General features: G+C 35.2%; 1 protein-coding gene across 2 annotated transcripts; it reads left to right on the forward strand.

Annotated features, from left to right (window-relative positions):
* Positions 1 to 24,714: 24,714 nt before the first annotated feature.
* Positions 24,715 to 105,719, forward strand: LOC131064826 (DNA-directed RNA polymerases II and V subunit 8A). Of its 2 annotated transcripts, none has more exons than XM_057999113.1 (8): positions 24,715 to 24,878; positions 28,458 to 28,509; positions 28,768 to 28,819; positions 51,197 to 51,323; positions 84,016 to 84,170; positions 101,246 to 101,340; positions 104,910 to 105,020; positions 105,202 to 105,719. In XM_057999113.1, coding segments are annotated over exons 4-8 (435 nt in total). In that variant the 5' UTR covers positions 24,715 to 24,878; positions 28,458 to 28,509; positions 28,768 to 28,819; positions 51,197 to 51,250; the 3' UTR covers positions 105,203 to 105,719. The 2 variants fall into 2 exon arrangements, with proteins under 2 accessions (XP_057855096.1, XP_057855097.1); XM_057999114.1 differs by lacking the exon at positions 24,715 to 24,878 and adding an exon at positions 25,003 to 25,413.
* Positions 105,720 to 144,179: the final 38,460 nt, after the last annotated feature.

Consider the following 144,179-nt stretch of genomic DNA (forward strand, 5'->3'; position numbering starts at 1 on the left):
GAAAAAAAAAAGAAGAAAATTGAGCAAAAATTTGGATACATACCATGTCGCCCGTCCTAGGTGGTCTCTGATAGGAACATACTCGGTTTGACAAGTGTTATCGTTCCCTAATGCCAGCCATGATGGTCAAACACTCGCAGGAAAGCACTAGACTTGCATTGATCTCCAATAACTCAAAAAAATGCAAACGAGCAAATGAAAGGGCAAAATCACTATTTATAGCTCACAATTAGGGTTTTCTCACTCCAACGATCGTGGTCCCCTTGAACTTCGACGCACTTGTAAGCTAGTCAAACGGTCTCAAAATCACATGAAACTTCACACGATTACTTACTACCATGATATCAAAAATTTGGTCTCAGCTTCAACATTTTTTGACCACTTTTTCCAAGGGGGCATATTTATACCCTAAGTGTCATCGAGGCATACTGGGGCAAAAAATTTCGTTTCCTTTGAAACAACGTTGTTTCGACATTGTCTCAAAGAGGGGCAAATGTAGACACCTAAAAATGTCTCATTGATCATGTACTAATTATTCGTCCAATTAGTTAAATAATTCTTTGCTTATTTAATTAAGTTAATTAATCTTATTCTTCTAAATTCATATTTCTTTATCAACTTACTAATTATTTCTATTTCAATTCTATCATCATTTAAACATTTAAACCATTTTCTAATGTTAAATTAAATATTTATTATTTAATTAATTGTGATTTTAATCTTTCAATTTAAATAATTTTTATTATTTAAATAAATTCATTTTCAATTTCTATCTCTATTCAATTAATCATCAATCTTTCTCTAAATATTAATTATTTAATTAATTATGATTTTAATACCTTTAATTGAATAATCTTTATTATTTAATTAAATTCAAATTCTAAATAACTAAATAATTTTTTTAAATTATTTAGTTAGCTAATTAATTCTTCAAATTCTAATTTCATCTAATTTCATTAATTCTCCAAATTCAAATTCATATTCATATTCTTTTAATTTCATCCAATTTCAAATACATGTCCATGATTTCAAAAATCAAAGTCAAGTTCTAAATATATTCAAATAATAAATTGAATTTAAAATAAATTCAATATTTGAATTAAATCTCATGCAAAGATTATATTGAAAATCAAAGTCAAAGTGCAAGCACGTGCTAAATTAATTAATTCAATTAATTGATTAATTAAATTAATTATCTTTCCAATTCCTATTTCTATCTTCCACTTTGTTTTGTTTTCAAAAAAGCTTTCAATCAGTTAACTATTCAATCTATTTTAATTGAGCATTTCAATAATTGATTAGTTACATAATTCTTTAATTATCCTCCATTCATTACTTTTCATCTTTAAATTGGTTTTTTTCTCAATCAGTTAACTCAATTAACAATTCAATCTATTTTGTTCCACCTCCAAATCAGCAGTTCAACTATCGATCAGCATGTGAGCTCACCTGAGTTCCACTTCTTGATCAATCTGTTCCACCTCTCAATCAATCATCTCCAAAAATCTATAAATTGAGCATTCAATCTCCATTTTCAACAATCGCGATCTTTGAATCTTTGTGTCATTTGCAGGTTGCCAACGCGATATCTGAGAGCCATCATACCACAAAGAAGAGAAGAACAATGTAAGCCATGATGCACAATAGGGAGTTTTATATTGTTTAATTTGATTCTATTATGCATCTATTTCATTGGTTTATGTTTTAATTGCTTGAGTAGTTAAGGAATTCATGATTTTCTTTATTTCTTAGTAAGCAATTATGATTTTAAGCATATACAATATGGTTAAGATAAATTCTACTCAAGCAGTGATAGATCTTCCTAAGATTGTAAAGCCTTCTAGTCCAGTATGTAAGGAATGTTAGTTAAGGAAGTAGACAAGAGTTTCTTTTAAATGCAAATAGTATACTTCTAATGGAATATTCAATCTTGTGCATATTGATTTGTGTGGTCGGTCTAGAGTGAGAAGCTTGCAAGGTGATAGGTATTTCATGTTGTTAATTGATGACTATTCAAGGATGATGTGAGTTACTTTCTTAAGGGAGAAGTCTGAAGCATTGGAGAAGTTCAAGATTTTCAAAGCTATGGTTGAGACAAAGACTTGATTGAAGCTAAAGTGTCTGAGATCTGATGGAGGTGGTGAATTTACTTCCGGTGAGTTCAATTCTTTTTGTGAAGAGCATAGGGTGAAGAGACGGTTATCTGCTTTGTGGACCCCTCAACAAAATGATGTTGTGGAGAGGAAGAACAAAATAATTCAAGAAGCTGCTAGAACCATGATAACTGAATGAAACATTATGCATATCTATTGGAGAGAAGTTGTGAGTACTATTATATATATCTTTAATCGGGTGCATATCAAGGTGATACTTGTAAGACTCCTTATGAGTTATGGTTTGGGCATGCTCCTACAGATAGATATTTCAGAATGTTTGGTAGTTAATGCTATATTAGAAAAGATGAAGATCTAGGGAAGTTTGATGCTAGAAGTGATGAAGGAATCTTTCTTGGTTATTCTACTAAGAGTAAGGCCTACCGATGTTATAACAAAATATTGAGAAAGATAGTTAAAAGTGCTAATGTGAAAGTTATTGAAGGAAATGAGTATCAAACCAGATGCTCTGAATATGATTCAGATGATCAAGATGTCATTGCAGATAAAGGAAAGCAAGTGCAGACCCAGAATCAAAGTCAGATTACTCTAGAAAAGCCTGAGAATGAAGGTGAAGGTGCAAGTGCTAGTGCATAAGAAAGAGGCCAAGAGTCTGAAAAATCATGAAAATCCTAAGACTCTTGGTATGTAATGTTGAATCATTTAGAAAATAAGATAATAGAAGATAGGAATATAGGTATGATGACTAGGAGAAGGATTGTTTGAGAGTATTACTTGATTTCTAAGATTGAACCTAAGGATGTTAGTGAAGCTTGTAAAGATGAAAATAGAGTTAAAGCAATGAAAGAATAATGAAATCAAATTGAGAAGAAAAATGCATGGATTCTTGTTCCTAGAACTAAGGATAAAAATGTAATTGGAACTAAATGGGTGTTTCAAAATAAATTGAATGAATGAGATGAATTTATTAGGAATAAAGCAAGACTTGTTTGTAAGGATTATTCTCATATAGAAGGTATTGAATTTGAGGAGACTTTTTCTCTGGTATCTAGAATTGAAGTTGTTAAATTATTTCTTGCTTATGCTACTTCCAAAGATTTTAAAGTTTATCAGATAGATACCAAGTCAACCTTTCTTAATGGTGAGTTGGAAGAAGAAGTTTATATTGAGCAACCAAATGGTTTTCAGTTGACAGATCATAAAGATATGGCTTACAAGTTGAAGAAAGCATTGTATGGATTGAAGCAAGCCTCAAGAGCCCGGTGTGCCAGATTGGATAAGTATTTGATGAAGCTTGAATTCAATAAAGGTATTGTTGATAGTAATCGGTACTTCAAGATTGATAATGATAGCATCTTGATTGTTGAAGATTTTGTTGATGATATTATTTTGGTGAAAATGATGGTTTGTGCAAGAAGTTTCTTCATGATATGCAAAATGAGTTTGAGATTTCTATGATTGGTGAGATGAAATTCTTTTTGGGATTGTAAATTACTCAGTTAGATAAAGGTATTTTTATATCCAGACTAAGTATGTGAAGGAATTGTTGAAGAATTTTGGTTTGGATGATGCAAAGCCAATTGGTACACCTATGGTGACCGGATGTAAGTTGACAAAAGATGATGATTCTCCAAAAGAAAATCAGACTAGATATAGATCTATGATTGGTGGTTTGTTGTATTTGACTTAGACTAGAACATATATTATGAATGTTGTTTATCTTGTTGTTATATTTCAAGCCAATCCTAAGGAATCTTATGTAGTTGTTGTGAAGAATTTTCAGATACTTAAAGGGACAATTGATTTTGGTTTGTGGTATCCCAGAGATGATGATTTCACTTTGAGTGCTTTTACAGATGTTGATTAGGCATATGACATGGATGATCGAAAGAGTACTAGTGGGGTGCATTTTTCTTGGGTAAGAGATTGGTTTCATGGATGAGTAAGAAGCATAGTGCTATATCTTTATCTACTGCAGAAGCTAAATACATTGTTGCTACTACCAATTGTACTCAGGTGATTTGGATGAAGCAGATGTTGGAGGATATCAAAGTTATTTTTGATGAGCCTACTGCTATATACAATGATAATTCAAGTGTTATCAATATTTCTAAGAATCTGGAGTTGCATTCAAAGACCAAGCATAGATCAATCAAGTTTCATTTCTCGAGAGAAAAAGGTGAATGAGAAGGAACTCAAATTAGAGTATGTATCTACAAAGGAACATATTGCATACTTATGAGTATCTTGGAGAGAAGCTAGGGTTGATTGCCCCTCCTAATGAGAACTAAGATGCATGGAGTTGCATCTGTCCAGTGGACTTCACAGAGATATCGTGTGATCCAGATTGATGAGTGAAACTACTACTTAGGAGGAGTAGTCAGTGTGTGGTTAAGATGTTCAAATTTGTTGTTTGTTCTAAGGGGGAGAGAATAATGATTTGTATGTTCCTTTTGCATTGATGTCAAAGGGGGAGATAAGCATGTGAAAAACTGCTATATCATGTGTTGATCTCAGGGGGAGATTGTTGAGAGTTATGGGAGATTTTTATTGTTGATTTCTTTCTTTGCATTGATTATTTTTCACATTCATATGTTTCCATTAATGCCAAAGGGGGGGATTGTTGGATATTGTTTAGAATTTTTTCGAAATGATGTGTTATCATTGATGTCAACGTATTCTTGTGTTCCAGTGTTGCAGTCAAATTGGATGAGTTGGTTTGGTCATTGTTTTGCAGATGAGTTATTGTGGATTAATGGGTTTTGTGATAAGTATCTCTAGTTTATTGAGCGGAAAGTTTCAGAGGTCCGCATGATTATTTTATTGAGTTGTGAGATCCAATATTATGGTTGGTTTTTCAGTTGTTTGTGTTATTTGGTATTCTAGATTTTGCTCTGCATTGCTCCAGAATTGCAATATCTCGGTTGCATATTTGGCATAGTGTTTGGGATGTTCATATGTGTCCTCAATTCATATGGTTCATTATTTGGAGGTTCGCAAGTGAATCTTTTAGTTTGACAGTTAGTATAGTGTGTGTTCTTGAGGTTCAGTATAATGACGATGAAGATTCTAGTAAGTGGTGATGTTGTGGTGATTCATGTTACTTGTGGATGTTTCTAGATCGTGTTCTATCCGTGTTGATGATCCGCATTAATCATTGTGCGCATTATTGATCATTTTCTCGATCTGATGGTGTTCTTCCTATTATGCGACATTCTTGATGGTTGTAGCGTGTTGCAGATATTTGAGGCATAATTCTTGGAGGTTCTTCGCGTGTGTGGTCTTGGTTTAGGTCCAGACCATGTCTTAGCCGACATTGTTTTGGTCTGCATGTATTGTTGTAGTGTGTGAGGTTATTGTTTTGTAATTTGTGTTGAGGGTTGAGTCGACCTTGAAATATAGGTTGATGATTTGTATAAATATACATAATATTCACGTGATAGATGTATCTGTGTGTGCGAACATTGATTTGATCTTTTAGTAGTAGAGGAGAAGTGCGAAGAAGTGTGAAATAATAGAGTTTGAGTTTATGCTTAACTAGAATTGTAACTAGACATGAAGAGATGCTATTTCATCAGTTCATGATCTTTTGGATGTAATCTAAATGTTTTTGTAAGGCAGTGAGCCTTCCCCAAGGTTGTAACTCTTCTTGTTTTGTGATTTGAGCAGTGAGCTCTAGGCAGTGTGCTTGAATGCATGTGCATTCCCCATTGTAATATTTCATTTACTCCTAATAGGGTATTATCTCATTGTGGGTAGGTTCCCACCGCGGTTTTTTCCTTAACCAATTTTCCGCGTCAAAAATATTGGTGCTATGTGTGTTATTGATGTAGTGTTGATTTGTTCTTTCATTGTTAATTATCAGATCTGAATTTAAGTTTGATTTATGTAAAGTTTGAGAGAAAATTGTTTCACGTCCCCCCTCTCTTAGTTTGTTGCCTTGTTGCCAACAACGACCCCTTATGACACCATATGACCCCCTATGACACTATATGATCCTATGGGGTCAGTAGGAGTCATTAGGGGTCACAAAGGGTCTTAAGGGGTCATTAGAGGTCATAAGGAGTCATTATAGTCATAAGGGGTCTTATGGTGTCATATAAGTTCATTCATGTCTTAATAGCTTCTAGGATCTACTAAGCAGTTATATGATGTCTTAAAAAGTCCTAGGATGTACTAAGTTCTCCTAAGTGTCTTAAGAGATCAAGAGATGTACTAAGTTGTCATAGTTGTCTTAAGGGATCATAACTATCTCAAGGGGCCCTAGGTGTCTTAAGAGGTCATGGTATGTGCTAAGGGGTCATAGGATAGCATTTTAACATCTAACTGTATATGTGTATTGTTGGATGTTGCTAAGAAGTTTGTTGGAATGATGTGTTGTCATTGATGTCAACATATTCTTCTGTGTATTCCAATGTTGCAGTTTGGTTGGATGAGTTGGTTTAGCCTGTGTATTACAGATGAGTTGATGCAAATTAAAGGGTTTTTGGTATGTTGTCTGTAGAAGATTCATTCTCATTTACAGAGGTCCACATGATGTTTTGATCAAGTTACGAGATCCAGTATTGAGGATGATATTCAATTGTTTGTGTTATTCGATATTCTAGTTTGTGCTTTGAATTGCTCTAGAATTGCCATATCTTTAGTTGTGGATGTATGGGATATGTTTTGGACATTGATGTGTGTCCTCAGTTTGATTGGTTCATATTTGGAAATGTACAAGCGAATCTTTCAGGTTGACAACTGATTATGATGGTGTTCTTGAGCTTCAGTGGTGAGATGATAATGATTTTGGTAATTCGAGTTGTTGTGGTTGTTTTGGTGCAATTCACGTTGCTTGTGAATATCTCTAGATTATTTTCTATGTGTAAAAGTGGTCCACATCAATTATTGTGTGTGTTATTGGAGATTTTTCTTTGTCTGGTGTTGTTCTTTGTGTTATGTGACATTCTTGGTGGTTGTAACATGTTGTAGATGATCGAGACGTAGTTGTTGGAGGTGTTGTGTGTTTGTAGTATTGATTTAGGTCCAAACTACGTCTTAAATGACATTTTTTGGGTCTGCATGTATTGTTGTAGAGCGTGAGGTTATTATTTTTGTAATTTGTATTGAGGGTTTAACCGACCTTGTAATATAAGTTGATGACTTGTATAAATATATGTAATTATCATGTAAGATGTATGTCAGCGATCTTTGAGGATGTGTATGATCGAGTTGTAAGTGCAAACCTGTGATTTGATCTTTCAGAAGTGTGAAGGAGAAAAGAGAAGTTTTGCAGAGTAGACTATGTGCTTAACTGAAACTATACCCAGGCATATGGAGATGTTATTTTCACAGTTCATGTAATCTGGATTGTTGTCTAAATGTTTTTAGGTTAGTGAGACTTTATGTAAGGCAGTGAGCCTTCCCTAAAGGTTGTAGCCTTTCTAGGTTTTCATATTTGAGCAATGAGCTCTAGGCAGTGTGCTTGAATGCATGTGCATTCCCCATTGTAATATTTCACTTACTCCTAACATGATATTATCTCATTGTGGGTAGGTTCCCACCATGGTCTTTCCCCTAACCGTGTTTTCCACAAAAAATTTGGGTGTTATGTGTGCTATTGATGTGATGATGGTTCATGCTTTAATTGTTGATTATCAGATCTAATCTGTGGTTTAAGTCGTAGTAAGTTTTTGTGCAAACTTATTCACCCCCCCCCCCCCCCCCCCCTCTTAGTTTGTTGCATTGTTGGCAACAATTGGTATCAAAGCAAGATCCTCTGGAAGAAGCTTGACCGCTTGAAGAGATCTGGGATGACAACCTTTGCTTTCAAGAAGGATAATCTAAGATTTGACGAAAGGAACTACACTCTCTGGAAAAGCCGGATGCAATGTCATTTGAGATTCATTAGAGAGGAGTACTGGAAGATTACTAAGAATTTATATATGTTCCTCATAATGGTCCTACTACTCTGTATGAGATAAAGGAAACAAAATACAATATTAGAGCTGAGGAAGCATTGTTGAGTGCCTTGTCAGATTTTGAGATGACTAATGTGATGGACTTAGAGACTCCTCATGAGATCCGGATAAAATTGGAGACCTTGCATGAAGGTGATAGTCATGTTAAGATTCCTAAGTTGCAGAGATTGAATGGTAAATATGAGAATTTGAAGATGAGAACATTATTTCTTTTATGTAGAAAGTGAATGAGCTTGTATGTGGAATCAAATGTGCTGGTGGAGTATTAGAAGAATTCAAGATTATTGCTGAAGTGTTGAGATCCTTGCCTCCTTACAAAAATAAAGTTGTTTTTATCGATGATATCTAGACTCTGACAAATGTGACAAGAGACATGTTGATTGGTAAACTTGCTACTTTTGAGTTGAGTGAGTTTGGAGTCTCTCTTCCTAAGTCTGAATCTGCATTCAAAGCTACTATTTCTGGGAAGCAGAGATATGATCTGAGAGAAAGTTCTACAAGAGTATCTAGATATGAGAAAGAGTTGAAAGAGATGGAAGATGAAGAAAGAGAGCTTGAGGATCTTGAAGCACTTGCCGCCAAAAGATTGCCTAAAGGTGTCGGTAAGTATGAAGGAAAGTTACCTCTTAAATGTGTTTCATGTAATAAGATAGGACATTTTGCATTAAGGTGTCCGGAAAGAGATAGAGATGATCCCAAGAAGTCATTTAAGCCATATAAGCCAAAATATCAGAAGAAGTGTTATTATGTTGTTGATGATGGTGTTGACAGATGATGAGTCAGATAAGGGTGCAGTGTCATAAAATTGTGCCTCCTACAATTTTAACCACATTCAAAGTCCTCACTTTGGTGATGACACCCTCCTTTCTGACCAAGACCTCTTTTTTGCATTTTCACCCATTGACCCTTTCCTGTTTGAGCCCTAAGATAGCCTCAGGACCCTGTTCGGGCCCCAAGATAGGGTAGGACAAGGGCGTGGCACCCTTATCCCACCCTCTCAGGGTGGTGCCAAGATAGGTCCCCCCAGCCCTATCTGCACTTCGGGATCCCAAATCTCCCCGATGTCGGGCTTTGGTGAGATGAATTAATCTTTTGAGGCATGTATAAAAGGGACTTGGTTTTCTCATTTGGGGGGAGGCGAAATTCAAGCGAAGAGATGATAAGCAAGCATAAGCGGAAATATACATCATCAAGCATTCAAGCATTCAAGTTTTCTTTATTCATCCATGGGAGCAATATTACAACATTCATTTGGAAGCATGTGTGTGTGTTAGGGTTTTGTCATGTTACATGTCGTTTCATGCAACACTTGTGATTACATTCAAGAAGCAAAGCAATCATCATCAACAAGTTGCAGATCTACAAGGTATACATTTCCATTATTTACAATCAAGCATTTGTAATTACTTTCTTTCAAGGTTGACTGCTCAACCAAGGTTTGATTGAGGCAAACCCCTATCCACTACCATTATCCCTCTCTTTTTTGTGTGTAGTTTGTAGGTGTGTAGCTGTAATTGTAGGTTTGGGCTTCATTTGCAAAGACGGAAGAACCCTTTTTTGTTTCGCGGATTTTGTGGAGGACCATTTACATTGTCGCCACAATCCCGATGACTTTTCTCCAAATTTGTAGCGCAGATCCATATCGGTCTAATTAGCTTGGATCCAAAGTTACAGCACGATCCCGAACTGGTAGCTCCTCATTTCACTCAATCTCTCTCTTTGTTCCACATAGTCAACAAGACAACTTTCTCACTTACAAAAGAGGGTAAATCACACTTAAGCCCTTGCAATCCAATTGGAATTCACATCCTTGTTTCCCTTGGATTTGGATCTAGTGGATTCAAGACCCTCTTTTGAATGTAAAGTTCCTCCAAGTGAAAATCATCCTAATGGCTTCCTTTTTCTCTCCTAGGTGGGGAGTCACTAGGATCCAATTTTCCACTTTACATTTTGGTGAATATATTGGAGATTGAAATATGATAGGCACATTTCCTTTCCTCCTCAAAATAAAAACAAAAATCTTAAGAAAGTGAAAGGTATTGAATATTGCATTTTTCATGATTCGTATTCACATTCTCTTAGAAAATGTTATTCATTTAAAACATTTGTTCAACTACAATATGATCTTGCATAAATTTGTCTCACAACCGATCTAGTTGTATTTCTTGGTAAAAACATAGTGCCTTAGCACGTCTTTTCCCTTCATGTTGCTCTTCACCCTATAACATAATTAGCCCATTTAACGGGGGCTCTTTATCATTAGTGGTGGTATTGTTTCACTTTAACATACTTTGGGGCAGTAACATGAAGTCCATTTCTTCTTCTTCTTTCTATACATTTATCTCTATCTTTGTGCATTATTAATTATTAGATCTCTTTTTTTTTTGCATAGGGTTATTCTGATGTGAGCATATACTTGTTCTTTGGTTTTCCTCTTTTCTTGGAGAGGGGCATCTTTAATGAGTAGTGCACTTCTTCTCTTTCCTTCATTATCTTGGAAACCTTACCTCTTCTATGGTTTTGATTATTCGCAAGTATGATATGCCCCTTAGCAGGGAATGATCTCTTAAGAAGTATGTATCCCTTCCTTGAAAGGATTTGTTACACTAGGATGACATATCACTTGAATATAATCACCATCAGAAAATGTGTAATGTTTCTCCTTGTTCTCCTCACTTGGAGAGAAAGGATTTTCACTATGTTCCCTTTCTTTCTTTCTCATTTATCATTATTTCCTTTAGGGGCTGCATTTTTCATACGCGATTATCATTTCTTACAATTGTATGCTTTTATGATTAATCCCCCTTGGGGAATATATGATTTTTTTTCTCTCTTCCTTTCGATGATTACCACTTCTTGACACATGTATTTTACATTTACTAATGTCTTTTCTTGCATGTGTTCATGTAAATTCATTGTACATTTTCTTATGTTTAATCTCCCTCTAGTAGATTGTGTAATCTCTTCTCATTGTCCCTTAGCTTGGGGGGAAATGATCCCTCTCTCTCTTTCTCTAGGGATCCATTTTGCCCTATTAAGTGGATGGTGTGAGTTATATTATTTGATGTCATTCCTTGTGCACAAGTTGTTGGTTGTTGGCTCAAGGATTCTTTCTTATACAAGAGGTGTTAGTCCTTGACTACGACCTCTTTCACACTTGGTAATGTACATCTATGATAAATTCACCCATCCCTCTGGGGGCTAAAAGTAATTCATCCCTCATTAAGAATCCCTTTCACCTAGGAATAGGAGGAAGGATTGCATTCTTGTTCTCCCCTTGGCTTTGTTCTAGAAGACGTTATATTTATCTAAGACAACTCCTCTTGGGGGTAGATGTATTTTGAAAAAGTATCTCTTCTCCTCCAAAGATCTCCTTTACACTTATGACAAGACATCTCTTTTCAACTATCTTATCCTTGTTTGAAGAGTTATCCTTCTCTTTCTTGGATTTATGACATTGTTGCATAATGGATATCTTCTTTTTGATGAAGGTAGGTATACTTGTTCTAGATTCCTTAAAATATCAACATCAACCTATGTTGACATCTTGAGGGGGGGGGGCACCCGCACTGCTCCTTTGTACCATACTTCTCTCACTTTTCTTGTACAGTGGGACATTCTTGGAACCAAAGGGTGACCTCTTAGAGAAAGATGTCATCACTTTTCTTGTACAGTGGATCATTCTCAGAACTAGAGCATAGACTCTTAGAGCGAGATGTCTTCACTTCTTATTTTTCTTGTACAATGGGTCATTCTTGGAACTATCTTGACACTTGTACTATACATTCTATACAAGTTGTAGCGTACTGAGGCATAGAATCCTATGAGGTGCTTTGAACCTCACTTGCACACACACGCCCTTGAGGTTGGGTGGAACTAATGGTGTTCCCACTCTCCTCCCTTACATGGATCACCAAGACAGGCTCTGGGGGCTAGATTTCCATGTCCTTCTCTCCATGGATCACCTAGTTTTAAGGGCGAGATGTCCCTGGTTTCTCTCTTGTTCACCTTTCTTCTCATGGACCACCAAAGTGTGTATTCATGTTCTCTCTCTTCTTCCTCTCATGAAATCATAGTTTTACTATTGATGGTTCGTGGATGATGTCGGCTTTTCTCTTTTATGTGATCACTCGTGTTTATGTGATGGAATTGGTCTTTGTGTCTTGATTAGTTGTTGAGACATCCGAGTATCGAGGTCTCTTTGGCTAGTTGTTTTGTAGTCTTGTGTCTATAGTGTGTCTTTTGCGCTTTATTTTTGTTTTGTGTGTCTTGTTCCTTTTTGTTTTGTGTGCTCTTTCATATGTTTGAATGAGTTAAGATCCTAGGATTGGGGGCTTTTGTTCCGCAAGATTAGTGATGTCTTATACTCCTTGTTGTATTGCCCTACATCTCTCATCTTCATCTCTATTTCTTCTACTTTACTGACAGTAGTGGCCTAAGCCATACTCCCACTAAAGTGGGGGCTAAATGTAGTGTCATAAAATTGTGCCTCCTACAATTTTAACCATATTTTAAGTCCTCACTTTGGCGATGACACCCCCCTTTCTGGCTGGGACCTCTTTTCTGCATTTTCACCCCTCGACCCTTTCCTATTTGAGCCCTGAGATAGCCTCAAGACCCTGTCTGGGCCCCCAGATAGGGCAGGACGAGGGCGTGGCACCCCTATCCCCCTTGGACAAGGGCATGGAACCCCTATCCCACCCTCTTAGGGTGGCCCCAAGATAGGTCCTCTCGACCCTATCTGCATTTCGAGATCCCAAATCTCCTTGATGTCGGCCTTTGATGAGATGAATTAATCTTCTGAGGCATGTATAAAAGGGAGTTGGTTTTCTCATTTGGGGGGAGGCGAAATTCAAGTGAAGGGATGATAAGCAAGCATGGGCAGAAATATACATCATCAAAAATTCAATTCTTCTTCATTCATCCATGGGAGCAATATTACAACATTCATTTGCAAGCATGTGTGTGTGTTAGGGTTTTGTCATGTTACATGCCATTTCATGCAACACTTGTGATTACATTCAAGAAGAAAATCAATCATCATCAACAAGTTGCAGATCTACAAGGTATACATTTCCATTGTTTACATTCAAGCATTTGCAATTACTTTCTTTCAAGGTTGATTCCTCAACTGGGGTTCGACTGAGGCAAACCCCTATCCACAACCATTCTCCCTCTCTTTTATATGTGTAGGTTGTAGGCGCGCAACTGTAATTGCAGGTTGGGGCTTCATTTGAAGAGACGAAAGAACCCTTTTCATTTCACGATTTTTATGGAGGATCATGTAAATTGTTGCCACGGTCCTGACAAATTGTCTCCAAATTTGTAGGGAAGATCCACATCAGTCTAATTAGCTCAGATTTGAAGTTACAATGCAGTCTCAAACTAGTAGCTCCTCATTTCACTCAATCTTTCTCTTTGTTCCACATAGTCAACAAGTCAACTTTTTCATTTACAAAAGAGGGTAAATCACACTTCAACCCTTGCAATCCACTTGGAATTCACATCCTTGTTTCCCTTGGATTTGGATCTAGTGGATTCAAGCCCCTCTTTTGAATGTAAAGTTCCTCCAAGTGAAAATAATCCTAGTGGCTTCCTTTCTCTCTCCTAGGGGGGGAGTCACTAGGGTCCAATTTTCCACTTTACAAAGGTAAATTCGGGAGATGAATTTGTGTTCATTGTTATCAAGGAAGATGATCCTGTAAATACAAATTCTACAAGCTGCATTAATGAGGAGAAAGCTTTAGTTGCTAAAGTTGAGGAGAAAGATGAATGGGTAATTGATAATGGTTTCTCTCATCATATGATAGGTGGTAAGAGTAAATTTGTAAATTTGGAAAGGTATGATGGTGGTATAGTAAGATTTGGTGATAATGAAGCTTGTGTAATTCATGGTAGAGGTTCTATTTCTCTTGATGGTAAGCACAATACTGATTATGTGTTGTATGTTAAAGGTTTAAAGCATAATCTTTTGAGTGTTGGTCAGATGGTTGATAAGGGATATAACTTGCAATTCAAGAATGACAAATGTGAGATCTTGAGTAGCTCCGGAATTGAGATTGCATCAGGGACAAAGACTAAAGGTAATATCTTTCACTTGAATGTTGGTAGTAAAAGTTGTTTGATTGCTTAGATTGATGGAAGTTGGTTATGGCATAAAAGGATGTGTCATGTAAATTTTGATTGCGTGGTTAAGATAAGTTTTACTCTACCAGTGAGAGATCTACCGAAGTTAATAAAGCCTTCTAATCCGATATGTAAGGAATGCCAATTAGAGAAGCATATAAGAGTTACTTATAAGAGAAAATAGTATAATTCTAATGGATTGTTGGATCCAGTGCATATTGTTTTGTGTGGTCCTTCTAGAGTGAGAAGCTTGCAGGGTGATAGGTATTTCATGTTGTTGATTGATGAATATTCAAGAATGATGTGGGTTACCTTCTTAATGGAAAAGTTTGAAGCATTGGAGAAGTTCAAGATTTTCAAAGCTAGAGTGGAGACAAAGATTGGACTGAAGCTGAAGTGTCTGAGATCTGATAGAGGTGGAGAATTCGCTTCCGATGAGTTTAATGCATACTATGAAGAGCATGGAGTTAAGATACAATTATCTGCTCCTAGGACACCACAACAAAATGGTGTTGTGGAGAGGAAGAATAGAACAGTTCAAGAAACTTCTAGAACCATGATGATTGAAGGAAATTTTCTGCATATGTTTTGGAGAGAAGCTGCGAGTACTATAGTGTACACTCTTATCTGAGTAAATGTCAAAGATGATACTGGTAATACTCCTTATGAGTTATGGTTTGTTCATGCTCCTATTGTTAGATATTTCATAATTTTTGGTAGTAAATGTTATATCAAAAGAGATGAAGATCTTGGAAAGTTTGATGCTCGATGTGATGAAGGAATCTTTCTTGGTTATTCTACTAAGAATAAGGCCTAACAATGTTATAATAAAAGATCGAGGAAGATTGTTGAAAGTGTTAATGTGAAGGTTGATGAAGGTAATGTAAGACATATTAGATCTTTTGGATATGATTCTGATGATCAAGATGCCAGCTCAGATGAAGGAAAACAAGTGCGGATCCAAAGTCAAGTTTAGATTGCTTTGGAAAAGCCTAAGAATGAAGGTGCAGATGCTAATACATAAGAAAGAGGTGGAGATCCTGAAATTCAAGAAAATCCTAAAACTCACAGGTGTGTAAGGTCGAATCATTCAGAAAATTAGATTATTTGTGATGAGAATAAAGGTGTGATGACTAGGAGAAGACTTGTAGAAGAAATTTGTTTGATTTCTAAGATTGAACCTAAAAATGTTGATGAAGCGCGTGAAGATGAAAATTGGATTAAAGTTATGAAAGAGAATTGAATCAGATTGAGAAAAATGATACATGGATTCTTATTCCTAGACCTAAGGATAAAAATATAATTGGAACTAAATGGGTATTTTGGAATAAGTTGAATGAATAGGGTGAAGTTGTTTGAAATAAATCTAGACTTATTCGTAATGGATTATTCACAGATGGAAGGAATTGACTATAAGGAGACCTTTGCTCTAGTAGCTAGAATTGAAGCTGTTAGATTATTTCTTGCCTATTCTACTCACAAAGATTTCAAGGTTTATCAGATGGATGTAAAAATAACCTTTCTTAATGGTGAGTTGGAAGAAGAAGTCTACATTGAGCAATCAAATGGATTGAAGCAAGCCCCTAGAGCATGGTATGCCAGATTAGATAAGTATTTGATGAAGCCTGGATTCAATAAAGGTACTGCTGATAGTAATTTTTATTTCAAGATTAATTAGAATAACATTTTGATTATTGAAGTTTTTTTTTATGACATTATCTTTGGAGGAAATGATTACCTGTGTAAGAAAGTTGTTGAAGAGATGCAGAATGAGTTTGAGATGTCTATGATTGGTGCAATGAAATTCTTTTTGGGATTAAAAATTACTTAGTTGGATAAAGATATTTTCATATCTCAGTCTAAGTATGTAAAGGAATTGTTGAAGAATTTTGGTTTTGAGGACTCTAAGCCTATTGGTACACCTATGGTGACTGGATGTAAGTTGACAAAGGATGATGAATCTCTGAAAGCTAATTAGACTAGATATAGATCTATGATTGGTGGTTTGTTGTATTTGACACAAACTAGACCTGATATGATGAATGTTGTATGTCATGTTGCTAGAGTTCAAGTTGATCCTAAGGAATCTCATGTTATTACTATAAAAAGGATATTCAGATATTTGAAAGGGATAGTTGATTTTGGTTTGTGGTATTCTAAGAATGACGATTTCACTTTGAGTGCTTTTACAGATGTTGATTGGGTAGGTGATGTTGATGACCATAAGAGTACTATAGGTGGTGCATTCTTTTTGGGTAAGAAGTTGGTCTCTTGGGCAAGTAAGAAGCAAAATGCTATTTCTTTATCTATTGTAGAGGTTGAATACATTGTTGCTGCTAGCAATTGTACTTAGGTAATTTGGATGAAGCAGATACTGAAGGATATAGGAGTTATTTATGATGAGCCTATTGCTATATACTATGATAATTCAAGTGTTGTCAATATTTCAAAGAATTCGGTGTTGCATTCCAAAACAAAGCATATATCAATCAAGTTTCATTTCTTGAGAGAGAAGGCGAATGAGAAAGAAGTCAGACTGGAGTATGTATCTATAAAGGAATAGATTGCAAATATCTTTATGAAGCCTTTGCCTAAAGATACTTTTGAGTATCTCAGAGAGAAGTTAGGGGTAATTGCCCCTCCTGATGAGAACTAAGATGCGTGGATTTGCATCAGTTCAGTGAACTTCATAGAGATATTTTGTGATCCAGATTGATGAGTGGGGCTGCTCCTTAGGGGGAGTAGTCAGTGTTGGTGTTTAGTGGTTCAAATGAACAGATTTGTGGGGAGAGAGTTGTGATTCCTGAGCCTTTGTCATTGATGTCAAAGGGGGAGAAGAGCATGTGAAAAATTCTCTATGGAAGAAGAGCATTTTGAGATTTGTGATTTGAGTTATTTGTCTAAGGTGGAGATGATCCTTGTGATTTTAAGGGAGATTGCTAAGAGTTGATTTCTTTCTTTGCATTTACTATTTTTCACATTCATATGTTTCCATCAATGCCAAAGGGGGAGATTGTTGGATGTTGCTGAGAAGTTTGCTAGAATGATGTGTTGTCATTGATGTCAACATATTCTTTTGTGTATTCCACTGTTGCAGTTTGGTTGGATGAGTTGGTTTAGCCTATGTATTGTAGATGAGCTACTGCATATTAAAGGTATTTTGGTATGTTGTCCGTAGATGGTTCGTTCCCATTTGTAGAGGTTCGCATGATGTTTTGATCAAGTTATGAGATCTGGTATTAAGGATGATATTCAATTATTCGTGTTATTCGATATTTTGGTTTGTGCTCCAAATTGCTCTAGAATTGCTATATCTTTAGTTGCGGATGTATGGGATATGTTATGGACGTTGATGTGTGTCCTCAATTCGATTGGTTCATGATTTGGAAATCAACAAGTGAATCTTTCAGGTTGATAGTTGATTATGATGGTGTTCTTGAGTTCTGGTGGTGAGATGATGATGATTTTGGTAATTCGAGTTATTGTGGTTGTTGTGGTGCAATTCACATTGCTTGATCATGCTCTATGTGTATTTGTGGTCCACATTGATTATTGTGTGTGTTATTGAATATTTTTCTTTGTTTGGTGTTGTTCTTCGTGTTATGCAACATTCTTGGTGGTTATAGCATGTTGTAGATGATTGAGGCGTAGTTGTTCGAGGTGTTGCGTGTTTGCGGTATTGATTTAGGTCCAGACTATGTCTTAGATGATATTGTTTTGGTCAACATGTGAGGTTGTTATTTTGTAATTTGTATTGAGGGTTTAGTTGACCTTGTAATATAGGTCGACGACTTGTATATATATATGTAATAATCATGCAAGATGTATGTCTGCGATCTTTGAGGATGTGTATGATCGATTTGTATGTGCGAACCAATGATTTGATCTTTCAAAAGAGTGAAGGAGAAAAGAAAAGTGTTGCAGAGCAGACTGTGTGCTTAACCAGAATTGTACCCAGGCATATGGAGATGCTATTTTCATAGTTTGTGTATTCTGGATTTTTGTCTGAATGTTTTGTAAGTCAATGAAACTTCCTGTAAGGCAATGGGCCTTCCCTAAATGTTGTAGCCTTTCTGGGTTTTCATATTTGAGTAGTGAGCTCTAGGAAGTGTGCCTGAACGCATGTGTAAATTCCCCATTGTAATATTTCACTTACTCCTAACAGGGTATTATCTCATTGTGGGTAGGTTCCTACCATGTTTTTTCCCTTAACTGGGTTTTCCACATAAAAAATCTTGGTGTTACGTGTGTTATTGATGTGGTGATGGTTCATGCTTTAACTGTTAATTATCATATCTAATTTGTGGTTTAAGTTGCAGTAAGTTTTTGTGCAAACTGATTCACCCCCCCTCTCAATTTGCTGCATTGTTGCCAACATGTAGAACATTTATAAATAATTAACCATTAAAAAATTTTAACCATTAATTTTTTTAAAACTAATATATTATTAAGCATTAAAAAACTAAAAAACTATACAAAATTATGAAAAAAAACTAAAACATTAATATATTAATACTAGTTGCTTTTTAAAAAAAATTAGAAAAAAAACAACAAAACAAAAAAAAATACACACCTGGGAAACGTTTTCAGCCAAACATTTTGGCCCCCTTCTTGTCCTCAACCACTAAACTCAAAGTCGTTTACTACAAAATGAGGGGAAAAAGCTTTTTCGTAGCTTATATAGAAAAACCATTATGACTGGAAGGGTTGTAGCCGAAACCCCTTTGCCATGCCGACGCCACGCGACTGCCACATTGGTCCAGCCAAAACCCTTCAGGCCAGAATGTTTCTGATCGGATCACACGTATTATCTCTAAGTGCAATACAAATCCATACTTTTACCCTATGAGGCTAGACAAACATATCAACCTTCATATTCCAATCAAATCATTTCTCCTCCAATTCAATCACTATCAGAGTCATACCCACCTTCATGTTCTTATGAGACTCAACCTTCACAAGTAATCTATTCTTCCTACCAGTCCAACTTACACATGGCTCAAAATTGTCCAATCTCCACATTTCGATCATCCGAACCTCCAACACAAAATTTGCAACTCACACATCCTTTCCACAAACCTCAACAAGCCAGCATGTCAGAACAATTCAATAAAGTCCCAAATCAAATCCCATTTTACCAACATTCAATTCAAAATAAAAAAAAAGTAACATCAAACCAAAACCAAATCCCTTTCAAATAAATCCAACATCAAAACTCAACCATTTCAAAACCTCGCAAAGATTCAAATGCTTCTCCAAAGAAAGGTAGCTCATTTACACAACTCTTAAAGAGAATCCTAAGCGATTCTTCCAAGAAAGATAAAAAATGTGCACATGTGTCTAGCAATGGCTCATCCCCCCTAAGCACATAAGCATCAAAGCAATGTAACTAGGCAACCACAAACCTAAATTGCAATAAAATGGATCCTAATACACTCAATAGAGCTATGAAGATAAGACAATCAAAATAAACACAAACCATTACAAACACAAATGTCTCCTCCATGATTCTCCATTGTTCTTCTTTCACCTTCAAATGAGACTTTTGTCGATCTCACCTATAAGACAAGTGCAAGTGAAAAGCAAGATTGGAAGGATAGAGTGAAATTGATAGAATAAGGATATTCGAAGCGTGGTTGAGAATGATGAAGAAATAGATCAATTTATAGAGAAATAGATCAATTTATAGAGAAATTGATGAAATCATGAAATTAACATGAAAGATTTGAAAGGAACAATCTCGCTTGAAATTGGTAAATTGATTTGAAAGGGACATGATTATGACAAATTATGACACATTTCTATGTCATTTTATGAAAAATCGCCATGCAAAGTGTTGTGACAACTTGCTATGCAAGGATTTATAACAAAATGAGTGAATCGTGGAGGGAAAATCGCCATTCGAAAATGAGGAAAGTGGAAGGCTAGAAAGAGGAGGAGAAGCTAGAAAAGAGGAGGGAAGCTAAAAAAGAAGACATAAGCTAAAAAAGAGGAGGAGAAGTGGGGGATAAATTAATAAATATTTATTTATTAATTTCTCCCACAAATCTCATAATTAGGCAAGTAAATAAATAATATTTAACTGCAAAATAGGAAAAAAGGAATTAGGATAATGAACTAATTCATAAATCCTAAAACAAATTAGTTAGGATAAAAGGATGAATAATTGAAGAATTATTAAACCCTAGATAGGAAAAGGGATAAAAGGGAGAAATAATTAAAGAATTATTAAACCCAAAGTATAATAAAAAATGAATTAGGTTAAACGATGTCATGATATGATTGACATGGATTGATGGAAATCGACAAATATTGATAATGAGGAATGATGATTGATAATTGATAGGGATCGATGATGAATCAATCAAGATTGATAGAAATTGATAATGATTGAAAATGATAAATGATGTTTGATTAACATTAGAAATTGATCATGATCATGAAATGACAATTGAGATTGACATTGAGAAGACCTAATTCAAATTCGAGAAAATGAGTTCGAATAGGAAAAAAATGCAAAAGAATGACAAAATGTTAATAGATGATAAAGATCAAATGTGTAACATAGAAGAAATGTTAGTAAATGCAAAAACCTAAAAGGAGGTAACACGTACATGTTAAAGTATGACACCACAAGTGTTAACCATTTTTTAGTGTCTACAAACACATATTAACTAATAATTAATGTTAAAAATTTCTAACAATTTTACGATAGTAAATGGTAAATCAACAAAACCTATTAATAGCCCTAACCTATATATTTATGCAAGAATGGATTGTTAATTATCTTATTAATAAGCTTATATTTAACCGTGTTATTAATGATAATTTAATACTTTTATAATTTTAAAATTTGAAATTATATTTCAATTTGTGTAATATTCAATCTTCTTTATATAACCTGCATTCAAAATTAATCAAACAAATGGTCAATTAAATAATTAGCTGATATAATTGATGGTTACAAAATTAGTATTCATTGAATATTTTTAGTAGGAACATTTTTTCCTATTTACATTAGATAATTATTATAATTTAAGAAATTATGAAAAATGGATAATAAATATTTTAAGACTTTTAAAACATGAATTCTATAAATTTTTCTTTAGTGTCTAATAGTTAATATTATTATGGCTTATAATATTACAACTCATTAAAGTATTATAAATCATCAAAAAAATTAACCAGTAGACTATTTATGTGGAGAGCTCCTCATTGAAACAGTTTCAGGAGTCTCAGGCCGGGAATTTCTCATGTCGCCATCAAAAGTTTTGGTTCTTTGACCATGCACTCCCCTACGATTAGCCTTGACCACCACATAGTCTGATGTCATCCAAAGCTCCCATTGTCACCAGTTGGAGTATGTTGTAATTTAAATAATTTAAATTTAAAATAACATTTAATAATTGAAAATTATTGATTAATATTATAAATGTTCATATCCAACTTATTATTCTAAACAAACTGAACTTTTAATTTGTATATTAAAACTTATATAAAATAATTTAGACTCTAAATAATATTTATATATTAAATATTATATCGATTTATTATATTTACCATTATTTAGATTCCTAAATTTTATGTTCTATTATGCATGAATTTATTTACATCAAAATGTATTACTATCTCGTAAGTGGCTATGTTGACATAACTACCTCCAAATGATCTTTGAGCTAAGAATTATGATCAACTATTCATTGGTTATTAACATTGAGATTATGTCATAATTCTAATAAAATCTTTGTATAGAAATAGTGAATTACAAATGTTGTGAAGGTTTAAACCTTCCTATTATTTTGTTGCAATCTATTAATAGATTGCATGCAAGTTTTTGTATTTGGATAGAAATAAAACACAAGGTTTTATCTCCCAAATTGTTTAAGATCTTATAACTACTAAATAATAACTTGACCTAAAGAGTGTCCATCATCTCAAAATATTATACAACCCCACTTCACATATAATTTAAAATAACCCAATCCAAATTAAATTTGAAGCCTTCGAGTTCATATGAATTGAAAATCAATTAAACCTAATCTCACAACCCAATTCATCCATGGAATGCCCAAATTCAAATAGAGTCCTTAACATTTGGCAATGGAACATGCATTGGCTATGGAGCATATGGACCCATGGGAAGGGGCATGGTTCCCTAGCCTAGCCTAACAACACCTAGATTATTGTTCACCATAGAACCTACTCTAGGGGGATAAGTTATTCCTTCTCCTATTGGGCGATGCAAATTGTCACTAACATGGGCCTAAATTTGCTATAAGTAGATGAATTGTCTCTAAATTGGGAAATAATAATATCTAAACTGATATCAAAATATTTAAGTGCAATAACAAACTAATTAAGGAAATCTAGATGCACCACCATAGAAGAAACATAGAATTCTATTTAAGTAAATTTGCACACTATAACCATGCCAAATTAATAATTTCAAATATGGTCCTCTTAAAAAGAATTGGATTAAGAGATCTTGAAGTGGCCCTTAAAATAAATTGATCAAATATTCATAAAGCCAAAATGAACTTTGATACATGATCAGGTTACATATAGAACGAGTAGAGTTTCTTGCAAATTTAGCTTGTAAACAATTTAATTATCTATAAGTTTTTATATTGGGTTTTCCTATTCAATAGCTCTCTGGTTAATGATTTAGTCTACTTACATCTTGTCAATTATATCAAAGTTGATAGCTTTTCAAGTATTTAAAAATTATGCTTGTCGTAAAAGAGTAGTTGCTAATAGTTGCAAATTAATGATTGCAAAAAGACATGAGTAAGCTATTCAGAGTTGACTAATCGTTCTAGGGTATAATGTAAAATATGTTTTCTATGCGTGTGGTTTTTTTAAGTTGATGACCATACATATTTTCAGTGAGATGTATACTAGGTATGTATTTTTTGAATTAATGATCACACATTGATTCACTACTAAATTTAGTTTTCACATTAGTTGATTTGTACTCTCCAATATATTATATAACGTATATTTTACTATCGGTGTAACCATTGCACCTCCTATTGGTGTGCAATTGCTAATAATACTATATATCATAATGCTCCATCAAAATTGAACAAAAACTTCTTCATAACTTAGTAGTTTAGTAGAACAAATGAATGAAATGAAATATTATGTAGAATCAAGAAATTATATAGAATAAACAATTCTACTCTAATATATTGAAATTATTCTATCTAGAGGTTTTTAAAGCTTGAAAACTATGATAAGATTAAATGACATAAATGAATTAGAGGTCCATTATTATTATTTTTTACATTTATTGAGCTAACTTTCTAAAATATAAAGAATCGAGGACAACTCTTATATAAAATTAAAGACACACTTAATAATAATAGTTTAACTATAACTTTTTGATTTAATAAAATATTTAAAATTAAATTGAATACAATCTTTAAATAGGCAAAATTACCAACTCTTTAATAAATTGAATAGATTTTAAAGTAAATAATATAAACCTAATTAAAAAATTTCTTACATAGTTTTAACCTTTAAAGTAAAATAAAATAATCTTTAAACAAATGAAAACTTTTGAAATACTCTAAAACAAAATAAAATAATTTGACAATAGTAATTATTAGGCTTACAAGGTTATCAATTATAGTAGTCAAGGTTGTCAATAATAGTAGTAATAACTATACTTCCAATCATGACATATTTAAAAGTTCTTCAAGAGCTTATTAGCATTTGTTCCCTTTAAAACTTCCTCAAGAGCTTATTAGAATTTGTTCCCTTTGGTTTGCTACTTCCATATGTTTAACCTATTTGTTCTTTTGTTCATTGAAGATTCCATAGTTTCAAATTAATTTGCATCCATTTGTATTTAGATTTTCATACTTTAAAGTTACTTTGCTTACATTACATAGACATTACAAATAATTATTACTGACAAATGTGATTTTTATAGTTTCTGATTTTGTACCTTTCAATATATTATTCAAAGTATATCTTGCTATCAACTTAACCATTGCATCTCATTGAACGACTTCACCATTGCATCCCATTGAGATGCAAGTGCTAGTATTATATTTATACGATGGACCATATTATGTGAACATAAAATAATTCCCACAAAGAAAAAAATTTAAGATGAAAATTCAGCCATGTCTCATTATTAGTCCCTCAAGACACCGAGACTAATGTTTTCACTAGACCCATGTCAATTAATTCAGCTCCCCACACAACCTTTAACATATGGTTTTTATAAATTTAACTATTAAAATGCATTTTTAGTCTTTGTCTTAAGTAAGGGAACTAATGTTTCCATGTCATTCATTTTGTTAGCTAAATCAAATTAAAAAAATCTAATGCTAAAGTTTTAAAGATGATTTATTTGATTTGATCATTTTTCAAATTATTTTTATTTTTTTCTAAAAATATCGACTGAAACAATTTTGCTGAGATTTAAATTAATTTTAAATAGTAAGAAAATATAGAAAAATTTAAGTTTGCACAAGTGCTCACGAAGTGGTAGGTACAATTTCATTAATATTATTAATGTTGTGCACAGATCTCATTAATTTTTTAGGGTTAAAAAAACATTACCGTGCATTTTAGTATTTGTTAAGGTTTGGTTGAAAGCATTCTCGTAATCAGGCACTCAAGAGACAACATTGCAGACAGGGAAACGAATTGATTTATCTAGGTGAGTTTCTAGAAAATTTCATGCTTTAAGATGAAATGTTATCTGCAATTTTTCTCTCTATTTTCTGATGACCCAAATTCGCAGTGTTGCTTGAGTTAGTTTGTTTTGACCACAATTTTGTCCATTGTACCTTGTATCCATTTGCTGACAAACAAACCTGTGAGGGCAGACTAATCCTAGTTTGCAATAGTTTCATGGCGGCGTGGATAAGCGGGAAACTCAAAATTAAAGAGGGGTCACAGCCAAAATATCTGACAAAAAGGGCTACTGTCGAATCTTCCGCAACTATTATGCCAAGAATAAACTTTAAGGTTTAACTATATAATAGCATTGCAAAACCCTGTATGTATGCAGGGTCTTAAAAAAACCATGTAATAACAAAGCAACAAGGCGTAGGAGCATAGGAACTGTGAAATAGAAAGTCGTTGTTGAACATCCAGAATGGACCGAGCGGACTTCACGAGACTAAGGTTCTCCTCCTCTGTCAAGTGGATATTAACAACACCGAGCACACGTCCTCTTCCCAGTTGTGTAGGTAGGATAAGAAAGACGTCTTCTTCAATATTATGAAAACCCTTGGCCAGAACAGAAATCGGGTGGCTCTTTCTCTGGTTACGCAGCAAACTCCTGGCCAAATTAGTCATCGAGTACATTACAGTATCTGAATTTTTAGGGTGAAGGTGTATTAAATTCAATATGCAATGGTGGTTTATTTTCATTAGCTGGCTATGTTTTTCAATTTATAAAATGCCCAAGGAGAATGCCTGTAAGGAATTTAGGATTTTAATTACTCTTTATTATATTCTATATATTGGCTAAGCAGATTACTATAAGAAAATAAGACTCTTTTATTGACAGGAACTTCACAGGTCCAGATGTTCATTTTTATCCTTTTACAGAGTCTTTGAATTTACATGACTCATTTGTCATTTTCTGAATACCTTTCCAGATTTTTTAAAATAAATCTATTCTGTGCATATACTACAATCATCGCAGTTTACGAGTAACATTTCTTAGCGGCATTCGATCAAACAGTTCACTGTGCCCTGAGGCAGGGAGGATGTTGGCAAAGGTTGTTCAATTTGGCTTTACACCTGCCAATTGCATTTTCTTGAAATTTTCTAAAGCGTTTTCAAGGAATGCATTATGTGCATATTGTGCGATCATGGCATTCCATGAGACCACATTTCTTTTAGGCATTTTGTCAAACAGTTAGCATTCAGAAGGCTACACTCAATTTCTCTCCAGAATCTCTTCTGGGGCCTGATTGGCCTTGTCGTGGTTTGCTCACAATGTCAGAAGCTGCGAATATTATTTCCAATATCTTGCTTCTGCACTCATGCATCATTTGTAGTTCAATTAGGGGTCCATATTGATGGATATGGCATCTCTGAATGACACATTCACTGAAGTTTATAGAATGGATAGGGGAATCTGTGTTTTCATTTTAAAGATAGTTTTTTTGTCTTCTTAGCAAAACATTTCATCTGACGGATGAGTTCAGAATAATTTATCACTATTTTCCTTTTCTGATAATTTCGTATTCCAGAAAAAGTATCACATTGTAAAACTTTAAATCTTTTTTATAAATATCACTTATGTTATTCTTCATTGAAAAATTTGGTAGTAACACTTAATAATTATTTTAGACAAGCCTATATCGGGTAAGAACCTGATAAAGAAAGTGGTATGAATACAATTGTTTTGATGTTTTCAATTATATATTTATCAAAATTACAAACTTTTGAAAAGAATTCAAAAAAATCTTAATACTTACTTTTTTGGAAAAGTTATCATGATTAGATTTTTGTATTGTATTGAAATTCCAGTATTGTGCTTGTAATGATTATTTTTCTTTGTTGAGATCCTAGCTTGCATTTGAGGTTATAAGTATTTTAACAATAACTGAGACAACAGAGAGAAAAGGATGACTTAATAGTCAAATGTTTCATTACAATTTCCATAGATGCAAAACTTAAGTCTCGTAATCCATGATCATAGATTACCCATTTGTCCATGCTGATTACTGCATCGATTAATTTATCACTCCTATTCAATACTTTCTTCATGTGCATTGGTATCAGCTTACAGGGCCTTCATCTTAGTAGTTGCGCACATGACAGAGATGGATTTCTATGCATTCAAAGCTTTGGTGGAAATTTGACTGAACATTTTTTTTTGTTTTTGAGTCAAATTATATATGTGTGATATGAATACTAGATCGATATTTGTCAATTAGGAAATTTTCATTCATCATGGAAACAAGTTTTTGAAATCATTTGAGATAAACGTTTGATAAATTAGGATGATTCAGGTCTAATATAACAGTAATTCATTATATTTTTGCATAATTTAATGGTGACCTAATATCACAGAAGCAACAATCATTCAAACCATTGTCAAGTTCAGAATTTCGCTCATTATGGACTATATTTTTAGAAAGGAGTGAATGCTCTAATACCGAGCTTAAATAGTACCATTATGAAAAAAAAACTTCCAAAAGAAGGATTACAGAAGCACACATTTGAGTTCATGAAATGCACTAACCATGCATTTGTTTGCTTGTAGAACAGAAAATTTATATGCTTCAAAAACATTCTTAATCCCTAATCAAACTCGAACAGGTTATATTGAGAAGAACCGCTTTTCCCTAGCTGCCAAATTGGTGGGATATCCTCTCGTACTCTTCATCCATCTTTTGCTGCTATATATGGATCATTTTGAATAATATGATGTTTTATATATGCTTGCATGTCTGCAATCTCCCTAGGTTATCATATCCTAGTTCCTCTGTATTCCTGTTAGCTGCATTTCTTATAAAAAAAGAACATTCAAGTTATAACTTTTTGAATTTCCTTCCAAATAAGATCTCAATACCATAAGTGTCTTCCTTTCTTCCCATCTTGATTCTTTGGTTGGTAGAATAAAATTCTAACCTTGCATCTAAATCATTTGACAAAGGCAAAAAAGGGACATGCTAGATAATTTTATAAATTTCAAGTAACAGAATACTTAAATAATTTTAACAAACACATTTGGGATGATAAATAAGTCACATTATTCTGATTTAACTTCTAATAGTTTTATTTCAATATTATTGAATTATGGTTGTGTTTTTAAGCATTTATTTAGTAAAAAAAATTATAATGTTGATTTGAGTTGTAATTGTATAATAGAAATATAAGATAATTAATAAAAAATAAAAATATTTTTTTTCAAGAAAATAATCAAATATGAGAGCTAGTTCTTTAATTTAATCTTTTATATCTTATAACTTGAAAGGGTGTTTCAAATAACTAAATTTATGCATATACTTCTATCTATTTAGTGTTTACTGTTTTATAAGTTTAATTAGCATTTCATGTTTACATGAAGATGAATAAAAAACATCTTGTATAGAATTTAAGTTGTTTTGAATTTTATAGGTTTGTTTTTTATTTTACTTAATTTTCGAGGGTGCTGTTGAAAAGAAATTTAGAAATTTGTTGTGTTAACTGGGAAGATTTGAAATTCTGATTTTAAAGCAAAAACAAATATTTTAAGATGAATTGACAATGTAATTGTGCTTCTGTTTTTCAGGCTATCTTTTGCACAGGGCAACGTTCTAGTTTCCACACACTTATTGCTCAAGGTGAGTAATGAATTCTTAAAGTTGTTCCTTGTTTAGTTCTTCAAACATAATTGCTTTGTTCTTTGTGCATCCATCTGTGGGCTCTCTTGCTCATTTTCATCTCCTTCGATTGCGATTGTCACATTCAACCTATTCAAAAGAGCTATATGTCTGCTACTATATATGGATCATTTTGGGGAAGATTTGAAATTCTCATTTTTAAGTAAAAACAAATATTTCCAGATGGATTGACAATATAATTGTGCTTTTATTTTGCAGGCTATCTTTTGCGCAGGGCAACATTCTAGTTTCCACACACTTACTGCTCAAGGTGAGTAATGAATTCTTAAAGTTGTTCCTTGTTTATTTCTTCAAACATAATTGCTTTCCTCTTTGTCTACATTCCATATTTCTAAGTTGGCACTACTACAAATACAAAGTTTCTTAGATTGGTTAACTAGTTTAGTAAAATACTTGCAAACAATAGTTCAAACAAACAAAATGCGTCAGATAACCCAATTATAGTAGAAACATACAAATCACATGACCAACAAAATATGATATCAATTGATGAGGCTTTAGACAAGGTACATTGTTTCTGAATTGGTTCAACTACAAAGTTGGTGACTGCTTATTTGACACAATACATGTCTTGCTTCATTGTAGATATACACCTAATGAACTACGTAATGGTCTTGTGGACCATTTCTTACATCGTCTTCACGAAGGTTGTCTTGTAGCTTTGAAGTCTTTTAAACATGAATTACATCCAACAATACTATATGATTTGCATAATATACATGACAAAAATACATATCTATGTAGAATGAGACTTCGGCAATAAAAATCAATGCCAATGGTGAAATTGGACTTTGGGGTGACACATTTTGGTTAGCACGTTGGTTAAATATACCCATATGCTTTTGGTCCTTGAAACGCAAAAAAAGATATTTGCATTTCAATAAAGATGCCTGTCATGCTCCAATATCAATTCTTTTCCATGACCCAAATCCAGCTGCTGGACATTATGAGCCTATCTTTTCAAGGATAAGCACATACAATTGCAAATTGCAGTGTATAAAATAAGTTTGCCATTTACAACAAGATCTTCATTCACTATGCACTACTCCTTAAGGTAATGCTAACTGTAATGTCCCCTACCTGATCTATTTCAATATATTAAAATTGATTGATATTCTTTAATTAGTTATTATCAAGTGTTTATCTATTTTCCTCATTAGATGATTAATTTCATTATTCATAGTTCTTAATATAGATATCAAACCTTGCTACTACTTCAGTTTTAAGGGAGAAGGGTTTACGTATGTTAATAAAGCACTTAGGGACCAACTACAATAGGTTCCCTCAAAGTTTACAGATCCAAGCCCTTACTTATCTTGGGTCTATACCCTCAGGGATTATGGGTCGCTGATCCCCACCCCTTTTTGGGACTTAACCTATTGCTTGGATTTAGACTGCCCCTCTTTGGAACATCTCATTCCCATCTTCTTAAACACTGACAGTAACAACATTATTTAGACTATTAAGTATAATATTTCTTATGTATTATGAATATATATACGAAATTACGTATGGCTGTCATATATATTGCAGTCCATATTAATATTACTATCAATTCTGCATAAGAACATTATTGGGCTTCATATATTAAGCATACTTATTAAACACATCCCACGCATACCACCAAGAGCAAGGATGTTACTGCCTGTAACTTAATAACAGTTCTGATCTGATCTGATCCATGGTGCTTTTACTAGATGCTTTGATTCCTTTTTCTTTATATCTCTCAATGTGAGGGAGAGGTCACACCTCTTCATCATGTATGCCCTTTGGCAAAAGACACCCCCTTTCACCATTAGCACTCTTTCATTAGCACTCTTTGAAAGAGTGCAACTCTTCATTATTTCTGGCCTTTGAAAGGGACACAACCTCTCATAATCAGATCTGCACTTATTATTTAAATCAGATCTGCACTTCTCATTTCCAAATTATTCCCCCCTTTCAAATGAGGTTCTCTTCTCCCTTTTATATCTCATTGTTGAGGGACTCACAACTTTTCCTTTCATGTCTTTTGACTTTTCATTAACTTAATTAATTATATTTAATTATATTATTTTATATTTTAATTTAATTTAAAATATTTTAATTTTATTATTATCATTTATTATTAATTTTTATTTCAAAGTGGGGACATTACACTAACTTTCCCGAACACATCCATATATCTTGTACTTATCATCCTAATTTCTTTATATACCAAATTGAATTATTTTATCAGTTTCTAATGAATTGCTCAATTGAATCGATTTTTTTTTTTTACTCATCTTATTACGATGTTATTACTATATTTCATATTTCTCATTGCCATGTCTCAAAGAATTTAGTTTTACCATGGGTATAGCAATACATAAACTACTGCTTGATACTTTTTACACCGCCATGACGTATGCAAATGTACATATATTTCTGCAAGCTATTGTTTTATGTGCCTTAAAATGTGATTTTCTGAAATTCTCTCTTGTACTACAGCTCATAGCATTTACAACATGATTGCCCACGATGATTCCAATCAAAGAGATAGGTGCATAACAAGACTCAAAATTTTTATTTTACGGACTTTTTTTTTTATTTAATGGTAAGTGCTATCAGCTGAGGGGATAGCGCCCTATATTAACATAGAAAACTGAGTACAAAGGTATTTCACAAATCCAAAAACCCTTCACCAAGGGAGGCCGAAGCTACTAGGTAAATCAAATTCTACGCTTAGGAAAAGAGTAAATCTACATGCCTACCTAATCTATCCAGCCAACATAGACCAAACTCCTAAAATCTTCTTTACAGACTTATAAAACAGTTTATAAACTTTCTTTTTGATGCTTCAACTATTAATACGATGCTGATTTCAATTTTCAAAGTTGGTACATGGTTCCATAATCAGAAGAGCTGAATTTCCTATATGACTTGTGTTGACATGGCAGAAAATACTTACATAGATTAATGCTGTTGTCTTGCTAACCATAAAATAGACATTTCATGCTGAAGAACAGAACTGCAACATCATTTTTGTTCCTTCAATTTAGTTTGAATAGCTCCATCCAACTCCTTATTGTCATGATAATTAGAAGGGAAAGCGAGAGGATTAATCTTCAATAAGCTTCCTGAATCCCTTTTCGACAATGTACACATCAGATTGAAGTTCTGTTGGAAGGAATAATATAAATTTTATATTTTTAAAGGATTATTTCTGTATATAATGATTCTTATTGTTTTGCTTTATGGTATTTTCAATCGGAAGGGTTTGATAAAATAATGTAATGTAACTTAACATAAGAATAATGTCTACAATGCATATTAAAAAAAAATAAAAAAATATCTACAATGCATATGTGATATCAGCATTGTTCATGTACATTTGCACATTTCACTTGCTCTCCAACTTTAATAATTAATATCTTTATTTTGTTAATTTTACAGGTTCCCAAATGATTACTACAAACATTTGACGCCATGCTTGCTTTTTGTAAATATAAATCTTGTCCAATCTTTACCTGTATCTAGAACAGACACAACATTGCCTATGACACTTTTCAAATTGCCATTTAATAGTACTTTTCAAGACTCGTTCATAGCAAACTACAACTAGTTATCATTTTTGTACCCAGTATCAACTTTCAACTATTTTCCAAATTATAATATATAAATACAAAAACCTTTACGATGTCAAATTCTTAGCATGTTTTAATAGTATATAATTTATGTTACAGATTATGCTTGTATACTCTATTCTTTTAACATTTCAAATGTTTACTGTGCAATTTATTGTTTCACTTTTCTCCACTGTATAATGTTCACTTAATGAGTTAAGATTTGGCAAAATGTTCGCTATATTTGAATTTGACACACACAATTCTTAGTTTTGACCATCTCTAGCACCTCTTGGTGCTGTAAGCTATAAAACTCTAATAAATAATAAACTGAACACATTCAGAACATGCACAAAATACCTGTACGCTACCCCTAAGTAATTAATATTACATTTTATAAATCAGTGATTGTGTATTGGAATTTTCATTTAACTCCAATATCCCTATATCAAAGACTTAATTGAACCACACAATGCACATTATTGCCTTTATTTTCCACTCTCTCCTCCGAAGTCTTTACTCTCCATTCTCTATCTTCCATTCTCAAATCCAATACTTCATTCCCCCATCACTTGCAAAAAAGAGGGACTATGCTCCATCAGAGCTCTTGTGCATGCAAATTGTTAGGGTACGTTTTTGTCTGGTGTAAGGCCACTCTGTGCATGCAAATTGTTAGGGTACGTTTTTGTGATTTCCCACGTTATTGTTTCCCTTCCAATTCTGCTCAAATATTATACACCAGATACAACTCATATCCACTTTTCAAAGAAAAGCTTTTGCATAAAATTGCGTAAAATGAATGTTCCCAAGTTGATTGCATATAAACAGAATTACCAAGTTCTCAATGCTAGAGAAGTATGGTGTGGTTGGGACATCAGAACTAATAAGTAGAAAGTACATTGCCATCATTATTCACAAGTACTAAACATTGAATTACAAGAATCCAGTGGCAAGTTCTCCATCTTTCATGGAAAACACCTTTCCTGTATTATGCCACACAAATCAAGAATTACAGAGCCTAATCTCAGATATTGTCACATATTGCAATCACTATTTATTGATTGTGTTATATATAACAATCAAAGTCTCTGCACTTATCAATAATATGATGAGCCATTTCAATAAATCTGACAGTTGACTTTTCATTTTCCAAAATTTCCAGAAAAAAACGAACATTGTGCTGCAGAAAAAAAAAACAATCAAATAAGCTCTCGATTGAACTTAATATCTCAAGATATAATGATATAAGGGAGAAATTCATTTTCTTTGAGAGTAGAACAAAGAACAATTCATACCTCTACAAACTTGAGTTTGAAGCCCAGACTTCCAAACCTTTGAATTAGCTCATATTCATCTCTAAAATATTCCCAAATCTCTGCATACTTCGCATTCTTACAGGCAAATGTCTGACTTGGAATAGTAGTTATAAAGTATGAGGAACTTCAAAAGTTATGGTTGAATATGACAAGGCAATTTTGCATTGAAGTCTCATATCTCCTTTGAATGCATAAGCAAATTCCAAACTTAAAGTGACACCAATATCAAGACCTCTCACCCTTCAAGCCTCAGATACACATTCTTTCTGCATTTATACCGACGATTACGATTGCCTACATATTCTTCTACCTACATATTCTTCTACTAGCATAACGTTGCTGCAAAGATTGCCTAGCAGGAAGAGTACAATGTGAAGGATCCATCTTCCTAGCATTACAAATTTCTGCTTCTAGGATTCCTGATATCTTGGAATGATTTGTATGAAATCATGACTTCTTGTGTGTCCATTTGAATTGAGATTTTAATCTTTTGGCATTTATTTCAAACATTGCAAAACTAATGAATATTCATGAATTCAGACATGGATCGTGGGCAAATGGATTGTCTTCAAGAAGCAGTAATGTGCACCCCCTATAACCAACTTCCGTCAATATAAGCATAGTTTTTAGCAGGCTTCAAGGGGTAATATGTATGGGTGCTACTGCAGGGGCTTACATTTTCACACTGTTTGCAGTCAAAGTGTAATATCCCATCCCTGAACTAAGATTAGAAAATAAATTATAATAAAATTAAAAATATAAAAGAGGGAAAAAATAATAATAATAAAAAAATATATATATATATATCAAAGATGTAAATATCTTAATCACCAATAAATCTTTTGGCTAGAAATTTTAAAAAAATCGGGAATCGGGAAAAAATCGGCAATAAATCGACAAAATTACCGAACATTTGAAAATATACAATTTCTTAAAATATATAATTTTTTATTAGTGTCATCTACCACATATAGATTTTGAATTATCATTTCTGTAATTCCAATTAAAAATTTAAATACCTACTGCACTAATAGTTTAGTAACCTACCTGTTAAAAATGGCGGGCATCGTCGTCAAATGCAGCGTTGTCGTCGGGAAATGCAGCGTTGTTGTCGGGAAATGCAGCGTGGCGTCGTCGGGTTTATTTTTTCCTCTTGCGTTTATTTTATTTTGCTTTTTTCTCCCGCGTTTAGGGTTTCAGCGATATTCTATTTTGAAATCAATATTTAAAGCTAAAACACCCCCTTTTTTTACAAGGAAAAACTGCGATTTTTAATGAAAAATCGTTGCCGATTTTAACTCCGATTAAATCGGCCGCGCATTTGGCTCGTGATATATCGCGATCTTTCGGATTTTTTCACGATATTTGTATATAATAATAATAATATAAATAAGTAAAATAAAATATAATATTTAGACAATAAAACATAAATGAGTTCGACATTATTAGTTAAATACAACTCTTGGCTATATTATCGTGGGCATGAAGAATAAAAGAATGTCTTGGATAATCATTACGTGGGCATTATAGTTCGAGACAATTACCCATTCAACGCAAAGTCTAGCACTGAGCAGCGGTGGGTCTGCAAGTGATCATGATCTGTGGGAATCCAGATCATACGGGGAATTGAAACAATATTTGCGACTTATGGAAATACGATAGACTTTGCTTTGTCTTCGTCAGGCAAAGTCCAGTCATCGAAATCTGAAATGTTAAGCACCATCATCCATCAATCATAGTGTTGAGCCACATCACTAATATCATCACCAATTATATCGTTGTTGATAATCATCAAGGCATGATGTAAAGGAATTCCGACAGATCATTATTCGCATGGTTTTCGTTCTACCATAACTTCGCTAAATATTTCTATATGGAGCGATTAATAAGAAACCGTAAATATCTTTGCAAGGGATTCAATTGGAATTAAAGACCAACAAGGGTGCTTAGGATGTAAGAATAATGAATTACATTCGGGGTTAAACTAATGACCACCGTGTAGAGTTAGATATATACAAATTCTTAATCAGTGAAGGCATCGATTAAGGGATATCAATAATCATGTATGTAATAATCCAATTGGCATAGAGATAAAAGACGCGACTCTTGGAGTATCCTCTCCCACCATATATAAGACAATCCATAGTGAATTCGAAAGGGGGTAGAACGATCAATACATCGCATAAGCCGTTAAAAAGGAATATCTGAAAACACCGGCACTTACAGATCGGATACCTCTGTTTCTCATTCCTTTGTGGACTCGCTCATTTGGAGCAAGTAGTTGTTGACATCTGTATGTATATTTACCAGTGAAAACATACCGGCATGCTGCCTATTTGACCTGCTATAAGTCATGAGGCTAAACAGGTAACCACCCACTTTCTGAAGGTTGTATAGAATTACTACTCCATCATACAAGCACTCATAGATTGAGGATCTTGTCAATCCAATACAGTGTACTATTGGAGATATCAACAGTCTAAATCAGGGACAGCAAACCTAAGCAACGTAGTTTTCGCTGTCATATCAAAGATAACAGAGGTACCCTATCCATGCTTAACATTGATTTCATTACACTAATCATAGCAAATACGATATTCATAAGGAATTCTGGGGTTTGGATAAGAAAGAAGTCCCTTGTAATTGATTTCCAAGTTAACTGTTCCCTTATTCTTGAGTATTAACATAGAGAAGTAACACTTTTTTAGTTATTTTATTTCTAATAGATAAAGTGATTATGCGTTGCATGTTGCTTTCCCTTAATTGATTATTGTTCTTATTTTATTCTGCTCTTCTCATGTTGCCACTGTTTGCAATTCACTTACATTCTTATTGTCTACTTTATATTGCACGGAGTCAGTAGGCTAATGGCATGAACATAACACCATGGAAATCATGACAAATAGCATGAAAATTACAGGTCACTTAAAACTCAGTATTAACCAAGATCCAATTACCTATATGCTGCTCTTCTCCGAAGACAGACCATTTCAAAATATTACGACAAAGGTCATTCAAATTATGTATTAACCAAGATCCAATTACCTGTATGTTGCTCATCTCTGAAGACAAAGCATTTTAAAATATTACAACAAAGGTCAAGGAATAGGGTTTAGAGTGTTGCATCTGCTGCTCATGTTGATATTGAAATGACAATATCAAATGCAAGACAAATAATAGTTAGTAATAATAGATCATTTAATTTTTTAAAATGTTTTTGGTCCATCTTTTAACACGTTGGGCATCTGGATATCCACTGGTAGATGAATATATGATATTTTTTTGCTCATCATTTCGTTCTGATATCTAGCTTGTCAATTACTAGACAGAGTTACAGATTTTTTAAAGTGTGGTTTCTTCATATTAAATAAGATTTTTTGTAAAGATTTTGTTGATATTTTAGGTTTTTTAATTGCAACTCCAAATACAATGTTCTTCCTTGATATTACTTATAGACAGACCATTTCAAAATATTACAACAAAGGTCATTCAAATTATGTATTAACCAAGATCCAATTACCTGTATGTTGCTCATCTCTGAAGACAAAGCATTTTAAAATATTACAACAAAGGTCAAGGAATAGGGTTTAGAGTGTTGCATTTGCTGCTCATGTTGATAATGAAATGACAATATCAAATGCAAGACAAATAACAGTAGTAATAATAGATCATTTAATTTTTTAAAATGTTTTTGGTCTATCTCTTAACACGTTGGGCATCTGGATATCCGCTGGTAGATGAATATATGATATTTTTTTGCTCATCATTTCGTTCTGATATCTAGCTTGTCAATTACTAGACAGAGTTACAGATTTTTTAAAGTGTGGTTTCTTCATATTAAATAAGATTTTTTGTAAAGATTTTGTTGATATTTTTGGTTTTTTAATTGCAACTCCCCTTGATATTACTTACATTTATCTTTGGAAAAGCATTTGTGCTTCATAAAAACTTGGTTCTGCTAAACTAATTTTCCTTTGTTTAGGGAATGCCCATTTTGAGTCAAAAAACATTATGTTTTCAGAGGAAACAAACTTAGTTCTCAACTTAAAAGTCTGTTCACTAATGAAAAATCAATTGTTGCATTAAGATGCTATATTGCCAAATGCATTGCCATAGCAGCTAGTAAGGAAGTTACATGATGTAGGAACAACATTGGCAGAACACCTTGATCATGCATATTCAAGATCATGCTAATTTGTAAACAGGGGTGGATAATTCACATCACTGCTCGTCAATAACAAATTACCCTAACACGTTAAGATCTTGTGCAACTACTAAGATCAGCTTGCACAACACCTTGATGAAAAGAGCCAATGAACCCATGCAATTTGATTCTACTTGTTATTAGCTTCAAATTTAGAGAGTTTTTCATGGCAAAGCAATTTCAAGGAATGCCCTTAACAGGACAACATTCTTCCATCCTTTTCCTTGAAGCCTATGCCAACATTTCAATTCTCTTTGATTTTAACTTAACAGATCCGGCGATGAACTATCTGACCCTGTATATGTCTTTAGTTCTTGGCTTTAGTCTTAAAATTCCCATACATATTGAGTTTTTATTGTTGATTAAATAATTTGGGGCTTTTTCCCCTATTTTGAAGGTTTGCTCCTAGTGTTATTTGAAAAGCTAACAGGCGCACAACTGACAAAATACCATACTAGGTCATTAAATGTGTATGATGATGCTCCTACAAATAAGGTAGGTTTGGTTTTGAGTTATGTATTTTACATTTAACACATTGTAAAGTGAATCTCAGACATTATTAAATATGGTTGATTGTAACTCTAAACAATTGTTTCAAAGGGTAGATGAGCTTTCAAATGATAAAAGATTAGCAGGGTGTCAATCCAATTGTTTTTCCTATCTTGTAGGGCTTTGTTACAAGATTGTGTACCAAGACAGGTATTTTGACAAAGATATGTTCTCATACCGCGTGTGGGCAAATATGTTGTTTGCAGGCTCAAGCAATTATATTTTTGTCTGGCAATGGAAACTTCTCTTATAGAAGACAACCACTTTGTTACATCAAAGCACAGCAATTTTAGTGATACTTTTTTGCCAATGTTTTGTATTAGGCAGGGACTATAGCTGCAGTGCAGCTCTTGTTATTATTCAGTTATCATAATCTTTAGTGGATAGAATGCAAACAATTAGGTAACTAGACAAAATAGGCGTTCGATTTAGATTGACTTGATGTTATTGAACCTTAAGCAAGATTATTGTAATTTCATTCTTTATCCGATAAAAAAAACAAAACTTGGTACTAGTGGAGACTCAGGACTCTCCCACACAAACCCTGATAAAACCCTTGAATGAAAACTTAAGTCCGATCTCCCTCAGCATTCATTTGATGTGAAAAGAGGGTTCAGTGAAATACATAAGACAATTACAGAGCTCTTCCCTCTGTTACGCACCCTAATTCTTCAAGTAAGTTCAATTTTAAAGTGGATTATTCTCACGAATGCTCCACGTATTGGTCATTTTGGATACCTGTATTGATTTGTAATTCTATCGTAACATCAAACTTGATAGTTACAATTTAAGTTGAAATTTTGTTAGTGCCCACATATGGGTTTCATTTTAAAAAGTCTTTTAATACCATAAATTTTGGCTCTGATCATTGTGATATGCTCCCTAGTGTCTGTTTCAGCAATAAACCCTAATGTATGGCTTACCTATGTTTCAGCAAGCACTCCGAAAAATATGTGCTTCATCCTAAATTTTCATTTCCTAAAAAGAATTGGGTTAACTGGGATTTTCATTTTTTAAACTTTAAACTGTTGCTTCGATTTTTTTTTCAGACTGCTAAACTCTCAGGGAAAGCATTGGTAGAGCCCCAGGATGAAATTTCAGTGAATGTGAAGCACCAAGTTTAGCAAGTGCTTCAAGATTATCTTTACTATACAAGGGATTTTAACTTCACTGATGCCAGAGATATTACCTTAAATGTCCCATGTTTTATGCACAAGTTGTTATCCAGTGCACGTCAATAGAAGAACTTAACCCGAGCCCTTAAGAAACATCTGTTTTATAATGCAATTAATGAGTTTGAGCCCTTCTTTGAAAGCATTGTTATAAAACCCTGTGATATTCATAGCTTGTTGCCTCCGCATCAATTGTTTATGAAGGAAAACCAAGCTTGCTTGTAACCGTGTCAACTTTGAGCAACGTTGGATTTTCAAGGCAGGAACTTGGGAAACTTCACAAAGAGAACCTAAATATATTCAGTTTTTCTTCAAAAGAACTACAAAATAAACTACAACTCTATGAGAATCTTGGAGTCAGTAAGGCTTCTGTTGTGAGAACTGAGAATCATAATCTGTTGTTCGCCAGTTCTTAATGATGATCTATGTAGAAACTTCATGGTAGTTACTATTGGTTTGAGTGGTTTCCAACTGGAGAAAAGCAGAATTTTCTGTTTGATGGAAATAAATCTGCATAATAGGGGTACTATCTTAGAAAGCTTGATACTTCTAGTGGACATTGGTTGCTCTTGGGATGATATATCAGATGGACATTGGTTGCTCTTGGGATGATATATCAGATAAGTATCATTTCATACCAAGAGTGACCTCCTTAACAACGGTTTAGAACAATCTCTATGCTTTATAATATAATTTATATCAAGTTGAGGAATATAGAAGGAAAATCAAAATATTTGCGACGTTTTCTTTATGTGTCCCAAATTTCTGAATCCTTAACTAGTCAAATCTATGGAGATTGGTGTTACAAATGCTGGATTACATCAAGAGGCAAGAGAGGAAATTGATTTTTGTAGGGGCAAATTGATTAAGCTTCTTCAATGCATAGTTGGAAATTGGAATGATTTTTGAAAAGCAAAAAATTTCTGCATTCATCAAAAAACATCTCAAGAACGTGAAGCCAATCTATCGTGCAAAGATGATTGGGTAAACTTTCAGTTTATGTTATTGGATGAAGTGGATGTAGTTAATAAAGCCAGTCTAGAAAATCCATAAAATACTCAGTTTATGCTATTGGATGGAGTAGATGTGGTTAATAAAGTGTTGGATATTTTGGAGTAGAAGGATGATAATAAATTTTGGAGGATTACTCAAAGTAATAGGGAACAATGCTTGGCTTTTTGGATTTGATTTGGAATGAGATGCTCATCAAGCTGCTGATTATTCATTAGATCTTCATCATTTGTTTGGTTGAGCTACTTGGTTTCTTGGTTGAGCTACCTGGCTGTGTGTTTGAGCTACTTGGTTGTCTGGTTGAGCTATGTGGCTGTGTGTTTGAGCTAATTGGTTGTCAACTTGAGCTGGCTGCTTGTCCAAGTCACTTACCTGCTTGTCCTTTTCAGAGTGACACATCATCCATTAAGTTTTTAAAATGAATTTCAAATATCATTTAATGGATGTAATATAAGGTGGGATGAACCGATGAACCATGTGTATTTCATATGCTAAATATATATTGTGTGGTGTGTAGCATATGAAAAAGTGGGGTGCTATATTTATACTACAAGCATGACATAGTTAATAGAAAACAAATTAGTGAACCGGAAATACGTGTGAGAGGTTCATAATTGCTAAACTGCGTTAGATTTTTACCCAACTTGGAATAAGAACGCAACGAGATCATTAATAAGGAAATCTCAATGCATGTATAGTGGATGCATAGCACTTAATATATGCCTTCCACCTATTCATGAAATGTTTGTCGCTGGTCAGGCTTTAACGCACGAAGCATATGGATAGTGTGCATGGAGCAGTTAATAAGCAAGAATGTGTTGAATGAATATTATTAATTGATGCGATACCAAGATGTGAGTCTAATGCTTTATACAAGTCACCCAAGTGTTTTTAAAAAAGAGTGTTGCTGAATATCGTGTGTGTGTGTTAAGTTATAACTGTGTAGTGCAGAATACATACAGGGCGTGCAACATACAAAAAGATATAGAGGTTTGCAAGTAGCAGAACTGAGTAGAGAAACGTGAAATCCTAAAGGGATGAAAAAGTTAAGTGAGCTTATCATGGTATGAGCGTTGAAGGTATCAAGCATCCGTCTTAAGACTTTCAGTTCTGGTTTATGATATATGGTATGAGTTAAAAATCAGAGTGGAGTACACGTTGAGAGGGGTGAATGATGAAGTCAAATATATGTTCTTTCATAGTGCTGAAGATAACTTGTTAAGGATTGCTGTCTGCAGTTGAGATATGTGTATGGCTTTAGTTTTGTAATTGAAGTTCTGAGTGTATGATTTAAAATTCTTTTCAAATTTTCTGTGCTTTTTGAGTAAGTGAAAACTGAAGTTGGTGCTTCAAGGAGGATTGGTGGTCACTTACGTAAATCTGGGTTGGTGCCCATTTGGCTAATGAAAGATTTTTATCTGTTGTGGTTTTTTACCTGAAAGGGTTTTCCACGTGAAACCTTGTGTTCTTGTGTTTATGTTTACTCCTTGTAGTTCATTCTATGTGGTTTCATGTTTAAAAAATTAAAATACCAATTCACCCCCCTCCCGCCACCCCTCCCTGCCCCAAATATTTTCTTTGTGCATTTCATAAAACCAGTTCAAATTTTTTTTCTAAGGATAGTGATTGAAGGAGGAGATTGAGCTATTAGAAAGAGAGGCCTAGTTGTTGACAGCTTTCAACAGAAACAATTTGCATCTGTTCAAGAACTATAAATTTGTGAAAACTTAGAGAGCCTTATTTTAATGCATAAGCTGAATATATTCTTGAAAGTAGGCTTAGCCAAAAACTTTGAAAAGATGAATAAATTATTTATAAGGATGGTATATACATCCAGTAAGTTGCACAAGCAATCGAATTAATTGTTGGGACTTGGATTGCCCTTTTGTGGTCTTTATAAAATACTCTGGGCGCAACCTGTTAATTTTAACTAAAGTTTGTATTCACTTCAAAATAAAGTTGATTTTCCTCGCAGTTCTATAAGCAACCCACTCCGGGTCCTTGAATTATATCCAATGTACTTGACTCAGAGTCTTGAGCATATAGTCATACCCAGATACAAACTTTATCAATGTTTAAGGGAAAATAATGTTCTTAAGTTGGAGCTTAGTGTCTCTTCCATAATTAGGCCATCAGAGAAAAGATTTTAGAAAAAATATGTAAGGCTTCACCCTGAAGGGAGGAACTATTTCTGGTAATGCATGCTCGCATATGAACATGCTTCATCTGCCCAAGAAAATATTCAATTTATTTTATTGGATGGAGTATATGTAGTTGATAAAGCCAGTCCAGAAAATTTTCAAAGCTTAATGATGGAAAGATGAGATTTAGCTAATAGAAAGATAGACCTGGTTGTTGACAGATTTCAATCAAAGCATTCTGCATCTGTTCAAGAATTACAAATTTGTGAAAATTTAGATTGGCTTATTTTAATGTACAAGCTGAATATTTTCTTGAAAGTAACCTTAGTTAATAACTTTGAAAAGATGACTAAAGTTTCCAAAAGGATTGAACGCAAATTTGATAAATTGCAGGAGTGATTCAATTGTTTTCTGGAACTTGGATTTCTGTTTTGTGCTCTGTGTAAGATACAATGGTTGCACCCTAATATATTCAGCCAAAGTTTGTATTCACTTCAAAAGAAAGTTAATTTTCTTCATAGGGCTGTAAGCGACCCATTCCAAGTCCTTGAATTATTTCCATTGTACTTGACTTATAGTCTTGAGCATAGAATCATGCCTAGATGTGAACTTTGTTAGTGGCTGAGGACAAATAATGTTCGTAAGTTGGAGCTTGGTATCGGTTCCATCATTGAGCCATCAAAGAAAATCTTTGAGAAAAATATGTAAAGCTTCACCCTAAAGGGTGGAACTTTTTAAGGCAATGGAAGCTTACATACGAGCATACTTCATCTACTCAAGAAACACAAAGGTCTAAAAATTGATGAAGATTGATTCAAGGCATGAGCTGAACATTCCCTTGAAAGTAGGCTTAACAAAAAACTCTGAACCGATGATTAAAGTTGTTGGGATTCCTTGTACAGGAAGTGAGTTGTAAACTATGGGATTTTAAGTTTTCTTTTTATATAAACCCTGTCAACGTTAGATCTGGGGGAATCAGCTGAGCAGGTTAATCATCTTTCAGATGAATAGTAGTTTTGATTATAACTGAATTGTGGAATTTGTTAGTTCCTCGTATTATAGTTGTTCACGGCCATTTCTTTTACTTTTTTGTTTAAATGTAATAATGCTTGTGTTTTTGGCCTCTATGTTTTTTAGGGTTTTTATCTATTAGTGTTATAGATTAGTTGGATGAGGACGATAATCCTAGATCATATATGTATGTATGTATGTATGTATGTATGTATATATGTATGTATGTATGTATGTATGTATGTATGTGTAGATATACATGTATGTGTATATATACATATGTATGTATGTATGCATGTACACACACACGCATAATATACACACACACATACATATATATATGTTATATGTACATGGGTATGTATGTATGCATGTACACACACGTATGTATATCTATATATATGTTATATGTACGTATGTATGTATATATGTATGTGTATATATACATACATACATGTATTTATGTATATATACACATACATATATGTATACATTTATGCATGTATGTATGTATATATGTATACATGTATAACTATATATGTATGTATGTATGCATGCATGTATATATGTATGCATGCATGTATACATGTATGCATGTATGCATGTATGTATATATACACATACTATGTATGCATGTGTATATATACATATTTATGTATATATATATATATATGTATGTATGTATGTAGATATACATGTATATGTACATATGTATTTAGATACATACATGTATATGTGTATATATATGTGTGTGTGTGTATCTACATACATACATATGCATATATCTACATATACATATATGTTTAACTCTCTCTCTCTATATATATATCTACACACACATGTATATGGTTATACATATACATATAGTTACACACACACACAGATATATATATATATATATATATATATATATATAGTTACACACACACATATACCTTTTCCAGCGATCTGTTCTATATATATACTTTTTCCAGCAATCCGTTCTTATGGTGCAAAAAAAGTTTGCTATCTTTTTAATTCACTTTATTGATTTATTCTTGTCCATTTATTGTTTTTTAAGGTTTTGACGAAAGAGGATAGAATTTCATATACCTTTTTCTGAATCATATTGAGGAATCAACATGCATCATCAGCTGAGGGTTGCCATTTTGACACTTAGACCTGACTGAGTATTAGATTTCTTGTTTTGATGTTCTTTGCATTTTTGTATTTTGTTATATAGGGTCTTTGATGACATTTTTTGATCCCATGTTTGTTTTCTTTTTTGTTTTAATAAAAATATATCTATATTTTATAATTATATGTTTTTAATTTGTTAGTTTTGAAACTTATTTCTTGTTTGAAATACTGTTCTTTGGCTTTGTTGGATTTTCAAACAGGAGTTTAAACTTATACGATTGTCTACGGAATGGGAGTTTTAACTTCTATGATTATTTACTGTAGTTATAATCTAAGATACCGGTTCTTGGCAAAATGGGCTGGGTCCGGATCCTGGTTCTTGCTGGTCCTGGTTCTCCCCGGGTTCTCCCTGGGTTCCTCCCGAGTCCTGCCGAGGTGGCTGGGTTCTCTGTGGGTCCTGCCACAAAGGACGCACAGAGAACCCAGCCACCTTGGCAGGACCCAGGAGAACCAAGGCCCCTGGGTTCCCAAAAGCAGGGCCCACAAGTCATAAAAACACAAAAAACAATTAAAAAAACACCTTTTAAAATATTTTTTTAACATCTACACCCTAATTTCGCCCCTTATGATGCATGAAATGCATCAAAACATATATATAATTTTGATATATATATATATATATACGGACATACCCGTACCCAAGATTTTTTTTTGGTCGAATCCGCGAATCTGTACCCGAATCGGTAACTTAGGTTATGATTTATGTTAATGGTCTACTTTGCTTAAAGTGTCTAATTTTTAGTAAAATTGTCCAATAAATAATTACAAGGTAAAATTTGAAAAATAAATTGAATGAATGATTCAATAATCGGATGATTACATTGAACGATATACACACGTATGTATAGAGGTTACAAGACAATGTTCTATAATTAGAACATAACGTTAAAGTAAAAGATTAAAGAGCTAAAAGCTAAATTAAGCTTAAAAGCTAATTAATTAAAAAGAAAAAGCTAAATGCTAAATAAAGCTTAAAAGCTAATTAACTAAAAAGCTAAATGACCATTAAACAAGGAACTAAATATAGGTGACTAAAATATAATTAAATATTCTAATACCCTCCCTTAATGGTCATGCTATCTATCACACCAAGCTGCCCTCTAAATTTGAGAAACTTTGCCGGGCTCAAGGACTTGGTGAGGATATCTGCAGTCTGATCTTCTGTAGGAATGTACTGCAGTATCACTGATCCATCTTCAACATGGTGGCAGATGAAATGACAATGAAGCTCCACATGCTTTGTTCGCTCATGGAAGATTGGATTTTTGGCTAATTTTAGAACCCCTTGATTATCACAAAACAAGGGAGTAGGTTCTGGTTGAGACATTTGCATGTCTGCAAGCATCCTACGTAGCCAAATTGCCTCACATGCTGCCTTAACAGTTCCTCGATACTCTGCTTCGGTCGAGGAAAGAGCTATTGCCTGTTGCTTCTTGCTGGTCCATGTGACTGCACCTGTATCCAAGCTGAAAACATACCCAGAAGTTGACTTTCTGTCATCAACACAACCTGCCCAATCTTAGTCTGTAAAACCAACCAGCCTAGGATCTTTGCTTCTGCTGTATAGAATGCCAAAATCAGGAGTGCCCTTCACATATCTAAGCACACGCTTCGCTGCAACCCAATGTTCAACTTTTGGGGCCGACATGAAGCGATAAATATAGCTCACAACATGATTGATGTCAGGTCTAGTGGCGGTGAGATAGATGAGGCTGCCCACTAGTTGCCTGAATAAAGACTCATCCACTACAGGTGAATCTGATTTGGCTGATAATTTGAGCCCTATCTCCATAGGTGTAGATGCAAGTTTACAATCTTGCATTCGAAACTTATCTAGTAGGCTCTTGGCATACTTTGACTGAGAAATGAATATGTGGCTATCAGTCTGCCAAACCTCTACACCGAGACAATAATGGAGAAGTCCCAAATTTGTCATATCAAAATGCTGACACAAATTCTGTTTGACCTACATGATCAAATGTGCTGCATTGCCAGTAATGATGAGATCATCAACATAGACTACTAGAAATAGAATATCATCACTAGTATGTTTGACATACAAATTAGGATCTGAAGGATTCCTCTGAAAGCCTTGATCAATCAAGTACTTATCAATTTTGATGTACCATGCACGAGGAGCCTGTTTGAGGCCATAGAGTGCTTTGACTAGTCTACATACTTGGTGTTCCTTACCGGCAACCTTGAAACCTGGAGGCTACGTCATGTAGACTTCTTCCTGCAAATCACCATTGAGAAAGGCACTCTTGACGTCCATTTGATGGACTTTCCATCCAAATTGAGCTAAGAGAGCGAGGACAAGCCTAATGGTACTCATCTTGGCTGTGGGAGCAAATGTCTCCTCATAGTCGATGCCCTCCTTCTGTGAAAACCCTTTTGCCACTAACCGAGCCTTGTACTTATCAAGACTTCCATTAGCGTTATACTTGACTTTAAACACCCATTTGCAGCCAATGGGCTTCTTTCCTGGAGGAAGATCAGACAATACCCAAGTGTTGTTTCTCAGAAGACTATGTTGCTCCGTTGCCATAGCCTTTTCCCATTCAGGTACACCTTTAGCCTCTGTATATGTTTGAGGCTCATAAATATTGTGAATGTTGGCCATAAGAGCAAAATTAACTGTGTGTTGTTGGCTCTTACCTCTAACGGATCTACCCTCAATGAGCTCATCATCATGAAGATCACCAAAGGTCTTGGCCCACTACTTAGGCTGAAGAGTAGAAGTACCCACATCTGCTATAGGATGAAGAGTGCCTGGAATATCTGGAGCAAGCTCCTCTGGATGTGGATCGAGAAAATCTTGAGGAAAGTCAGGGGGTGCAATGTCATGCCTGGGAGACCCCATAACTTCAGAGTCAACTAAATCCCTCCCATCAAGTGGAGCTAAGGGAAGACGAACACCCATACGTACAGCCTTTGGAGGGTGATCCTCAGTGCTCAAATCAGGAGAGGAAGGCTGAAAAGGCCCTCTTTCTTCATCAAATACTACATCTCGACTGAATATGAGGTGATTAGTGTCTATATCAACCAGCCGATATGCCTTGTGGTTGTCACTGTAGCCGATGAACATCAATTTCTGACTCTTTGGATCCAGTTTGGTGCGCGTGGCATCTGGAATCCAAACATAAGCTGTAGAGCCAAAAACTTTCAAATGACTGATTTTGGGCTTCCTACCAGACCAAGCTTCCTTTGGAGTCATCTTCTTAACGGCCTTTGTGGGAGACCGGTTCAAAAGGTAGACTGCAGTGAAGACCGCTTCCGCCCAAAAGCGTTTTGGAACATTTCTATGCTCCAACATAGACCGAGCCATCTCAGTGACTGTACGGTTCCTGCGCTCAACAACACCGTTCTGCTGTGGGGTGTAAGATGTGGTAAGCTGATGCTTAATGCCATGTGATGCACAAAAGTTGGTGAACTTTGTAGAACAAAATTCCCCTCCATTGTTGGACCGAAGAGTGACTATCTGACAGCTAGACTCTTTTTCCACTAAGGCCTTAAACGTTTGAAACATGGTGAACACCTTTGATTTCTGCTTAAGAAAATAAGCCCACATGCGTCTGCTAAAATCATCAACAAATAATAGAAAATACCTGCATCCAGTGACTGATGGAGTGTTCATGGGACCACAGATGTCTGCATGAACGAGTTGCAAGACCTTGGATGCTCTCCAAGCGTCTCCATCTGAAAACGGAGTCCTATGCTGCTTTCCAGCTTGACATGCTCCACAAACTCCATGATTCTAAGTTCGAATCTCAGGTAATCCTATGACTAGATCCTCTCGAACCAACTGAGAGAGATAGTGGACATTGAGATGCCCATATCGCTGATGCCAAAGAGTGCTGATGGAAGTACTCCTAGCTGCCATGGCGAGCTCCTGAGAACCAGTAGAATCAACAAGTCTATAAAGACCATGATCCTCAATACCAACTGCAACTGTAGTGCGAGTCTCCCTGTCAACAATGCTGCTGTCAACAATGTTGCACTTGTGCAACCCGAAGACGACATCCAACTGTGGTGAATGTTGCATAATTTGACTGACTGACAGTAGATTGAGCTTCATGCCAGGTACAAAGTATACATTGAGGAATATTAAATCCCTCCCACCAAATGAAATCGGAACGTTGCCCTTGCTGACAACAGTATACTCTTCACCTCCACCAAAGATCACTGAATCCGTGAAAGGCATGTACTCTGTAAACCAATCCTGACGATGTGTGAAATGTCGAGAGGCGCCAGAGTCAATGTACCACGCTGATGATTGAACATATCAGAGGAGGTTTGGGCCATGAACGCATAAAAGGCAAATTCCTTCTGATCAGGATGCGTGGCAGAATTGGCTTTCTGCTTGGACCCTCCCTATTTGGATTGCTGGGATGCTATCAATTTCCGGCAATCTTTCACCAAATGGCCATATATATGACAGTAGGAACACTGTAAGCTCTTCTTTTTGGAAGATTGCTGAGGTTGACCTTGACCTTGTCCTTTCTGTTGGAAGGACGGAGCTTTACCCTTGTACTTATGCGAAGCTGAGGTTGTGAAAGCCTGTTCAGTGGATGAACTAGCGCTGCTTCCATCGATCCTGTTGGAGCAGCTTGTTGCAAAGATCAGGAAACTTCAAATCAACACTAGTAGAGGAGATATTGAGCGTATCAATGAAATGCTCGTAGGATCTGAGAAGGCTTTTCAGCGTGATCACTACCATATCCTCTTCCACCATGGTTCGGCCTATAGCTTCTAACTGATCACGGATGTCTTTGATCTTCGTAAGATGTGCCTGGATAGATGACTTCTCATCCATCATGATAGAAAACAACATATTCTTTAGAAAGAAAGCTCGGCTCTTGTCGGACGTTTCATGAAGATCCTTCAAAAGATCCCATATCTCTTTTGCTGTTTTACCTGAAGGCACCTGTGGGAGTTGATCATCTGTGACGGAGAGTTTGATAAGCATAACAGCCTCTCGATTCTTCACATCATGTTTGTCTGGATCATCACCTGTTGTTGTAGGACGAGATTCCTTGCCCAAAACAAGTTGATCAAGGCAACGATACTCAAAGATGGTAAGCATACGCTGTTTCCAGGTATTGTAGTTGCGGCCGTTGAACTTCTGACTGTGTTCCAACATGATGTTGGTTAATGATGCTAGCACAAAAATTGAGGTTGATCGAGGTCAACTAAGTGAAAGCAAGAGACAGAAGAATCTGATTTATAAAAAAAATCAGAATACAAACAGCTGCTAAAAAAAACTGAAACCCTATAGGAGAATTCTGGCACGAATTCCAAGGCACGAATTTCGAGGTTTGGAAGAAACCCAAAAATTAAAATTGTCTGCACACTTAAAACAGCATAAATGGTGCCAAAAAAAAACAGCAAAAATCCCAACGTCCACAGAAATAGCAGAAATTGTGAAAGGCGAATTTGCTGGCACAAAAATCGAGGCATGGAAAACGAAGCACCCAGAAAAATCTGAGACCAATCCAGAAAAGCTCTCGAAAAACCCACCAAGAATCTGAAAACATAATGCAAATCCGACGGCTCAAAAATTGAGGCACGGAAAACAATGCACCCAGAAAAATTGATGACGACCCAGTTGAGCTCTCGAAAAACCCACCAAGAAGCTGCAACCAAAATAAAATTTCGACTTGAATAGAAGGGTCAAAACCCTAGTCGAAAATTGCAGAAACCCTAGGAAAATTTTCAACCTGCAAAAAAACTGCCCAGGAAGAGAAAAAAAAAAACAGTTTTAAAAAAAATCTCTTCAATAAAAACTTAGAAAAATTTTAATAACAAAAATTTTCAAAATTTTTAATTTCCATGCTTTGATATCATGAAAAATAAATTGAATGAATGATTCAATAATCGGATGATTACATTGAACGATATATACACGTATATATAGAGGTTACAAGACAATGTTCTATAATTAGAACATAACGTTAAAGTAAAAGATTAAAGAGCTAAAAGCTAAATTAAGCTTAAAAAGAAAAAGCTAAATGCTAAATAAAGCTTAAAGCTAATTAACTAAAAAGCTAAATGGCCATTAAACAAGGAACTAAATATAGGTGACTAAAATATAATTAAATATTCTAATAAAATTGTCCATCGATATTTCAAATTTTGATACCAGTACACAAGTTTTCTCTTCTTTGGGCTTTTAAACATGTTTGACAACTACGGTTTTTCCTTGGGGTTTGTGTGGTGTGGTTCAATTGTGCCAAAATAGTGAAATCTGGAGTGGGGCAATAGCATTCTGCCGAATTACATCAATTTGGTACTTGTATAATTACTTGACTCAGTTAACATTGTTTACTTGCAGGAATAATACCTGGATCAACATTTGTAGGAGGATTGCCTGGAATTTTGTTCAAGATGGTTGAGCTTTTTTTTGAGGATATCTTTTCATTAAACATTACTTGACTCAGTTAACATTGTTTACTTGCAGGAATAATACCTACATAAAACATTTGTATAAGGATTGACTGGAATTTTGTTCAAGATGGTTGAGCTTTTATTTGAGGATATCTTTACTATAACGAGGATTGACCCAGATGGCAAAAAATTTGACAAAGGTATCCATATATCCCTTTTGTTTTTTAAAGTGAATCAAATATAAATTTTCTTTTCTTTTTCATTGAAGATGGGCTTTCCTTCAGGTCAATGGTGTTCACTATAGGTTGACCTGCAATATCTTTAAAATATGAGATTTCTTGGCATCATATAGTTTAAGACATTCTTCTTGTTCTTTGATCATAGTTGCTATAAAATTAGGTTTGAGGGTGCACTCATGTTCATTTAAATTAGAATATATTATAGTTGTAGTGTTATCTATTTACTTCGTTGTGCTATTTCATAATGATCTGTATTGGGGTCCTAATTCTATGCTATTTTGTTGACTATGTCCTTGAATAGTATTGGGTGAGGTTAAGGGCTGCCTTTCATTGGGGTAAGCTTGGCCATATTGTATGATTTTCAAACTTGCTTTTGGTCAGATGCAGCTTATAATTTTTATACTACAATTTCCCAACATGTGTTGCTTATTACAAGTAATTTGCAACTCAATTCCATGGACAAGGGAAAGTTAAATTATAAACTATTTTAGTTCTTTTATTTCTATGATATTGATTAATGGGGTTTGACTAGGAATCACTCAAGATTATCCATTTACTTCTTTGTGCTACTTCAAAATGATCTGTCCTGGGGTCCTAATTCTATGCTATTTTGTTGACTATGTCCTTGAATAGTATTGGGTGAGGTTAAGGGCTGCCTTTCGTTGGGGTAAGCTTGGGCTATATTGTAAGATTTTTAAACATGGTTTTGGTCAGATGCACGTCGTAGTTTTTATACTACAATTTCCCAACACGTGTTGCCTATTACAAGTAATTTACAACTCAATTCCTTTGACAAGGGAAAGTTAAATGATAATTATTCTAGTTATTTTATTTCTATTATATTGATTAAGGGGGTTTGACTAGGACTCACTCAAGATTATACATTCTAGAGCATTTCAACCATACTGGAATATTCATTTGTTAATGCCTTAGCTTTTTTCAAAATTTGAGACTTATTTAAATACTAATGTCCCTAGTGTACAAAAATTGGGACAATAGATTTATATATGTTAGGCATGGCTTTAAACACAGAACGTTGGCATATGCCCTAAAAATGGATTTGTTTTTTTTTGTCTTGTGCCCTTTTAAACCCTAAACCCCAAACATTTTGAATATATTTTTCTGTGGTTTTCTATGTTTTTTTTTTGAGTTTTCTTCCATTTGGTTTATTTTTGTTGCCTTGGCCCTACTAAAAACCTTTTGCAAAAGGTTGGAGATTTGTATTAAGAAAATGAGTTGCCAAATACATAGGAAAAGCTGCTCAATGAGCAACATGGACATTGATTTTACAACTATCCCATGGATTAAGGGGGAGATGTAACACTACTGTAGATAATCTTAGGTGTTGTCAAACCTAGTAGAATAATATTTTATATTTTATATTTCCTAGATATGCTAGAAGTGAAAAAATTATTAATAGGATGAACTGAATAGTCATTTCATATTGATAAATATATACATTGTATCTCGTTTTTGATGGAAGAGGAAACACTCCCTCTCAGACACTCAAACACAAAACACAAATACTAAAATAAAGACCCTCTATTTTAAACTCAACACCAGATTGCAACAATGAAATATAATTTATCTCAGATTTACACAAATATTATTACAAATATGGCCTTCAATGGCCTCTCTCACCCTCAATACTACTCTTGAGTTGTTGCTTCCTCAATTGAGGTTCTCTTTGCAACTTATGCTTCACAGCCACACGCAGGCTTCCAGTTTACACCTCACACATGGGAGTCTCTTATTCAATCTCTAACACAACCCATTTCCTTTCTACGTAGCTCCCACACCACCTATTCATCTTGGCCCATGCCTTTTATATCTACTGTAATTCGGTGCCTTTCATTGAATCTGATTCCCATGCTTGTTTCACTTCACCTTCAATGCCCTTTTATTGCTCCATGAAGCTGGACGTTTTTTAAACACTTGGCAAATACATTTGTTTGACAGTTTCTAAAGCCTTTTCAACTTATCCATTCTTTACATTTCCTGCAATTATAATGTTTCTTTGAGGAATTTTGTTAAGCAGTTCATATGCCATGTAGATGCTTTCACATTTTGCATTCATGCTCTTTCATTCCAAAGTGCCCACTTTGGCATTGTCGGGGAGGTATTTGGCTCTACACCACCAATTGCATACCTAGCAACCAATGTAGTTGTTGACGTGTATTTTGTACACTATCAAACACAGAATAAAATACCCAAGGGTACCTTATCCTCTCTTGAGTAAAGCCTCCGAATGCTGAAGATGTCGCGAAAAGGATCAATCGGTATGACTTCAAGGTTCTTGTATGTAGGGTCTCTACGTGTGGATAAGCTCTCTGTGGTATGATGTGATTTGCTGGAATCACAAGGGGACTTACACTTGATGACTGAACTTCTGATTTGCTTTGAATATTGCTGGAACACAGGATTTTACTGCCTTAGATTTGAAAAAAAGGAAAAAAGACGAGGGCGAGGAAAGGATCTAATCCTAACACTAAGAATGTAAGAGCAATGAATGATCTTTGATGAATTTCTAACTAAGTCTTGTTTTGACATCCCAGGACCATCTCCACAAGGTTAGTGCGATCTTCGAAGGAAAGCTTTATGATGTTCAAATCATCACTGCAGGCATAGACACCATCAGGTTGATGCATATCAATGAAGAAGCGACAATTGAAGTTAAGCTTAAGCTGAATGATTCCAGTTGACTAAACAAGGCAAGTCTGCAATCAACAAACTGCTAGTAGTATGGATATACGAATTTCACCATCAATCAAGCACATTTCTTCCACTCGTCTAATAACATGAAATCAAATATGAGAAGTATAGAGACCATGCAAATTGTCGAATCGACCCATAAATTTCACCATTTCTTCAATGAAGTTTTAGAAGTCTCTTACAACAACATCTTGGCAACAATCTTTGCCTTCTCTCTCTACTCTACTCTAATTGCTATTCTATCAACTGCTAATCACCTTCTAACTACTCTCTATTTACTAACTCCTTTCTATATATCTTTACAAATGAAATGCCAGGGCTTATATAGTGCCCTCAATACAATTCGATGGTTTAGATCAATTCGAGATCAATGGCCAAGATTTGACAATGAAAACCCTAATTAGGGTTTGTTACAACCATTACATAACATTTAATGCTTGACCAATGAAATAATTGTATTGCTTGGACACATGTCCTCTCTAGAAAATTCCACCAATAGATAGCTGGGGTAGGTACATAGAAGTTTGTGCCACCTCCCATGAGTTAGGTACATTGAATCTGGACATTGTTGAGGTGGACTACACTGACTGGAGAAGTGATGACTAGGATGCCACCTCATTTGTCACTTGGTTGATACTCAATTTGGTGTTGCTGAGAAGCTAACTTTAATTAACTCTTCTGGAACTATCTGCTTCTTCAACGAACCCTTGCTCTGATTTATTCTGTCTTTGATGTGCAGGATGATGATGTGCCTCGCCTTGTAATGTTGGATTGGAAGAGGTCGCCCTTATCCTGACTTGATCTTCTTGGAGGAGACCGTCCTTGATCTGGCTTGATTTTCCAACTCCAGGATCTCCATTTGATGCCTCCCCTTTGATTGCTTAAGTACAAAACCTTGAAAAATGAAGGAAGAAGACCGGATTTTGTTGGGCAAGATTTATAGCCATCCCTTGGATGAAGTACGCCTCCTTTAGCCTTCAAAAAATCTGGAAATTATCCTCCAATCTAGCAAGAAATTCACCTCTCCAATAGCCTTCAAGATGAATTTCGCCCCTTCAATTAGTCTTCACACTTAGTAGAAATTCGCTCCACTCCAGCTAGATTTCGCACCTTCAATTAGCTCTCCAAATTCGCACTTGAAGCAATGAGTGAATGATTTGGATAATGAAAAAACACACCTCCAATATATAGAGCGCTCACCCCTCTTCCCTCCAAGGCCGACTTGCCAACAAAAGGCTAAGAAAATAAATAAAATTGCAAAAAGGAGGGGCTGACTTGATAAATAAAGACAAAATAATGCCTTGTGCGCTCAACCTTTAATCTTTTAATTATTTAAATCCAAAATTAATTTTAGATGCCTCCACAATAAAAGTTCGATTTTTTTGAGGCTCAAAATTAATTTATTAAATGCCAATATGTTCTTTATTAAATGCCAATTTAATTAATTTTTTCAAATATTTTGAAGTTGGCAAGTTTGGTATCTCATGCGATTTGGAGGATATTAATGCTCAAATATGGTAAGAATAAAGAATGCCACTAACTTCGCCCTGGACCCTTGGAGAGGGACAGGAGCGAACTTTCACTTTTGGCCTTGCATTCCTCATTTTCACATTCAAAACTTCATCTAGGCATTTACAATGGCATTTTTTAATTGGAGCTTTGAATTTAATTTCCCTTATCTCTAGGAGGAAAGTGCCTTTAGGACTTTTTCGCCCTGGACCCTTGGAGAGGGACAGGAGCGATTTTCACTTTTGCTCTTATTTCTTCGTCCTTTTAATTGCCAACTCTCAATGTGGGGTAAGTGATGATCTCTTTCATCCATTCCATACACGTTTAGCTTGCTTTCGCAAGGCAAAATAGGTGTTGTTAAAGATTTTCGCCCTGGTCCTCCAGTGAAGGACAGGAGCGCTTTTTGCATTTTAGGCTAGGATTAGCAAATTTTGAAGTCAAATCTTTTTTCACCATGCCCTAGAAGACATCTCTCATCTTGCACAACCTTGGCTAAGCGTAGTCTTGGAGGGAAGTTGTTGATTTTGTAAAAATCGCCATGGTCCTTCAGTGAGGGACAGGAGCGCTTTTGAGTTCTTTGCACAAATTCTTAGTCACTTCAACCTTCAAATTACCCCCAAGGCGCAGAACATCATTCTCCATTTCTTTTTGAGTCTTGGAAACAAAAACGTTATCTCGAAATGTAAGGTAAATAGGCACACTTGGAAATTTCGCCCTGGACCCTTAGAGAGGGACAAGAGCGAATTTGCAAATTGTCATCAAAATTTGTAATCATAGCATCTTAATTCCACCTCAAGGCATTTCAAACATCATTTCAAACTTGCGCCTTGGCTTAGATTTGTCCAAACTTGGAGAGAAGGGCTGGATATTAGGTTTTTCGCCCTGGTCCCTTGGAGAGGGACAGGAGCGATTTTGCAAATTCAAGTCTATCCATCCTTTGCTAGCCCTCCAAATTATCTTCAACGGGCAAAACACACCTTCTTCCATTCGTTTCAATCACAAAACTTGCCTTGTCCTTGCAAGAAAATTGCACTTTTAGAAAATCGCTCTGGACCTTCAGTGAGGGATAGGGGCGAAATTATCTTTGTTGCCCAAAATTCAACAATTTTCAAACTTTCAAACGCATCCAGTAACGTCCAATCTTCTCTCCGGGAAACCCTGCACAAAACAAGTTAGCCAAAATTAGCGAGAAATAAACTTGAACAACATTTTCGCCCTGGACCTTCAGCAAGGGACAGGAGCGAAATTTACAATCTAGGCTAAATTGCTTAATCTTTTAGTTTCAAACCACTTCACAGGGCAAGGTAAGATCATTTTCAAGGCCAGGAACAAGGTTTCAAATTTAGGCGAGTTGGCAAACGAAATCTACAATGAATTTCGCTCTGGACCCTCAGCAAGGGTCAGGAGCAAAATTCCCAATCTTGGCCAAAATTCATCATTTTCTTCAAGGTGTTCAATCAATTCCAAAGTCCAAACAAAATGCTTTGCAAATCAAAATTTGGTCAAATAAGGCCAGGAATGAGTCCTAGGTTGATTTTCGCCCTGGACCCTTGGAGAGGGACAGGAGCGAGGTTCGCTTTGGACCTCTTGAGAGGGACAGGAGCGAAATTTGACTTTTTTGAACTCTCTGACAGGATAATTTTATGGAATATAACATTTAAGTATAAGAAAGATCTTATACTTTAAGTTATATTCCATATATACTTTCAGGATGTTTGAGAGTGGTTTTAGACCTCCAGGAGCTATATTGCAAAATCTAGTTTTTTGGAGGTTTTTCAGTTTCCAGACTTAGTCAAATTTCAGGATCAGGGCATTCCAAACTTAGCCAATTTTCAGGATCAGGACTTAGCCAAATTTCAAGACATTCCAGACTTAGACAAATTTCAGGATCAGGACATTACTCAAGCAGGACCTGCCATCCAGGTGATCTCCTTGGCGACACTCAAAATGCAAAGGCTAACTGACAAAACCCTAAAAAACCTAAAAAAACAAACCCTAAAAAGCAAAAAGCAGGGGTCCCCATTTGCAATGGGGCGATCTGTGAAAACGTCACAACAGTAGTCCACATGATAACATTCTTGAGGTAGTATGTCAAAGAACCAATGTGCCCTGTTTTGCTTCCACATTTTGCACAAATGTCTACTAGGAAGTTGCAAATACAACATCTGAGACAACTTCTTCTATGACTTGATGGATGTGCATGCCCTCTTCCAACAAGCTCTGTGAAGATGCAAGCAAAGACTACGAAAATTGGTTTTACATGTGCTATCCAAATCTACATTTTAAACTTTCCCTTTCACCCTTCAAAGTCATGGTCAAACTTCTGCAAAGTTGAAGGAGAGACGCCACGACAAACCAAAAGTGAAGAAACAAACTAAAAACATGTTTTGGTTGGTGCTGAATCTAGGTTCTCCCGGGTGCTCCTGCACCAGTTTTGAATGAATGGAGTACAAGTTTCATTGGATACTTTCTTGTTGTCGAATTTCTTATCTATTTCATTTTGTTAGTCTTTCATTTGCAATTTGTTCCCGGGCCTACACATTGTTCTGTTACGATCTATACATACTACCAATTGCTCATTATAACATACCAATTGCAAATATAGATAACCTAGATGCTTATTCTAAATGCTAATTTGCATTTACAATGTCTATTTATGTTTTTTTGAGTTTAAACAAAAGGTGAAAAGAAATAGGAAGTCAAAAAGTGTAGAATTCAAAATGCTATAGGCCATTTTCAGATGCAGGGGAAAACTACCACTTTGGAACTGGCATTTGCATAATTGTACTTTGTCAGAACTGGTGGTTTTGCACAAAACTAAAAACTCGATTTTTTTTCCCAAATACACTTGCTCCCTTCATTAGAAGTATCCTTTAAGTTGTGCTTCACTTCATCATGGATCCATAAGTGACCAACTCTTTTTCTGATCCATATACAGATCACAACTCCCTAATATGAAGGCCTTTGGCTTTCAAAACCTATGAAGAATAAGTAAATGAGGGGTGATCCCCTCAACAGATGACATGGCTTCTAGCACTGTTCTAACTAGGAGCTTGGAAATCTTTGTCCACAATTGTTCAAAGATGTTTGAATTGTACAAGTATTTGAACTAGATGGAGTTGCCATATCAATACTATTTTCTCCACTTACGTTGAATTATCCTAGTGCTTCTGCAAAGCATCCTCCTTGCTTGAAGAATAAGGACCTAGGATTGCACGGACTTGCCCTTGTGGGCATGCAACTTGAAGTGGTGACCATTCTTTACTAAGTGGTATTTCTTTTCCTTTTTGTGATAAACAATATTTATCTTGAGCATGCAATGGCTCCCAAAAACAACTTCACACACATTCGATGGAACAACATCTACTAACACATCATTAATAAATGCTTATTTACACCAAACTTTAATCTACCTTGCCTAGAAATGAACAAATCAACACCCTTCTTGATTGAACCTAAAGCATATGGCCTGGGGTGTTGAAGAGTTTCTAAACCAAGATTTTCAACTAACTCTTGAGAATGAGGTTAGCTTGGAATAAGGATGAAAATTTGCCTTAACATCTTGTTGATGTGTGTTTTAGGCACATAACATTCAGAATAAAATACCAAAGCACTTTACCCTCTCTTGAACAAAATCACCTCAGATGCTAAGGGTAAGATCAACTAAAATGATTCCAAGGTTTATACATGTCAGGTCTTGACGAGTGGATAACTCAATGGTCGATGTGAATTGCTGTATTCACTTGGGGACTTACACAAATGTTTGAATTAACTTCATAGATCATATATAGGGAATGGGTGTGCTGATAACTTAGGATATGGCAATGTAGCTCTGGACTTAAGATTTACTAAAAAGATGGGCAAAAAGAATAGTGTTCAGGAAATTTATTCTAAGCCTAGGAATGTAGGAAATGATGAACAAATTTAGTGGAATCGAACTAGGCAAGGTCGCACAAACAGGTTTTGACACGGGCTTAGTGCAATCATCTAAGTTATACTTCATAGATTTTCAAACCATTACCTTCAAGCATTGAGATCATCTAAGTTGATGCATAACAATGGATATGTAATAATCGAAGTTAAGTTTGCATAAATTTCTAGTTGATCACACAAGGCACACTTACCAACGACAAGAGGCTAGTGGTATGGATTAAAGATTCCACACAAATATACTCAACAAATCTTCCACTCAATCTAATAAACATGAAAACAAATTCTAATCTAAATTTCTAATCTAACTTGGAGGAATTGAGAACCATGAATGCAAGACAACACTTGAAAGACAAAATCACCATCAAGTCTAACAATGATTTATATTCAAATAGCTGCAGTATATACCAACAATTCTACAAAAACTCTCGTACAAATGAGAGACAATGAGGTATATATAGAGTCTCATACAAAATGGATGGCCAAGATTAAAACTAAATCAAGGGCCAAGATCATGCCAACAAAACCCTAGAATTGCCCTAATTAGGGTTTACATAAAAAAGGTGCCACCAACATATGACTCAATAGAAAGATACCTAGTCATCAAATGGGGAATCTTCTAGAAGATTCCTCCCTGCATCTCTCGCTCCTAGCATACTCCAAGAATCTAGCCAATACAGAATCTAACTCCATGAAAATGCTAGGTAAGGTATCCTGTTGTAAATCAATCACGTCCAACGCATCCAAGCAAGCATCCAAAGTGTTCTCCCAATCTGGTATGAGCTTTTGCGAACCATGAACATGAATCAACAAAGAGACCAAATCATCCATTTGACTCTTCTTCAAAGAGTCCAATTGCCCAAAATACATAAGTTTCATCTTGTCTCTTAATTCGGCTAAGTGTAAACCACTAGCATCACTGACATCGACCCCCAATTATTCCTCTATTGAGGCAAGGATCTTCAACTGAATATCATGAATTGATCCTTCCATCTTTGCACAACTCAGTTGTGTGCTCTCATAAGCTGATGTCTTTATGGCCAATGAACAATACCAGCCATGGAAATCGTATCCATCTCCATTGTGCACAACATTCTCCCTAACCAACGTGGACTTAGGAACTTTTTTCAAAGCCTTGAGACGTGGAATAGTCTTTTCCTAAATAGGCTTGAATTCTTCCCAAACTCCTCCAAAATACTCTGGATTCTGAACATGAGCCTTGTTGTCGTGTCAAATGCCTAGACAAACTGAGTAAGGAAATCATCCGTCTGTGTCTTTGTATTCTCAATCCATTTCTCCATCTCTGAGATTGTATCTCTTGCTGCCTCATAATGTGAATGTAGTCCACGATCAATTGCAATAGGGGAGATAAGGGGTGGGATTCTCACACCTTATCCCTGCAATGTACTCTCTAAGTCTGATATTCTCTTCTTTGTACTTCTCCTTTTCTTCAATCTCTCTATCCAATCTTGCACTGATTGCCCTAAGGTTATCACCAACCTCTTGAAATTCCTGCTCTTTTGTAGTACGGCCGAGGGCAACTGAAGTAATCTAGAAATCCATGGGAATAGCAATGTCTGTCGTCACACTTGCAATAGGAACAACCATAGATGGCACACTAGCCGAAAACTCGGCGAGTGACAAAAACTCGCCGAGTTTTTGGACCTGGCGAGTAGTAATGACTTCTACTCGCCAAGAAAACTTGCTGAGTTTTTGGCAAAAACTCGGCGAGTTTTAAAGAAAAACTCGCCTGCGTTAGCATAATAGCCGAAAACAGCAAAACATACATGTATTTTTTGTTTTTCGATATGGTTTTGGGCTGAGAAGGGGGAAACTCACTTGGAAGGGCCACGCCGAGAGCCCACCATGCCCTCAAGTAATCGCCGAGTTTTTTGGTTTGTTCGTCAGGATTCATATATGGAATATAACATTTAAGTATAAGTTCTTTCTTATACTTTAAGTTATATTCCATATATACTGTCAGGATGTTTGAGAGTGGTTTTGGACCTCCAGGAGTTATAATGCAAAATCTAGTTTTTGGAGGATTCTTCAATTTTCCAGACTTAGTCAAATTTCATGATCCTTCGGCGATGCCCCTTGACCCCAACTTGGGGGCGCTGCCCCCAAACCCCTGTCGAAAAATATAGGGGGAAACTGTGCTGATGGAAGTAGGGAAAATTTAACCTCCGAGTCTGATTAGGCTCCATATAACAACATAATTAGCATTGAAGAAATCCTGGTATTATACATTTTAGAGTTGAAAGTTTGAAACTATGAGTATGAATGATGAAATTTCAAATATGATGAAAGTTTGAAACTAGTTTTAGCTAGAGTTGGGAAGAGGAAGTTGTATTTACTTTTGGTTTTACAAAAACTATTTACTATTTTGCTTCCAGCCATCAGCATTTCTCATGAGGATGCGATTTTGTAGACACTTTGCATTTAAATATATCTAGAATTAGCTTGTTTCTTTTGTGTTATCATTTATTGACTCATTGGATGCATCTTCTCATTAAATTTTGCAAAAAAAATGCATTTTTTATTAAAATTAAGCGTGTTTTTACGTTGCCGAGTTTTTCGCCGAGTTTTTCCGAGTTTTTCTCGAGTTTTTGCCGAGTTTTTTTCTCAGGGGCTTGGCGAGTCGAGCTGAGTCGCGAGTAGTTCAACTATGGGAACAACCACCTATGCAATCCACATTCCTGTCTCATCTCTAGCTATGTGTGACAAAATCTCAACTCTCTTAGGCTCTTTCTCCTTATTGTTCCTAGCTAAGTAGTCATCATTGTCATCAATAGGCTTTACCTCTATCATTTTCTTACTTTTCTCCATACTCTTCATCAGCCAATCAGGAATAGCGGCCATCTCCATACCATCATCGAGACACATATCTCGATCAAGCTCTCTCAATGCCAAGATAACGTCATCATCACCATCAAGATTATTCCTGGTCAAATCATATACATTCTTCCCCAAACTTTCATCCAAAAGGACAGTTGGGGATCCCGACTGATCATCATCCTCATTAGGTGGAGCAGATGTCGCTGTGGCATGCCTGAATATTCTCTGGTAGTATCACTGTGTTGGAACATTGCTTGAACTCCCTATTCTGTTTTGGCATTTCAACTTCCTTGATTGATGAGACACTGAGAGGTGGTAAAGAAATGATAGGCGAAGGAATAGTAGTCTTTTGTTTCTTCTTCTTAACCTCCTCAATCTTCTTCCCTCTAGCCTTGACTTCTTATGGTGTGTTCTTCCTTCTCTTGGGAGCTTGACTCTCCTCATCCGCATGAATCCTGACATCTTTGATCATCCTCGGAAGCGGATTGCTCCCGTTTCATCTTTTCATAAGTGAGGGAGACACCCATATCAACTAACTTATTCATTTGAATATCCACCCATGCTTGGGAGAAACTCAAGACTTCTCTCATCAATACATTCAAATCTATTTCTTCTGATTCTGACCAATTAGGCAATATAATCGCCTTCTTCGTAACATTTTCATACCGTGGATGTGCATGATCCCTGTCATCTAACACTTGGTCAGGAATGAGAAAAAGTCCACATTTCCTAATGAAATCCACTGACATCCTGGACCACATTCGTCTCTTTATTGCCTACTCGTCCATCAGCTTGGCCCAATAATCTTCTATGTCTACCTTGTGGATGAACTTTTCTCCCCTGATCTTTCCAACTTTCTTATCTGGATCAAATCTTTCTCTTTTCTTATATGCTGCAAATCAATAGAATGCAAGCTCCTCACTTGCTATGCTGGCTGCTAAGGCGGACTGGCGAACCTCCAACGTTTCCCAACTGAAATAGGAAATGTCATGCTCGTCCTGTGCTTCTCCTTCTGGATGGAATCAAACTCCAGAAGGTGTCTCGCCACTTCCAACAAGATCACTCTGTCAGAAGGATACCTAGGAAATCTGCAGGGTTCGGATTGAAATCCATGAATCCTAAGGTATGTGAAAGTGGGAAATTGAATATACCATGATCCATATTTCTCTATCAGCTCTGTTGCCTCCTTGGACAACCTCCTGTGGACTCCTTGCAACATCTGCGTGATGTACATTGTGAATACATCATTCACTCTCTTATAATCTTCAATTCTATACATGTTCAGCTGTGGATAGCACTCATAACTCTTGAACTGTCCTTGTCTATTCCCGACTTCACCTTTGCAAATCAATCCTTTGTTTGTAACAAATCGTGCAAGTAGGTACACCAAATAGGAAGTCATGGCGAATGGCTTGGACCGCTCCACATTCCTCTACTGAAAGTCCAAATTGTCACTTATGATTCTAGACCAATTTATCAATGTTCCTTTTAGACAATCTTGGATGAAATAAAACATCCATCCATCGTATATTGCACCCTGCGGCATCCCCATCACTCGGTTAAGCAGGAATACTAAATCACTATATTCCTCTTTAAAATCTGTGCACATGAGTGTCTTGGGTGCCTTGGAATGATGGGTCCTAGGCTCGATCATCCACGCCTTATTCACCATGGTCTTGCACGCATCCACTTTTTTCTTATATCGGTCTTCATATTCATCTTTAGTTATATCCTTCATGTCTGCTCCATGTGGAATTCCAAACACCTTAGCAATCGCATCCTCAACAAGGTAGGCAATGACGACACCTTTAGGAGTCCTGATCATTCGGGAGCGAGGATCATAACATCGTGCACACTCTAGGATAAACTCACTGCACTGTATGGATTGCGGAAATCCAGCGGCCTGATAAATGCCACTCTTCATAATGTTCACATAGGCTAGAGAAGGACTCTGACTTCCAATTCGAACATACGTTGTCGCATCAGGTTCATGTTTAGGAAATGCATGTTCGTGTCTGTAATCTCCTTCCATCTGGATGGCATCTTGGATTTTGGATAGAATCCAGTTTCAAGTATCTTTTGTTGTTATCTCCTTTCCTTGAGTCCGGACTTCGACATCACACCTATACGAAGCTTGAAGTTAGAACTTAAGAAAATAAATAATATTCTAGACAAAATTCCCGACTTCTTAATGATTTAGACTAATTTTGGGTATGGAAATCAGGAAAATAGTCCACACTCTTGATAGATTTCAACAATTGAATACAAAAATGTGACAAGGTTGGGGTATAAAACCCTCATAAAGCTCATCAAAATCAATAACTTTAAGACCAAAGTCTGAAAAAGCCTCCTTATACTTAGAAATTATGTTCAAATTAGAGTGCGAAGGAGTATACCGGATCAACAATGACTAAGGAAAAGGTGTGAAAGGTTGTGTTTTCACACAAAACCAAGTTTGAAGATACTTTCCGAAGTCAACAATGGCTGCCAACAAATCTGAAGACAACCTGCAACTTCACAAATTAATCTCTAAAAAACATGTTGCAATTACCCAAATATGCACAACTTGATGAAAATTGATCTTAATGATGAAAGCAATCATATCCCGGAATGTAGGTATAGCCGGTAAAAGTTGAATTATTTGAGGACAAGTCTGAAAATGGATTACTTCAGACTTACCAGTACTTTGGAAAGTGATTAAAATCCTTGAAAATGATTGACAAATGACAAAGGAATGGACTCCAAGCAAAATCGCCAAAGGTGACAGGTGGCTGGAAATGAAAATCTTTGAGGACAGCAGCCAATAATGGAATTTGCAGACCTGCAACAGCTCTGAATAACTCTGAAAATGACCTCCAATCAACCTCTAGACAAAATCGCCTAAGGCATGAATGGACTGAAAATGCAATGTAGGTCTGAAAATTGAATTTTCCAGCCAGCTATGGGGTCACACAAGTCTGAAAATCTGCAACCTCATGTCTGAAAATAGAACACCAGCAAGCTACAACAATGGCAGCACACACCAAAGGAGAAAAGTCGCCCAAGTTGGAGGTGAAAACCTCTCAAACACCAAATCGCCCCTTCACCAAAAATCACCAACCTCACAAAAATCGCCATCTCTCCAAAAATCGAAAATCTGAAAATGGAGCCAATAAACTTCAATGGCAGCCACCAAGAAAATCGCCAAGCTGGGAAATGGAGAAAAAATGGCAATGAGAAATAGTCTTCACTCAAGTGTGTCACTTAAACACTTTGCCAAAAATCGCCAGCTGGAGGAAAAATCGCCCTTGCATGAATACACTCGGCAAATAAAATGATAAAATAATGCTGGGATCTCCTCTTTTAAACTTGCTTTCACCATCAACTTTCACTACACAAGCAATGTGGGATAAAAAACTTGCTCTTATACTTGCCTGGCAAAAATCGATTTGCTTCTAGAAAGTTAGAAACATTAAATGTTCATTGCAAATCATAATTGTTTTTTTTAATTTTAAATAATCGTTGCTTTTCATCAAAAACAATGAAATGAGTCCCATTTATTAAAATATTTTTCAAAATTTAATTAAATGGCCAATTGGGGAAAATCGATTTAGGTAGGGCTAAAAAAATCCCATTAAAAATCATTAAAAAATGTCAAAATTGTCCCCTTAGGGAAAATCGATCCCAGTAGGGATAAAAATCCCTATCAAAATTCATCAATGTGCACAAAATTGGGGTCCAGGGGAAAATCGATCTTAGTTTGGAATGAAAATTCCACTTAAAACTTCGTTATTCAACACAAAAATGCCCCTGGTGGAAAATCGACCCTAGTCTGGACGTTCATCCGTACTCGAAAATATTAAAATAACTCAGTGGAAAATCGTCTTGGGTTTGGAATGAATATCTGCACAAAAATTCCTCAAAATCTTGTCACAAAAGGCCTGGTGGAAAATCGATCCAGGTGTGGAGTCATCACAAACGTCATCCGCAACCTTATCCATACTCCTAGTGGAAAAACGGGGGTAGTCAGGACAAAATCCTAACACTTAGTCAAAATTATGGCATCCTGGGGAAAAACGACCCTAGTATGGATTCTCGTTGGTGGAAAAATGGGGCAAGTCTGGATTTTAGGGGAAATCCATGTCCAGTTTGGATGTTGAGTGGGGGACAATCATGGGCAGTCAGGAATATGAGGGGAAAAGCACCTCTAGTGTGGAATTTTGACCTTTTAACCCCTAGAATATGGATTTTTATTCGGAAAATGATGATTTTTCCACTCAAAATCACTAAGAAACTTCAAAACTCAATAAAACTCATCTGAACTTGGGCAAATTTGACAAAATTTTGAGCGAAAAATAAGGAAACATATCAGGATAAAGCGCAAAATCAACTTGAATAATGTCCTAGGAGTGAGAAAACAACTCCAAAAGGTTCGGAAACACTTTAGCACTTTAAAATCACCGACGTGACGTTCAAAAACACATTAACGCTTAAAATGTCTACTCTTAGACAAAATTAGGATCATTTAAAATCTCAACTTTATGTGCTTGATCCTATAACTTCAAAAAAACCCTAAACAACACTAGGCATGATCAAAACTCAAAGACTCGGGAAAGGGAAACTCAAAATTGCCCACTAAGCTGCCAAAACCCTAAACTAACCAACGCGAGAAGCAGGAAAAGAGGGGGTCCCCGTTAGCAACGGGGCGATGTGTGAAAAGGTCACAACACATCCTTAGCCTGAAACTTAATGTTAAACAATTCTGTATGCCTCTTTTTCTCTTGTGCTTGAAAACTAGTTTTCTTTGTCGTGCAAAAAATTTTGGAATTAAGCTCACAACTACAATAAATTTCCTTTCCATCAAAGATAGGTGTAGTGGTTTTACCCTACCCTTTTGTTTTAGTCACTTTTTTGGATGTAACTTTCAATAGGTTTTATTTGTATGATTGTTGATATCACAATGGTTGTAATGTCTTGCAAGTTTTGAACTTCTAGCATTCACCTTCTTGTTCTTGGCTCGTCCTAGGGCCTTTGGACAGAAAGATATCCTATCCTCTTTGTAGTAGCGAGCATGCCTTAGCAATGCCCTTGGATTTGTGAGTAATATGGGCATCTGAAGGCCATTGAGGAATTTCATCAACACCTCATCCTGGACATCATTGTCCATTTAGGCAACCCTTTTTTGAAATTCAGTATTGTTTTCCTGCACACTTTGTTCTTTCTTTTGTTTTACAAATTGTCTTTACATAGATTTCTCCTCTCTTGACTTGATTGTGTTGTGGGCATCAATCTGCAATATTAGTCACACACAACTTTCCACCAACAAACGTGGATTAATTCAACCCAGTATGGATTCAACCGCTCTAATATTACTTGTTCAGTAAACTAAGATTGAGTTCCATACTATAGTTCACCAGTTATAGATTTGAAAGAGGAATGAAATAGTGAAACATTCATCTAAGCAATTGAATAATGAAATGGCCTGCCCTTGTTGCACCCAAATTTTCAAACTTCCTTATGGAAGAAATTTGTCAAACAGTTGGCACCCAAGTTCTGATACCACTGTATTGGACAGCCCAGTATGTGTTTGCTTTTTTTTTTTTTTAAGGTGATTTCTAATTGAGACTTTCAGATTGCATTTAACACATTAACATGATACTAAACAACATACTATTGACTATGCAATATATCATAAAATGAAGTGCTGATAGCAATGTTTTTTTTTCAGATTACATAGAACTTGTTTAACATTACAAATAAATGACATCGCCAAACCTCCCATGTCTTCAAATACAATAAGGAATGCTCTGACTTGGTGTAGCATCCAAACTTAGGTTCGAATGAGCAAGGGAGACAATATGACCACACTTGTTGAGCTTTATCTCTGCATCGGCATCTACAGATTTTCACCAGCAGTATCCACGCCCAGAAAAGATTTTACAGCCTTCAAAGAACAAATGCCAAGTGGTATGGCCGACTGTAGTTGAGTTGTACAGCAAGGGACGTTTTCTAACTGTAGAAGAAGACTCTTGAAACCTCTGTACTCAGCACCCAGCAGACTTAGCACAGCCAGTTTAGAGTTGTACGGCCCAGTCTAGGAGAGATTTGGCTCAGAGTAAGTCCAATACAGCTATATAAATTGCCCTTGCTGTAGTATGGCTTGCTGGAATAGTACGGCCAGAATATGCTGATAAACAGCCAGCAACTGATTCTATCTTCCCCTAAATCGTCCTCCAAAACACCCTTTCCAGATTTACTATAAATTTGAAACTCTTAATCAGAATTAGGAACCCTTAAGGTCAGTTTTAATACCTGATTGCAACACTTACTGAATCCCCAGATTGTGTCTCTCTACAGTGTAGAGATTGTTAGCAAAGAGGGATTCGTCCTCCAAGCCCTTGAAGATGAACTCTCTAATCAATTACAAAAAATTCCTTATTCAAACCAGCATGCCTGAAAGTGAGCTTTTGGAAATCTTTTATAACGTTCTCATAAGAGCTCATTCACTCATCTTACCAATGTGGGATAAACAAAATCACTTTTTCTCTATCACTTTTGTTTTTTCCTATTTTTTCGGAATTTTGCTTTTTCCTTTAATGTTTCCCCATGTCATTTAAAATAACTTCCCCTTTAACTTGAGTCCCCAAACATTTTATTTCTCCAATGTGATATTAAATAAAGGGATTTCAAATATTTCCCACTTAACAATAGTCTGCATTAATAAAGTTAAATATTTATAGTTAACTTTATAAACTTTATAAACTAACTTTATTAATGCATAAATAAATCATATCAATGATATTAAAAAAATTCTGTTGATATTAATCATCACCATCAACATGACACTGCCACTGAAGATCCCAACCATGCCCAAACTGACTTACTATAAATAGTAAGTATGCCCATTACTGCATCCAGACACCTCAGATTGATCTGCAATGAAAACCTGCCAAGGCCAAATGGCCCCAAAGTCCCTTAAATATCCTGGTTAGCCTACGGGACCATGGAGAAATAGGCTAACGACAAACTCATACAACTTGTGCTAGAAAGGGGACATTGCAAATAAGAAGGAATAAGAACCAACAACACAAGAATGGATGGTGCAAGGATATACTCTGAAGAACCTGAATTCTGGGAGAAAACTCCAGTGAGAGTGAGGTACAATGGCTTTCTTGTTCACTCTCTCCACTCCAAATATAATCTCAGGTATCTTGGTATACAATAAGCAAGAACAAACTATGTTTTGCTATGAGTATTAGTCACTAGCTCACATTCTACCCTCTTTGTTCTATTACAGCTTATACATAGTCCCAATGGCATACCCAAAGACTGATAATTGCAACTATAGATTACTTAGATGCTTCCTCTATATGCTAATTTGCATTTACAATGTCTATTGTTGCTTTTACAAGCTAAAACAGATGGTGAAAAGACACTAGGAAGTCAAAAATTGCAGAATTTGAAATGCCAAAGTCTGTTTTGGGGCATGGGACAAAACTACTGTTAGGTGCAGAGTGATGATTACAAAATTGCTTCTTTTTCAAGCCAGTGATTCTATATTTGGCCCCTATTGGAATCAACAGTCTTGCATGAAAGCCAAAAACTTATTTGTTTTGAACCCAAAAATACTTCTTCAAGTTGTTCATCAAGCTTTGCTTCACTTTGTTATGTATTCTTAGTGCGACTAGCTTTTTTTCTTTTTGATTTATGAATTAGTGAGCTCTAATGCTTTAAAAAATGGGCAACATTAAGTTGGCCTAGAAGAGAAACCAAGAAATTAGAATTTGATGCGTCTTCTAGGGATTTGATGCAGGGTGCACAAGATTTAGGATTTTCTCACAAAAGGCCAAACATTGGTGGTGGAAATCCCATCAGAAAACTGTTTGTTTTGCATGTTACTGGTGTGGTTGATGCATCCGTTGCATCACACTTTTTCATGCAAATGGGATACTTTTTAATGTTACTTTCTTGTCTCGTAATGAAGAGATTGTTTGTGCTATTAGGAATGAAGTAGCAGGGTATTAATCATCTAGGTATAAGAAGCTTCACACAACTTTGATTGACAAAGAATAACACAGCTTAAGCTAAAAACTGTACCGTGGAAAAGAGTGTGGTCTTGATATGGTGCAGCATTGTGATGGATGGAAGGATGGATATTACAAATTATCCACTTCTTAATATTAATGTAACATGCACTAAAGGCCCATACATTCTGAAGGCATGTGAAAAATGTAGATTTCTTTCAAAATCAATTGTGTGAAGCCATTGAGGAGGTGGGGGCATCACATGTAGTGCAGATTGTTACAGATGCCACCTCTATTCTTTTTGGTGTGATACAAAGACATGTATATATTTTGGACACTGTGATAAGTGCATTCATTGGATACTGCACTTAAAGACATTGACAAGTTTTAGTGAATTTCAGAGCTCTTTGAGAATTATAGCAAAATGTAGATGTTCATTTGCAATCATCACCCCACACAAGGCATCAATAAGTTTTTTTCTTAGGAGGAACTCATACTTTTCAATTGTCTTCATGTGGTAATGTTAGTTTTACTTTCAGATTAACAATAAACTCAGAAAATAGATTTTTCTGTTAGGGTTTTCAACTCAGTGAATGACAGAGAGCAAACAAAATAGATGAAAATGAGACAAGACAACATTACCTTGGGAAAACCTCCTAGGAGGAAAACCCCAGCAAGAAGAGATCCTCAGATCTGATTATGAATTATGCAATATTTTGATGACAACAGTTATCTCTTTAGGAGGTCTGATATGGCCACACTTTAGGGCTGATGTAGATGACTAATCATTATCAGGTCTGCACTTTTGTCTTCATCAACCAGTCAACTGGTCTGCACTTTTGACGCCTTATTCTTGACAGCAGTTCGCACCTTTCACTGGAGATATTCACACCTAAAGTTTACACCTTGGCAGCAGATGTAGTTCGCATTCATGCACAGCAGATAACTGACTATTTTCGCTTCAACTTGAGAGCTAATTCACATGATGTGAGGAAAGATATGATATGTTAATGAGGTCAAGTATTTGTTCATTTATATGTGCCAAGGGAACCTATTTGAGGTCGGCTTGGCGCTAATTCCTTTTATTTATTTTATCCCTTTTGTGCCATATGGCTTTTGGTTTATAGGGTCGGCCCTATTAGAGGGAACATGTTTCCCTTAGAGTGGCGTGTCTTTTGAGTTATAGGGTCGACCCTATTAGAGGGAACACGTTTCCCTTAGAGTGGCGTGTGAGAGGGGAGAGAAGGGCCCAGCCCTTGGCGGATTCTAATGTTGCCTTAAGGCAATTGGAATCCACACCCTACCTAGTTACAATCAACACTCCCTCTTAACTAGGGAGGAAATAATTACATAATCAGAATATCATAATCTTCCATCTTACACACAAGCAAAGAATGGATTACATAATCAGAATGTTGTAGTCTTCCATCTTGCACACAAGCATAGATTGGAATTACATAACATAGTTTTCCATCTTGCACACAAGCATAGAATGGATCCACCTTACATTGCCCGTAGAGGGTGGAGAGGATCTTTTCTACCATCTTACATTACTTGCAGAGGATGGTTACATTTGCTCTTCTCCCTGAGAAGAATACCACCTTGCATTGCCTACAGAGGGTTGTTGATATAACACAATGTATCACTGAGGTTGAGACTCCTTCTCAACCAATGTTTCATTTTCCACAACACGAAGTCTGTCTTTGAAGTACACAAGCTTCACTCTCGACAGGGGCTTGGTAAGAATATCTGCTATCTGATCATCAATACTGACATACTTCAGCTGAATGGCGCCTCTTTGCACCATATCTCAAATGAAGTGATAATGAGTCTCCACATGTTTTGACCTATCATGAAACACCAGATTGACAAACATCTTTATACAACTCTGATTATCACAATGAATAACTGTAGATTCCCAAGGTTGTCCAAACAACCCAACAAGGAGCTTACGAAGCCACACCGCTTCTCTAGAAGCAACACTTACTGCAATGTATTCATCTTCAACTGTACTTAGTGCTACCGAGGACTGTTTTTTGCAAGCTCAAGAGATCACTGCGGATCCTAAGCTGAAACAAATGCCTGAAGTGCTTTTCTTGTCCTTGACACTTCCTGCCCAATCTGCATCTGAGTAACCTTCCAAGGTTATTGAAGTGTTAAGTGGATACTTCAGCCCATAACCAACTGTGCCTCACAAGTATCTTAGGATGTGCTTGGTTGCAACAAGATGAACATGTTTAGGCATGCTCATGAACTCGCTGAGAGCATTCACTGCATATCATATATCTGGTTTAGTGTTAACTAGATACATCAGGGATCCAATCAATTGTTTGTACTCAGATGGATCTGCAAAATCAGAGTTAATTGCAGAAACACTCAACTTCTTTAAGTAGATTCCATAGGAGTAGACATGGGTTTACAATCCATCATTCTGAATCTTTTCAAGATATCAATAGAATACTTTCCTTGACTTAAGAAAATTTTGTTAGATCTTTGCCATACTTCTAGTCCTAGAAAATAATGCATTAGACCTAAATCTTTCATTTCAAATTTTGAAGCTAATTCTTTCTTACATCTAATGATAAACTCATCTTTACCAGTAAGAAATAAATCATCCACATATAGAACCAAAATTAGCATTTCATCATTGGATATTTTGAAGTAAATGTTAGAATCAACACCATTTTTACAAAATCCTAAACTTAACAAGTATTTATCAATTCTTTCATACCAAGCACGAGGGGCCTGTTTGAGGCCATATAGAGCTTTCTTCAATCTACACACGAGTATCTCATAACCCTCAGGTTGTTCAATATAGACTTCTTCCTCAATGACACCATTAAGGAAGGCATTCTTAACATCCATTTGATGTAGCTTCCAACCTCTAGTTGCAACAATAACAATTATAGTTCTAATAGAGGTATATCTAGCAACAGGAGCAAATGTTTCTTCATAATCTATGCCTTCCTTTTGAGAAAAACCACGAGTTACAAATCTAGCTTTATATTTTTCAATACTACCATCAACATTATGTTTAATTTTAAATAACCATTTAGAGGAAACAACAAATTTACCTTTGGGTCTAGGCACTATGTCCCAAACATCATTCTTGATGATTGACTGATATTCTTCATCCATAGCAAGCTTCTAGGCATGATGGTTCAAGGTTTCTTCAACATTGCATGGCTCAGACTCAATGAGATTGCTCATCAATGCAACATAGTTGGAGAATACTTGAGGTCTCTTGCTTTCTCTGAAGGTGCCACTGGGAGCTGCAAATCTTTCAACTTCTTGAATGGTGTTTCTCACCCAAAGTGGCCTCTTTTTGCTAACAACAACGTCACTAGGTATTTCAGTGGGATTCATGGGCTCAGGTGAGTCATTATGCTCTTCTTGAGGTGGAGGCTCAACAGACTCCCTCTGAATCTCAAGGCTAGTATCAATATTCATATCTTGATTATTATTAACCTCATCAACAACAAGTGAACCTTTTGATTTCTTAAAAGCAATATCTTCTTCAAACGTAACATCCCTACTTACCTCAACATACCTTTGACCTGGAATGTAAATCTTGAAGGCTTTGGAAGATTCACTATATCCAACTAGCATCCCCTTCTTTCCGGAAGGCTCCAACTTAGTTCGCTTTTGTTTAGGCACATGAACATATACAGGACTTCCAAAAATTCTCAAGTGGTTGATGTCAGGTTTGGATCCTGAGAAGGCTTTTTCAGGAGTCATATTCTTTAGAACACGGTGGGGACATCTATTCTGAATATAGACTGCTGTTCTAGAAGCCTCAACCCAAAGAAAAGTCTGCAAGTCTTGATCATGGATCATAGCCTTTGCAGCCTCAACAATAGTCCTATTCTTTCTTTCAACAACTCCATTTTGCTGAGGATTGTAGGGAACACAAAACTCCCTCTTAACTCCTGACTCAATATAGAAGTTATAAAAACTGCCAGAGGTATACTCACCTCCATTGTCAGACCTTAAACATTTAATTCTTTTACCAAAAATGTTTTCAGCCAATGCCTTACATTCTTTAAATTTACTTAAGACTTCATCGGATTCTTTAGTCTTTAAGAAATAAATCCAAGTTTTCCTAGAGAAATCATCTATGAAGATTACATAGTAGAGACATTCACTAGGAGAAGCTACGAACATAGGTCCACATAAATCAGAATGAACAAGTTCTAATTTTTCTTTAGCTCTACTTTCACTTCTATGAAAAGAATTTTTAACATTTTTACCCATAGCACAACCTTTAGAAGTATCATCATGAAATTGACTAAGTTTAGGCATACCTTTAACTATCCTTCCGAGGGAAGAAAGAGTTTGAAAGTGCAAGTGTCCAAGCCTTCGATGCCATAGCTCACAGGATTCAGGGGCCTCATTAATGAGGGCTTGAACAGGGTTAGTGGAGAGCTTATACAAACTATCATATCTATTTCCAATAACACGAGCAGATTTAAAACTAGATTTCTTAGGCCAAGCAAGTACTTTACCCTCAGAAAATGCTACTTGATAACCTTTATCTTCTAGAGCGGAAATAGAAATTAAGTTTCTTTTAATTCCAGGAACAAATAAGATATCACTAAGGTGAAGTGAAATACCGGAATTTAAATTTAAAGAGGTAGTGCCAGAGCCTCTTACCGAATATCGAGCATCATCACCAATTACCACATGTAGATTGGTATCCTTTTCTACTAAGTCTGAAAGATGCTCACGATAGCCTGTGATGTGTCTGGAAGCACCACTGTCAATCAGCCACATGTTACTATCCGAGGGTATGTTGCTTGACAAAGCAGAAATGAATAAGAAGTCTTCATTTTGTTCTGAGACCTCATTTAGGTTGGCTTCCCTTTGCAAGGGTTCATTTTGACATTCTTTAACATAGTGACCATATTTGTCACATCTAAAACATCGAACACGAGAAAGATCTCTTGGCTTCTTCCAAGAATTTTGAGAGCTGGGTGGTTTGAATTCTCTATTCCTCTTAGGATTCTTCTTCTTCCAATTATCACCTTTCTTGCATTGGGTTGCAAGTATATGTTGATCATCCACTTGAGGACTCTTGAGTTTTCCTCTTGTGGCAAGGCGAGATTCCTCATGAAGGCAATCGTTCCGAAGACGATCAAAGGTTGGGAATTCAGATCTCCCACTTATGGATTGAATGAAGGAATCCCATGAATCTGGGAGACCATTTAATGAGATCATGACAATGTCCTTGTCTTCTATGTTATGACCAATTGAGCCTAGTTGATCCTTTAGTTCAGAGATTTTCATGAAGTAAGACATAATTGAATCTTCTTTTGCCATTTTAATGTGAAGTAATTGTTGCCTTAATGCAATTGCTCTATTGAGGTTATTGATCTCATAAATACCTTCTAGATGTTTGAATATCTCTTTAGCTGTAGTGAATTTGGAGATAGAGGTGACAAGGTGATCTTTGACTGAGTCAATGACGAGCTTTCTGGCTTTGAGGGCATTCCTTTTAAACTACTTTAGTTCTTCTTGATCTGTGTGCGCAGTCAGCTCTTTGTCTTGCACAAACTGAAGGATATCATCTTCCTCAAGAGCAAGTAGGATGTGAACCTTCCAGGCAGCAAAGTTAAGTGCACCTTCGAGCCTATCTTCAACTTTCAGCCCTGCTATTGTCTTGACTGAAAATGAAACAGCAAACTGGAAATAAAAGATTCTTAAAATCTGAAAGTTAATATATATATATATATATATATATAACCTAGGGCTCTGATACCATGTTAGTTTTACTTTCAAATTAACAATAAACTCAGAAAATAGATTTTTCTGTTAGGGTTTTCAACTTAGTGAATGACAGAGAGCAAACAAAATAGATGAAAATGAGACAAGACAACATTACCTTGGGAAAACCTCCTAGGAGGAAAAACCCAGCAAGAAGAGATCCTCAGATTTGATTATGAATTATGCAATATTTTGATTACAACAGTTATCTCTTTAGGAGGTCTGATATGGCCACACTTTAGGGCTGATGTAGATGACTAATCAGTATCAAGTCTGCATCTCATATCTGCACTTTTGTCTTCATCAACCAGTCACCTGGTCTGCACTTTTGACGCCTTATTCTTGACAGCAGTTCGCACCTTTCACTGGAGATATTCACACCTAAAGTTTACACCTTGGCAACAGATGTAGTTCGCATTCATGCACAACAGATAACTGACTATTTTCGCTTCAACTGGAGAGCTAATTCGCATGATGTGAGGAAAGATATGATATGTTAATGAGGTCAAGTAGCTGATCATTTATATGTGGCAAGGGGACCTATTTGAGGTCGGCTTGGTGCTATTCCTTTTATTTATTTTATCCCTTTTGTGCGATATGGCTTTTGGTTTATTAGGGTCGACCCTATTAGAGGGAACACGTTTCCCTTAGAGTGGCGTGTGAGAGGGGAGAGAAGGGCCCAACCCTTGGCGGATTCCAATGTGGCCTTAAGGCAATTGGAATCCGCATCCTGCCTAGTTACAATCAACAGGTAAGAGGAGCTTTTGTATTAAATAATAGTCAGCGACAAGGGAGCTTGGAGGCAATCAAAATCAGATATTGTAGTTGAGGTGAGATGAATGAATGCTTTTAATAATGTCCATGCGGCCAAACAGCCTATGGGACCCAAAGGTTGCCAGCAAATTGAAAAGCATGCAAAGCTCAAAACACGACTTCTAAATCTCCTTATCCTTCTGCATCTTGGATCTTCTACTGTGTATCTTGATCAGGAAATCTGCAACTCTTGTTATCTTTTCTTCTTCAAACAAATTACTTTAAGTTATGCACTTTTAGTGTCTCAATATAATGGATCCAAATATCCTTGCAAGCTGAATGCTCCATGATGTAATGCCATTCTGTCTCCACTACTTCTTGAGTTCAATACTATACCTTCCGGCTTCTCACTCTTCTTTTGGTATCATCCATCTTTTGGTTTCACAATGAAGTTGATGCAAACTAGTTCCTATCTGAGAAATTAATATTTTTGCTCTCCATTTTATTTCTATTCCTATGTAGTTATTTTGTGTATGGTCATATGTGGGATCAAAATGCTTGATATAATATTCCCTTTTCCTCCAAAGTTGCCCTTTCCACATGCTTTCTTTGAATTTTCCTCGCACGTGCTTTTTTATTTCACTATTTTTTTGGGGCATTCTCTTACTCAGTCCTTGATGGTTGTTTTTGGGCCAATGTTGGGTTTGTTGTTGAATTTATCTAGCCCATTTGTGATGTGATCCAATTTGCAAGTTTAGATTGTGTTGAGTAGAGATTTATGAAGAAATTGCTTCTATTAAGTTTTCTTCTCTAGATGCTTTGATAGAGAAAAAAATACATCCAAGATGGAATATCAATAAACTAAGTTACCAGGTATGCCCTTAAGGCCTTTTGCACCTGTACCGGTTACATCTGGGTATGGGTTCGCTCAGGGGTATGCTCGGGTTTGCCCAGGTTTGTAATGTCCCCACTTTGAAATAGAATTTAATAATAAATAATAATAATAAAATTAAAATACAAAAGAGTAAAAATAAAATAAAAATAAAAATTTAAAAGAATATAATTATAATTAAGTTAATGAATGGTCAAAAGACATAAAATGAAAAGTTGTGACTCCCTCAAACATAAGATATAAAAGGGAGAAGAGAACCTCATTTGAGGGGGGAGATAGAAAAAGGAAGAAGGAAGGGAGCATGTAAATCAAGGAAAGATTAATGGAAGACTTGAAAAGGAACGGGAAGTAACTCTTTCAAATGGCAGAAATTATGAAGGGTTGTACTATTTCAAAGGGGGGAATTGTGAAAGTTTGTGTCCCTTGTCAAAGGGCATGCATGATGAAGAGGTACGAAGAAGATTCATTTGAGGAAGGGATCCAAGTGGCACACGTTTGGAGAATAATATTTTATTCCCAAAGGCAGCAATGAAAAGCGGTGACTCAATTCTCGTGAAAGGTGGTGTCTCAATCCCCATGAAAGGTGGTGACTCTTTAACCAATAAAGCATAAAGGAAAGACATTTGACTTAGAGCAGAGGGAAGAACAAGAGAGCAGTTCACAATATGCAGATCTGCAAATCAGAGTTAATCAGCAGACTTGATAGGTGCTGGGTATGATGTTGCATAATCTTTTCATCATATAATAAGGATAAGTGATTAATATATCACTTATAATATAATCGTTAGTGTATATATATATATATATATGCATAATTAATGATGATGAAGAGTCCTTTAGAGCTTCAGCCAATCTGCTGTTCCGTTATGGAGGGGAGATGTGGGCGTATAAGGAATGCAAGTAGCATAATGGTCCATTTGAGTTTAGTAACCCCAAGTGGGGCTGGGAGGCCAAATGACAGGTGTCATTCCGTGCTCCAGGGTTTGATGAATATCCTCAAGGCGCTTTGTATGATCTCTTGTGTTGCTTCATAATGTGGATGAGTCATTGAGAAAAGCCCAAAGGGAATCCACGTGCACATTATGTAAACTTCAATGATGATTAAGATAATGTTCCTAACTATAGTAGGAAAGATTGATCTTATATTGAACATGATTAAGGGGTCTCAATCAGGATCTAATTGGCAAAGTTATACCTCTAACCATCTTACATCTCTTATTTGAAAGGAATTTGTGATTTTAGGGCAAAAACTAGGGCAGTTACAAAAAGGGGACATTACAATGCTACCCAAAGGCACCAAGTGCTAAAAAATAACAAAAAAAGACATTTTTTAACTTTTTTGTTTGTTTGTTACCCCAAGTTTCTGGGATAGGGGGATGATTTCCATGTAACCAATTTTTCGAGTCATTTGTGGGGATAGCTTGGGGATGGCTATATAAAATATAGGGAACATTTAAAATATTTAGGGAAATTTTAAATATTCTTATGAAAACATGGATAAAGCATGCATATATACATTATAGAACCTTAACATATAACATTTAAGCTTGGGGATGGCTATATAAAATATAGGGAACATTTAAAATATATAGGGAAATTTTAAATATTCTTATGAAAACATGGATAAAGCATGCATATATACATTATAGAACCTTAACATATAACATTTGTGTTAAATTGAGACATTAATTTTAAATTTCAAACATTAACACTTAATTCAAAGTACTTTCAAAATTCATTGTCAATATACGTGTGATAAAAAAAAATAGCATACAAGGTATATCCTTTAAAGTGGAAAACTCAGAAGACTTCAACTGGAGCAACTTCTGGTTCCTTCTATTTTGGTGTTTTTGGAGAGGACTTTTTAACTTATTTAGAGGATTTTATTCCCTCAACTTTTTCTTTTTTTATGGCCCTGTATAGGAGGTTGGGTGAGTTAAGGTCCTTCTCCAAGACAAGTTCTTGTCCAGAAGCCAACAGACCCTGTATATCTTTTGCAAGCGAGACTGTTCAGAAATTCTATGTATAATCTTATCCTCCATGGTGATGTTTGCAGCAGAATTTGTAATCAAAAACACATTTTGTAGCCTTCTTTCTGAAACAATTTAAAGTTGTTAACTTCCAGGTTAATCTCTTCCCATTCCATTGCTCACAATCAGCTTTTATTGGAATAGATATTTATCTCTTGGTTTTTTAGTATCAACTCAACAACCATTGCTAACCACAGTATCATTAGGACATATCCATCCTCTAAATACAGCATTGACTATTAACTGTAATTACATATATTACAATATGTTCTTTTGATTAGTAATGGTTAGGGTCCACTCTCACTATCTATATTTATGAAATTCAAATAACAAAAACCAGAGCAAACTGTGTATGTCCAAAACAACAATTTATCACATTACAGCCCCAAGGGCAGAAGACCCAAATATACAAACATTAAATCTAGAGACTTGTGTGTTCTTCTTAAAAGAGGCTTGATGCTGGGGACATCTAACCCTCCCCGAGTTGGTTGGTGGATGTCTCATGTGTCCCTTGCCATCCCTTGCATGGCTGGACGTCTTCGGTGTCAAGTCTTGGCGTCCCTTGGCATTAGGGATGTTTCCTGCAAAATTTGGCTCAGAGGGGAAGACTCAAGGATGTCCCCAAGGCATCCGAGTGTCTTCAGCACGGGTGTTTTAGGTCCAGGGAGGCGTCCTCCGGTAACACAATTTTTTTGCATCCAAAAATCCTAAAACACCTCTAAAAGCATCATTTCGCCCAATACAAAGATCATTTTGCTCTCTTCACTCTCTCTTTTCTCATTTTGCCATTAAAATATAGGTGAATTGAAATCTACAGTGCAAAATCTGCAATATAACATCTTTGTGAGTGCCCCATGCAAGGTCACTAGCTTTCAGGAAGTTAAAGGTTGCAATCAGTATGCAATGGCATGTGCCATATAGCAAGTGACCTTGTGGTGTCCTCGACAGAGGTGGAGGAGGAGGTGGTGCTGTGAGGGGGCGTTTCCCCTAATTGCCCAAGTCTAAAAAATGTTCCCCTACAGGGGATACAAGTTTTTTTGGGGGGACATGTCCCCGTGGAACATTGATTATATATATATAATATATATACATACATGTATATACACATTTATATATATACACACACACATACATGTGTATATATATACACGTGTGTGTGTGTGTGTGTGTGTGTGTGTATATACCATAGAAATGAGACTCAGACTCGGCGCGGGTGACTTGAGACTTGGCAAAGTAAAAAACCCAAGAAATTTAAAGATTTTTAAGGATTTATAACTTGTTTCATACACCCTTTATTTAATAAACCTTAAAGGCACAATAACATCATCAAATAGAAGCTAATTTGATCACATACACAAGTATACATCGATCACATAATTATAAACACAAATTGTAGCTGAAGGAAATAGCAAACTTAGATATATAAATATTGTCAAATGTATACAAAGCTCATGGAATGTAAAATCCACGACATCAAATGTTCCACACAAATATCAAAACAATAACTACAAGTCTATGGCTTAAAGGAGCCTGCATCCCTCCTATAAAGGCGTCAAAGGTAGGTCTTGGATGATTCGATAACCATAGTCTTTTTTCGTGACTCCATGCCACCTTCACCAACATTAGTTGTGCCTGTGTCTACTTGTGCTCTAACCTCCTCCTCTGCCATGGCTACAACCTCAGCCTCTCTATTTGCTTGGTCAACCCAATCAAGGTCCTCGTCACTAGAGACAGGATCCATAGCCTTAGTGATCCACACTAGGTGTTAGATGTGAGAAAAAACTAATGATAGAAGGGGTGCGGGGAAATTGAGTCTGACCGAATCCAAGCTTAAGGATTTTTTGGGTCCGAGTTGAGTCTAAGAGTTCCTAAATTCGCCAGGACTCCCCTAGGACTCGGACGAGTGCGAGTCCGGGCTCCAAGGACTCATCCGCACCGAGTCCTGGTGAGTCCAGGAACTCTTATATATATATATACACACACACACACACACACACTGTACCCAAGGAAAAAAATTGTCTTACCAGTGTACCCTTATCTCGTACTTGTACCCGTACCCATATTGTCAACTTACTCAATATATATAACACACCTCTTCATTTTCCTGGACACGTACCCGTGTTGGCAACTTAGTCAATAAATATGACGCACCTCTTCATTTTGCTGCCTATGCTTTAATTTGAAGTGGAACAACAAAAGTTACCAAGGGTGACCTTTATATATCAGGATAGATAAATAATGAAGGGGCTTTGGGCTGTATTGTAAGAATATATGGCCTAGGCTATGATGCTTCCATTAGCAGGTCTCAATGTTTTCACATACGTAGGGTAATTTTTCTACAATGGCATACTTGTATGATATGCATGCAACGAAAGACCCTATAAAGTGGTGGTGGATCCATGGAGGTGAAGCACTTAATTGCAATCATTTGCAATTTCATTACAGTCACACTATTTATTCATCATGTGAGAGGAATTGGAATTTACAGTTTCCTTTATTCATTGAAGATGAATTGCCTAGGATTGAAGTCAACAAAGAATTTGTTCTACATTCATAGCATGCTTCATTACCTTTCTTGTACAGATCCAGGGTACAAGGAAGGTCCTTCAATAAAATAGAACCAAATTCCATCTGATGAAGCAACTGGTGCTTTTGAGGATGAGATGGTTGAGGTGAATGGCCTCAATGATTTATATCCAATTCTATTTCCTATAGGAGATCTAGAGAGTGACGAGTATTTGGAAAGCATCCTACTTGAGGACCTAGAGACTAATGACATTGATACTGCAAGGATTTGTTTTGATTTTGTTGTTTGCCATCGGATGCAAATCACTTGTCTTTGCTTTTTGACATTTTGTGTCTACTGTGCCTATTTCATATTTTAATCTCAGCATCTCAGTATTATTATCAAGTATTAAAAATATTTCATTGCTATTTATTTAGTCTGTCATTATATTTATTTTAGCATTATGTATCAATATTTACTATTATTTTTCTAAATTCAAAGATTTTTTAGTTGTGCTGACTACTAGTAGTTGTCTCCCAATTAAAAAAAAATGGCTTACCAGTACACATCCTTGTCTCTCGTACCAGTACTGGTACCTTTCCTTGGTAACTATGCGCATAATAAATTGCCCTTCACTTTTCAAATACCATTACAACTGTTGGATCCCCATGAAGAATTGGTCCTTAACTCTACCCACACTTTTGGCAAAGAATAGTCTCTTTTTATGCATCCAATTAAAGCAGAAATGCAAATAATGTCGGAAGGCTTGTGTGGTTGAGAGTCAACACCCACTAGCCTGATTCCACAGCTTTCATCTTCCTTTATTAAATTCAACAAAAGTTTTTTGGGGCAGTAAGAGACATAATTTTCCAGTCCATAATAGTGAGAAAGAAGGGTGCTTCTGGTTCAACTGTGTAGTGTATTTTTGCCCTCAATGTTTTGGATCACACTCTGTCGTCCTTCATCAGGACAAGAAGGAACTTAAAGTAGATTGCAGACTAGCTTCCTTTAAAAGGAGAGGAGGGAGGGAAACAGAAACTGATAAAAGGAATAAAGAAACAAACTTAAGGTGTCAACCACAGTTAAGCATACAAAAAGGTTAAGTTATTCACTTTATTAGATAATATGATGATATACTGATAATATAACATTTTATTACTAATCAACATATAAGACTAATGAGTCAAGTTTCAATATATTACTGCATGGCAGCTTTAGCTTGTCAACCTACTATAGAGATGCTATTGTAAAATTGTCTAATTACTTGATGATAAGCTGTATACATCAGACATTCCTTATGAAATACATTACCCATGCTTTTTCTTTTGTTAATTAATCTCTTAACCTATATTCGGCTATCAGGTAAAAAGGCTCTTAAATTTAGTTTTCTTTCATTTATATGCCAAAATTTTTTGTAACCCTCTATGAGTAGGTACTGTTGCTTTCTAGTATAGCCACTGAAGCTTGTCTAAGCTGTGCATTGTATGCTGAAAAATGACCTTTTCTATCTTGTAAAAATTAATATGTTTTGGATCGGAGGATCTGCAGGAGTTTATTCTTTGAAAATCTCTCTTTTTTTTCCCACATAAATTTTGTTGGATATGTTTGTCTAATGTAGTTTATCTAGAATATTTCAACTTAAGACAGAACAAAGATTTCAAATAATTTGTTATCTTTTCTTTTAAAGTTTAAATGGTGTATATCACTTCTGTTGCAGTCTCACGAATTGAAGCCCATAGCGAGCAATTTGACATGCACATGCTTCTTGATGTGAATATTGATGTATATCCTGTTTCCGTTGGAGAGAAGTTTACTGTTGCATTGGCACCGACATTGAGTCTGGATGGTACTCCAGACACTGGTTATTTTACTGTAAGTGATGCATGCTTTAATTACTGGGTGATACTCTACCACAGTGTTTTGTAATACCTTTTGGAAGCACTTAAAATTTAATAAATGCGCTTCTCTAGATAATGTGGTGAATGCTATTTTCTGCTAGGAATTGTAGTGTTTGTATATAAGGCATATTAGGGTACGAAGACTGTAAATTTATCCCAGTTCTGTAGGTGTGTACATTCATGTATCATGCTCATGTTGGAATTGAGGTAGAAGGATTTAAATATGTGAGGAAGTATTGACCAAAATGTTGATCTAAAAAAGCATGGCAAAATGTACCAGTAAAGCTAGTACTGAACATTAAATTGAGTTTCAAGAAAGTATAATCTAAGGACTCTTTTTGTCAATTCCTCTTTCTGGTCTTGTTTTTGATTCCGACAATGCTTTTAGAAACTGTATACCCCTACAATAGGCCTCCTCCAAGTTTGTTTACAAAAGCTCCCGCTAATATATAACATCGCAGTTTATATCACAGTTTTGAATTATTTGTTGTGAGACCTTCCACCTTTGAATCAAAGCTGATTTATCTTTGCATACCACATGAAATACATAACTGTCTTCAGTGTTAGAGATATTCTGTAGCATTATATCTTCTAATAAGCAAATTGATTTGATTTCTTATATTGATTAATGGAGTCCCCAATGTGCAGTTGATTAACCACAGTTTTTTTCTTTGCCTCTTCAAAGTCATTTTAATAGTTTGACTTCGGACTATGGAGTATTGATAATGGTCACAAGGCTCACTTCATTTGATCATATTTCTGACACTTATTTCTGTAAGTTTTCCATTGTTAAGCTAGCTGCAAGCAAAATATTTGGTGGTTTTTAAGTCTGACATTGCCTCTTTAGTCCAAAACTTGTATAAAAGTTTAGTGGAAATATTGTTTCTTAACTTGAGTTTTTCATTGATATACTTGTATCAGCATGTGTGTGCTTTTTTCTGTCATAGGCTGCATGCTTCTTTTGTGGATTTTTTTGGTTTCACTGGCTTACAATATGCTTAAATCAGGCACTGAAAGCTATTGACTTTTGTCACAAATTTTCAACATGTCTTTTTGAGTTTGTAAGCAGCTTGTTAGATCTGAAATTTTCATTCTGCCTGGATCTCTTATTGTTATAAATATCTTCCTTAGACTCGTAGAAGAATCAACAAATTTTTTTGGCACGTGTTTCTTAGTTTCTAGTTTTTATGTTTTATGATTTTATCCATTGTAGGGATACTGTTTTTAGATGGTAACTTACATATACCTTGTCTTTGTACTTTGCAGTCAATTAATAATATAATTAGTTGGTGATTTGAACACCAATTTTTGTTATTGGAAGAACGAATTATTTAAGAAAGAAATACAAAAGGTGCATTTAGTCCACAATGTGAGTATACATGGCATCAAAGATGCGAGCATGCATACTGCACGGTAGAGCAGAGTTGTGTAAGGAAGTTTGGATAGAATCAAATTACATACTATTTCTGTTAGTCTGAGGTTGACTGCCAGATGCAGTTAGAGATTCTCCATGCTCCCTAGTTCTTGTGTGTCTTAGCTCAGGTTGTTTGGAAAGCTAAATCTGTATAACCTGAAGGATCTCTTATAATTTCCTCAATATGTTCACATGAAGGAGGGGCATGATTTGAAGAGAAGCGAGTCTTCAAGACATCTGCCTAATCTGGTCCTGAATACCCATCTCTTTAGATGAATCGATTTGAGATTTTTCTTTTCCCAATCTATTTTCCTGATTAGAATATAGTCTCCAAGGACAGAAAAGGACTGAATTAAACAGCCTGAATTTGAGTCACGTTTGGTGTTCTATGTTCTCCTTAATTGCATTTCTAGCTACTATTTTGATTCCCTACTTGCAAACAATGATTGCCAGCTTTGGGTTTTTCGTCATCCCTTGGTTCACAGTGGTTGTCAATTATGGCTATGGTATCCCTATCTGTTCTAATTTTTGGAAAGTCCGATTCAACCTTGTGAGTGTTGTGTAAGGACACTTCAAATGCTTGTATTCAAAACGGTTTGCAAACTTGAGAAGGATGGCTTTCATAGCCGTATAGTAATAATGTATTAATAATATTTCATTATCATTGCAACTCAGCTCTAGATAGTTGAAGAGACTAGGAAGATGAAGCCGAACGGGTGTCTTGGAAGATGAACTGAATAGTTATTTGAGATTGATAAATATGTCTTCTGTGAAGTGTATTGTAGTATTCAATTGTGGTTTGCATCAATACAATTTCAAATTTGCCTTGTGGTTGAATTTCCTGGCCTGATATTTGCAGTCATTACAAAGAAAGTGAACGCGTTTTTAATCTACTGAAGCACTGAATGGTTAGAACTTGAAAGTTAGGAAATGATTTTTACTCAAAACATTGAATGATTGAAACTTGAAAGTTAGGAAAGAAATTTTATTCAAACTGGAGCCTGGGAATCTTCCAAATATAAATTAAAGTTGGTATTTGAAATTTATTAACTGCTCAACACTTCCAATACATCCAGTGTCCATTAAGAAACAATGAACATTATTTCTATCTCTAGGATATTGCAAGACAATTTTCTGGAAATAGCTTCTTGGTCTAAGGATGATAGTCATCTTCCATTTCATAATTAATTTTCTTGATCCAATGAGTTGACAAATCAAAACTGTCTTAGAATATTTGAATGGGTTCAAACAAATATGTCAAATTCAGAATGAAAACCTTAGTCTCAGAATGCTGGAAAAGTGTATAATTGTGATTCAGCTTCTCTTTTTTCCTTTGCAGCAGGCAGGCTAGGTTTTCTTAGAAATCGAAGGGGAAAAGACATAGGTTTTCCTATTTTGCAAAATGTGCATTAGCCTGTTTTGAGATCAACAATAATCTTATGGTTGATTGACCTAGAACCTGTATCGAGGTTCACAGATTGCTGTATTTATATGCGGATTATTGAGGATATGAAGAGATGCAATCAAATGATTTTTTTTTTCTTAATTTGTGGCCTAAAATCGATTAACTATTGAAATATTTACCTGCTGAACTGCAAGGCTCATAAATGCCTGAAGCTTGAAAGCAAGACTCAGGAAACAGATCAGTTTCCATAAATTCCACCAGCAGGGTTCTGGAAGATACTTAGGCTGTAGGTCTGTAGCTTCAGATGTTTAAAGCACAGTGTTAAGCCATCTTTGCTCATTATATGAGCGATCACTTCATACTGATAATGTTGATGTGTTTTTATGCACTATGCAACACAAAATAAAATATTAAGTATTCTATCCTCTCTTGAACAAAATCCTCCCAAGTGCTAAACTGCGTGATCAAATGGGATGACTCCAAGGTTCCGAATGTCAGGTCTTAACGTGCCCTTGGAGAGACCCAGTGTGTATGAACTATGATGTGATATTGCTGGAATCACAAGGTGGCCTTACGTTGATACATGAATGTTTGAATGCTGCTGGAACGCGAAGTTTACTTGATTTGAAAAAATAGCAAAAGGATGAAGGGTTGAGAAAGCTAATCTAATCCTAAGAATGCAAGAGCGATGAACAATCTTTAGTGAAACTCAACTAGACTTTGTTTTGCCATGCAAAGGAACAACATCATTAAGTTTAGTGCAATTTCCTATCCTAAGAATGCAAGAGCGATGAACAATCTTTATTGAAACTCAACTAGACATTGTTTTGCCATGCAAAGCAACAACTTCATTAAGTTTAGTGCAATCTCCTAAGGTAAGCATATGATGTTCAAATCACTACCATGAACATAGACACCATCAAGACGATGCATATCACTGAAGAAGTAGCAATTGAAGTTAAGCTTGGATACGCGAGTTTAGTTGACTATGCAAGATAGTTCACAATCAATGAAATACTAGTAGTATGAACATAGGAGCTTCACCATCAATCATGCACAAAGATCTTCCATCCACCTAATTATCATCATCTAGCATGAGGATTCAACAAGAAACCATGCAATTATGTAGAAGAAACAACACATTCCACCATATTTTCAATGAAAAGGATGTTTATTTACAAGTTTGGCAACAATTTCTGCCTTCTCTTACTCTAGTCTACTGCTAACTTGCTGTTCTTGATCTACTAACTATTGACTATTGTCTGCTATTAAAATATTAACCTTAACAAATAAGAGAGCTGAGCCTTATATAGATATCTCTTTACAATGAGTGGCTCGGATTGATTTGTAATCAATGGCCAAAATCGAAAAATGAAAACCCTAATTAGTGTTTGTTGCACCCATTTCATAGCATTTACCAATGATAAATTTACATTTTATGGGACACGTCTTTTGAGTTTCGACCAATAGATGATGAGGGTAGGTACATTGAAATTTGTGCCCACATGTTGTAGTATTCTGCCTTGATAGATGAGTCGGGTGCATTCAACTTGGATGCCTTATCTTGAAATGATATGATTGAATAAGTGATGACTAGGTGCCACCTTAGCTTGCCTTTGTAACTCATCACAAGTTGTATGTGATTCGGGCAAAATCTCTTGATACTTAACATTTCTAAGCTCAATCATGAATGAGAGGAAGGTAGGGGATACTCCCTACTTACATCATCCTTGGGGATCAATCTTTTTAACTTTGATTAACTCTTCTGGAACTGTCTCCTGTCTTGATCACCTGTGCATCCTCTTCCTCTTCTCTGTGGTGAAATCTCTCTTCATGTAGCGAGATGGCATCCTCATGTTGCATATACCTCCCTAGCTTGAAGTGTAAAGTTGAAAGAGTGAAGTATGTGTTGACCTCCTTTGATGCTACACCCTACAATTGCTTTATAGTGTCTTTCCTTGATGTTGCGAATGCATTGATCATACTCTTCCTTGCTTCCTATCTCACTTGTCTTTGCTTTGAGCATGTTGATGTTGATGTGTGAAACCTCCATACCCTGCAAATTTGATGTTGTGAAGCAGCTTATCTTGGATACGTAATCTTCCCAATGTTGCAAAGTCTTCTTTGTCTTCTCATGTCCTTAGTCTTGAACACCATGAGGTGATCTCCTATGTGTCCTTATCTCCCTCAAGTGATGAAGTTCCTCCTCTCTTACTTTCATAACCTGAAAAGCAAACAAATATTGATCAAGATATAGAAGAGAACAATATCAATCTTAAAATCTGAAATGAATTCCTTTTGTTTAATCTCTAATTTTCCTACGTAACCCCGGGCTAAAATCGCCCGTCCCCGTACTGGGGACATTTCGAGGACTTGGGGACGACTAGGGGATGTCCCCCCGCCGTCCCCAAAATTGCAAAATTTGTGGGAAACGTCCCGGAAACTTGGGGACGGCAGTGACTCTCAAAGGGGACGTCCCCCCGTCCCCTAACCATCCCGGGGACGGCCAGCCGTCCTCCTTTTCCCAGCACATTTAAAAAACAAAAAAAGACTCAAATGCTCAAAAAAACATTTTTTAAATTTTATTATAGGTCTATAAAATTGGATTTTCACTAATATGATGGGTAAACGTGTCTGAATCACTGCCAAAAGAACTTAGAAATTATGAGCAGCAGCCTGGTAATAAATTTTACAAACACTTAGAACACGGTAGTGTGTAAAAAAGTGGTTGTTGGTCTGCAATATTGGACTTTTCACAATTATGAAAGGTAAACAGGTCTGAATCATAGCCAAAAGCACTCAGAAATATTTAATAACGACTTGGTATAGAATTTCACAAACATCCAAAACTTTGTAGTGCGTAAAGAAGTGGTTGTAAGTCATAATAGAAATGGAAGACTATCAAAATATCCTTCAACCAGAAAGAAACAATGAACTACATGCAAACAAGTGTTGGCATATTGACAATGTATTTTCAATTATGAATGCATATTGAGTATTGACAATAAATTCTGCATTATGAATGCATATGGAGTACTGAATGAATTTTGAACACAAATGTGGTATGTTAAGGTTCTATAATGTACTTATACCTGCTTTATCCATGTTTTCATATGAATATAATGTATATATACATGCTTTATCTATTTTTCATATGAACATTTAAAATTTCACTATATATTTTAAAATTTCCCTATATTTTATATTGCCGTCCCCTTTGCCGTCCCCCCGCCGTCCCCAAAATTGGCAAAAAAATTTGCCATCTCGGAAACTCGTCTCGCCGTCCCCTGCCGTCCCCGTTCCAGAAACTCGGGGTAACATAGTAATTTTCGCATTTCAAGGTCTGATTCACGTCTGATTTTATTGATTTTAGGTCCAATTTATCATACTTTCAGTCTGAGACTTCACTTTTATGTCTGATTTTATGTTGAATTCCTGATTTGAACTTACTTCTGCTCTTAGCGTGGATTTAGGCATCAACTAGAAGTCACCTAAAGACTGATCGGGGATTTGGGATACAACTGGCAGCTGATGTGAGGCAGGTCGGAGATCTTGCCCCCAACTGGAAGTTCGTGGATCTTGACCCCAAGTGGAAGTCTTTGCATGAGGGCTGGGCTTTTTGTTATCAGCTGGAAGTAATCTCACATAGGTGGGAGATTTCACTTCCAATTGGAAGTACTTGCTGGCTGGTCGGAGATTTAAGGGGTCACTGATAGTGACATCCCCCCTTTTCAAATTATTGGCATCTCTCATCAACTTGATCTTTGTGGATTGAAACATTGAAATTATTCACCACCTATCAGCAAACATGCTTTATGTCTTTGGGCAGGTTCTGAGTGCTGATTGGAAGTAGGTCAGAATTTTCAAGTAGCACTGGCAGTCTCTTCAAGAATTTTGGTCTTTTAAGTATCCACTGGCAGTTCAAACTTTTAGGTACCCATTGACTGTTCGCCCTTTTGAAAGGGCATAGGAAGTGGTCACTGTTTTTGGGTGCAAGTGGAAGTAAGCCTTAGGCAGGTTGGAGATTTGAGTGCTAATGATCTCAATCACCTTTTGATCTCTTCATCAAATCAATTCTTGCTATCCTTTGGGTGGGGTTTTGAATGTGCATTGACAGTCTCACTCAAGAAGGTCGTGGTTTTGAAGGTTCACTGACAGTGGTCGAGGTTTGACCCCTCACCTATAGTTGTCGTGGATCCTAGGGTGCACTGATACTGACTCAAAAGGAGTCAACTTCACTTGTTCCATTAGCTGGCTTTAAGGCATTTCAAGTCTTTGCAAGAAGATTTCACCCATGTCAATCATCCTTATCTCTCAAAACATCAAGCATTTACCACGAGATATTCATCTCGCCAAGTATAAAGACTTCCTCACCTTGATCGGGCCTTGGGTGGATCACAAGAAATGCTCCCTCAAGGTGGTCGGACTTTTGGACACCAACTCGAAGTCAACTAGAGCTGGTTGGGCTTTTTGAAGTTCATTGACAATGGTCGTGGATTTTGCCTCTAAGTGAGAATCCTTCAATGTGGTTGTGATTTTGTCCTTCAAGTGGAAGTGGGCGTGGATTTAGGGGTCCATTGGAAGTTGACTCCAAAGCATCAATGTTACTTGCTCAATGAGCATTTCAAGGCACTTCCACTTGCTCTTAGCTGGTTCTACCAATCTCATACATCATTATCACTCAAAAACCCTTAAAGTATTGACTTCGTCAACATCTAACTCACCAAACATAGGAGCCTTTCTACCTGATCGGGCCTTTTGGGGGGCATTGATAGTGAGTGAAGGCAAGCCGGGGTTTTGAGGGGTCACATGAAGTGACCTCTCTTGTTCAATTTTGTGAGTTGCGGCACTTACCTTGCTCCTTCCAAGGGTCACTCATTATTAACCAAGCCTCTCGATGAACGCCTAAGTCGTTATCTTGATTGGCTTGCATCTAAATCTCAATTCTTGTGACTGACCTCCACGCTTGCACTCATTGTTTCTATCTCTGATGATGATGATCAAATGAAATGATCATCTTATATCGTCCATTGCTAAGGCTTTAAAAGGCTACACTGACTCAACTCCAACCTAAAGAAGGAAATATGACCTGATCACTTCCTGGCATTCTAAGACACTGCACTTCCTCAATCAAAAGGTTTATGGCTAAAGACACTACTAGGCGACTAAGCTAAGACTGCTAAACTAGAAAGTGGAAAAAAGTGGAGGTCCCCATTTGCAATGGGGCGATGTGTGAAAACGTCACAACAGGTAATAAACAGATTTGATGATTTCTTAGGAGAGTGTGTGTTTGTTTGCATACAAACATACATGTATGCATGTATCTATGTATGTGGTGTCTCTTTGTGTGTATAGACACATACATGTTAAGGGTCCCAAGCCAAGCTAAGCCAAGTATTGAGAGAGAGAAGATGGGAAGTCAAGACATTTGACTTTGCTTTCCTTTGCAAATTGAGAATACATACTTGTCCTCTTCATTCTATCAAATAAGTTTCCAAGTTAGAAGAGATGGGTGGATGAGTATTAGAATATTTAATTATATTTTAGTCACCTATATTTAGTTCCTTGTTTAATGGTCATTTAGCTTTTTAGTTAATTAGCTTTTAAGCTTTATTTAGCATTTAGCTTTTTCTTTTTAGTTAATTAGCTTTTAAGCTTAATTTAGCTTTCACGCTTGATTTAGCGTTTAGCTCTTTAATCTTTTACTTCAACGTTATGTTCTAATTATAGAACATCGTCTTGTAACCTCTATATATACGTGTGTATATCTTTCAATGTAATCATTTGATTATTGAATCATTCATTCAATTTATTTTTCATGGTATCAGAGTGGGTCGATGGGATTCTTTAAAGTTTGGCGATTTTTTTAATAAAAAATCATGGCCTTCTTTTTGGAATATTTTCCAGATTTTTTTTAATTGTTTTAAAAAAAAAACGATTTTTTTTTTTTGAAGGCTTTTTTAAGGTTTCGAGGGTTTCTGGTTTGTGGGCGAATTTCTTTGTGCTAGGCAGCAGTTCATGTTTTTTTTAGCGTTCTGGAGATTTTCGGGCCTGCACCCTGGAGTTTTTTTGCAGATTGAAAACTTTCCTAGGGTTTTTGCAATTTTCGATTAGGGTTTTGACCCTTCAGTTCAAGTCGAAATTTTATTTTGCTTGCAGATTCTTGGTGGGTTTTTGGAGACTTCAATTGGGTCGTCGTCAGATTTTTTTGGGTGCATCATTTTCCGTGCCTCGATTTTTGTGCTGTTGGATCTGTATTCTGATTTTAGATTCTTGGTGGGTTTTTCAAGAGCTTTTTTGTGTTGATCTCAGATTTTTCTGTTTGCCTCGTTTCCATGCCTCGAATTTTGTGCCAACGAATTTGCCTTGGAATTTAAAAACAGTCAGCAATTTCTGCTAATTCTGTGGGCGAATTTCTTGGTGGGTTTTTGGAGACCTCAACGGGGTCGTCGCCAGATTTTTCTAGGTGCATTTTCCGTGCCTCAATTTTTGAGCCTTTGGATCTGTATTCTGATTTTAGATTCTTGGTGGGTTTTTCGAGAGCTTTTTTGGGTTGATCTCAGATTTTTCTGGTTGCCTCGTTTTCCATGCCTCGAATTTTGTGCCAGCGAATTTGCCTTGGAATTTAGAAACAGTCAGTGATTTCTGCTAATTCTGTGGGCGCTTTTTATGCTGTACATCCGACCTAGTGTTTGTGCCCTATTTTTTTTTGCGTTTTTTTGGAAAAAAAGTTGTCAATATTTTTCTGTTTTTTTACAAAAAAAAAATCAGAGGTATTTTTCTATTTTCTGCAAGTTATTATTTTTTTCTGATTATTTTCAGGAAAAATTTCAGGTTTTAAGTTTGCAGAAAATTTTAATTTTTGGGTTTCTTCCAAACCTCAAAATTCGCGCTTTGGGATTTGTGCCAGAATTCTTCTTCAGGGTTTTAGATTTTTTGTGCAGCGGCTTTTATTCTGATTTTTGAATCAAATACTTCTGTCTCATGCTTTCACTAGGTTGACCTCGTTCAACCTCCATTTTTGTGATGGCATCGTTGACTAACATCATGTTGGAACACAGTCAAAAGTTCAACAACTGCCACAACACCTGGAAACAGTGCATGTTCACGATATTTGAATATCGTTGCCTTGATCAAATTGATTTAGGCCAGACCTCGTCTTACAAGTCCTAGGGTTTTCACAATTTTTTCTTGAAAAATTGTCTGTCAGTTTTTTAATTTTTTCCACAAAAAATCATGGGAGGGTTTTCACGATTTTTTCCTCAAAAATTGTTAGCAAGGTTTATAATTTTCCCTTAAAAATAATCTCATTTGTAATCCGCGATATTCACGTAAGATTTTAGTTATCTGGGTTTTACCATTTTTTTTCCACAAAAACGATGATTTGTAACCTCAGATTTCTTGGTTTTTCGATTTTCTCCTCAAAATTGTAAATTGTCTTTTCGAGGGTTCCTATTTCAGGGTTTGACGGTTTTTTCCTCAAAATCGTGCTTTGTTGCAGTTAGTTTGGGTCGCACCTGCCAGGGCGAACATCTGCAACCGTGGTGTATATCTTTCAATGTAATCATTTGATTATTGAATCATTCATTCAATTTATTTTTCAATGAGCACCCTTGCCTTGCTCCCTCTTCCTCTATTGAAAGGTGAGGAAAAGTGGGAGGATCAGGGGATAAAATGATTCATGAATGACCTTTCTTGCAACCGAACTATAGTAGGGCTGTTGATTGAGCTAGATTCTTTCCTTAAGTTGGTCAAACTGGCCTCTCCCTTCCCGTTAGTATAGATATATGATCTCCTTGCATGATCTCTCTCTCTTTTGGGTTGAGTGGGGCACTTGACCAGCTAGGGAGCAAGTTGAGGGAAGTCACATTCTCTTGCTTGAGTGGTTTCCTACATGCACACCACAATTTATCGATTGAGAGCATATATATGTATGTATCTATGTTGAATCTTTATCAATTCTTTGGAGTATATCTGTACGATCTATTGGACTGATGACCATTAACTCAAATTTGTAATATCGATTCATTAGCCTAGTTGATCTATCGGACTGATGCCCATTAACTCATCATTAGCCTAGTTGATCTATCGGACTGATGCCCATTAACTCAACTTTGTAATATCGATTCATTAGCTTAGTTGCTTTGATTGCAAACTATTCTCAACATATGAAAAAGCAAATGAAAGTGTTGTGTTGGGATCTTTGTGATCTTATTCTAGTTTGGGCTTGGGTTTGCTGGTTCAGTTTGTGGTTTCGTTGAAAAAAAAATTGGGGCTGGGTTTGTCCATACGAAAACACATAAAAATTACATATTTAAGGCTTTTCTTTAATAAATAATAAATAAATATAGTAAAATAAAAAATATATCTAATGTCTATTTGTATAAATATAAATAAAAATTATATTAATATATTTAATATGATTTGTGTTTATATATAATATAAATATATTACATTTTAATATTAATATAATTATAACATATTAATATTTATAATTGTATTAATATATTTAAAAATTAATTAACATTAAATTTTAATTATTAGTAACCTTAATCAATATTCATAATATTCCTATTCTGATCAAGCTTGACCTAGCTCGTGATCAATATTCATAATATTCCTATTCTGATCAAGCTTGACCTAGCTCGTGATCAATATTCATAATATTCCTATTCTGATCAAGCTTGACCTAGCTCGTGATATTAAAGTTATTAGTGATTATTTGGCATTATTATTAAACTTACTATGGAGCTAAAACAGAATATAAAACTGTTCAATTATTAAATTTGTTCGTGTTGACTTCTCTGGGAAGAAAAAGTGATAACAGATTGAAGCTAGCAGTGCTATGAATGATTAGCAGAAATGAAAGTAACACCAGTGAGAGCTTGATCCAGGTGCTCCTTGTGATGAGCATGATGCAGTTACGAGAAGTGATCACGATTCCGTCTCAGACATTCTAGATGCAGTGCTTGTTTGTAGGGAAATAGTCATTTGCACATGAAGGGCACATGATTTACAAATAAACAAAACAATTAGACATAAAACCCAACATTTGTTTCAACCCAGTTAGTTCAGGCATGGCATGGGAAGGGCACACGATTTGCATTTGTAGGATGTTATTAGTGTTGATACATGATAGCCTCGGTAAGATAAATGATTGAATGAGAGATAAATGAAGTCTCTCATTCAATCATCTATCTCATCGATAGACTATGATAAGACTTCAGTTATCATTCCTTTGTCTGATGATTATTATAATTACTCTTCGATATGTTATGTTCGGGTTTTTTCTTATACCAATAATTATATGCATGATAATTCAAGCTTATTCACTTATATACGATCTTGCTGTGATCGTATTCTTCGATTTATATATGTATAACCTTGCTTATAAATCCCGATTAACATTGGATTCTTAACCAATGCCTAAACTACCGATTAACATCGGTTGTAAATCGTAATGCATAGAATATCGATTGGTATCGGTTTTATTTGTTAATTACACCCACACCAATTGATATCGGTTAAACGCGATTATCGTTTGAAGAGGCGCGGTCAAGTAATATTTTGATCGGTCATGTCTAATAGACATGACCGGTCAAGGTATTGCTTGATCTTCTTGACTGGCATATATATATATCGATCGGTGATTGTGAGAAGAATATCGAAATTCATAAATGCTCTTTCTCCATCTGCAACATACCAGATAATAATCAGATTCATTATATTGAGAAATAACATATACTTGAAAAGAAAAATAACCTTGAATATAACTTGCACCTTGAATTACATTTACAATTAGAATCAGAGATTATAAATTTTTAAACACAATTTGTACAGGGTTTGGAAAGAGTTTTCAATCTTATTGTTGGGTTCGTTACAAGTTTGTTTGGGTTCGTCCAAGATGAACCAACAGTCATCTGTATATGCCATGACATAATCCCCTGGCGCATTGGTCCCAAATTCGAACTGGTTATGAACCAGACTCAGATGTGGGCATGACACGGAGTGAACTTGTAACAAAATTTTTATTCAACAGTACATTTGAATATTAAGTATGAAAAGGCCTCTGAGGTACAATTTCTCAAATTTTCATTCTCATAGATGTTTGTGAAGCAATAAAATTCCTTTCTAGTCATTTTCATCAAACTAAAATTTATGTGATAATCTGACCATTCCAGTGGGTTTAACCCTTGTTTGTTTTTGAGTTCAAGCAATTCTACTTTTGTATCTTTTTGGGATCTGTTAGACTAGTGCTAGTGGCAATAATCTGCAATGTTTTTTGGAGATCACCATGCATTTTCTGTTTGTTTATGGCAATATAAATACTTGAGGTACTTTGCATGTTTTGATTTCCTTCTTGCTTCCATTTCATGTTAACCTAGTCACCCGTCTGGGTTCTAATGTGCTGCATTGTTAGGCAATGCTTCGTGCGTTGGAATCTCTTACACTGTGCAGGCATATAAATCTAGTATCATTTTTATATCTGTAAATATGTGAATATTCAGCAAATTATATAACTTAAACTGAACTAATTTCTGAAACAAAAACCTGTATTAGGAATTTGACCTTATCAAAACACTAAGATTGTAGTTACATTTTTGTAACTGTGTAATAATTACCATCTCCCTAATGTGTTTCCTTAAAACTATTTGAATAAACTCTGTCGTTTGCTGCGATTTTAACTTTTGATTTCCCAGCAATCTAGCTTTGAAATGGAAATTATAGATTTTGGTTTGAGTTGTAAGGAATCTATAGACAGATCTCTCAGTCATGGGTTTTGATGATGTAAAGGAATCCACAGACAGACTCCGTAGTCATGGATTTAATTTTTCTCAATAGAGTTATTTTACTGATTTCTTAGGGCAAAAATTGTTTAAATTTCTGAATGTATGCCAACGTTTCAAATGCTATCGTCTCCATAATGCATTCTCAGGTTTCAATAAAAACTAATGAAACCCCAACTCAGACTTGAGACTTGAACAGAGACTCCAAAGCAATTTTTTTTTTGAGCATGCCAAATTCACCATCCAGTAGCTGCTGCTTTATCACAAACAATCTACCATCTCTTGTGGGTTGAGGATGCAATCATGGAAAAACCAATTTGAGCTTTATTCCTTAAGTCTTAAGCTTTGAACATATTACAGGTCTGAAGAATTTCAATGGCAGCTACAGAATTTACTTTTTTTAACAGCAGCTGTAGTGTTCAAAATTTCTAGTTTTATTTAATAGACAACTATGACTTTGTTGTCGATATTCTGGAGAAATTTGCTTTTACTCTGAACTAGCCCTAAAGCTGTTATTTAAAAAAATTACTGCATGATGTAATAATTTTTAAACATTGGAGTTATTACATATAATTTATATCAAAGATTTAGGTATTAATATTATTATACAATATAGGTTTAGGTATTAGATTAATAAATTTACTTCAGAATCTAATAAAGTATATAGTTGAATACATTGTTAGCTATGGTTAGCCTTTGTGGATTGAGAAATGCTCACATAGTGATAACCGAAGTGTCCGACCAAAAATATTAGTTATTAACTTATTCCTTGTATAATATAGTGCAGGTTTTGTGAAAAAGGTAATCTACAAAGTTATATTATGTTAGGTTTCACGTTATAAAAAAATTTCCAAAATTTTACTCTAATCACAAATCTCTGGCCTTTTTTTTCCACTGTTTTTATCAAATTTTATCCTCACCAAACATGACTATGAAGTATGATTTCAAATTTTGTAATTCATAGTGAATAACAACAGAGCCTGTAATTGGTAATTGGGACTGTTTGTACTTGTTGTATTCAGTCCACATACAGGCCCATATAGCAGGTTTGATGATCTCTTCCATATCATTGGCTTTGGAGTTTAGAAGAGTATGGAGTCACTTGGGACCTCCCAAGATAACTGCATCTGCTCTGCACAATCTAGTTCATAATTACAAGGTTTTAAAAATTGGACTTGTTTGGGAGGTCAAAAAAATTGAGAAAAATGGAACTTCAAAAAATTGGTAAAATTTCTTTAGCAATTGAAAAATCCAGACAGAATTGAACAAATCTCACTGGTCTAAAAAAATCAGGGTCAAACTGGATCTGGACATTATACTTCTAAAAGTGATACTTCTAAAGACACTCCAAGCCGACTCACTTATGCACCCTTTGTTAGGATAACTGGTGGACAACTGAGAGGGGGGGATGAATCAGTTGTAAACAGATTATATTAATCAAACCACTTTATAACCTTTAACCGGAGCACACAAACATTGAATACCGGAATAGCAGAAACAAATACCGGTAAGCAATAAAACTTAATAATGAAACAGAGAATTAACACAATGCAACCATACCACATAACACCATGATTTGTACATGATTTGTACATGTAAAACCTGGTAAAGGGAAAAACCACGGTGGGAAGCCTACCCACAGTCAGATGATACTCCTGCAGAAAGTATGTGATACAATAAGGGGGTCTGCACATGCATGAAGGCACACTGCCTAGAGCATACTACTCATTACAAAGGAGTCTCATTGACTATAGAGACGTTATAACCACCTCAAGATAATTATACAACAATCCAAAAGAATGAACTGCCAGATATAGCATCTACCATGCCTGATTACAGTTTCGGTTAAGCTCAATACTGGAGGCCTTTGACCTCTTACATAAACCCAATTCAATCACCTATGATCGACCAGATCTCCTTCGCATATGATATTTCATTCCACGACCACGAACATATATTTCATTCCTATACCCATGATCTACAATGAGATCTTACATCAATTTATACAAACCCTAAGGCCTAAACCAATTAGGTCGGCCACCTAAAAGATATTACAATAAGATCATTACATACATCCATATTACAATGATATGCCATGTCGGCTTAAGATCAAAACAACATTAACCAATCCATAAAACATCCCGGTAACGTGTAGAGAACACGTTAACATGATACCGGTCCATAAAACCTAGATAGGCACCGCACCTAATCTGGGTCCACCACGCCAAAGTGATGTCTTCAATCAGTCGAGGCACGATCAAGGATCACCTTCTGCATCCTGAATTCCATCTAGAAGCCGCACCAACACCACTTGCATTCTGTCAAAGATTCTCAGTAAAAACTTTGCAGGGAAAACCTTAAACCCTTACCGGTAACAATAGTTCTTCTACCGCTAACCAAAACTTGTCCGCCGGTAACCAACCATAACAGCTAGTGTTGACATCAATGACAAAACATCAATGCAACACAATCAATTCCTCCATATTACCAACACCCTCTAGGTGGTTTGTAGCATGGGCCATATACTTTTGCAATTATTATTTTTCTTTAAAAGTTTATTGAGTTAGCTTGGTAAGCTTAAACTTTTATTTCTGTATTAAAATTTATTACTATTTGCGTCTTATGTAAGGTCGAGGCACGATCAAGGATCACCTTCTGGATCCTGAATTCCATCTAGAAGCCGCACCAACACCACTTGCATTCTGTCAAAGATTCTCAGTAAAAGCTTTGCCGGTAAAACCTTAAACCCTTACCGGTAACACTAGTTCTTCTACTGCTAACCAAAACCTGTCTGCCGGTAACCAACCATAACAGCTAGTGTTGACATCAATGACAAAACATCAATGCAACACAATCAATTCCTCCATATTACCAACACCCTCTAGGTGGTTTGTAGCATGGGCCATATACTTTTGCAATCATTATTTTTCTTTAAAAAGTTTATTGAGTTAGCTTGGTAAGCTTAAACTTTTATTTCTGTATTAAAATTTATTACTATTTGTGTCTTATGTAAGGAAGTGTTTCTGGGTATCACCTTACCATGTCTACTTCTATCTTCATTGGTACGCTTACTGACCTAGAGGCTGTCTTTGGTAAGCCATGAATATTGATATAATTTCTTTATTTCTATAGGTTAAGCTGACTTGGAAAACTTTAAATCTCTTCCTATATTTGCAATTGGGTTAGTCTAGGATAAAGTAATAAATTATTTTTAATGGCCTTTGGAACCTACAAAACAAAAACCTCATATTCAATGCTCAAGTGTCTATTTGAGAATCATTTTTTGGGCCATTGCTCCGTTTGATGTTGCATATGCCATAGGTGCTGATTCAGAACTCCAAAAAATTTGCCAACAATTGTGTGGAATGGAAATTAGAAAATGAATTAGATGGACAAGTTTTTCGATGGTGGTTTAACAGTGCAATACGTTTTTTATTTTGCAGGGTGGGCGAAAATCACTAGCTGACAAATATGAATATGTCATGTATGGAAAACTCTACAAGATCTCCGAGGAGGGTTCTGGAGCCAACGTCAAAGTGTATGCCCATGATCTAGCTAGCATCTTTACAGCATTATTACTATTTGAATTACTTTTAGCTGCAAGCATTGCTAATTTTGGGAAGTGAGCCAATGCTCAAGTCAATGAATTATAACATGTCAATGTACTTATTTCTGAAGGAATGAGATTGTTTAAACTTTAGCCAACCGCACAGCCCTCCATATCATTTTTGCTTTCAAGATTCCATATAGTGTCAATTATTTAATATAGATCAGTGCTTCAATTATACTTATTCATTTTGGCTTCATGTTGGTGTTCTTGGGAAGATAATCTGCAAGTAAATGATTTATAACAAATGATTTTATGTATGTATATATACCAAAGGGATAGGAATCATTCATCTGCCCCCTCCATGCAGTTTGTTGCTTACAAGCTTGCATGTGATATTAATTTTTTGACATGCGTTAATGCTTCTTTGAGGCCCAAATTTCCCTACTGTTAGCACACCTATTTAGATACAATAACTACAGTACCATGTTTCTATATGATGCATGTATCTATATTATAGTGTTAGTCCAGAGGGGTTTGCATTTTGTGCTGTTTAATCAGATGGTGTACACCGAGTCAGGGTGTTTGTTTTCTTATTCTTTTCAGTTCTCAATGTCATGCATCTCATGTCAAACAGAAAAAAAAATTTAAATGGAAAAGATTCTGGTTGTCTGGGGTTGCCACAAAATTGCCAGAAGAGTTGGTATCTGCTTTAGCTCCGGCTTGCAAAGAATTCTCTTATAATATTTTTAAAAAGAATTTATTCTATACATAATACAAGCTGCTAAACTTGATTGAATGACACAAAAGTCATCCAACTGAAAGAGTAGAGGGCTCTCCTTGAAAGTAAAGTTTACATGTATCTTTCTACCTACGTTATCTGAGGATGCGTCCCTGGGCCTAAATCCCCCGTTCTGAGTACGTTTTGGGGACACCGGGACGGCCAGGGGACATCCCTCTTGTGTACCCAAAAATTGCAATTCCTAGGAAACGTTCCAAAATTTTGGGAATGAGAGCGATTCTCAGAGGGGACGTCCCCCTGTCCCCAGGACGGTTGAGGATGCCTGTGACGCCCCCTAAACATCTCGGGGATGGCCATCCCCTTTTTCGCAACACATTTAAAAATAAAAAAAGACTCAAATGCTTTAAAAAAAACATTTTTTATTTCTTTCTGTGGGCCTCTGCATCTCAGCAATAGTGCATAAGTGTTTGATAAATTTCATGCACATTTAACAACATATGTCAGGTCTAACTACAACAAGAATTCTGGAAAACACTGGAGATATGTGCTGCAACAGATCTGGGCAGTAAGCACAACTCAATTTCACAACACCTGGAACTTGGTAATGTATATGAAAGCAATTATAGGTTTGCAACATTGGACTTTTCACTGATATGAGCTGTAAACCTAAGTTACCGAATCGTGGGAAAATAATTACCGAATCGTGGGAAAATAAGGCCGATTCCCAGTATGAAACGTTTTGGAATCAGAGGCCGCTTGGAATCGGCAGGAAAACAGCCAGGGTTCGTTCATTCAGTTTTGCCCACTTCACGACCTCTGGAAACTCTAAACAGAAAATTTTTTACTCGCAAAAATAATAAATGCGTTTCCCAAACTCCACTCTGAGGGCATGACGGCAATTTCCATATGCTGGCTTAGCTCAACGCCTGCAGATAGCTGTGTCCAAACTATATACTCTGCCCGAACTATAATGTTTTATACAATTATAGTTTGCTGGAACGATAATGTTGCAGACGAACACTTTGACCACGATGGAATCCATGGATGCTGTCGCGAACCTTCACAGTTAATAATGAAATATATAAAATAGATTTTTAGCAAGTATTATACATTATATTAATAAATTGTCCGGTAAACTATATATTAATTAGTAGTTATATAATAAGATTACAAATTTAAAATAATATAAATTTATTAGATATATATTTAATATTTAATTTATAATTAATATATTTAATTATTTATAATGAAATATATAAAATAGTTTATTTTAAAATTATTATACCTTATGTTAATATATTGTTTGCAAAACTATATCTTAATAGTTATATAATAAAATTATAAGTTTAACATAATATAAAATTTATAATGTATATTTTATTATTAATATATAATTATTAATTAATATATGTAATTTTTAATATAAATATATTTTTAATTTATAATTAATATATTTAAATTTTAATATAAGTTTTGATGAATTTAATGTTTTTTAACTGACGTACCCAATTGTACCCAGCCCCCTCAAAAAATTTGCTGTACCGGCATACCATACCCATGTACCTGATTCCGATAAGGTAACTTAGCTGTAAACATGTTTGAATCATTGCCAAAAGCACTTAGAAATAATGAACAGCAGCCTGTTAATAAATTTCACACACTTAGAACTTGGTAGTGTGTGAAAAAGTGGTTGCAGGTCTGCAATACAATATTGGAGTTTTCACTGATATGGAGGCTAAACAGGTCTGAATCATAGCCAAAAGCACTCAGAAATATGAACAATAGCTTGGTAATCAATTTCACAAATACCCAGAACCTGGAAGTACATAAAGAAGCAGTTTTAGTTCATAATAGTAATAGAATACTATCAAAATATACTCCAACCAAAAAGAAACAATGAACTACTTGCAAACAAATACTGGAATGATCAATGTGAACTCTGGAAGCCACTGTGCAAAGCTCAAACTTAATTACAGGTTTGATGTTTGCAGTTCAAAACAGCTACAAAATTCATCAAACACCTTCCCAAAACATCAAAGAACACCTCCCAACGTTATCCAGCAGCAACATACACCACCACCACCACTAAACAGCAACAAAGGGGCCAAGAAATGCAGGGAATCATACCAGATCTGCAAGAGGTACAACTTGTACTGGGCCATACATTTCAGGCTGGAAACCACGCATACTCCTTCCAACTCACATGCTTGGGCTGGAAATGAACATCAGTGGGAATGGCTAGTGTAGATTAATCAATACCATCAACATTGGTGGTCAAACAATGGCATCAATTGAACACAAATGTTATATGTTAAGGTCTAATAATTATATAATGTATATATGCATGCTTTATCCATATTTTCATATGAATATAATGTATATATGCATGTTTTATCCATGATTTCATATGAATATTTAAAACTTCCTATATATTTTAATTTTCCCTATATTTTATATAGCCGTCCCCTTTGCTGTCCCCTAGCCATCCCAGAAACGGGTCTCTCCATCCCCTGCTGTCCCTGTCCCGAAAACTCGGGGCAATGTAGCTTTCTACAGAAACAAGACTCGTTTAGGTCTTACAGTTTCTCAAATATCTGTTCAACAATTTGTTCTCTAGTAAAGCGCTCTTTAGAGGGGCTACACTGAGCAGTCCATATTGTGCTCAAGTTCAATTGTAAAAAGCTGCATTGCTAGAAATAATGCATCATGGTTTCCATCTTCTGGCTGCTTTTTGTACTATTTTGTTGAATTTTTCTACTTGGTCAATTTGGCTTCAATTATTTGGTTGCATATGCATTGTTCTTATTTTTATTTTCAGGGAGATCTATGCGTCATATGGAGGTCTTCTGATGCTGTTGAAGGGCGATCCTTCAAATGCTACCAAGTTTGAGCTGGACCAAAGATTGTTTCTTTTGATGAGGAAGGTTTGGTGAGTACATTGACCATATTTCATGGGTAGAATATTGTTTGCGTGCAGATGGTTTTCTCCTCTAAACTTGTAAGGCATTTTTCAGTCACAAGTGCATTTGTGTATCTAGATTCTAAATTGATTATCACAGTTGAAATGCTTCTCTTTTTTATGATCTGAATATGTGCATTATTTCTTGCAGACATGATGGACAACTATTGAAGTACAGCTTTTTGATAGACACAGGAAATGTTTATATACATAGATCAAAAGGAATCCATGAAGGTGAATCATGTGGCGAACATATGTAATGGTATCTGACTTTGTGTGGATGTTTGTTTGTGTCCAGGAGAAACTACAAATCCTCCCTTTTTTAATTTGTGTTCCAGGCTGGTATTAGAATGTTTAAAATTAACATGTAGTCTTTTTTTTCACATGCAACTGGTTACGATATGCTGCAATTTGAGTTTCTACTTCTAAGAGTTGGACACAAGCCTGTGTACATATGGACAATTAGAAATACTTATGCACAGGAGCACTTTTTATCTATAGAAAGTTTCATTAGTCAATTTAATCAACTAAGAGATGCAACAAACAGGGACTAATCAGAGAGCCCAACTGCATATATTTATATATGCAGAATTAAGGAGATATTTGTTCAAACTATTTTAATTTTGATTCAATGCGTGAAGAATTTGGTCTAAAATCTACTTAAAACAATCAGAGCTTCAATCTTAATGCTAGATGAAAGGGTAAAACTTCGTTTGAATTCTTCCTACCATGTGGTCACTAAGGAAATCAATCATATCTTACTCCTCTTATTAACTGCCCAGAGAAAGTGATCTCATCTTTAAAAAACTGCTCCACACAATGCTAAAAGTTTTCCTTGTTAATTTAAAAAAACAAACAAAAAAAACTACCCATGTGATATAGAGCATATAAAACCTAAACCCTAAACATTTTAACCTAATATATATCCATGTGATACAGAGCATTTCCATGTTATTCATCATTTTCATATTGAAGTAGGTGTGTTAGTGAATCCAAATATTTTAACCAATTACTTGAACAAAAGCTTCATGGACTTCAAGGAAATCTCTTCCAAATGTTAATTTGCTTGACAAAAACCTAATATGCCCTTTGTAGACGTATAAAAATGACCATATTCCTAAATAAATATTTTATGTTCATTTCTTTATTTAATTAAATCCATTTTAATTAAATTACCCGTGTTCCTCTATTTAATTAAGTAAATTATTTAATTAAATTCACTATACCCATTTAATGAATAAATCATTTTATTCAATTAAATCCCTTTTATCCATTTTAAATTAAATTCAAATTTAATTAAATAGTTATCCTAAATTGAATAAATTTAATTTATTTAATTTCTCCAAATTACAACCAAATTGAATTAAATTAACTTTATTTTAATTAAATCCTATTATCCCTCCATCCACTTGCAAAATCTTACATTTCTCACTTGTTTTCTAAACCCCTTCCTAATTTCTTCTAAACCCTTCTAATCACCTTTTAAATTAATTTAACCCATCTTCTAAACTTTTTCACACCCCTAAACAAAAGGAAGTCACTTCTCAAACCCTTAAAGTTTTTAATAAACATTAAAGGCTTCAATCACTTAATTTTCCAAAGTCTCCCAAACCATTAATGGTTAATTCAACTCTCTTACATGGTTAGAGATTTTTTGCCTAATTTAACTTTCATCCAACCCAAGGGTCTGATCAAGCCTTTAATGCTTTGACCATGTTTATCTCTTAATCATTTGCACAAGAGTTTATCTTTGGATTAACTCTTAATCCAATGGGCAAGCCTAACTTAAGTTTAACCCTTACCTCTAGATAACCACAAGGTCTTCTCAGGTATTTAATGCTTCCAACCCTTTCTCTGAACCCAACCCTATGTTGACATTTGTCACCATTTCATTGGTGCAAATTGCAAACAAGGATTTCCAACTTTCAAACTCAACCTTTGATCAACCTTTTCAATCTTGACCATCCATTGCTTTGTTTTTGCTATAAATAGAGCTCTCATTTTTTCATTTTTTAGTGATCATCCAAATTTGTAGTATCATACTTATGCTCAAATACATTCAAACTTTCATATACCATTTATGCTCATCATTTTAGCCTCTCTTTAAAATAGAAATTAATCTAATATGCATTTTAGAGTATTTCTATTATCATTAGCTTAAATCATTAACTAATATAGTATGCTAGGATAGTTTGTTTACTAACCTTGTCATCTTATAGTTAGTTTATTGTATTTATAGCATCATGCATAGCCTAGGATGCATCTCATTTTAAAATCAACAAAAAACATCCCTTGTTCTTGCATTTGCCATCCCTAAACTATTTTGTTCAGTGATTTGAGAGCAAAAACATTGGTTTGAGGGACCGTGTAAGATAGAGAACCATTGGACCATCCTTGGGAAGTTGAGCCATACTTCATGACTCCATAGCTTGCATCAAGAAGTTCTGTGAGTGTGTGAGCAAGGTTCCATAGAGCTCAATTTTTCACATATTGAGTTCTATCGACCTGCTTTTCCTGCATACACCTTTTATTATTTTTTAATTTTCGTGAATTATTTTATCCTTTCGAGTTGATCCACGAGTTCATTAATATGAGGAATTAGATACCCATTCTTGAAAGCGATCTTCTTTAGGGAATGATAGTTAGAGCCAAGATGTTCTTTCTTTCTTTGTAGCTATTAGATATTTTTACGAAGTGAGGCAATTTGAAAAATTTAGCATTTTAAGACCATCTCTTGAATTTCATCTAGTTTCATCATTCTTCAAGATCAATTTCGCATATGGTGATCCATGTGGTAGTGGTGGTAATATGAAATTGGATTGGTCAAGTTAGTCATAGAGGCTAGTTAATTCACTTATGTTCTTAGTGAGGCTAATCCTTATAGAAAGCATCACTAAAACTGATTCTTTCAAGAGAATGAAACATAAATTAAGTTCTAGAAGATGATAAAAAAACACAGGAAGAAATAAATGAATGACTTGGGCACAATGGAGTTTTACTTGACAAAGGGAAATATCTAGGTTTGATAGGTTTGACTATGATCAAACACATCTAACTAGTTAGAAATGCCCTTGTTAGAAGCTAGACAAGTAGAGTAGGTAGGTTTGACCATTGTAAAAAAGATCATAAACTCGAAAAAAACTAGGTTTGTAGGATTTGAGAGTTTTAAAGCAAGTCTTAAGAGACTCCTTTTGCTTTCTATAATATTTGAATTTCCTTATTCAAGTGAGTTGCAACTCATTTATTATAAAACCCCTAAGAGAGTATTGATTGATTTTTAGTGTTTAAAAAAGACATAGTTGGTAGCCTATACTTAGAGATTTTGGTATAAAACCCCTAAGAGAGTATTGATTGATTTTTAGTGTTTAAAAAAGACATAGTTGGTAGCCTATACTTCGAGATTTTGGTATAGGTATAAGAAGTATGTTAGAGAATTAGAGAGTTGTATGGTTTGCGGCTTGAAATAATGTGGAATTGAGATCTCGTAAATTAATGCAACCTAAGGATCCCAATGGTTCATTCTAACATTAGAAAATGAATATGCCTAGCTATAGTCTTGAAAGGAGAGTAAGAACTTGGGTTTTATCCCTTTGTTGCAAAAGAATTTAGATTTGAGAAGTGTGTATGTGATCCAAGTTAATTATAGGAAAATGAGCATGATTTCAACAATGAACTACATATTACAAAAATAAAGATAAACACAAGAAGTCGGATCTGGATAGAGACACAAAAATGAACTTGGATCTGCAAATTGGAGCAGAAAGTGACGAACACGAGTGCTGGGTGCTCTAGTTTTAAGGTGTCAAAAAATGATAGAGGCTAGTGATATCGTTTGAATTATTTTGCTTGTTCAAAGTTTGTTGCAACCTGTAATAGTTTTCTTAGCCTCTTGTACCACTTTTATTGTTAGATTTGCACCCCCACATAGAAAATGGGGAATAAGGGTTGTGTTGTATAGGGTACAATCTAAGTCAAACCCTATGTTGGTGTTCTCGCCTCCACAACAACTATGATGATAAAAAAGAGTGTGTATCCTTAGCAGGATAAAGGTTAAACAATAATGAAAATGTTGAAATGACAAATGTTACCTCAAGTATGAAACCCTTGGCATGAAGTATCACACAAGGCTTGATATGAAGTCATACAACATGTTAGTGCATGGAAAAACACAATATAATTGATCATGATTTCTAGAATGAGATTGTATGCTTGAATGCTTTGCTCTTTGAATGCAAAATTGTAACTAATTTGCTTGGACATGCTTGATTAAACTTTCTTGAAAGTGTATGCAAAGGGGTTGTATTTGTATGCAACTTATACCTTTCCTAATTCAATTTTTGGGGAAGGTTAATAACAGAGGTTAATTTCCGACTATTTACAAAGTTGACTTCCATTCTTCAAAATTTGAGCTCTAATTGCTTGGATAGGGGTTCCAACACCTTAGTATTGACAAATTGAGCCATGAAAAAGGTCAATGCACCAAGTTTATGAAAATGGTCTCGAAATTGAGCACAAATAGGCATAAATTAGGCACATCCACCAAAGCGTGTCTAAACTAAGTGTTAAATTGTGAAGGTATACACTTTACAACACTACATTTAGCTCCCACTTTAGTGGGAGTATGAACTTACACTCACTCTCAATAAAGTATAAAGAAGTCAAATATTCTTTCAACAAAACATTGAAGAGATAGGACAACTCCAAGCTTGGCAAGGTAGTAGTACCCAGGACTTAGGATCTTGTCAATCTACCATATGAAGATAAAAGGCAAGTAAAAAGTGAGCAATATGATCGACATTGGTAATACACATGGAACATACAAAACACAAAGTATGGCATCTAGGACTAGATCCACAAATTCTCACTAGGAGCCATATCCAAAAGAAGGCATGACATCTAGGACTAGTTAGATCCTCAAATACTTACTAGGAGTCATATTACAACACTCAAAGCATGGCCTCTAAGAATAGTAAGATACTTAGACACTTATTAGGAGCCATGTCCACAAGGAGTCACAAGGCTAGCAACAAGTTATGTTATGCTAGGTGGCTCATGAATAAGGCAAGGCCTCATCAACTAGCAAGTTGGGTTATGCTAGGTGAGCTTCACGCTAACAAATATTACAAGGCCAAGTAAAAATCTTTGTTTGTCGGATAATCTTGGTAGAATGTTGCAAAAGGGTGTTGCAATAGCACAAACAAGTTCATGGTGTGTGGTCAAAGTGTACAACTAATCTTGTACAACTAATCTTGTGGTGTGTGCACAAAGTGAAACACACAAATGAATGTATGACTCCACCTTAAAAAAATGTGTTCGCCGTTTGGGAGAAATTACCTTTAAGGTAGTATACACTCAAAGACAAGCACATCACAACAACAAAATACCCCCAATATAGGCGAATCAAGGCAATGTCACATATAGCATGCAAGAGTACACAATGGTGTTAAGCACACAAATATACTGAGAGGGGGGTGAATTCGTATATGCCAATATTGAAACTATTTCAATATTAATCATAAGTAATAACTTCCTCAATCATCACAAAAACTAATAGAAAGAGATAAACACACAACAACATAAAAGAAAACTAGATTTACGTGGAAAACCAAAGGGAAAAACCATGGTGAGAATAACTGCTTGGATCTATTGCCCAAATCTAGCCTCACAAAAGTATTAAATAACTTACAATATTCAGTAGGCACTAACCTTAGGAATTTCACCCTTAGATGGAGACTGCAATCTCCAAATACTTTTGCAAATACCAACCTATAGGAGACACCAATCCCCTAATCCAAGATTTGAGGATTAACTCAAAATATGAGACACCAATCTCAAATAAATCAAGATATGTTATGTCGACCTTCAAGGCTAAACCCTCAACATCTCCCTGATCTGATAATCTTCAGAGCGCTCTTACAATGTGCATGCGATATTCAATTGAGTTAACACATTTAACCTAAATTGAGTAGACAATTTGTACTACTTTTGCCAGTTATCAATTCTACTCATACACCACACAACCTACACAATTGGAATGAATTAGATAAAAAATATTTATGCATTCAAATAATAATTGCCACCTTATGTCAGCTTAGATCATATTTAATACTATCTACAAGTCAACCACAATCAAGTTCCTCAATCAAATGTGTTGTTGGCTCATTAGGAGTGGGAACAAGCTATGCATTACCAAACATACACTCTACTAGCCCTAATGAACATCCACACACTTCATCCAACTAGTGAACATTGCAATACATTTGGTGCATTCATCTGAAACATCATAGTTGACTATTTTTGGTGTGATTTATGTCTCATGTAATCACACTTAACTGTTAAACAAAATACAAAAAGAAGAGTACAAAGCTGAAGAAGAGCTCCCCAAATCCAAAAGCAAAACAATAACCAAAAGCTCTAGCCTCCACAACAACCAATCAAAATATTCGATTCTATAATATATTTTACCAATCCCACCATATAATATAATTTTATCTCCCTTTTCAAACTCAACCAATAAAAAAAGAGGGTAGGTAAGATAAATATAAATCATGCTTTTACAATTGGGTGGGAATGTTTTATTATTTTATTATAAAGTGAATTTATACAACCCATTTAATATAAAAGTCAAACTAATAAATAAAACATGAGCCACAATTAAATAAATCAAATGAGATATTAAATTAAATAAACCAAAGGCTCATAAATGAAAAAAAGAACCAAATAAACATTAAATACCAAATAAATATTAAACCATAGGCGATTAAATAAATAAATAATTAAATACCAATAAAAAGGTCAAATCACAAATAAATATAAAGCCACAACATAAGTGTTCAACCCAACAATAAGAATAATAACTCTAGTTGAAGCCTCAACCCGAAGTTTGGATATTCATTTGATAAAGTCACTATTTTCATAGCTAGTGTTCATTTGATTGTCAATTCAGGGACGTAATACTTGAAATGGGTCTGCACTATATATGCACTAAGTTCCTGCAATAGCTATTCCGCATTACTGCAACAACTAACATTATACGGAAAAGGTAAACAAGAATGGAAACTATGAAAAGGCTATAAGAAGACTTTTGCCTAAACTTATAAAAGCAATACTGGATAAATTCAATGTTGATAAACAAAAGTTACTCTGTTCTGGCTTGGCTGCAGGAACAATCAGTGGATCTGTTTCCAGTGGCTGCGAGAACAGTCAACACAAGAACTTCTACTGCAGCTAAGGAAAGAAAACTAATTTTAACGAATGCACAGGAACACTCACCAAGTGGGCCCCCTTGGATGAGTGATACCAGGCTTCCCAGAAAACAACTCTTAAAAGTTCAGAATAACATAATTTTATTCATCGTTCTAGAAAGTCATTACATGATTCAATATGAAAATAAACTAAAAAATACTTATGAAAATCCTCTGCTCAATTCTTTTCTCTTTTCTGTCTAACCAACCCTGAGAAGAAGAAGAGCTTCTTATTAAAAATAAATCATCTACAATAGACAACACAAATCACGTCGAGAAGAAGAGGTGGATGATTTTGTTAATGCATGGTAGCTTATGCGAGATAAGATCTTCCTAACCTTCCTTGTTCTGTTATTTATCTACATGCTTCATGTCTGATTTATATTGCATATGATTATCAAATTGTACAAACATTGCTTATCATTATGCTATCGGGCTAACAACCCGATAGCATATTAATGTCAATTGTTAATTGGCATTAATATGCTATCGGGGTATTAACCCGATAGTATATTAAATGCTATAAGTTATCGGGTTAAATTCGCCGATACATACTTGCTATCGGGTGCATAAACATTGGCGCCGATTCACATCTGTTATTGGGCTTAATTATATCGGGCATATTTGTTATCGGGTTTAATGAATACACCGTTTCATTTGGCATTAACATTGGTTAACAAATGCACCGGTTGGATTATATACATCGTGCACTTTGAATCATCGGTGTTTATATGAACCGATTCATTAAATTGATCAGTCATTATATTATGATATTACAATATGCTATCGGGGGTTTTTGAACCGATAATCAGCATTGTGTAAATGGTATAATTGTAAAGGCACCGATCAATGGGTGCATTGATCGGTCATGCCTAAAAGGCATTACCGGTCAATACACCAATTGACCGGTTGCCTAAATGATATATATGCCAATTGAATTCATTTGGAGAAGATATAGAAAATATTAAATGATCTCTCTCCTTCAAACCTGCAGATAAAAATCAGAATTATTAGACATTGACATAATTCCTCATATCCATATATAGCATTCATAGTTCATAACTTGTTCTTTAATTAAAATTGAAATAACTTTACAGATTTAACCGATAAAAGAGATGACTGGAGTTATGCTGTAGGAGACGTGGATCTAAACTGAACCACCGTTGTAGCATACTGTGGCGATATTTACAACTTCAATGTCCACTTAAGTTAGACATTGGTAGTATCACTTGATTGCTCCACTTATGCTGTCCCTTACGCTTGCTCAACTCTTCTATGGTTTGATCTTCAGTTATCACTTACGTATCCTTCCCTTCAACAGGCACGATAGGAGAATATCCACCACAACATCATTTATTACCTGCACTACAAAAGAAATAACATACATACACATTTTACTTAATCAACACATCTATTAATTTCACACATGATGCTGCCCTAAATAATCCACATGGCAATAGAAATAAATCACATGGCTGCAAGAATAAATGGCATGGTTGCAGGAATAGACTCACAAAGATAAAACATGATTTAATAAGTTTAGGCTTAACATATGGAATACATATAGTCAACTTCCAATACATCACTACTACTATGCAAACCAAAAGATAACAAAAACTAAAGAGTTCTGGAGATAAAAATATGACAAAGTCTCAACTCATCATGCCCCCCAACTTTAAGAGCTCGCTGATCCTACAACAAAAGGAAATTTTTTGACTCTTGCACTAACTCTCAGATCACTAATGGTTCCTTGACTTGTTCCTCCTGAAGCTAAATTCCAGTAGAATCCTTTCATTTTTTCCAACCTGGACCATTTGGCTGATTCTTCTGTAACTGCATTATAAGGCTGATCCATAGGCTGACATCCCAATAGTGGCCAGATAAGAATAGGAGGCTAAAAGATCAGTGGTAGCTAGTTGTTGGTCTTCTCTCTGCCTAGTTGTATATATTTGGGGGCTCTCTGCATAGCTGCATGAAAATTTTGTAGTGAATAAGGTTCTCCTTGCTTCAATTTATCTGGTAAGTTATTCCAGCGTTGAGTTAACCCATCTATTGGAGCTGCACTGTCAGTCTGAACTAAATGCTCATATGCCTGGTATATCTCCTCTCATTGGAAGCACTAGTTTCCTAACATCATCTCTTACCAGTAATTTTTGCCATTCATAATAAAGAACCCTTGGTTTTTTTTGCTTCCTTCCTCAATGGCAATGGACAGTCAAACTCTAAATCTTTATATGCCTTGACTTGTGCCCCTTGCTGATCTCATTTTGGATCCAAGACATTAAATCTTTGATATGGATATCACCAATATATAGCAAAAGATTCCACACACTATTTGAGGGTACATCATAGTTATATAGATAAAATTCACATAACAAATTCTTCACAGCTGCTGGAGAAGTCTGGTAAGCATAATAAAATTCTTCAGGTGTTTCTAAAGAGGGGTTAAGGTCCCTAACAATGCGGTTCAATTTGAAATTTAAATACCTCTCATTCAAATGCACAACATAAACCCTTGGAGGTGCCCTACATTGCATCAATTCAGGGACCATACTAGCAATTGTTTCAACCTTAGCCTCTAATTCTTCAATTCTGTTATCCCTCTTTTCAATTTTTTTTTGCTATTTATCAATAATCCCTTGCAATCTAGCCCTCTCTATTTCCCATTGTCTATAAAATGTTAAAGCAATAGATAAACTACTTAGGGATGAAGGATGCCTAATAGGTGTTACCTTCGGCCGTGAGATCTCTTCAATAATTTCGTCAATCTGTGTTGACATCTCTCCAACATTTTCCTCAAACTGCTATGATGTCTCCAACATTTTCCTCAAACTGTTGTGAAGTGTCTCCAACAGTCTCTTCAAACTGCTCTGGAATCTCTCCAACAATCTCTTCAAGCTGCTGTGAAATATCTTCAACAGTTTCTTTAAGATGCTGTGGAATTTCTTCAATAACCTCCTCAAGTTGTTGTGGAATTTATTCAATAACCTCCTCAAGTTGCCGTGCCACAAAAACAAGATTTGAAAGTCTATCTTCATCTTCTATCTGGATTTCAACATCCACAAGGCTTCCTTCTTCTTGTATTTCAATATCTGCAGGGCTTCCTTCTTCTTATGTTTCCACTGCAATAACCTCTGCCGGATCACCTGCTGGATGAGCTTTATGTGTCCTACTCCGTGTTCTTCTCACAAACTTTTGGAGTGGCCGCAGGAATGGTTTTAGTTGCTGTAGGAGTTTTTTTTTTTGTCCTACGTCTCTTGGCTGCAAGAGAAATTTGAGTTGCATGCGGATGGGCCATAGGTTCCTTCCCTTTTCTCTTAGCAATTGGTGACTCTCTTTGAAGAGAAGTGGAGGGTTTCTCCACAATTGCTTCACCCATCTCTTCTTCCACAATAACTACAACTCCTTCGGCAACGAGCAAATCATCCTCTGCAACAACTACGGGAGAAGAGGGTTCTGCCATATTTTCTTCTTCAATTGGTGGATCCTCTGCAACAGGAGCATCTTCAACAGGAGCATCCTCATGCCTAAACTGCAATATATCCTCAAATACCCCCCATTCCATCTGTGAAACGTCTCTAAGAGAACATTCTAGAAGCAATTTCACCAAACCATGATGGCTGACAGAATGATTTCCATTCTTCCGCGTTTCTCTAGCACTTGTAGAAATGAGGTGGTATAGAAAATTAGGGACATTCACCCTCCGACCATGCTGTAAATGACTAAGTAATTTAAAATGTGGTGAATGTAGATTTGAATATCTCCCTTCACAAGTAATGTATTTCATGACATACAAAGCTACTTGAGGTCACTCTGCTGGTAGGGAAACTCTTTTAGTTCCTTGCTTGTCTACCGTTAAAGGTCCATCTGTAGGAATTGTAAATTCTGCCCTAGCACTTCTTGCATCTTTTGATTTTGGAAACAATTCTCCTTCCTGCGGCAAGCTTGCTACTTCAGCTATTCGCTGCTCTGTAGCAATAACCCTTAAACCTTTAACCGTAGCTTCTCCTTCGTTAAAGGAATGCATAAACTCTGTAGCTATTTCTTCATTAAAGTCTCTGATTTTCAAAAAGTAATCAATCCAGCCATGGTGTCTAAAATAATGCTCACAAAGAGCATCCTGCAACAACACTTGATGGACTGTTGGCTCATGGCGGATTGGATCACCACCCATTTCTTACTCTGTTAATATAAAACACTCTGCAGCTGAGAAACAGAGGAACACAATATTCGACAGACTTGCTAAATTGAAATTTCCATACATATCTCAATTTCGGCGACAAAATTTATTATTTCCTTGCGTGCAATAATAACTTGTTAAAACAATGATGGCAATCAATCCATTCTAAGTACCGAAAAGGACAAATAATCACTAACTTTGGAAACCGAACCATAAAGCACCCCCCAACTTAACTTAGCATGTGTCCACACAAGCTGACGAGATTTCGGGGAGTGAATGTAGATTTAGAAAGACTTAATCATAATGAAATAATAAATGCGTAATTAAAATAAAACACAATATGTACATACATGCAATCGTACGAAATTGATGGCGAAATGAAGTGAAATGACAGATAAGAAAGTGGGATGGAATGACGTGGATGAAATTTTATTTATGGAGAAGAATATTCCCATAAGATATGGAAATATTTATTGTGAAATGATTCGAGAAGAATTATGAAGCGGCAAGCATGTTCACTGCAGTGGCTGCAGGAACGTTACCTTTATTACTTTGCTCAATTGCAGCAGGAAGCTTATCAGTTGTTGTAGGAACCTTGTCTATTGCTGCAGGAACTTGTGTTTAATTGTTTTGGCCAAATTGCTACAGGAACTTCTCTTTAGTGGTCAGCTTATGATACAAACACAATCGGTGACCATTCACCAAAAGCTTAAACTGAACAGGGTCAATTGTGGTCAAACGAACAACTCCATTATTGAAAACTTATTTTATCTCATATGAACCTAACCACCTGGTTTGCAGTTTCCCCATAGCATATTTATATCTGGAGTCATACAATAGTGCCCAGTCACCGGATTTGAACTTCTTCTCTTTGATATATTTATCATGCTACTTTGATCTCTGATTTTGGATCAGTTCTGTCTGCTGGACAACCATTTTCCTCCATTTATCCAGAGCATTTAATTGCTGAATACTTTCCTTTTGTGCTTTAGATAATGTCATATTTAATTGCAAAGCTGTCCTCAGAGTTTTATGCTCAAATTCAATAGGCATCATTGCTACTTTTCCATAAACCATCTCAAAAGGTGTAAAACCAATTGGTGTTTTCCAAGTTGTTCTATATGCCCAAATTGCTTCTGAAAACCTATGAGACCAGTCTTTTTTATGAACAGATACTGTTTTGGTAAGAATATCCTCAAGCTCCCTATTTGTAACTTCTACCTGCCCATTAGCTTGTGGATGATATGGAGTAGACTTACTGTGTCTTATATTGTATTCATTTACCAAAGCTGCAATCAATGTTGAAGTAAATTGTGGGCCCTGGTCTGATACAATTTCTCTTGGTACTCCATATCTTGTAAATATCTCTTTATAAAGAAATTCAGCCACCTTATTATCTCTTGCATGTGTCATGGCACGAGCTTCAACCCATTTTCTAAAGGAAAGAGTACATGAAAATTTTTCCGAATGGAGTATGTGACAAGCAAAGAGCAGCTAGCAGATATTTTCACAAAACCATTGCTGCCGACAACTTTTGGGTATCTCATAGGTAAATTAGGGGTTAGACCCCTACTCAGACAAAACTAGAATGCATGATGCATCAATCTGTTAGGATAACCGGTGAACAACTCAGAGCGGGAGGGGGGGGTGAATCAGTTGTTAACAGATTATAACTTTTAATCCACAATATAACCTTAAACAGATTAAGTACCAGTAAAGCACAAACATATGCTAATAGAAACATAAACTGGTAAATAATACAACTTAACAATTAACCAGATAATCAATGCAAAGCAACCATACCACAAAACACCATGATTTGTACATGGAAAACCCAGAAAGGGACAAACCATGGTGGGAAGCCTACCCATAGTCAGATGATACTTTTGCAGAAAGTATATGTTACAATGAGGGGCTTGCACTTGCAGGAAGGCACACTGACTAGAGCATACTGCTCATTACAAAAGAGTCTGATTGACTAAAGAGAGGCTAAAACAATCTCAAGATAAATGGACAACAATCCAATAGACTGAACTACTGAAAATAGCATCTACTATGTCTGATTACAGTCTCGATTAAGCTTAATACTAGAGGACTAAATCCTCTTCTGAAACCAATTTGATCACCAATGATCGATCAACTCCTCTGCTTGAATGATATTATAATATTCACATATTACATTCCTTGACCATGACCTTTCCAATAACCATGATACTTACAAAGAGTTTCTACCTCTTATTTATACAAACCCCAAGGCCTAAACCAATTAGGTCGGCCACCTAAAGATATTACAATTACATAATTCCTTTTTACAATGATATGCCATGTTGACTTAAGATCAAAACAATAATAAAAAATCCATAAAACATCTCGAATCATCCAGTTAACGTGTAGAGTACACACTAGCATGATACCAGTCCATAACCTAGATAGGTAACAAACCTATTCTGGGTCGACTACGCCAAAGCAATGTCTTCAAGCAATTAAAGCATGATCAACCAACATCTTCGGCATCCTGAAATCCTTGAAGAAGCTGCACCAACACCAATTATGCATCCTGTCATGATTTCTCAATGAAAGCTCCACCGATAAAGCCATAAACCATGCCAGTAAGGGTTTACTAGAGTGTATGATAACATGCAATTATCAAGCCAATACCAACTGACCAAAACATGCTCATGGAGCATATAACTCATGAAATCCAATATACTTTACTGATCCAAACATGCCGAAAGTGTCCAACATATAATCTCTTTTGCCAGTAACACTAGATCTTATACCAGTAACCTGTCTGCCAGTAACAACTAGTGTTGACATCAATGACAAAATATCAATGCCACACAATAATCAATTCACCCATAATGCCAACAATCTCCCCCTTTGGCATTGATGGCAACACTAGATGTAAAAAACATCTAAGTAGCAAGAAATGCCAAAAAGGTCTCCCCCTATGGAAGACAACCAACAATCAATAACTCTCCTCGAGTGAATGATATCTTTGTAAGGCTCTGAACAAATCTCTCTCCCCAATGTATACAACTTTTCTTTTATTTTTACGTCAATATCTCTCCCCCTTTCACATCAATGCGAAAAACCTGACAAAAATATCAAAGCAATGATATAAACCTTTGAATCTCAAAGTTGACTACTCCCCCTGAGTAGTAGCACCATTCATTAGTGCCGAAATGGATAATGTTCCTGATAATGCATACCAGACTGATGATGAACTTCATCAATCAAGTCTCTGCCAGAGGGGCAGAAACCCGTAACCCATCTCTCAAGTATTCAAATGATTCCTTAGACAACGGTTTAGTGAATATGTCTGCAATCTGTTCTTTAGTGTTCACATAAACCAAATTTACTTCCTTTGCTTCTACCTTGTCCTTTAGAAAGTTATACTTTATTGAAATATGCTTAGTCTTAGAGTGAAATACCATATTCTTGGACATGGCAATAGCTGCAGAGTTATCACAGTAGATAACTACCAATTCACTACAATTTACCCTGATATCCTTCAACATTTGCTTCATCCACAAAACTTGAGTGCAATTAGTTGCTGCTGCAACATACTCAGCTTCTGCAGTAGATAAAGAAATGCATGACTATTTTTTGCTTATCCATGAAACTAGTTTCTATGCAAGAAAGAAAGCTCCACCAGAAGTGCTCTTCCTGCCATTAGTATAACCTACCCAATCCGAGTCAGTATATGCACATAAAGTGACATCATCATTTCTGGAATACCGTAGGCCATATTCTGTTGTTCCTTGCAAATACTAGAATATCCTCTTTACTGCACATTCATGATTTTATTTAGGATTACTTTGATATCTTGAAACAATACTTACTGCATTCATAATATCAGGTCTAGTCTGAGTTAGATATAACAGAACATTAATCATAGACTTATACCTTGTCGGATTTATCGGTGAAGAAGTATCCTTGATAGATAATTTCTCACTTGTAGCCATAGGAGTACTTACCGGTTTGGAATTCTCCATACCAAACTTTCAACAATTCCCTTAGATACTTAGTTTGACAGATAAAAATGCCTTTGTCAATTTGAGTAATAAAAATGCCTTTGTCAATTTGAGTAATCTGTAAACCTAAGAAAAATTTCATCTCACCAATCATGGACATTTCAAATTCATTTTTCATGCTGTTAGCAAATTCTATGCCCAATTTATCTTCTCCTAAAAAAATGATATCATAAAAACTTCAATAATTAGAATATCATTATCAGCGAACTTATAATATAGATTAGTATTAGCATTGCCTTTAGTAAAACCAAGCTTCAAAATATATTTATCCAACCTTGTATACCAAGCTCTAGGAGTCTGTTTCAAACCATATAAAGCTTTCTTCAATATACAAACCATGTCTTTGTCATCTGTCAGTGAAAATCCATTTGGTTACTCAATGTAAACTTCTTCCTCAAGCTCACCATTCAAAAATGCACATTGGACATCCATTTGATAAACCTTATAGCTCATATAAGCTGCATAGGCAAGAAATAGTCTAACAGCTTCAATTCTAGCTATAGGTGCAAATTTCTCACCATAATCAATTCCTTCTATTTGAGAATATCTTTTACAGACCAATCTAGCCTTGTTCCTTATAACTTGACCATCCTCATTCAATTTATTTCTAAAAACCCATTTAATTCCAATAACATTCTTATTTTTAGGTCGAGAAGCTAAAGACCAAGTTTCATTCTTCTCTATTTGATCTAATTCATCTTACATAGCCTTTAACCAATGTTTATCCTTACAAGCTTCAATAACAATTGTCAGTTCAACTTGAGAAATAAGGCATACCTCTTCATTTGCCAGTTTTCTTCTTGTCATTACTCCCTTGTTCCTATCTCCAATAATTTGATTTTCAAAATGATTTAATCTTACATACCTTGGAGTCTTTTGACCTTCAGGTTCACCACTCTGATCATCAGTCACAATTGAATGTTCAGACTGTGCCAGTGTAACTATTTCAGCATCCTGTACCGGTTGAGGCATTGTTGGTTCAGTTATGATAATTTCTACTGCCGGTTCCCTATCATATGATATATAATGATTTTTGTACTGTTCATCCACTTTCACATTAACACTTTCCACAATTTTCTACAATCTTTTGTTATAACATCTATATGCTTTGCTCTGAATTGAATAACCAAGAAATATCCCTTCATCACATCTAGGATCAAACTTTCCAATTGAATCATCTCTTTTGATATAGCATTTACTTCCAAAAATTTTGAAATATTTAACAGTAGGTGTATGTCCAAACCATAGTTCATAAGGGGTCTTACCAGTTTCACCTTTAATGTGAACTCTGTTCAGTGTGTAGACTGTTGTACTCATTGCTTCTCTCTAGTAGATATGAGACAATTTGGCTTCCACATTCATAGATCTAGCTGCATCCAAAATGGTTCTGTTCTTTCTTTCAACTACTCCATTTTACTGAGGAGTCCTAGGTGCATATAGCTGTCTCGTGATTCCATTTGTCTCACAATAACTGTTAAATTCATGAGAGGTGAACTCACCACCATGATCTGATCTTAGACATTTGATTTTCAATCCAGTTTTTGTTTCAACCTCCACTTTAAAGATCTTGAATTTCTCAAAAGCTTTAGACTTCTCCCTCAGAAAAGTCACCCACATAATTCTAGAATAGTCATCAATGATCAACATGAAATACCTATCACTTTGAAAGCTTCTAGTCCTTACTGGACCACATAAGTCAGTGTGAATCAAATCAAGTACATCATTAGATTTATCATGTATACTTTTAAAATAACTTTTGAATTGCTTACCCAATTGACATTCTTTAAATACCGGATTATGAGGCTTCATAATCTTAGGTATATCTCTGATTGCCTTAGTTGAACTGATCTTAACAATACAATCAAAATTAACGGGACACAACCTATTATGCCATAGGCAACTCTCATCAATATGAACAATAAAACATGTCTTATTACTAGTGTTCAAGTGAAAGATATTACTTCCTGTCTGAATACCAGTTGCAATCTCCAAACCAATTTTGTTAATGATTTTGCATTTTCTATCCTTAAACTGAAGTTGAAAACCCGTATCAACTAATTGACCAACACTTAAAAGATTATGTCTTAAACCTTCTACATAATAGACATTAACAATGTTATGCTTTCCATCAAAAGAAATAATAACTCTACCTTTGATCATACATGCCTTGTCATCTCCAAATCTGACTTGACCACCATTGTATTCTTGCAGGGACATAAATTTCCTTTTATATCCAGTCATATGATGTGAGCATCTACTATCAATTACCCATTCATCCTTCTCTTCATTTTTGATAGCCGGTTCTAGTTCATCTTCCTTCAAAGCATAGAACACCCATTCCTTTCCATTTCCAAGTCCAGTAGCTGAGTCTTCTGTTAGTTCATCTCCAAAGTCACCAGTTACTCCTTCCTCATCTGCTATGTAGCAGTGTTTTTTTCTCTTGAATCTATATATGTTTGGTTTAGGCTTGAAAGTTTTCTTAACTCTTTCCTCAAACCTTGCATTCCTTTTAGGACATCTAGATGCAAAATGACCAATCTTATTACATGCAAAACATTTAAAAGGTGCTTTCCCTTCATACTTACTTCTAGTTGGACCTTTAAGTACTCTTGTAGCAAAGAAGGATTCAAGTTGTTCAATCTCTTCATCTTCTTTCCTCATGTCTTTCGATTCTTCTGCATATAGGGCTCTCCAATCACTTTTTTCGGTAGATGTTGATGATGATGAATGAAAAGCAGGTTCAGACTTCACAGCTCCAGAAGATCCAAATTCTTCAAGCTCAAAAGCAGATAATTTCCCAATCAAAATGTCTCTATTGACTGAAGTGTTTGCCATTGTTCTTAACTCATTAATTGCAGTTGCCTTCATCTTGTAAGGCAGTGGAAGGGCTCTTAAGACTTTGGAAACTATTTCATCTTCACTTAGAAATTATCCACAACATTGAATTCCCATAATAATCTCATTTACTCTTTCCATAAACACAACAATTCTTTCATTTTATTCTATTTTCAAGTTTTTATACCTTACCCGGTAACCATCAAGTTAGTAATTTTGATTGTAGGGTCACCTTCATTCAAACTTTGCAATTTGTCCCATATAACCTTAGCCGATGATTTGTTAGTCAATCCCATGATTTGTTGATCAATAAGTGCACACAAGAGGGCTTCTCTAGCTCTGCAATCATTTTCAATATTCTTCTCCAGTTCTGCAGGAGCAAGAGCAGGATTGCTGGATGCCGGATCATAAGGTGTGTATCCTTTCTCAGTGATCTCCCAAATATCCTTGCCAAGACATCTAAGTTGAGTCTCCATTCTAATTTTCCATATCCCATAGTTTGTTCCATCAAGATTAGGGATTTCTCTTCTGAAAATAGCTGCCGGTGGATTAGAAGTGTTAGCTACCATAGGATCTACCTCAAGCGGTTAAGCTTTTGCAAAAGAGGACCAAAGCTTTGATACCAATTGTTAGGATAAGCGATGAAAAACTGAGGGGGGGGGGGAAGTGAATTAGTTGTTAATAGATTATAACTTTTAATCCACAATATAACCTTAAATAGATTAAGTACTGGTAAAACACAAACAGATGCTAGTAGAAACAGATACCGGTAAACAATACAACTTAACAATTAACCAGATAATCAATGCAAAGCAACCATACCACATAACACCATGATTTGTACATCGAAAACCCAGAAAGGGAAAAACCACGGTGGGAAGCCTACCCACAGTCATATGATACTTCTGTAGAAAGTATGTGTTACAATGAGGGGCCTACACTTGCAGGAAGGCACACTGCCTAGAGCATACTGCTCATTACAAAAGAGTCTCACTAACTACAGAGAGGCTACAACCTTCTCAAGATAAATGGAAAACAATCCAATAGAGCGAACTGCTAGAAATAACATCTACTATGCCTGATTATAGTCTCGATTAAGCTCAATACCAGAGGACTAAATCCTTTTCTGAAACCAATCTGATCACCAATGATCGATCAACTCCTCTGCCTGAATGATATTACAATATTCACACATTACATTCCTTGACCATGACCTTTCCAATAACCATGATACTTTACAAAGAGTTTCTACCTCTTATTTATACAAACCCTAAGGCCTAAACCAATTAGGTCGGCCACCTAAAGATATTACAATTACATAATTTCTTTTTACAATGATATGCCACGTCGGCTTAAGATCAAAACAATAATAAAAAATCCATAAAAGATCTCGAATCATCCAGGTAACGTGTAGAGTACATGCTAGCATGATACCGGTCCATAACCTAGATAGGTACCAAACCTATTCTGGGTCCACCACACCATAGCAATGTCTTCAAGCAATTAAAGCATGATCACCGAACATCTTCAGCATCCTGAAATCCTTGAAGAAGCTGCACCAACACCAATTGTGCATCCTATCATGATTCCTGAATGAAAGCTCTGTCGGTAAAGCCATAAACTAGTGCCAATAAGGGTTTACCAGAGTGTATGATAACATGCAATTATCAAGCCAATACCAACTGACCAAAACATGCTCATGGAGCATATAACTCATGAAATCCAATATAGTTTACTGATCCTAACATACTGGAAGTGTCCAACAAATAATCTCTTCTGTCGGTAACATTAGATCTTATACCAGTAACTTGTTTGCCGGTAATAGCTAGTGTTGACATCAATGACAAAACATCAATGCCACACAATAATCAAATCACCCATAATGCCAACACAATCTAGTGGGCTTCATGACTATTTTTCACTTTTGATTGATAAGATGTAGTCTACGCCGCAGCGGGGAAATTTAGATGAGTTTGCAGACATGTTGAAGACAATAGCTACAACATAATTGATGATTTGTGATGCTTATGCACCGTTCACATTGCTATCAAAGGGGGAGAATAAATATGATTATTCAAGAGAAGACATATGAGAATAAAGTGTAACCGATAGATGAGGTGCAACAGAGAAGAGAAGAGTTGCATAGAAGGTCCAGAAAAAAGTAGAACAATATGCGTTGAGTATATTGATGTTTAGTCTTGCCATCAATGCCAAAGGGGGAGATTGTTGACATGTTTGGCATAACTGATGAGGATGAGATGATGATGGATGACTGTACCGGTAGAGGAAAGATGACATGATCAATTATTTGTGTTGTCATTGATGGCAACCAGGGTCAACTTATGTTTAATGATGTTTACAATTGGTTTTTGGTGATTGACTTATTGGATAAGTGATTTGGTCTATTTAAGTAAGATTTTGACAGTTTGATAGAGTTTACCGATAAGATTGTGAATTAGGTCCTTAAATGGTAAAGCAGATAAGTTTTGATGGAATCGACTGATTGGCGATGTTTGGTGACTTGTGGTTTGATATATAAGATTTTATGATGGATTTGAGTATGTAACCGAAACCCCATCCTATGATGGTTACTGGAAGCAATGTTTTGAATTTCTGATGAAGTTTTTCCAGGGTTTAAAGATTGGTAAATAATTCTTTTAATTGGTAATGATTTTTGGTTTGGCGGTGATCTACATCAAGTTCACGTATTGATGATAACATAACACAAATCACGTGATGTGTTTGAAATATTTCTTGGGAATGTGTAAAGTGCTTAGTGGAATGTGCTAAGGGTTTGACTTTGTACCAGATCGACTTGCTGTGACAATTTATGATCATTCAATGACTGTTATTGATTTGTAATTGATTGTAATGATTCATATGATGATCTGTAATGAGTTGTAAAGATCTGTGATGATCTATGTAGTATGTCTTAGGGTTTTGATGCTGACATAGTTGTAAAAGTTATTTATGTAAGCAAGATTGATGTTTTGGAGTATTTGTGATTTTGTGAAGTGTGTGAAGTTGAACCAGGGTATGTGAGAAGTTCTGCGAGGGTGATGCAGACTTAGAACTTAACTGGATCTGATCAAGAAAGAAGTTGAGTTCTATACATAGATCATTCACCGTTGTTCTCTAACAATTACAACAACTAAAATCCCTTAACTAGGTAGGTCCTAATAGGACTCATATTGTAAAATCCCCTAACAGGGTGACTCAATATTTGTGTTCTAAATCCTCTTGCGAGGTTGATCCTAACAGATCAAAGATTCTAATAGGGCTAAGGTAAATCCCTTAACCAAGTGACTCCTAACAGGGTTTGCTCCTAGCAGGGCATCATTGTAAGCTTCTAACCGGGCTTGGCTCCTAACATGGTGCATTCTGAAAGGGTGCAAAATATTTGTGGGTACCAATTCCCATCGTGGTTTTTCCCTATTTGGGTTTTCACGTGAAAATCATGGTGTTCATGTGTGGAATGATTTTCTTGTGATGTTCATATTTTATTTCTAATAACCGATTAAGACAGTTTATGTTTGTTTATCAAAGATCTTAAAGTGGTTACCAATATTGATGAATGTATGATTGATGAAGCATTCTAATCAGTTAATAAGTTGGTAATAGTGTTTGTTGATTTGATATTGAATTGATGGCTAATCTGATTAATAAGTTTGCATAAGTGGAAATGATTATCTAGATCTAATAAGGAAATTTGTTATGAAGAATTGGTTTAAGTATTGAATGTTTTTAGATCTAAGATAAGTCAGTTTTGGTGTTGAAAGTTTCAATTTTTGTTAATACTGATTTACCCCCCTCTCATTTTTAACTAGATCGTCTAGGATTAACAATTAAAGGTGTGTATGAAAAATAATAATAAGGAATAGTGTGTGAAGATTATGAGATTTGAAGCGGAGTGTGTGGGGTATAGTAGAGTAAGAGGTATGCAAATGATAGAGTTGTGGACAACAAAGCAATTGTAGCGTGAGGAGTATATGAGCCAAAGAGTATATAGCAGAGTCAATGTGCAGATAGTGTTGCAATAATCCTTTACTAGATCTGTGACAAGTGACTAATTTGGAAAATCACTGTAGTAGTTCCTTATCAGACTTGCTGTAGGTGATTATGGATAGTGGTACAATGATCCTTTACTGGATTTGCTGTAAGTTTTGTGAGTTGTTATCTAAGCTTAATCTAGAACTGAGCCCATGCATTAGGACATGAAATTTTCCTCAATTCATTTATAATTATTACAGTGAGCATTCCGATAGTGAGACGTTTTGTAATCTGGTAGTGAGCCAATTTTGTAATTTGGCGGTGAGCCACCCCTTTTTGTAAATACCATATAACTAGTTATATTATCTTGAGAGCTAACACTATGTTGTTTTTCCCATTTTGGTTTTCCACATATAAAATCCGGTGTTCAATTTGTGGTTGTGTTATTTGTTTATTCTACATATGATTTTTCATATTGATGAGATTAATTGATGAAATTGATATATTAGTAAAAGGTTTAAAAATTGTGGGAAAGTTTTAGTTATTGTGGGAATACCGATTCAGCCCCCTCTCAATATTCTGGTCCATTCAACCAATTAAATGGTATCAAAATAATTTTCCAACAGAGGGTAGTATGGATAAGTACAAAGCTTGAGTTGTTGCAAAATATTTCTCACAGGTTCCTGGAGTTGATTATACTGAGATCTTTTCACCCATAGCTAAGATGAACTCCATTCGCTTGACACTTTCTATTGCCACAACTCATGGTTGGGTTGCACATTAGATGGATAAGAAGAGTGTATTTCTTCATGGGGATATACAAGAGGAGATTTACATGGAGCAAGTGCATGGATTCATTCAAGATTCTTCTTTAGTTTTCAGATTGAGGAATTCTATCTATGGCCTCAAGCAGGCCCCTAGGGCTTTGTATGCAAGATGGATTCCTTTCTTCTCTTTGCAGGATTCACTAGGTGTCATTCAGATCTAAATGTTTATATTTTTCAATAAGATGGCTCTCATTTTCTACTTGTCCTTTTTGTTGGAGATTTGATCATTATGGGGAGTACTTCATCCATTATTGGCAGTGTCAAATTTGCTTTGCATGAGAGATTTTCTATGACTCAATCGGGCCTTTTGCACTAATTTATTGGGATAGAGATCTCACAATCTTCTTTTGGGATTACTCTTGCTCAACCCAAGTATGCTCTTGATATTCTAGCATGTTTCCACATGGCTTATTATATGCATGCACCAACTCACTTTCTTTTAGGAGTCAAGCTTGAGGCTAAGTGTTCCACTCCACTTGTTGATGCCACATTGTATCGTCAGCTTGTTAGGAGTCTCATCTACTTGACTCACATACCCTGATATTTCCTTTGCGGTTGACATGATTTTATGCTTTATGTAGGAACCACATGAGCTTCATTGGAAAGCTACCGAACACATATTTCACTACATACAGGGTACACATCACTTTGGGATTCACTATGCAGTAGTCACAAGACTTACCTTGGCTGATTACATCTAGACTTCAATTGGGCTAGCGATCTTGATGATTGTAAGTCCACTTTAGCTTACAACTTTCATCTAGGTTCTAGTCCCATTTGTTGGCAGAGCAAGAAGTAGCATGCTATTTCTCTTTCTTTGACTGAGGTTGAGTATCGAAGGGCTATTAATGCAACTACTATGGCTATTTGGCTTCAGAATATTCTATCCAAGCTTGGATTCTCCACTCCATGACCTACAGTCCTTCATTGTGGCAATCAAAGTGAAATTCACATCTTGAAGAGCCCAATTCAACATTAGATAACCAAACACATTGAGATCCATATGCACTACATCAGGGAGTTGATACAAGAGCAGGTCGTTGATTTGCAATATTATCCTACAACAAAGTAGGTTGTAGACATCTTCACTAATCCCTTCACTGAGAGTAAGTTTCATAAGTTGTGATCTCTCTTAGGGTGCGAGATATTTCATTAGGGGGGTCATTTTAATTCTCCATTCTCTCTTATGGGGGGAAATTTTCCTCACATGAGATTTTGTCTATCTCATTCTTCTTGAGATTTATTTTGTTTGTTCATCTCTCTTTTGGTGGGGAATTTTTTTTGCACTGGGTTTTCTCCCTTTCTCCATTTGTGAGAGATAGAATTGCATTTGTACATGGGCACCTATCATGGCTTATTTGTCGGGTCCCATCTTGTATTGTAATCTTGAGTCTACATTCCCCCAAGTTGCACCTAAGGGGTGGTGTTGGTGTAATTTATGTCTCATGTAATTACACTTTACTTAAGTTTGTAGACACATAAAATTAATTAAATTAATATTTAATTAATTATCCCATGTCGCATGATTAATCTTATTAATCATGTTAGCCCTTTATTATCACCAAATTAATTAAATCACATTTAATTAATTATCCCCTTCCATCCATATGATTAATTTATTAAATAATTATATTCGTCTCATTTTCTTATAAAGTTTGATTTATTTCAATAAATCAAACTCAACCTTAGGCAATATTCCAATCTCCCTCCTATTCCCAATTAATTAAATTAATTCAAAATTAACTAAATTAATATGGCGATTCCTACAAACCCACCTTTTAATCCCCCTTCATTAAGCTAATTAGCCCAAATTTTAATCCCTATTAGTATTTATTCAAAATTTTAATACTACACACCTACCTAAGTCATCTCACCCATCCACCTCACCTTTTACCCATGGGTGCTCACATGTGTGAGATTTATTTTCCCAATAGAGTCACCCTACCTCTTACACATGTCATAGACATGTCACTTTCATTAGCCCTCTACCTTTTAAACATGTGACTCACAAGTAATCTCATAGCCACCTTACCTTTTACACATGTTATAGACATATCCCTCTCATGAGCTTCCCCATTTGTGCTCACACATGTGTGAGCACACTTACCTTCACACCTCACTTCTTCTTGTGACACTTGTCACAAGGATAAGCCTCCAAATTTGGGACCACACTCCCATTAAATCCTAACCCTCCATTAGATATTATATCTTCGCCCTTGATTTTCCCCATGAAAAATCTATAAATGGAGGCCTCTTCTCTCATTTTAACCATCCCTTCATGTGCTATCATTGTTTATCACTCAATAATCTTCACACCACCATCATGCTTCTAGATCAATGAGAAACCACATCCAACCAATCATCATCATATCAACATACTTATCGTTTTGAGGTTTGCATGTTCTTGTTTGAATAGGCTAAGCTTATATGAATATTCCACTTGTTACATTTGCATGCATTCAAAGTTAATTTAGGATAATGCATATCATAGTAAGTTTCATATGAGACACTTAGGGACACTAGTAAATTTGGAGCAGTTTTCTGACGACCGTTTGTCAGAACTTAGACAACTAAACGTCAAAATTATGACGTATTTGCTTGTCTCTATTTTTCCTCCATGATTTCGACGACGAGATTCATGTCGAAATTCACATGAAATCACATCAGAACTTTCTATGCACCCACGCCATGTTTTTTTGACAAGGAGACGTTGAAATTCCAACCTCATTGCATCCTTTATCGCCGTAACCTTTTGCCAATGACCCTTTATATATCGTCGTAACCTTTGCCGATGCATTTTATTTTGGAAGTGTCCATTGGGATAAGTCTTACCTAAAGCCTCATCGACTATCAACAATACATGATTTCTCCATTGCCGTTAGTGTGTGTTCTGTTGATGGACCATTTTCAAGGAGATGTTAGAATTTTGACGAGTACAACGACGGACGAGGCTGCATCCTGCGGTGTTTTTGTCATCATAGGTATGGAAACATCATCGGTTGTCTTGTGTTGTTCGTCGGAATTCTGACCTTCCCCAACATTTAAAAAAAATAAAATTCCCGACTGCTTTTGTCTACACCGATGACCCTTTATCGCCGTAACCTTTCCCGATGCATTTTACTTTTTTCCAATGTCCATTGAGATAAGTCTTACCAATAGCCTCGTCGGCTATCGACAATACAAGATTTCTCCATTGCTGCTAGTGTGTGTTCTACTGATGGACTTAAACCGTGTATGCTATCTCGATCACATGCTTCTACTTGTCGGTGTTACCACCAGGTTGAGTTTTGTAGATTACAAAGGATTAATATCAACAACATTAATATCAGTGAGTTTACAAAGGATTAAGCGCAATAGGTACTTCATTATTAGGAAGATAAAGATGAAATAGCTACAAGAATGCATGAGAAGACTTGTCATAAGGAATCATAATAGTGTTTAAAAACCTCATTCTCACATGTGGAGAGGTTTCTTATGTTGATTTTAAGGTTGATCTATGTGAAAATAAACCGTTGCAATAAAAATTCAACGTTTTCCTTGCATTTCATGAGTGAAATCTGAAGCATATTGTGGTTTTATTTCTTCATATTGATTTGCACCCATTGGAAAGTGTTTGGTGGATGTTCTGAGAATAATTTAAATTCACTTTGAAGGTTTAATCAATCATTTGTGCACCAAAACATTGACTGTCTTGAAGGCTTTTATTTGACAATTTTTATTGGATTTTGGGGTTTATTATGGATGAATGATCCATTCCACTTTTTATTTCTACTATGGCTTGTGGAATGTGTCCAATATGTTGTAAAATAACAAATACTAACCATAGGTGTGTAGGAGAAGCATGAATGTTTGAATGGTGATCACCAAATGAGCAAGTTGTGTGTTGTGTGAGTAGGGGGTGCATGGGTGATAAAGCTAAGACACACGAATGGAGTGCAAATATATATTTTTAAAAATAAGACACAACATAAAGATACAATAAGATATCAAAGTACAAATTACATAGTGGAAGACATCAACTAACACTTAAAGAGTTTCCCAATGCAATTACTTAATTCCACATTTAACTTAACTTATGCTAATTAATCCAATAAGCCCATTGTCTTAATAACGAGAAAATTCTTAAACAAGGATAATTTCTTTCAGCAAGACAAATATAGATCACAAGATAAAGTTCATCCATTAAGGTTTATTCATACCTTTGTTCATACTTTTCATTAAAATTTGAGTCATGCATCTAATTTAATAACACACTTGAATTTCATCATAAACTAATGAGATCTTTCCATGTATACTTAATTTCCTTAACAATAACTAAATATATTCCAATATTCTAATCTACATTATTTCATGATCCAATTTACTACATTTAAAAGATGACTGCATACATGCATTTACAATTAATTTCATCCAATCCACTTACACATTCTATCAAAATGCCATCCATACATGCTAACACTAAAACATGAAACATAAGAACAAAAGCAACACATAACACCAAATTGATATCGGAGTTCACCCCTAAAGGGCTACATCTTCGGGTCTGCTCAACTGCAAGACCCCTCTGATCATTTAAATAAGTTAAGGGTACATAAGTTCCACATCATTTACATTCCTGCCATCAAGGCGAATCATACCAATAAACAACCAACCACATCGGTCAATAATTACATAAATGATCCATACAAAGAAACAGATCCAACTGAACATATTAAAAGCTAATACAAGGTCCATTGTCCAACAATACTCTAACTACAAACTTGAACCGCTACGGTCAAGCACAAATCAACACTCGACACTCGCATAAAGGACAAGGCCAGTTATAACACCATCACAAGGCAACAACCAAACTAGAGACCAAAGACATAAAAAGGTACCCCAAATCAACCAAACGACAGGGTCCAAACAAACATACCAAGGCCTTGCCATTACTTAAACAAAAGCGAATACAAAAATTAAACTTGCATAGGTCATAACCGGAAAAGGACAATCTTCTTTCCTATTGGTTTAAACAATAAAAGTCGATCAAGTTTTCTAAATGATCTAAGTTTTAAAAAATACATTAATAGAAAAATCACCATTACAAGGTGAATACAACACCACAATTGCAATAGTCCATTTGTCCATGTCTCAATACAGAGGAAAAATATAAACTAAACCATTTATTTTTTTCTAAATGAAAATCTCATTAACTTACCAATTTTTCAAACGATACATTATTAAATTTCCAATAATTCCAATAGCATATCGTTTAAATTTTCAAAATATCCATGATAAAATATTTCTTTCTTTTTCTCAATTACTCAAATAATATATTCCTGAATAAAATATTATTTAAAAATTATCAATTAATAAATATATTTTATTTCAACAATTTTTCGATTAAAATAATATTATATCTTTTTCCAAAAAGATACTTCCCCATTAATACAGATACCAAAATTAAATAATAATTAATATATATTTATTAACCCATGATTAATAAAATATAAAAATCAATAATTAATAATACACAAAAATCTAATTATATATATATATATATATTAATCTTTATTAATAAAATATATATTAATAATAATTTAATAATCTTCGAATTTCAAATTAAATATTAATTAATATATATATATATATATATATATATATATATATATATTAATAATAATTAATTAAAAACTATATTAAAAAAACTTTTACTAAAAATAAAATTAAAAACTTTTATAAAAAAATAAAATTAAAAACTTTTATTAAAATAAAATTAAAAACTTTTATTTTAACATTAAAAAAGAAACTTAACAAAACTTTTAACCCTCCTCCCATGGGAAAACCCACGGGCCCCACCAAGTGGGAACCACGTGGTCCCCTCTTCCTTTGGGAAGGGGCATTTTTTTTTTTTAGTTTTTATTATTATTTTAAGAACAAATAAAACTAAAAATCACAATATAAATTTCATTTCATTTTTTTTTTGAGTTTTATTATTATTTAAAAAAATAAAATAAAACTAAAACCTTAGCCCAGCATATATATATATATATATATTCAGAAATTTTTTGAGAACAAAATGGGGATATTTTTCAGAATAACAAAAGACTAGCATAAACATATTATTTAAAAAAAAAAAAAACACCAGAAAGCCCCAAAAAGCCCCAAATATTGATACTGGTAAAATTTCTTTCATACTTCCATTTCTATTTAACCAAGCACAACAGATCTCTCTGATTAAAGTATGAAATTGAAAGCATTTATTTGGAATTTTAACAAATTTTCATTGTAAACAACCAATCTCAAGTTTATTTTTGATTTTAAAACAACTAGAGCAACCATAATCTAAACTTGGAATGGAAACTTAACAAGAGGGGATTGGATTGGAAATAAAATTACACTTGTTTTTTTTCCCCAATTAGATGAGACTTTTTTTTAATCTTCACAAAAAAATTTCTTTAAAATCCAAAACAATTTCTTTAAAACAAAGAAGCCAATGAAATTAACCAGAGGCCTACCTGGTTCAACAATCCTGGTAAGATTGAAGAAGAGCCTAATCCTCCAGCTCAAGAAATTCCTTCTCCTCCCCCAAACCCCCAAATTTTTCCATCCAAAAATATTTTCCAAAAATCTCTTCCAAACAAAAAAAAATCAATCTCTCCAAAATCCTTCTTCGGAAATATTTTCCAAAAAGCTCACCCAAAAAAATCCTCCCTTAAAATATTTCCAAACTTAGGGTTAAATAGAAGAATCTCCTAACCTAATTCCTGATTTTAGAATTTAAACAACTTTTGAATAAAATAAAATAAAATAAAATAAAATAAAAGAAAAATCATTCTTTTCGACTATTAAAATAATCTAAACTTGTTGTTTTAATTAAAAAAACAAAATGCTTTTCTCTCTCGTTTAATTTTAATTTTCTCAATATTAACAAAGCTAATAGTTGTATTTCACAATATTAATGAGGGTAAAATATTTTTAATTAAATTAAATTCTCAAAATCAATCTTACACACTACATAAAATATATATGAATAAAACTTACTTTTCTAATCAAAACTGATTTTCTTAAATAATTAAAATTAACCTTTCTATTCCAAAAAGCAAAAGGGATTAAATTATTTTTATTTCGAATAAATTTAAATCTCCTCTTTCAAAATGCATAACTAAATAAATTCATGATTTAAAATTAACCATTAAATTAAACTTGCTACAAACATGAATAGAGCAATTTTTTAAATAAATGATTAATTATATGAAAGAAACCTATTTACTTTAGTTTCTTAATTACTAATGCGTAAATGAACACATTAAATCAAAATAACTACTTAGGATTAAATACTTAGTTTAATCACACGCCAAGCACACAACCCAAGAAAGCCAACCAAATACCCGACCCGCAAACCCAAATGAAAAGGGAAACTGACGGACCAGAGACGATGCTCACTTGAACATGACTAGGGTAAACTGAGGATTTTACGACCACCTAACCCAAATTCTATGAACGAAAGAGGTATACTCAACCCTGCGAATCCAGGCGAAGACGAACCTCGCACATAGGCGGTACTGTACCTACAATCTTCTGCAACCAAGAGTCACACAAGCATCAGGAGGACAATTAAACTTACATAAGAATTGATGCAAAAACACATTAACAGGTACGCACAATAATTATAATATTTGACTACAACATTAGCTCATGGTAATTCAACCATTCAAGAATGCCACATAAAAAGTCAACCAAGGTCAAACCAGTTTTACAAAGCTGACTAGGATAGGGGTACTACATCCTGCCCCCCTAGGCTCCGACTTACTCTCGGAAGTCGTAAGGCTAAGTGGAAATCATGCAACATGTATTAGCCTTGAAACTCATTTAACAATTATTAATTTGCACATATAAATATTTTCTCAACAATTGAAACATTATTGCTAAATCCTCTACAAATGTTATTATCCATTGGCAAGATACATCTAAAACCATAAACTTCTTAAAATATTCTAGGAATTATCCACAATCATAGTAGAGAAACAAAATTTTTCTTCCTTTTATTACATCAAATTAAAGCATTAAAAGAGGTAAGCAACAATTACTATACTCATCTATCAAACATGACAAGAAAACATGCCATCATGATCAATTTCCTTTATCAATCCATCTTTTTCATAAAAAAATATTGCATAGAACTAGCTTCAAATATCAAATTTTACAACCAAATTAACTTTCATGAAATAACAACAACGTAAATAACTCAATTGTTTACACTTGCCATACATATAAAAACCTTTCCAAAGACTATGTCCCATATCATAGTGACAAGTTAACACAATTTACTCTATGATTACACATAATAATCATCCACATAACTGGAATGCACAACACAAAAGACCACATGTGAGCATCTCTAATGCTCAGTCAAAGACAACATGCATGATCAACATCTCTATGCTTGATCTCAAAACAATAATATGATCATAAATATCCAACATCTCACTCAAAGGCTTGATGGTGCTAGGGCACACCATAGCGGTGCTATCTTCAACACAAGACCTTCATGAACATCCCTTGTTGAGTAAGGTGGTTAGCCTCCAAGAGATAGTCACCACACATAGGTAGGTAGTGGATACTAGCTGTTTCACAGCCTCACATACCCCCATCCTCAAGGTTCCTTACATCTACTTCCTCGTACATGCTCAACCAAGACCGTTTCATACGTCCTTGGAGAGGAATTTCACATTTCAACACAAGACCAGCATATGAAAACAATAAGGATAAACCAGTTTAGCTACCAAAGTACAAAATAATAAAGATAATAAATCACCAATTCCAACAGTAAGGAAATAAAATAATCCAGAATTTGCAACACCAAATCAAGTATGTAAAAGATCACAAGATTGTGGCTAAACCTTCAAAGTCAAAATAAAGTAAATTGCTGGCCCACAAGGAAAAAAATAAAAAAAATCATGTGCACATTACATCACTATGTGACTAGCATCTAGTCACCAACGAGGAAGAAAGGAACAATCGTCTAGTTATCGCAGTAGCTCATCATGTGGTGCGACATAGTCACACTACCCACATGGCATGGCGGTGTGCACCTCGACATCATCCCGCATCACGTCGTCACGCGACATGGCTCTACCCTAAACCTGTTGGTAGGCCGCATGACAATGTCTACTACATCCCGCATCATGTCTCAACACAACATGACAATACTCCAAGCGGAAAAGGCACACAATGGATGTATCCTGCATGGCAATGTACCTTGTGGAAAAGGGCATGCGTAGGTCACACCCTGCATAGCGACGTACCTCTCAGGATACTAGTCATAAGCCAGAGGTATACATGGATAAGGTCCACCCACATGTCTACCTACACTGGACAATTGACAACTCATGTGAAAAATAACATACCTTTCATGAAGACAAGACAAAATATCCTCCAATAAAACCATCATTCTGCTCAAGAACTGACATCAATATGCTCAAATAAAGGATAGGAATAGGCTGGCACACATGAATGTTATAAATCGGTTCATCACAAGGGAAAGTATTGAGTACCCTATAATATAGTTTCATTACATAACTATATTTTTCCTTGAAATAGAGAAGCTAAAGTCGCTTCGTGTCAATATTACTTATATGCCATTCTATACTATTCAAGGAATGGTGACTTCTAATACTACCCCTTCACATACTGAATTATCAACAACCCATGGGTTGACACTCAATAAGGAAACATAAAAAAGAACATCACATAAATAGTATGGTTTCCCATACTCATAAGCAAACATATCCTCCATGGTTGATTACTTCACCATCCCATGGGTACACATAGCAAGCATGGGTTTCTTACAATACACAAGGAGTAACACCATTACTAGTTTAGTCACATTTACGGGGAGTACTTTTCAATACGCTATCATCTACTCGAGAAAGGTTTTACCTATGCTTTCCACATGAATCACTGAATAAAGTTTACTCTAGATACCTGTACTGAAATTCTTAACAGTTCACCTTTAGATAAGATAATAACATCATTCCGATATCTTTTCTAACTCCATTAAGCATTCACAACCACATTACTAACTATGCAAATTTCGTTATGAAGCTCAAGACTTTCATCTTTCCATAAAAAGCCAAAAATGCAAAAAGTACAATTTCACATGTTTTATAAACACTCTATTTAAATCAATACACTCTTTAGTAGCATTACTAAAATCTAAAATCTTATGATTTAGGCAAAGAAAAGGGAAAGAGAGTTTGATAATCAAACTATTTCCTACAAAAGCACAAGATTAACAAGATCACACTACAAGCTGAAACTTCTCGCTATAAGTCTATCATTTATTTGCATGGTTTTCATTTTGCTACTGTTTTAGAAGGATGCCAAACAACCTAACAAGACATTTCCAATTATTATGGTTGCAACAAAATGTTATACTTTTCCAAACAATAGAGATCAAAACATGTAATCTTATCGATAATGCAAGACCTATTGAGAACACTCACTACTTTAATACAATACAACCACATATCATAATTTGCAACCTATCATTAAAGAATCTAGGTATGGTAAGAAGTTAAGCGAGGAGCTATCAACTAAATAATACACATTTATGCATACACATCAAACAAGCTTTTCATTCGCACTTTCTAAACAAAATAAGACAATTACATATATCCAAAGGCAAGTTCAATGGAGCATTGATAAAATAGATCCTCAATCAAATTTGTTTAAAGAAACACATAAAACAACCTTTCATGGAACACATTAATACACTCTCGAAGCTACTATAACATGTTCCCTTTTGATACTTCTTTTACAACCTAAGAAGTTTCACAAAATTAACTATTCGCATATTAATGCACCTTAATTAAGATAGAATTTAACTATATTACTCCTACGAAACACATGGAGAATTCTTTAATGAAAACATACAATTTTTCTCAATATCCAATATGCACTTTCAAACCAAATCCCTTTTATAATCTAAAAAACACATAAACGTTATAAGGCTCACACAAGGGCTCAAGAAAACACAACCTTTCTCTTGCAATAATAAAGCTCACATAAGATATAAATACACATATAAGAAAAAAAACATTTAATTTCTAGAGAGAGAGAGAATAGGAAGGATGATAATGATTCATTTTACTACAAAATAAGCATTCAATATTTACCTTACAAGTCCTTCAATTGGACAAAACTAAGCTAGATCATACTCTTAAACATGCACATTTCGTACTTTTTGATTCAAGACAACACTAAGCAACCCAAATGGATTAGTCAAAAGAGTACAACAATCAATAAGGAAGGTACATATGACTCTCTTTCAGAATAAGATAAATCATAGATCAAGACCTCAATAAGTAGACAAAGCACATATAATCACTCCAAAGCACCAACATCAAGAAGGTGAAAATAAGGTGTGAACACACACATTACATATAAGTTAATTAAGGTCCGCTCAATCACACATATACAAAAAGGAGGACAAGCATACACATAAGGTCGATACACCACACACCAACTAAGGGCACAAGCGAAACCAGAGATCCCAATGTTTGCAACTTGGCTCTGATACCAAATGTAATACCCCAAATATTGAGACTGGTAAAATTTCTTTCATACTTCCATTTCCGTTTAACCAAGCACAACATATTTCTCTGATTAAAGCATGAAATTGAAAGCACTTATTTAGAATTTTAACAAATTTTCATTGTAAACAACCAATCTCAAGTTTATTTTTGATTTTAAAACAACCAGAGCAACCATAATCTAAACTTGGAATAGAAATAGAAAAAGAGGGGATTGGATTGGAAATAAAATTACAATTATTTTATTTTCCCCAATTAGATGAGACTTTTTTTTAATCTTCACAAACAAATTTCTTCAAAATCCAAAACAATTTCTTTAAAATAAAGAAGCCAATGAAATTAACTAGAGGCCTACCTGGTTCAACAATCCTGACAATATTGAAGAAGAGCCTAATCCTCCAGCTCAAGAAATTCCTTCTCCTCTCCAAAACCCCCAAAATTTTCCATCCAAAAATATTTTCCAAAAATCTCTTCCAAACAAAAAAAAATCAATCTCCCAAAAATCCTTCTTCCAAAATATTTTCCAAAAAGCTCTCCCAAAAAAATCCTCCCCTAAAATATTTCCAAACCTAGGGTTAAATAGAAGAATCTCCTGACCTCATTCCTTATTTTAGAATTTAAACAACTTTTGAATAAAAAAGAATAAAATAAAATAAAATAAAAGAAAAATCATTCTTTTCAACTATTAAAATAATCTAAACTTGCTGTTCTAATTAAAAAAACAAAATGCTTTTCTCCCTCATTTAATTTTAATTTTCTCAATATTAACAAAGCTAATAGTCGTATTTCACAATATTAATGAGGGTAAAATATTTTTAGTTAAATTAAATTCTCAAAATCAATCTTACACACTATATAAAATATATATGAATAAAACTTACTTTTCTAATCAAAATTGATTTTCTTAAATAATTAAAATTAACCTTTCTATTCCAAAAAGCAAAAGAGATTAAATTATTTTTATTTCAAATAAATTTAAATCTTCTCTTTCAAAATGTATAACTAAATAAATTCATGATTTAAAATTAACCATTAAATTAAACTTGCTACAAACATGAATAGAGCAATTTTTTAAATAAATGATTAATTATATGAAAGAAACCTAATTACTTTAGTTTCTTAATTACTAATGCGTAAATGAACACATTAAATCAAAATAACTACTTAGGATTAAATACTCAGTTTAACCACACGCTAAGCACGTAATCCAAGAAAGCCAACCAAATACCCGACCCGCAAACGCAAATGAAAAGGGAAACTGACGGACCATAGATGACGCTCACTTGAGCATGACTAGGGTAAACTGAGGGTTTTACGACCACCTAACTCAAATTCTAAAGACGAAAGAGGTATACTCAACCTTGCGAATCCAGGCGAAGACGAACCTCGCACCTAGGCAGTACTGTACCTATAATCTCCTGCAACCAAGAGTCTCTCTCTCTCTCTCTATATATATATATATATATATATATATGATGAAGGTGTTAGCTCGAGATTAATAACAAAAATCAGGAGGACAATTAAACTTACATAAGAATCGATGCAAAAGAACATTAACATGTACGCACAATAATTATAATATATGACTACAACATTACCTCATGGTAATTCAACCATTCAAGAATGCCACATAAAAATTCAACTAAGGTCAAACCAGTTTTAGAAGGCTGACTAGGGTAGGGGTACTACATGGTACCATGTATTTGATCTGAAGATTTTCCTTAATGAGGGTATGTTTTTCTGATGGAATGTGTGAACATATGTTTAATAAAAGGTGAGACAACCTTTTTTTTGGTTTGTAAGTGTTTGTGGGGTTCATTTTGAGAAGGCCCTAGTTTTTATTCCTAGAAAGAAGGGTTTGTGTTTTGGGGTAACAAATGAGAATGGATCATTGAATGGGAAAGAAAATACTTTGTTTTGGAAGGTAACATAATAATTTTTTTGGGTTTGGATTCTTGGTTGTAAGTTTTGTGGGTACTCTCTTTGTAAAAGTGGCCTAATTAGGCCTAGTTTTGGGGTAAAAGTCATCATTCTGTATAGTTGGTCCAAAGGAATAGAGTGAGTATTTTTGATAGGTTGTGTAACTATGAAAAGGGTATCTGAATATGTGATTTTTTTTCCAAGTTTTTTGGTAATTTTGGAAGTTAAGTCCAAAAAAATAGGGTTTGGAGATCTAATTGTAGAAATAAGCCTAGTTGGTACCTAGTTTGGGGTTTGGGTATAAACCAGTCATTTGGGAGTTTTAATTATACTGAATCATGTTGTTTGGGGTATGAGAAGACCCCACGAAGTGGAAAACAAAGTTGGGAATGTTGAAGTCAAGTTTTGTTCCCTTGAGAGGGCTTAGTGTTGAAGGCTAAGTTGGTAATCTTGTGGGTTAAAGTTCAAAATAAGTTGATAATTGTGTGAAGACCCAGCCACCTAAGAAGGAATTTGGGGGAATCCAAGGGGAATTAGGCTCAGACTAGGACCCAGACAAAATCAAAATCAGGATCCAGGGGTTTTAGTGAAGAATCAATAACTTAGTTTAACAGTCAGTTTCTAGTAGTTCCACCTCCTTTTATGCATGCTCTTTCTTCAAATTCGACCCAAAATAAACTCAAAATGAACAATGAATGAACAAAATGAGGTAGTGTGTCTATTCTAAAACAAAATGAACAAATGTTAAGGAATGATCAGAGAAAGTATTTATTCTAGAACAAAATAAACTCACAAAACCAATGAGGCATGCATTCACTTGTAATGGGGAACTGTCTCGTAGAAGCATGTTCACAACTTGCAACATTGAATATGTAACCTGCAAACAAGATCCTTAGCATCAATAAGATTAACATTGGAGCATAATGAAATATTGAAAAATGCATTACCTTATTGAGCTTCTCTTTGTTTCAAGAATAGTTTAATATTCTCTATTTAACAGGACCAGCCACGTGAAGGTGGAAGCTCATTCCCCCCCCCCCCCTAATATCACTCTAAATTCCCCGTTAACGTCTAACATTATTTCATCCATTAATGAAACATAACATTCATTCATTATCAAGTAACAATCATTAACACATATCATTCATTAACAAGTAACATTCATCAACATTCATTAACACATAAAATCCAGTTGTTAACATATAATACGATTACAATCATTTTTGTTTTCTTTCTTTTTGAAGCTTGGAGGTAACGATTAAGTGGATGATCATTGTCTTCATCATTTTCCCCCTCTGCAGTTCTTTTTCCCTCTACTCGTGATCTAGTTAATATATGCCTAGTCTTGTACTCACGATGAGGATGCGTATGCAAAGGGAGATCCATTGCAATAACAAAGAAATGGGTTAAATTCATGAGTTTTATTATTATTGTTATAAGTATTTCATTAATTAAAAGAAAATTACAAGGGCTCTCTTTACCTGATGGGGCCACATCATTTTCTTGATCATTTTGTCTAGCCTCATCCTCAACATCCTGAACACCCTGTAAATCATCTGGAGTTGAAACATGAAAGGTTACATTAATCAATACACCAATTGCAATTAAATTTGTTTAAAGGAATAATAGTGGTCCTCTTTCCCTGGTGGGGCCCCATCACATTCCTGATGTTGTCTACCTGGATCATGCTCAACTTTCTCACCATGGTCTACATGCTTTAAAATAAAAACAAAAAAGGTTAGATTAATTACTCCACCAATTTCAATTAAAGATTTTTAATTGTAATAATCATTACATGCTCATCCTCAACATCCTAAACACCCTCTAAATCCTCTGAAGTTGAAACACAAAAAGTTACATTAATCAATACACCAATTGCAATTAAATTCGTTTAAAGGAATAACAATGGTCCTCTTTACTTGGTGGGGCCCCATCACGTTCCTGATGTTTTCTATTTGGATCATGCTCAACTTGCTCACCACGGTCTACATGCTCTAAAATAAAAACAAAAAAGGTTACATTAATTACTATACCAATTTCAATTAAATATGTTTAATTTTAATAATCATTACATAGAAAAAATTGTTTAGCACGTGAATACCTCCAGTACTGGGATGCACACCACTACCTTCATCATGTGCAGGTTGTGTTCCACCCTATGCAGGCTGCATTCTAATTTCATGTGCATTGTTATGATTGCTTGATTATTTAAAACAAATATAGTCACATTATGTTGGAAATTAACATCGAATAGATTATTGCTCAAGTATTCAATTTGAAATAATTTTCATTTAGCTTATTTACATGATTGACGGATGCACTGGATTCTTTTGTTTGCCCACTCAATCCTTTTAGACATTTAGTCACAACTCTATAGCCCTCCCGGAAGGAATTTTTCATGTCATCTTCTATGGGCAATCTATTGAATTCAGAGCCCTACCATTTTTTCTTAATATCATGAATTTTGCTTGTATTGTTTAATGATTAAAAAAATTGTTTGTAATTTATTATTTCATTTAT

This window comes from Cryptomeria japonica, chromosome 10 (assembly GCF_030272615.1).
Source record: "Cryptomeria japonica chromosome 10, Sugi_1.0, whole genome shotgun sequence".
NCBI lineage: Eukaryota > Viridiplantae > Streptophyta > Pinopsida > Cupressales > Cupressaceae > Cryptomeria > Cryptomeria japonica.

Excerpts from the sequence above, each read along its gene's own strand:
- LOC131064826 (XM_057999113.1), top strand. The coding sequence starts at position 51,251 with ATGGTTGAGCTTTTATTTGAGGATATCTTTACTATAACGAGGATTGAC. Across the intron at positions 51,324-84,015 it reads TGGCAAAAAATTTGACAAAG|TCTCACGAATTGAAGCCCAT; the intron begins GTATCCATATAT and ends CTTCTGTTGCAG. Across the intron at positions 84,171-101,245 it reads CAGACACTGGTTATTTTACT|GGTGGGCGAAAATCACTAGC; the intron begins GTAAGTGATGCA and ends TTTATTTTGCAG.